Source organism: Symsagittifera roscoffensis, chromosome 2 (genome assembly GCF_963678635.1).
Source record: "Symsagittifera roscoffensis chromosome 2, txSymRosc1.1, whole genome shotgun sequence".
NCBI classification, from domain to species: domain Eukaryota; kingdom Metazoa; phylum Xenacoelomorpha; order Acoela; family Convolutidae; genus Symsagittifera; species Symsagittifera roscoffensis.
Window position 1 is genome coordinate 26809252 of NC_087063.1, and position 144179 is coordinate 26953430.

Consider the following 144179-nt stretch of genomic DNA (forward strand, 5'->3'; position numbering starts at 1 on the left):
GGGTGTAACAGTCACACTATGGACAAAAACTATGCAAATCAATTTTTGAACCCGCAAAATACAAGGAGAAATAAGGGCGGTTTCTCCGGATTGGCACTAACTGCAACTTTAAATGGGTCGATAGATATTGCGATAGATTGTAGATGCATGGACTTTATCATTCCTGACAAATCGAAGTTTGAGCCGCTTTAAATGCTGAAAGGGGACAAAAATGCGATGGATGATGAAGATAAGACTATTGAGGATGGGACGCAACACCGAGTATATGGTGTTGCAGAAGTTTATCTACTTTTCTACGGTCTTAAAGCTAAGGGCACGACCTTTAACCGTCAATTGATGTATGTTTCACCGTTATCACTTGTGGGACTTAAGCCAGGCAAAAGACTGATTTTTAACAAAAATCTGCATATACGTGTGGGGCAACAGAAAGCTTTTTAATCAAAAAGGATCGTCTTTTGCGGCCTAAGCAAAAAGCTGAAGAGCAGAATATGTCAGCATAGTCTACTTCAAGGTAAATGGAATGCAAAATTTTTGCATGTAAACTGTGAAACTTCGAATAAATTGCAAAAAATGCAGTAAAAACACAACAGCGCAACTTTTTACTTAAAAGAATTTTTTTAGTGATGACAATCCAAGTCTTGCATACTTTTCTTAAGATATTCGGAAAAAGAAATTTTAATGCCTGTAAGGTGACATTTTATGAAGAAAAACTCCCAGGTCTCGATAACGGATGAAGGCCTGCTCTATTGTTTCGCCTTATCCGGTCAAAGACACAGGGCGGCTAACAATGACCCAGTGTATGCTAAAACGGACTTAGTGGGGGTTAACAATGACAAGGTGGCGCAAATTATGCAAGAGAAGCTTCACTCGCTCTTGAAGTGCCATTCTCGCCAATAGGGGAACTACTTCTACAACCACTTTTTTTCCAATCTACTTATTTAAACATGAAAAATACAAAACTTACGATGGAGTCGATAGTTTTGATGCCCTTGAATCTGCTGTTTACACTTCAACTGAATAAAAATAGCAAAAAACATCTTTCTCTGCTCCCGATAGTTCAATAAAATTTCAACACATCATCTTTATCAAACCATGAGTCTAGAAGTGTCGGGTAAAATTAAAATACTTTAGATCTGGGCATTTTAACGACCAAGAAGAGGGTTGGGTTATCCGAAGACTAGCATGGCACTAAATTTACGCTTGTTTTACTGACAAAAATTTTAACTTTGCTAGGGCTACAGGTGTCAATGGAAATGAACTTGTCAAAAATGAGGAAGCAATTTTGTCAGCTGGTGTTAAGAAGGCTTCTTGCTATGCAATATAAAATCAGTAGTCTTGTCGAATTTAAAACATGGGATCTTGTGCCTTTATCTCTTGGAAGCCATTATCAAGAGGTAAATGGGTTTCTGATATGAAACGCAAAAAGAATGGTTCAATTGATTGCTAAGTTTAAGATAGAAGACTGAAATATTTCACCTATAGTTCGTATCAAATTTGCTCAAAGTTTGCAATTGCGGCTCAACATGGTCGTAAAATAGGACAAATCGATATCAAGACAGATTTTGATATTTTTCACCTAAAATTAGTATATTCTTCAATTAGTCAAAAACTGCAGTTGCAGCACAGCATGGTCTCAAAGTGAGGCAAACTGATATCAAAACATCTTTTTGAGTTCTTTCGTAGATGAAGATGTTTTCCTTAAGCAACCTCTTGCTTTTGTGATTGGTGAAAAGTTTGTATGCAACATCAATAAATGTATTTACGTTTAAACCAAACGAGTCAATCTTAGAATCAGTTTTCAACAAAAGTTTTGTTGGAACTTGGATCCCTAAGAAGTTTTGTAGATACCTGTTGGTCTCACCAACTTAAAAGCATGAGTTCCATTGCTGTGTATGTTGAACACATGAATATTTTTGCTGTTGCCCAAAAGTCAGCGAAACAATTGCTTGCGATTCTTGGTCAACGGATTTGCATGGAAGATAAGGGCGTTCCCGAAAGGGGTCGATGGAAATAACAATTCACTTTGGGACAAACGTGAAATATTTTCTCAAGTAAGATATGTTAAAAATTCAATCGAAAATGAAATATGCATAATTTCAAAAAGGTTCAAGAACCTGTGGTTACATCTGAAAATGCAACTGATGATTACATTCTAACTGATTGTTCCCTTTTTCAGCAGTTAGTGGGGACGTTACTGATTTTAGCTGTAACAACGAGGCTGCATATTGATTTGCAGTAAATTTACTTTCTCAGGAATGCAAAAAGTCCAACAGTGGGAGATTTTTTGGCATCTAAACAGGTCTACACTATTTAAAGGGCACGAAAATTTCCCTTTCTTGTTCAAGACATTAGAGTGGTCTAGTTTTTTTTTTGGGGTCAGTGATGGCGACTGGCAGGTGGCGTAATGACCAGAAAGTCTGTATCTGGTATCTTATCAAAAAAACGAGTCCGACTCACTTGTGTTTTGGCGAACTGCTGAACAATTTTTGGTATCATTATCTACATGCGAACCACAGTTTGCGGCTCTATGAGCCTTGGCCAAGAAAGTTTGGTTCCTGAAACAACTATTTGATATCATTAGCTGCAAATTACTAGCTCCATCTTGTTAAGTGACAGCCAGGAAGCAATCTGTGCGACTCATGAAACAGCTTCGAGATGGAGAGCCAAACATATCGACAAAAGAAAACATTTTGTTCTAAAACAAGTTTGCTTTAGTATGATGATTTGAAAAGATCATCCTTCTACAGTTATGTTTGCGGATACGTTGATAAAAGGACTCCCAAATGTTTTTTTGGGCGCGGTTATGCAAACTTCTCTTTGGAAATACTTTTTGATTGGGAGTGTTAAAATACTCGTGTGTGATTGGTCTGGACATGATTATTTAAATAGAAATTACCCTAATTGAAAGTTAAATCGTAAATTTGAGAAAAAAACATTTCATCTTGTGACTTTTAATTTTAGAGTTAAATCTAAATAACGCAGTTAAACAAAGATTATGGACTTTGACCTTACCCTCTTACATCCAAAAAAATTATAAGATGATAAATTGTTTTAGAGAAACAGAAGGGAGAGGTGGGTTGAAAAGTTACGGTTAAAAAGAAAAAAACTAAGTCTAAGAATATATAAAATGGAGTCTGGTTAGAGTACATTTGAAGATATTCTTTGCCTTGAAACTTGAAATTGTTTTCCAAAAGTGTGACTTCTTATGTTTGAAATCGTGGTAAAAGCCCCATTACTGAACTCGTGGTTAAGTAGCGGAAAAGACATTATTTTTTAAAGTCATTTTTGTGGTTTTGACGAGCCTATTTGATATTCCTCAGTTCGGTGATATGCTTCATAGATAGGCCTGTTCGATTAATGCTTTTGTCTATAAATCAAATTGAAAATATCTTCATTATAGTTTTCATCATTGAAATTACAAAAAAAAACTGGAAAAAATTTAATTTGGATCTTGAATCGTGAGATTGACAACCCTGTTTGATGCTCCCCATTTTGGTGGTACCTTCATAGTTAGGCAATTAAGATTATGACTTTTGTCCATAAATCAAATTGAAAACTGTTTCTTCATGGTTTTCATTAAATTGGTTTACTTACCTTTCAACAAATCGTAAGGAAATCTAAATTGGATTGTGATGGGTGTCTCTCAAGACACCTACCTAGACACGGGGGATGTGAATTTTTTTTGAAAATTTTGGAATTCCTTATTAACAAATCATCTTCAGCACTGATGTACTAGCTCCTGTTAGTTTTGTCTCAGCAAACTGTTCATTTGGCTATGACCTTCTCTAAATAATGGACAATCTGTTTTTAACTAATTATGCACAGTTATCCAAAAAACTGCTTTGGAGTTGCCATTTTGTGTCACCGATCCAATTTTTTCTCACATTAACTAACAAACTGAATATAATTGATTAATTTAAAGTTTGCGGGAATAAAGAATTGATTGATTTGGTTGGCATTTGAACATTTTTTTGCAAAACATGGACAGATCACAAAACAGCAATTTATGAGGGCAAGCAACAATTTATCAGTTGGAGAGTAATTATTTCATTCGAAATAAAGGGGGGTCTCACAAAAAACCATTGATTAAATTATCATAAAATCAAGGGTCCAAAATCGTATAAAACCAAAGTTTCAACAATTAAAAAAACCAATAGATGCTGTATTAATCAGTGAACGGAAAGACCGATTATTTTGACTTTTTCTATCTACCGTCAAAAAATTTTTACCAACTTAAACGGGAAAAAAATAAAAAAAACATGTACTATTAAAACAGTATCCACCAAAGTATACGGTTTTTAACGTCTGTAAACACTCATAAATATGTTAGCCGGAAAAAAGGTTTCCAACTGGTTAAGTTTTATCAAATGATTATAATAGATAGACAGAAGAGAGAGGTGGACTAAACTGGTGGACTAAAAGGTGGACAATGATGTTTAAGTCTAAGAACAATATAAATTAGAGTCTGGTAAATTTATGTTTAAAGATGTTGTTTTCCTTGAAAATTTCAAAGAAGTAATCTCCCAAATTTGAAATTATGATTTATGCGTAAAGCCATTGACTTGCTTTTGTAAAACATTTAATTGGTTTGATTTTGCTTAGTTCAAAGAAATCGCGGTAAAACATATTTATTTTCTTAAAAAATTCGTGGGATTGACAAGCATATTTGATTTTCCCCAATTTGGTGGTACCTTATATGCGATATAGAAGGCGTTTGGCATTATGGCTTTTGTCTAGAAATGAAATTGAAAATAGCTTCCTTATGGCTTTCATAAAAATTGGTTTTCTAAAATTACAACAAATCATAACGATAAAAAGGTTTGGATTGTCACCGACCTAAGCGCGGGGGATGTGAACTTATATGAAATTTTCGGAAATGCTTATTAACAATTCATGTTCAGCTCTGCTGTTTTAGCTCCTGTTAGTTTTGTCTCATCCAAGAGTCCATTTGGTTTTGCAATCTCTAAATAATTGACATTTCATTCTTAACTATTCATGCACAGTTATTCAAGATGCAGTTTTGGTGTTGGCATAATGTGTCAAAACTCCAATTTCGTCTCACATTAACTAACAAACTTGTTATATTTGATTGCATTAGGTTAAATATATAAAGAAACTTGGATTGATTGGATTTGCATTTGATCATTTTCTAACAAAACATGAACGAATCACAGAGCAGCCTTTTATTGAAGGTAAGCAAAAATTCAATCATTATAGAGTAATTAATTCATTCAAAATCATGGGCCTCAAAAAAGAAAACTTTTCATTAAATTATCATAGAATCAAAAGTCCAAAATCATATAAGCCTTCACATTTAAAAACTGAAAGAACTCGTAGATGCTGTAATAATCAGTGAATGGAAATATGGATTATATTGAATTTGAATTTTATGCGATTTTTAAAAAACCAAATTATGAAACAGTTTTGAAGGATTTTCGAAAGACGTATGTATTTTATTTTTTTTTTTTATTTTTTGAGAGAAAATATCTGAGACGATAACTGAAATAATTTTATTGCCAGCATCCAGTTTCAAGCGTTAATAATCGATTATATTAAGATTTTAGTACCAGTCTCACTAAAATTGAGAAACAATCGATTTTCACCAATTAATAATCGATTATAATTACTCTTTTCAAAATCAAATTATAATCAATTATAATCGATTATAGTCGATTTTTTATTCGACTATTTTTCGATAAATTTATAATCGATTATAATTGATTATAATCCATTATTTTTTATCAAATTTCTATTTCATTAGTTTTGCACAAAAATCCATTATAATCGATTATAATTGATTATAATCCCTTTTGTTTGTCCATTTTTGTGTTCGAAGTTGCATCTAAATTGCTTATATTTTATGCTTTTTGTGGACATTGGTTTCTATGAAAAATGAGAAAAATATTTTAAAAGTTTTCCAATTGATTCAAAATTATAAGTTTTGTTTTCATTTCTCCCCCATTAGGGTTGTTTTGTGATGCATATTTTAAGCTTTTTTTAAACACCAAAACATCAGCAAATTGATTTAGTCTCATCATTGATTCGAAAAATTTATTTTTCATATACCGCGAGAACCTTTCCCTTCATATGAAAGGATCTCTATGAAACTTTTGTTTCGTGGTAAAACTTTGTGTTCAGATGAACCAAAGTGTTCAAGAGATCTCTCTTTTAGAGATTTTCTTATTGACACAAAAATTAATAACCCATAAGATATCATTTGAATATCGCAAAATTTCGGCAAAATGAGACATTATAATCGATTATAATCGATTATAATTGATTTTAAGGGTTTTTATTAAGAACTGTAATCAATTATTATCGATTATAAGGGATTATAATTTCTTGGAAAATATCACGATTATAATCAATTATAAGTCCCTTAAGGACCTAATTTTGGTAATTATAATCGATTATAATTGTCAAAAAATTATCATAATAATCCGTTATAATCGATTATTTACGCCTAAACTTGGATGCGGGTGGATACTCTGAAGACATTGTGAAATGATATTAAATTAAATAAAAGGTTACTTTTACGGAAAGTTTTCAAACTGATTATAAGTTAATGATACTTTTTGGACAATCCACTGGTTTTTTTGTTTTTGATGATTCCAGGAAACTTGAAAGTTTGATTCGTAAAACTTGACTGAGTTTTGCCGAAGTTTTTAAATACAGTTGATGTAAAACAAACTTTGGAACTATGCAACAATCCTCCCCACCCCCCCCCCCCCCCCAATGGTACCTATTTAAGAATCTCCACCCCTATAAATAAATACAGTAAAATAGCACTGACCTTTCTATTTAGAGTTTCAATTTTGCTGGATCCTGATCGGTCGAAAAATCGACCGTTTTGATCTACTTAACAATCTCCCCCCTTTCTTGAAAGGGGTGGAGATTGTTAAGTAGATCCCAAACTTTGCTGAGTTGATTTTTCTTTCACCGCTCAGAACACTTCTTAGGTAATCCTGTTGGGTGATAATAGTAGCGCCAGTAAAACCAGACTGCACTCGCTATGTATAGACAAGCAGAGAGCCACTATTGTATCAGAGTTTACGAACAAAGAGGCATAGAAAAGTTCAAGCTAACTTCAGTTATCAGATTATAGCTACCTGAAAAATGAACTGCACACCTTTTTGAAGAGTAATCCAAGACTATATATGGCAAGATATAACTAAAATTGGCATCGTAATATTGCATTACAAATTAAAACTTTTTAGTAAAAGAGCAACCTAGATTAGTTCTCAATAAGATCAATTGAACACTGCAAATTTAGAGCGGGAGATTGCCTGTTGTAGATCTGCCATAAATTTTCAAATGATTAGAAGTTTGTACTAAATTTCCCTATAGAAAAAAAACATTGGTCAGGTTTGTACCAAAATTATTTAACTCGAAATCTGATTGGTGAAATAGTGAATGGTTGAACTAATTGTCTATTGCTCAAACAACATAAAATCAAACAGCCTAAGCAACAAAATCATGACCAACGCAGTCGCGCGAACGGCTTACAAGCTAAGCTTGCTAACGGAGGGACGGGCTCTGTAAAAATTAGAGTCAATGACTTTAAACCGAGGTAAAGGGCTTTCTAGTCTTTGACGAATTAAACAGTTCGGTAAGCGATCAATTTTTCTTTTGGTACAAACTAGGATGATTTTTTATTTTAGTTTTTGTAAATGGGGTATTTTAGCAGGGTAACAGTGCCAAAGTGCAAACGTTCCGAACTGAAACGTTGCTCATCAGTGTCAAAGAATGTTTTGAATACTGTTCTTAGGCTTGTGTTCAGTAAACCAATGTATCAGTAATTAACCATATACGTAGTTTGAATTACGTAATAACTTTATTTTTTTTTCAAATAGAATTGACCTTACGAGTGTAAATAAATGGCCGAAGCATGCATCAAACAAAAAAGCGCTGAGTATACAAACCATTTAAAAAGTGCTATCAGAGGAATTAAATTTGCTTGACATTTTTAACAGTTACATACTTGTTAGATAACTAATATATAACAATTATGTATTTTCGGTTGGCTTATAATTCTACTGGTTTATACACCCTCGAATTTTCATGAGCTAAAATGAAAATTGAAGGTTGCAAGATTCCTGAAAAGAGTCGATTTATTTCAATTTTAAATCACGTTTTTGCTGTACGAAAGAAATGAAATTTTTTGTATAAATCTGAGATTTTTTAAATGTGATTATGAAATCAAAAGATGCAATTATTTTGAAATTTTAGTTAACTGATCTGGTCCGTCGTTTTCGGTTTGCTGATACATCAATTTACTGAACAACCCACTGTTTTTTCATCCCAAATCACTGACAAGTAACGTAATTCAAATATTAAAAAAAAATTTTAAAGACAAGAATGGCCATTATAATTGATGCCGCTTGTTAAACAACCAACATTTACCAAAACGGGGCGCCCTTAACTTTTCTGACCAATCAAATAACGCAAAACTTTAAATTTCATCATTTTTCGGCACTGTTAAACACATTTTCAGTTTCAGTGCCAATGTATTTTGGCACTGTTGTGCGCCCCTTGAAAAAACCCACCGAAATTAGGTATACTAGCTTGAACTTTGGTCTTGTAGATTTTGGTCGATGAAAAACGTGTAGTTTTACAAATCTGGGACACAGCAGGTTCGTTTAAACGGCGGTGCACACAAAACAGTTGTTAAAAAAAAAACAAATTATCCAAGTGCAGAATGAATCAATTGAACGAAGCTTTAACTATCAAACTACTCGTTACGCATTTTATTCTTTGCCCTGAAGAATTTGCCAGAAAAATTCACAGAAAACTCCACATCCGCAAACGCATGGTCGTCTGTCTGGCTGCATGACCTTAAAATTTTCTTGCTCAATTTAATGAACTCTTCTAAACATTCATTGTTTTTTTTGCACAATCTCACTAAGCAATTACCAATGGCAACAAATGTGAACTGATGTAAACTTTTCGTGATCAATATGCAGTTACAGATGCAGGGGCTGATGCAAAATAAGTTCGTCCTAGCCAATCAGAGATAATAATTTGGTCTTGTTCTGGAACCATACTGCTCTTGCAACACTCGTCTTTTTTACTTTCGCTAATACGGATAAGATAACTGTACCCAGTTTTTATGCTCCGCGTAACAACTTACACGAGAAGAAACGAAAGCTTGAACTAATATTTCATTTAAACGTCTCTAATAGCAAATATTTAGGCATTACGGCATGATTTTTCGTATGATTAGTTATCCCGACAAAATAGTTTTTAATAATTAGGCCAACAACGCTTTCAATCTATTGGATTTCCATTCTACAGAGGTGCAGATTGCTGTTTTGGTGTACGATTTCTTTTAAATGAATTCATTCCTATTCATTCCGACTCATACAGGGATGAGTTTCTTCATCAATGCGATCCGCCTAACCCAGAAATATTTCCCTTCATAGCAATCAGAATGAATGTTTGTATAAAAAATCGCCAGTCTAGTGCACGCATGACTGCCTTCCTAATTATTTTGCCCAGCCCCAAATATTTCATTTAAACGTCTCTAATAGCAAATATATTACTTCTTTATATAATTATATTCTACATGATTCGAAAATTGATCGAAAAAAAAAGAAATTGCACTGGAGAAAATTGCACTGATCAGAAAAAAAAAGAAATTGCACTGGATCGCAGTCGTTATAAGATTTATTTGGACAAAAGATTTTCAATGATCTTTCCCAACTTTTTTTTTAAATTTAGCTTGAAATTGCAAACCGCTAACCGCGTGATGTGATACAATACTGCATATACTATGTAAAAAGAATGATCAGCAAAAAAGAGAAAATAATGAGTTGTGGTTGCGGGTGTCCAGAAAAACTCAATTTTATTTGGGATGGTCTGAAAATGCCAAAATTTGGTCACAGCAGTCTTGACATGAAATTACAACCTCAATCCAGGTCTTCAACCGGAGTTAAACTTAGGTATTACGGCACGATTCGTTGTCTGATTAGTTATCCCGGTAAAATAGTTTTTAATAATTAGGCCAAGAACGCTTCCAATCTCTTGGAGTTGCATTCTACAGAGATGCTGATTGCTGTGTGTTGGTCTACGATGTCTCCAATTGGAATTCGTTCCTCCAGCTTGATTCAAAAATGGATGAGTTTCTTCATCACTGCGATCCACCCAAACTAGAAATATTCCCCTTCATAGTAATCGGAATGAATGTCAGTATAAAAAATCACCAGTCTAGTGCACGCATAACTGTCTTCCTAAAATTTTTCCAGCCCTAAAAATTTTATATAAGCATCTCTTCAGCAAATATATTCCTTCCTCTGATGAATACTTTCTACATGATTCAAAATGAAAACAATTAGTTGCACTGGAGCGCAGTCATTCTTAGATGTTTTTGGACAGAAGGTTTTTTAATGATCTTTACCATTTTTTTTAAATAAATTAAGCTTGATATTGCGAACCCTTTATCGCGTGATATTTTACTGCATTTGATATGCAAATAGAATGATTTCAAATAATTCAAATGTTTGCTGAAGTACCATTAAAGTTCTAATAGTTTTACTAACAGCAACTTTTTTTTGTTCGGAGGACTAAAAAATGGCTTTTTTGATGAACCTCCCAGAAATATTCAAAACAACCCCTTTTAAACTATTTATATATCTTACTCTTGTATGGAAACCTAACAAGTTACACATAGAGTCCCAGTTTCAATCAATTTGCAAACTTTTTGGGGTTATGGGCTGGCTCACTAAGTTTCTTTCGAGGGAAAATAAGTCTCTTCAATCAAATAAGGGAAGAGTTGAGACTATCATTGCTGAAAAATTGTACCAAGGCTATCAAAAATGCGTTATGACTGATCCAACTTAAGACACGAAAACGCAAAATAAATTGCTTTTCAGATTTTATTCCTACTTTGATCTCACAATTAAAAAAAAATTAATTGATTCATTCACTTTTTATACCTTAGATGAATCAGAGCGAAAGAGTTGTAGGAGCAAGGAGAGCGCAGCAGTGGTGTCAAAATCATCACAATATTCCAAATTTCGAAGTAGATGCAGATGATGTCAGTGCAGTTGATAATGTAAGCTTGTGATATAATGTAAGCTTGTGCATATAGTATGTAAAAAGAATGATCAGCAAAAAGAGAAAACAATGAGTTGTGGTTGCGGCTGTCTAGAAATACTCAATTTTATTTGGGATGGTCTGAAAATGCCAAAATTTGGTCACAGCAGTCTTGACATGAAATTACAACCTCAATCCAGGTCTTCAACCGGAGTTAAACTTAGGTATTACGGCACGATTCGTTGTCTGATTAGTTATCCCGGTAAAATAGTTTTTAATAATTAGGCCAAGAACGCTTCCAATCTCTTGGAGTTGCATTCTACAGAGATGCTGATTGCTGTGTGTTGGTCTACGATGTCTCCAATTGGAATTCGTTCCTCCAGCTTGATTCAAAAATGGATGAGTTTCCTCATCATTGCGATCCACCCAACCCAGAAATATTCCCCTTCATAGTAATCGGAACGAATGTCAGTATAAAAAAACACCAGCTAGTGCACGCATAACTGTCTTCCTAAAATTTTTCCAGCCCTAAAAATTTTATATAAGCATCTCTTCAGCAAATATAATCCTTCCTCTGATGAATACTTTCTACATGATTCAAAATGAAAACAATTAGTTGCACTGGAGCGCAGTCATTCTTAGATGTTTTTGGACAGAAGATTTTTTTAATGATCTTTACCATTTTTTTTTAAATAAATTAAGCTTGATATTGCGAACCCTTTATCGCGTGATATTTTACTGCATTTGATATGCAAATAGAATGATTTCAAATAATTCAAATGTTTGCTGAAGTACCATTAAAGTTCTAATAGTTTTACTACCAGCAACTTTTTTTTGTTCGGAGGACTAAAAAATGGCTTTTTTGATGAACCTCCCAGAAATATTCAAAACAACCCCTTTTAAACTATTTATATATCTTACTCTTGTATGGAAACCTAACAAGTTACACATAGAGTCCCAGTTTCAATCAATTTGCAAACTTTTTGGGGTTATGGGCTGGCTCACTAAGTTTCTTTCGAGGGAAAATAAGTCTCTTCAATCAAATAAGGGAAGAGTTGAGACTATCATTGCTGAAAAATTGTACCAAGGCTATCAAAAATGTGTTATGACTGATCCAACTTAAGACACGAAAACGCAAAATAAATTGCTTTTCAGATTTTCTTCCTACTTTGATCTCACAATTAAAAAAAATATAATTGATTCATTCACTTTTTATACCTTAGATGAATCAGAGCGAAAGAGTTGTAGGAGCAAGGAGAGCGCAGCAGTGGTGTCAAAATCATCACAATATTCCACATTTCGAAGTAGATGCAGATGATGTCAGTGCAGTTGATAATGTAAGCTTGTTTAATTAAGGACCTTATAATTAAGGTCCTTAATTAAACATTAAGGACCTTATTAATTAAGGACCTTATAATCATTCCTTATTTTCATATTTCCATTTTTCCATATTTCATTGTATGAAATATGGATTTTCATATTTCCGCAATTTTCTTATTCCCGCAATTTTTGGTCAAGCAAAACTTCAGCAGTGATATGCTAGAATTATTAGTCACTTAATACTTAAAGTTATTTTAAAAAAAATGATAATAATGATGATCATGATAATACAATTAATAAACTTTAAGGATTAAAAACAGGAAGAATAAAAGTTATAAGAATCATAAAAGCAATACTAAAAAAACCTAATGATGAAGATCATAATTAATATGAAAATCAAAAAAGTTATCGTAACAATCATAATTTCCGATGTTGAGTTTATGTGATCATGGCCGAACGTTTACAGAGCGTCCGACTCCAGCGAAAACAGACCAAAAATAGAGTCGGTACTCAAGTTGAGGGTTCTGTCAAAGGCATCAAATTTTAGTTTTGGCCATCAAACCTCGAATTATGCGGAATACTTTTCAAATTTACATTAAAAAAAATCAGGTAAGTGTAAACAAAATAGTTATTTTCCCATTTTACCCGTTTAGTAAAAATTTCCCACTCTGCGTTAGTACGAAGTGAACTCTTCTGGCCTTCAAAGACGCCCATTTTTAGCAGTTTAATTTTGTTCACATAGAGCATCCCGGGTTCACCAAAATTTTCATACACTTTCCATATATGAGAAACTTCTTGTTATACAATTCTATACATACTATACGTATAGAAAATTTTATGAAATCTCTATGATAATTTTTTTTCTATATACGGAATTTGTATGATTAGAAATTTCCCATATATGAAAATAGCATGACTAGAAAACTTTCATATATGAAAATTTTATGATTACAACTTTTTTAAAATGAGATGAGGCATCAATTAGGACTAAGCCAATTAATCATCTTGTGGGATTAATTGGCTTGGTCGTAATTGATGCCTCATCTCATTTTAAAAAAGTGCAATCTCTGAACAGAGAAAAAAATATGACAAAAATTACGGTAATTTAGAGATTTGAAGCTCAATCTCTGCGTTATCTGCAAGTAAATTTTCTCAGCTCTTGAGAGTGCAACAAGTTTTCACACCTAATTCAATGAGAACCAATATCTGGGGTGGGGGATCAAACGCGAAAAACAAACTTGTAACTGAGTTGAACAACGCAAAACCCAAAAACTGACAAAAATGATGGTTCAGCCATTTCAATGAGCTGCATCACATTCTGTCACGGGACAACCGTTCTGTCATCTGCATCCATTTGCCATATTTAGTTTCATAACTAACATCTACAAAGACATTTTATCGTGCAAGAAAGTAAAAAAAATGAGAAAGAAAATGTTAAGGAAAAAAATTTCCAATCAATTAAATATTGGAAACATTTCTTATATTGCAAACAAAGCATGACAAACTAGCGTGGAAAAAACAATACAGGCGAACCCACAGGCGAAGCTAAATTTTGCACCACTTGCGATACAAGTGATACAAGTGGTTTGCATCACAGTAGCTGGCCCAAAAAAATAGAAGCCTGAGCCGAAAAAAAAGAGGAAAAAATGAAGAGATAAAGTTTTTTGAAATTCATTTTTTCTACATTTGTTTGAGAAAAAAGAATTCAAGGAAAGATACAGAAAAACATGAAAAATTATACAGAGCGCGCAACATCTATGTGTTCATGCCGGAAAACGCTATTACATCAAGTGGATTTTTCAGAAGATCGTTTTTAAGCATTTTTAAAAAATTTAGTTTTTAACGAAAGAATACTTGCATACAATTTTCATTGGAAAGTGTTTGAAAATCTTTTTCTTTGATTTCAAACTGAAAAATCGTTTTCGGTAATCAAAAAGCTTTCATCTGGCGAAAAACGCTATTAACTCATTTAATTTTTCTTGAAAAAACGTTTTTTTTTACAGTATTTCTGAAAACTTTATTATTCTGAAAAAAATGCTTGCCATACAATTTTCATGTATAGGAATTGTATGACAAGCATTTTTTTTCTAAAAAACTCAATAATCATGATTTTTGATTACAAAACTGTTTTAATAATATTAGAATCAAACAACCGCAGAAATTAGTTTATATCTTTTTTCAACCATTTTTCGAAACTCAATAGAATAAAAACAGTATAATACGCAGAACAAACACAAAAAAAAGGAACCAGCTACCAAGGATACGACAGATCAGTCAACACATTTGCCGCTAGCTGAGCCGGAAGATGTCGAAAGAGTTCTCCGAGGACCAGTTAAGGAGAACGCAAAGCTCAATTGCTCTTGAAAATCTGTCTATTGGGCGCATGTCAGAAAAAACCTGCGTGAAAATAACCTGACAAACAGTTACAACCCGGGTCGAGATCCCGCTCAAAAACCGCTCAAGATATGAGCGGTTTGAGCGGTTTTTCAGCAAGATTTGAGCGGTTTGAGCGGTTTGGGCGGTTTGGACGGTTTTTTCGGAAAAATCGCTCAAACCGCTCAAATCTTGCTTGAAAAACCGCTCAAAAACCGCTCATTTCTTGCGGTGATTTTCTTAAGACTTCTTTACATATAAACGAATCCCTTCTCACTTATCATTTCGACCAGCTGGTACATAACCCAGTGTAATATAATGCCCTCAATATTCGAAACACTTCTGCAACTCACAAATTCCCAGATCACGACGTCTCTTAGCATCTCAAAACGAATACGCATGGAGCTGCTGCAAGAAGAGGTTATGGAAGCAACATCTGGGTGAACAGTGAACGCATGTTTTGGACTGGAACTGATAAAAGTGTTCAAAATGAAAACTTGAAACCCATCAAGTGACGCTGAGAAAACAAGGCTAAAGTTTACCTACAACAATGATATTTAGAGAGAGCATTGAGTTCTCATCTGCTCTGCCAACTTATGCGGAAGGCAGTTCCTCAGTAAGAAAAGATTCGCTCAAGACAATGACCAATGTTTCTGTGGACTTCCTGGAGTACTTCTAGGACTGTCATTCCTCAAAAACTAAATCAGTTTCAAAGCCTGGCCGAGATGAACACAGAAAGAGGGTAAACGAATTTATAAGAGAGCCAGGCAGAAATGTTTTCGAAAATGATGAAATTGATTGAGATGAAAGAGCAGGAAAAAATTGACAAATATATCTGGCAACGCTCTGTTTGAGCTATATCTGAAACTTTGACGATGGAAACAACACTTTTTTGGTATCCATAAGTAGGCTGTAATACAGGGCTCGCTTATTAAACGAATTAGTGCATCTACCTTCAAAAACTATGAAGTAAAATAAATCAGCATCACTAGCCGACAGAAAACAGATTCGAAGCGAAGTATCCAACCCGGGTTGAGGTCGTGGTTTTATGTTCAGACTTGATAAGACTGAATCGATTCGCGTTGGGGACGAAAACTCATGGTAGCACTCGCAACGCAGGTCAAAGTCTGCAAAGCTTAAGCATAAGTCTGCAAAATCTGAACAGAAGTCTGCAAAGCCTGAACATAAGTCTGCAAAGCCTGAACAAAAAGTCTGCAAAGCTTGAACATAAAGTCTGCAAAACTTGAACATAAAGTCTAAATATACGACTAAATATAGTCTGCAAATTCTGAACATAAGTCTGCAAAGTCTGATCATAAGTCTGCACGGTCAGAACATAAAATCTGCAAAGTCCGAACATAAAGTCTGCAAAGTATGAATTCCTGAAAAAATCAAAAAATCATCAAGACCTAATTAATTGTTCTTTTTCAGTTGATACAACCAAATTATTCAATAAGTCTGTTAACTATTTTCTTTGACTCTAAAAAAGGCTACATCATCTACGTAACCTGATGTGCACCACATGGTTATGCTTTTTAGGTTTAAATTGAATGTTCCTGTAACATTAGATAGTTTCACGGATATATTTATGAATAACTTTCATAATTTGAACTATGTGTTCTCAACGTAGGGTTTGACTGATCAATAATTTTAAAGACCTTTTTAAACTTTGAAACGCTGAAGTTTAAATACTGTTCAAGACTTATCCTCTATTTTACGAAAACATGATACTTTCCCATAATACTTTCAAAGAAGAAGATATTTGTTTCAGTAACCATAAAAGATAAACAAGACTGCTCGTATCAGGGCAAAGCCCTGAATGTTCCGACTGCCTTCTAAGATTTATTGAGCAGCAGTAATACATAAAAAAATTAAATGAAATAAAATAAAATTAAAAATTTTTTTCTAAAATTTGAAATCTTTTTATGAAAATCATCTCCCCACACGCCAAATAAAGTACAAAAAGATAGATTTCGTACCTTGTAACAAATCAATTATGGCAAATAAGCTTCGTTCAACCAATTTGGAACGATTTATAAGACGGATTAAATCTCGCTTACGCGTTAATAGTGCGAATTATATTGCGCGTTAATTGTCCCAAATTGGTCAAAATGGCCAAAATGGCAATCTTTAACCCCTCTTAACTTTATGAAAAATGATCACAGGTGAAATATTTTTTCAAATTTAGGCTCAGGACAAGCATACCTTTTGAATGATATAAAAAAAATCCGTCAAAAATGGCTAGTTAAAAAGTCGAGATTTGTCTGAAGAAAAAAAAACCCACCCCGAGCACAAATATTCAGTTACTTTCGTATCGAAAGTCGGAACAAATATCAACAAATGCCAAAAAAGCCAGTTCATTTGAAAAGTTATTGTATAAATTTTTATTGCAAATTGCTATTCTTTTATGCTACAATTAACAAACAAACAAAGAACAAACGCTCAAAACTTTCTTGATGACAGTTCACAACTCGAGTTGTGAATTTTTCCACACATGCATACATACATTTACAAACATATACATACCTACATACATACATAAATTTGTACATTCATTCATTCATACATTCATACATACATACATGCAAACACATATACTTTCATACATAAATACATACATAAATACATACATACATACGTACATTCAAACATACATACACACATACATACTCACACACATACATACTTACAAACAAACAATTTTTGTTTGTTCCATAATTTTGAAACCGCTTTTCGAATTCTTTGTGCCCTAAAACCGGGAATTCCGGTCCATTCGGTCTGAATCCCGATTTTTCTCGGGCCATACGCTCTGAACCCGGATTCGGCCAGAAAGCGAATTTTGTCGGTCCACATTGTCTGAAATTGGAGTCTTTCGGTCCACACGGTCTGAATCCGGATTTTTGCTATCCAAACGAGCTAAAATTGGAAAATATATTTTTCACTCGGTCTGAACATAGCGTTTTCTAGTCCAATGCTCTTAACATACTATATTGTGGTCCGAAAAAGGTCTGAAAATGCTAAATTTTAGTCAACACGGTCTGAAAATAAAACCACAACCTCGACCCCGGAAGCTATATTAGACTTGATTAAAACGGAATGAGCTGCATCCAAAATCTTTCTATCTACATTATACCGGAGTGTACAAAGTTACGTCTGATTTAGTTTTTCAGTAAACATAAAAATGACGAAATATCCTTAATTGATGAAATCATCAATTGCCAAAACAACCGGCGAAAGCAAGACTACAGCTTTAAACCGAGTAGCTCAAGAAAATGTTGGAATACCCATTCTGCAGAAACTAAGTTTGCATGAGGAGAATTAGAGACTACATGTGAACAAAACTTGGGACCCAGTTACACAACGGGAAAGAAACACAATGCAAAAAGAGCCGAGTCAGTCAATTGTTGTTCGACCTGCAATCAGCAAGCCTTCAGTGTACCCGAGTTTCATGAGTGTACAACTCTCGCAGGCCATGCAAACTGATTCTCAGTCATCTTTTTTGCAATTCTAGAATTCATTGCTTCTGCTGAGTCTGATGGGGCTGTCGAAAGCGACCTCGCACCTTCAGCCGCTAAGAAATTTGCTCGAAAGTTTCAAGCAGAAAGATCGCCCGGAGCTTGTGAACAACCAGAAAGGGTATTCCGCAGAAGATTCATGTAGTTCCCTACCCTTCATGGACTTGACTGGAACAAATTGCCTCGACAATAAGCAGCTGAGCGATGTGGATTCCGCAAAATTATGCGGATTCCGCTTACAATTTGCGGATTCAGCTTGCAATTTGCGGATTTCGCTTACAATCTGCGGATTCCACTTACAGTTGCGGATTCCGCGACAGCTTAAGTTTACTTAACACATATATCATTATTTGTTCATGGATTCCACAAAGTGGTTCCAGATTCCCCAATTTTTGTTGCGGATTACGCAAAACTGCTTGTTTTTGGAGCAACACAGTGTTTTAGCTATCTGTCCGTGGAATCCAAAACAGCAGACAAATTTTGACAGGTTTTTGACAGAACGGAGGTTAATTTTTCCAACTTTAACTTAACAGCAGAAAAATCATTATAACAACGCAATGCTGAGTTAACTAACACAAGCCCTGAAAGTTCCGACTGCCCTTAATTAAAATTAATATATTGAAATTATTAATCAAAATATTGAAAAACTATAAGTTTTGTGGTTGCCGGACATCAAACCGACGGCACTTCAAGCCGAATCGCAAAATTAGGGATTTCAAGCCAAAAATTTTGTCAGAAAGACATCAAATGTGGTTAATTTTAAAACTATTTCCAAGAATTTTTCAGTTTCATGAGATTTCTTTCAACTTATTGGCTTTTACATAAATTTTGAGCCTCCAATTGATATTTAGGAATGTTAAAAATTAAAACATTGTTGAAGGGGTTTTTCAAGTGCATGATTTAAGCATTTCAAATTCCGCCGAGCCGATCTAACTATCTGATACCATTTTTAAGTGGTCCATGGTTATGAGGAACGCTGATTATGAACTGAACTTGTTTAAATTTTTGAAAACCAACAATTAACAGCTGAAAAATTGACGTTTTAGGCGTTTGTAAAGTTTAAGTTTCGGCTGAAAGTCCCTTCGACTTGAAGTCCCGTCGGCCTGTTGTGCTTGACTCCAATTTTGGAGATTATCAAATACCAAGTGTAAAAACTTGAATCGTAGGAAATTAATACGATCGATTAGCTAGCCTCAATTCAGTTTGGAACGATTATACATGAGTGCGGATAATTTTCTACGCACCAACAATTCGAATATTGACACAAGCTTTCAAAAAATATTGCCGCAGCAAAGGCGCTCTTTGGACAAGTGCAAGCACACGCGCTTGGCAATCTCAACATTGCAGGATCGACGCGCACACGCCGTTAGCTTTTTAAAAATTGGTCTGAATAGAAAAATCCAACCCTGGAATATATATTCCTTACTTCTTTCCAACGTCTAAATAATCAAATTTTCTAAGCCAGATTTTGCCTACGACAAACAAATATTTTTAAAGAGAACATTAAGCTCTCATCTGCTCTTCCATTTTATGCCGATGGCCAAAATTGAAACGCCAAATTTCCTAAACAAGCTCAATTTTAAAAATTAAAACTGATGGGCTGATTGTTTTGTTGCTGCCACATAAACATGTAACGTTATTAGCTACATTTTTTCTTTTTAGTTAGATATTTAAACTGTACAGACGTAGTAAGTTTTAATTTGAACTACGTAGCGAGTTTTTGATGAAATTTTTATGTTTAACGCATTATATTGAAGCCTGCACTTTTCCCTTAATCGTTCCACGGTCAAAAATTTTTTAGCTTAAGACAAGGCGTAAAATTGTTTCTGGCGTAGAAAAAAATGACAATCAATGGTCCATTTTAAAAAGACCAATAACATCAAAAACAGTTTGTGAATCGGAGGTAGGTTTTTTTCATACCTGATACAAAGGGATATCTTTGGCTTAGACAAACATTCATTCTTTTCCCCACAACAAAACTACTTCCAGATACTTTTTGACAGGGCGTCGTTTTTCAACAGAACGTCTGACAAATGACAATTATTTGTATCATAAGTCGCAAATTACTATAAAATTACTCATAAAGTCATAATGAAATTATTTGTCATCATACTAAAGATATTATTCATACCAATAACCATAATCAACATAATCATTATGATAATTTTGAAAACTCAATCTCAATTAGTGTTGTTTTTGGAAAATTTGCTATTAGGATTTAAATTTGCTGGAAAGTAAGTTTTTTCCTCTTACGTCGACAGAACAATTTTGCTGGAAAAATGACAACGTTTAAACTGTAGCTTCTCGGTTAACGCCTAATTAGCAAAGATAGATTCGCCTCTTAAAACAAGCTGTTCGAATACCAGGGAAACGCCCTGAATGTTCCGATTGCCACTTAATTCATATCGAATAGTTTTGGGAAAAGAACATAATAAAAATCTATAAATTTTTGACAATGTCAAAGATCAATCTCGTTTCGTGCGAAATTAATTGAAGCGATTAGCTAGCCTCAATTCAATTTGGAATTATTGAATTTTGGAGAATAATAAAACCACATTAAGCATAAATAATCCCTTTTTCTTGAAGATTGGAAAAATAACTGGAATAAAACCATATAGAGATATGTCAAAGGCAACTGAATAAACAAAAAATAGTAAGTTTCTAAATTATCACGACTAACAAGCATAAATTTGGAGTTAAATCTATCCTAACTCAAAAAGTTTTTGAACGCAATGGTCTAGGATATGAAGTGAAATGTGAAATTCTAGTTAGAGTTCGCAAACCAGCAAGAAATCTTTCTTGTGTCTCAAAACAACTAAAATACATTGAATAAAATATCCAAATATTTTTTATTTTAGGCCATGTTTATGCTGGCGAGAAGAACCCTCCAGCAAGAAAAAGATATGCAAGAAAAAGTTATGCAAGAAAAAGATATCCCAACATCGTCACAAAAAAGGAATCGATTGAATTACAGAATTAATTGTAATTTTATTCCGATTAATTTTGACTACATGCCCTCAATTTAAATGTCCGAAAAATATCCAGACAAAATAATCAACTTTCATCAGATAAATCAAACCAATTTTTTTTTCATAAAAAATCAGTTGTAAAAGATTAATGGCTTTAAATTCAATTACTGAAGTTTTTTTTGTCAACATGTTCTGATCATGATGAAACATTATTTGATCGATTACTAATGCTTGAAGTGGATGCAAGATTGAATGAAGTTACTAGACTCCGGCGGAACTGCAAAGTTTGAGAGCAAAGTCGTATGCCAATTTTAATCAACCAACTTATTAACACTTGCATTGTGAACCATCAAAGAAGCAAAATTTAACAAAATCAATGTTTCTCTATCTTGAGTTATAATCTGAGGTCGAATCTGATTGGCTAATTTCAGCCAAGCAAACTCAAGCAACACGGTCAGGCATTTAAATCAACTTTCACCTGCAGATAAAAAATATTACCCAAAAGAATGTGGAATTTTAACAACTTCTGTGAAACTTTGGAATTTTTTTGTGAAACTTTGATCAGGCAAGAAAAATTCCTTAAAATGGTTTCAGCAGAACAATAGTTATATAGTTTTGGTTATTTCGGCTAATAATTTTATCTAATCGAAGTTTTGAAACTATTGAAATGACGGAGGGTGTTTTGATTGACTAAAATTTTTGGCCGTTTTTGGCATGAGAACGACATTTGTCACTAAAAAAGCGCAAAATTTAATCTAAGAAAAAAGTCAAATATTTTGACATCTTTTCTTGCAAGCTCGTAGGTTTGCTCCTGGATGAAAGAACAATTAACATAAAAGGCTTTGTTGCATTAATCATACGTCATGAAAGCATATAAGACTGCTAGTATCAGGTCAAAGCCCTGAATGTTCCGACTGCCCATTAATTCGTCTCAATTAATTTTTAATTAATGGAATTTTGACATACCAAGAATTTTAGGCTGATAATATCAAATTTGACTTGTTAAGTTTTGAATCGTGTATAGAATTGATAAGACTAATAGTTTGTCTCAAATCAATTTGGAACAATTTGTAGAGCGGCTGAATTGCCACGCGTAAAAATTGATTGTCACTTTTTCAGTGCCAAATCATATAACCAACAGTTTAGCTAGACTCGTGTCAAATTAATATAATGGTATGCGAATCCCCCAAGTTTTCTTTTTTGAAAATTGGTCTGAATCAAAAACCACCTGATCATATATTTCCCCCAATTTGTCGAAAGTCGGAACAATATTGCTAGAAAAACAATTTTTGCAAAAACAATTTTGTATCCAGTGGCAGGCCTACAACTGCCTTCAATGAGGGTTTGAAACTTTGATTTTTAGAATTGATTTGAACGTATGAAATTGGGTTTTTCGCAAAATCAGCTGACTCAATGTTTTCTAAAGTCAAAAGTATTGAAGACTTTTAGCAAAGATTCTGAAAATCAAGTTATCTCGAAGTTTAACAGCTTTTACGTCGTATAAAATGAAAAAAAAAATAGACCCGATAGTCAAATTTTTGAAATTAATTTGAAAAACGTAAGCTGGATAAGTTCATTTCAAACTGGCATCATTTTTGCTCTATAAAAACCATATTTGAAATGGATCCTAGTTTGTAATTTTTGAAACTTTATTTTTTCTGGGTCATAATGGTTCTGAATTTTATAAAACAAAATCATTTTTGAACTACTTTGAAGTTTTAGCAGATCATCGTCATTCATTAATTTCATTGACTGTACAGTGTGGAAGTTTTCGGCTCGATTCATGTTCGAAAAAGAATTGCATTAAAAATTACTGAACGTGATTGAAAAAATTTTCGCGTACTTTTTTTCGGTTGGGGTGACTTTTTTGAAGCAATTAATCTGCCGACTGTAGAGTTATTAATGTAATGACTTTATTTTTCTGTAACAAATAATGTGTTTGAATTTTCTGCTTCAGTTTTCATCTAATTCCCTTTAATTCAATTTCTCAGAAAACCAAATGCGCTCCCAGATGCTGTTCTTTGACAACAAATCCTGCATTAGGATACTATTGTTTTATATATCCATTGAGAGACACGAACAAAGATCACATTCTAAAAAATGTTCAGATTAGTTTTGTGACGGCTTTGAAGACGCTTACGTAAGGTACTTATTGGTATCTCCATATAGTAATCTAAAACTATATGACTCCAGGTCAGAGTTTACTGAGGGTGCAAGAGTTTTTGGTTAAAAAAACTGCAATTTTTCTTCTTTGTTTTAAATGATATTTTTGCCTTTAAATGATAAGAGAAGTTTTGCGTCAAGCCTCTACAAGCAATCTTGTGTTTTTTTGGCAATCTAGCCAAATAACCCTCACTGACAAAAATGGTTTCTAGTCGATTTAAATTGATTATAAATCGATTTTAAATCGATCAAAATCGATTAACAATGTATATTTTACGAACTTAAATGGATTTTAAATCGATTTAAATTGATCTTTTTGAAAAATTTTATATCAATTTAAGTGTCTAAAAAATCGATTTGAATCGATTTGGATGGATTTTCCGACTCACTAAATTCATCCGAAGCTCACTTAAATCCATTTTTTATCAATTTAAATCGATCTTATTTGAAAATTTTAGATCGATTTGAGTGTCTAAAAAATCTATTTAAATCGGCATGGATGGATTTTCCGACTCACCAAAATCCATCGGAAACTCACTTAAATCCTAACATCACTAACATCAAGTTTTTTGCTAACACGGCGGAAAAAACTAACACTCTAAAAAATTGTTGAAGTTTTTTATTCTCGATTTTTTAAACATAAACATTCGTGCCAGATGTGGTAGAATTCAATAGAATGATCCAAATAAATCAGGTTTTAAAATCAAAGTTTTGCAATAAAATCATAGAAGACCATTGTAAACCAGAATATGGGCATAATCTTGTGTAACAAACAAGAAAAGGGCCAGGTAAAACTAAATTGTGTTCTCAATAATAAGCAAAAAAATCATAGAAAAACATGAAAATAAATCAGATTTTAAGCTACAACTTATGAAACGAATCAAGAAAAGAGTAAAAAAAATAAGTTTTTGAACTCAAAATATGCAAGAAGATCATCAAATTTTCTCGATATTTTGGTCTTTTTATTTGTTCTTTTTATGCTACAATACGCTATGGATGAAAATCGAAAAATGATTGGCAAGAAGTAAATGCAATAATTTTTTGAAACTGATAAAACTCGAATGAAAAAAAAAATGATTTAAATTGGTTTAAATCCGTTTTAATCCCCTTAAAAATAAAAACAAATTCAGACTGGAAAAAATGTATTTAAATGGATTTAAAATTGATTTGGATCAATTTTTTTAGCTGAGATTCAAAATCAATTTAAATTGATTTTAAATCAATTCAAATTAATCTTCATCTTTTTATTTAATCTTTTTTCATACTGAAATCGATCTAAATTTAATCAACGTACTTTTTTCATACTAAAAACGATTCTAATCCATTTTTGTCAGTGCGGGAAACAGTTGCCGAAAAAAAGTTCATGAAACTTTGCTCAGAGATATAAAGAATTTTCTTCTATTGTCAAAACCTTTTACAAGGGACTATTTTACAAATTTTGAAATTCAAGTCCAACTTCAGCCTATTTTTTACAGTAACATTGTCTTTTCAGTTTCTACAGTACACAAAACTACTCGCATCTCGTATCAGAGTCAAAGTCTCCGACTGCCCTTCATCTTTGAAAAAAATTTTTACAAAAAATTTACACAAAATTGCAAAAATATTAAATTGGTTTTCAATGTTTTCTTATTTTTCACTCCAAATACTATGGTACAAAATCTCGATTCACTATGCGTCTATTGTTGTACTAATAAAAAAATCCTCTTTTATATCAATTTGGGTTAATTTCCGAGCCGGAGTCAACTTCTGCTTACGCGTTATTAGTATGAAATATCGCAAAGCAATTTCCACACCACATAATTTTGTTAAAAAATTTCATTAAAATATTATTAAAAAATAAGATTGAGCTCGGGACATCAATAGTTTACCGATGAAATCTTTTGCGATTAGCAACCATTGTGAAATCGGAACGTAGATTAGTTTTCAATTTAACATTTTATTTGAAGCAGTCTTACTGTGATCTTGTCAAAAATAAACATAATTTGAGCATTCAGCATTTAAAAATACAATTTAGACGAAAATTTTTTGTATGTGACTTGGTCTTCAGTGTACTTGTAATTCGCAACTAGACATTTTTCCATGAGGAACTTTTCTCTCAAATCTGTTAGAGATACGTGCAGATAGTTTGACGTGCAGGCTGACTTGTTCACTGTCTTGAAAATTCAAATAACATTATCGAGTTCAATAACATTTTTTTAGACTGGCTTATTGAAAAATAATAATCTTTTGGATCCGTGGTTTTCAAACTAAATGTATCTAAATTTTGTCGGCTCGTTTCCCGTGTTTTTTAGTGTCTTACTTTTTTCATCTGTCAATTTTCAAAGCATAGTTTTTAATTTTGGTTTATACAGTGCTGATTTGAATTATCCGGACAAAACAAACAAAGCTTGAATTTTCAAACGCGTTTTTCTCAAATTGGGTTAAGATTAGACAAAAAGTGATGAAAACAAAAATTGCTTAGAATTTCATCAAAATTAATATGGTGCAATTTTTTCTCCGAAATTCTCAACCAAAATTTTACCCGAAAAATGGGTCATTTTGGCTTTTTTCAATTAACAAAAATTACGCGGAAACTACTTTGTTAATTGATAAGAAAATTATATCACAAGAAGCGTCCTACTTAGCCCAACAAAGTTTAAGAAGGGTTAAATCTCCAAAAACCAGTACAAGAGAAAAAGTTTTTGCTTGACAGCCAATAAATGTGATTTTTACTATATAAAACCCAGAATATCTGTTTTAAAACAAATTTTAAACAATTTGCGCAAAAATTTGGAGAATTAACCTTTCTTAAACTTTGTTGGGCTAAGTAGGAAGCTTCTTGTGATATAGTTTTCTTATCAATTAACAAAGTAGTTACCGCGTTGATTAATTGAAAAAAGTCAAAATGACCCATTTTCGGGTAGAAGTTTGGTTGAGAATTTCGGAGAAAAAATTGCACCAGATTAATTTTGATGAAATTCTGAGCAACTTTTGTTTCCTTCACTTTTGTCTAATCTTAACCCAATTTGAGAAAAACGCGTTTGAAAATTCAAGCTTTGTTTGTTTTGTCCGGATAATTTAAATCAGCACTGTAGTGTTTTTACACTGACTGCGAAGTCACTTCATTTTGCGTTGTTTTTGTTCAGACTTTCGATACGAAAGTAACGGAATATTTGTGCTCGTGGTGGGTTTTTTTTTCTTCAGACAAATTTCGACTTTTTAACTAGCCATTTTTGACGAATTTTTTTATATCATTCGAAAAGTATTGTTGTCCTGAGCTCAAATTTGAAAAGATATTTCACCTGTGATCATTTTTCGTCAAGTTATGGGGGTTTAAAGATTGCCATTTTGGCCAATTTGGGACAATTAACGCGCGATATGTTTCGCGCTATTAACGCGTAAGCGGAGAGTTAATCCGTCTTAAAATCGTTCCAAATTGGTTAAAAGAAGCTTATTTGCCATAATTGATTGATTACAAGGAGCTAAATCTATCTTTTTGTACTTTAAATGGCGGGTGGGGGGATGATTTTCATAAAAAATTTCAAATTTAAAAAAAAAAAATTTTAAAAATTTTATTACATTTAATTCTCAATGTTATTGCTGCTCCATAAAACCTTAAAAGGCAGTCGGAACATTCAGGGCTTCGCCCTGATACGAGTAGTCTTGTTTGCTTTTAGCTCCTATTTTTTCTGCACCAACAGTTTTGTATCAGTCTTTTTGGGGTTGGGCTCAAAATGTTTTTTCGGCCGAGTTGCCGCTCAGTAGTTGATTTCCATTGCTTTTTCAGAGACAACGGTGGAATTTTCTGTAGATGTAGATCTAGCTTTCTCTGCCTTTTTTCAATAATTTTTCAATCTAATGTTCAAAAATTATTTGAACTTCCGTCTCTCTTTCTATCCACTAACTGGACATGCAATGTTTGTTTTTAAATTGCAGGTCTTACGTTGCTCCGTTCTGCTGTCGTGTTAGAGAGGTTTCATTTTTTGCCTTTTTCGGTCTCAAAGGTTTTAGTTGATTTTGATTTCGACCAAAGTTTCGGCCAACTGATTAAAAATGCTTTGATAGCTTTGACGTTTGCTGTTTTCAGTTTTCTCTTCTTTGTCGCGTCTTTTGCTGCATATTTCATTCATGCCGAAGCTGGCGTGCCTTGCAACTGTTGCTCATTTCCCTTGTTTTAACTTTGCTTAGATTATTCTACTTTTAAAATCCAGTTTTACTGCTGATAACACCAGGACCGTAGTGTTGCTCCTAGAACTTTCAACTGGTACCAATATTGAAGCCAAAATGCCCAAAATGGTCGTTTTATATTGTATTCAATTTAAAACAAAACCAAACTTAATTTGAAGCTGGAAGTTATGTGAGAGCTAGCCCTCACTGCTAGCCTTGCCATTGAAGGGTATTGAATCAAAGATTTGACGATATGAAAGCAATTGCTTCGCTATTATGGTATGTGCTTCATATTGATCAATTTTATCAATGTCGTTTCTTGTGTTTCACTCGTATTTTACTCCCATTTCCTACATTTACCTGATTTTTATTATGGCGCAGTCGAACGAGTCAAATCTAGGAGGCCTAGAGCTCTTCTGGAACAACGCATCAAACGAGAACCATCAAGACTGGGAAAAATGGGCGGAAAAGTTTCAGCTAACAGTCAACGCTAAAGATTCTGTGGGTATCGAAGGTGTAATTAACCCACCGGTGAGATCCGAAATATTATACCCCGTCCCATAAACATTAGAGCCTTCCGATGATCAAGCTGTCGAGCAGAAAAAGATGAAAGCAAATAACAAGCAATAAAAGCCTACAATGAAGAAGTGAGAAGGAAAAAAGCGGAAGACAACGCAAAATTTATTGTCCAACATTTTGGCGACAATGACGAGAAATTAAAATCACAACTGTACATGAAACTTGGCAAAGAAGGAAAAAAAATGTTTCGCACACAAAAACCCTGGTAAAAAAATACCCGGTATAAATTTAGCAGATTTTGGGAATTACTAAAGCTACGTTCACGATAACTACAAACTTGACTTACGAAAGTTACAAATTCTTCGGTCAAAGACAGAAAGATCATGAGTCTTTGGAAAAATATCATGAAGTCCTTTCAGAACTGGCAAAAAACTGCAAATGGGCAACCAAAGGACCGAATTAGTCAGAGAATTAGTCATATTGTGGATTGAAAATCTGACCGCGGAAATTGTGTTAGCTTATGTATTAGTCCACGAGAAAAGCACAAAAATACACCAACAGTATATAAAATTCCCTGTTTATAATTCTGAACAAAACCAATTTATATAAAAAACGAACCAACTTTAACATATTGTAGAAAGTGATAATTGCAGAAATTGTGGCCAACAACTAGAGAAAGGACACCTTACATCTTGTCCAGCAAGAGAGCAAAACTGCAACACCTGCGGTCGCAAAGGCCATTTCACTAAACACTGCAGAAGTTCAGCTAGAACACGAACCAACATACTTGAACAAATTCCGAAACCACCCGAACAAGAAACCCACAGAAATAACTCACAGGATAACTCATAATCCGAAGTAGATTTTAAAAAATTGTAGTCCTAGCTGTAGATAATGTTAACCAAGTGAACGCTGTGAAGGACAAAATTGAAGGAGGAATTAGAACAGTCTTTACACATGAAGGTCTTGAACTGAAGAAGAGATTAATAGTATCAATGGGTAAATTTAATCCTTTCCCAATTGAAATACGAACTGACTCCGCTAGTCTGTTCAAGAAAAGATTTACTTCACGAACTCAAGATAACAGACAGAATCCTAAAGACTGAAGCAGTTCATGAGATCACAAAAAAGGCGTATCAAGGCTTTGGAAGTATGATACATATCATCGGAAAAGTCATAGTGAGGATACAATTGAAGGGATGGGATGCCAAAGATCAATATCTGTTAATCACCGAAGGGTAAAAAAGAAACTTACTGGGAAATGAGATACTACTGAATATGTGAATGAAAGTCTCACAGTAGCAGGCTCCACCCCAGTATCAGAAACACGGAATATCCGGAGTAAAACATCCGTCGGGATAGAAGTAAACCAGATTAAAATTAAATCCGACAGTCAACCTTGCTAACTTCTCTACACACCACTCCAACGTGAGTTCGAATTGTATATATCCAATCAATTTCCCGAACTTTTAAAAAGAACAGACAGATCAAAAACGTTTTTTTTGTGAATACATATTTCAAGCAACCTTTAAAACCAAAACAGGTAAAAGGCAAGCGCATACAAATACACTTACTCCCTGAATTGAAACCATGTATTGATCAGTTACTTAGCGAGGGACAAATAGAAAAAATGTCCAGATGTTCAGAAGACCCATCGAAGACGCATCGTGCTTTATTTCACCAATCGTCATAACTGCAAAAAGACAGGTCAATTAAACTGGCATTGAACTCGAAACTACTTAACAAACAAAGATTCTGCAACAGATATCAAATGCCTAATTTGTTTGAGCTAATCGACAACGTCGCCCTAACAATTACCGGTCATCACGGAAACAAAATCTGGTTTTCATCTATCGATCTAAAACATTCATATAGTCAGATACCACTGTCAAATAAAGCAAGTAACCTTAAGCAGTTTTAACATTATAACGAGATTTTACGGATTAGGCGATATGCCGAATAAATTTCAACTATTATGTATCGCTCGGCAGAAAAACTACCGAACACACACTGTTAGTTAGACAAAATTTTAATCGCTACAGTAGGTAGCGCTAAAGGACATTGCCAATTAGTTGTGGACGTTCTAAGAACTTTGGACGACGAAAGATTAGCATAAAACGGGAGAAATGTATATTCTTGACTCATGACATAGAAAGGTTGGGATTCAAAATCGATGCAAAAGGAACCGCTCATTTACTTAATAAGTCCAACGCATATAGAAACTTGAAAGAACCGCGATGTATCAAGGATATAAGATCGCTATTAGGCTGAATTAACCAATTTAACAATTTCATCCCAAACCTAGCATCTTTATCTACACCGTTTGGAGAGCTACTGCAAAAAAAATGTTCTAATGGTCTGAGGTACACCTTGCTGCGTTCGAGAAACTCAAAAAGGAAAATTGTAAAACGGTAACAAGCCACCATTTCGACGTCAAAATTAATACGAGAATAAAATGCGATGCTCCACAATTATGATCGAGGTGCATCCCTCGAGCAAGACAATGGGGAAGTCTGAAAAACTATAGCATTCGCGAGTAGGTTTCTCAATATAGCAGAACTAAAATACAGCACGAATATACTCGAATTATTGGGTTTAGTTTGGAGACTAGATCTTCTAAAAAATTATCTTTTTGGGTAAACAACTTTCTATTCTTATCGACCATAAAGCCCTAATAGGGACACCTAAAGGTGATACATATACAAAAACAGCTCAATCTCGCCTCACCCGCTGGGCACATAAACTTTTACCATATGATTTTATGGTTGAACATCTCCCGGGTAAGCAAGTGGGATTTGTGGACTACCTATCTAGACACCAATCAGGCGACCCTGTACCAGTTTCCTATGACAACAAAAGTTTGTTATCGCCTCCGTAAATCATATCAGCCTTCTTCTAGGCTTCGAAAAAAGATGCCTAAATATTCTCATTTTCAATTCAGGGACAAATTTTCTCAACAAACAGCTTCTCATACTTTGAATACTGGAACGTGATTGGTCAATCGACGAACAAAAATTAAAAGACAAGAATCTGAACGTGAGAAACCGATTTGAGAATGCTGCAAAAGCTTTGCAAACATTATTCACGCATTCCGAAATCTCAAAATTTGCGCAAAAAAAATTGTATTCTATAATGCCAAACAGTTAATTTTTCAAATAAATAAGAAGTTCTCAAAAAAATTGCCGATCAAAAAGATCCAACCGAGCAAAACCAAAACCCGATTGTGATTAAACCCCGATCTACTTTACCCAGTACTAGCTACGCGCCGGGTACATCTTCAGACCAGACACAAAGCAATGAAAAAAGCCCTTCATCTATTAAACGCAAATTGTTTGCTTTCTCGTGGCCGGAAATTTTTGATTCTACATTCATGGCGTTACTAATTAAACAAGACCTTGTTTTAAAAAAGATTATGAAAGCTATCGAAGAAGATCGAAAACAAGATATCTTGCAAATGGGACAGTATTAAAAACCTTATATTAATACATTACACGTGAACCGGGGATGTCTTTACTTCGAAAGGAGACTTGTAATACCGGCATGCCTAAAGACTACTATGCTACATAGGCTACATGAAGAACACGCTGGCCAGCTCGCCATGAAAAGTCCGGCAACCTTTCACATCTGGCGGCCCTGAAAATCTACCGCGAAATCCAAGTTCAGGGAGAAAACTGTATTGAGTGCGTTAAAGCAGGTGAAAATTAAAGAAGTCTATCAAAACACGAAGACCTTGGAAAGCTCCCATCTGTCGTAGAACCAAACCATGAAATGGAACTAGACTTGCCGGCCCGCTAGCTTTAACTTGGAGAACTCAAAAAATTAAAACTCTTGTGCGTAGACCGATTCTCAAAATTCGCTTCTGCGCAAATAAAATCAAGTACATCTGCTAAATCCGTCATAAATTTTGTTAAAATTTTTTTAAAATATGCACGGAAAACCTTGAACCATTAGAACGGATCAAGGATTGGGATTTATTTCTAAAGAAGTCCAGGAATTTTGTCAAGAACAATTTATTAACGTTATATTCAGCCCAGAGGCCGACCAGAAAGCTAAAAATCTGGTTGAACGACTGATTAGAACAATCGAACACTGACTCATGGCCATGGCACAAGAAAAACCACAACCCTTTTTAGAAACAGCCTTGCTTAAAATCTTAAAATGTTCAAGAACTGTAAGTCAACAGTCACTAAGCTGCTCTCTCTTTGAAGCACATTTCGGTAGATCACCAAATACCATGTTAGATCACCAAATTTGGTAGATCACCAATCAAAAAACTTGGATTGGAATAAAACGCTGTTATGTACAAATAAAGGAGGAAAACTAATGTGCCGGGACAGACGACATGTCTTGGACGCTCCTGATGATATAGAGGACGGACACTTGGACGACGAATCCTCCTCTTCAGTTGACATTGCAAATTCTACCAGATACGTGCCAACAAGACCGGGCTCCCCAGTGAAACTCCTCTCTCGCTCAGAGAAACGAAAAAACCCGAGGTGTGGCTAATCCCGTTCTAAGTAACCCATCGGGTAAGACCATTATCTATAGAAAAGCTCAAGACAGATAAGAGGATGAACCGTTTTATAGGGAGCTTAAAGAAGAAATAGTAAGGGACTCGGATGATACAAAAACTCATAAAAGTGGTAAAGTACTCGGTAAATCTGCCGTGACAAGACCTACTGAACTAAAGAAGGCAAGCCCTCGTAAGAAGAATCAACTGATCAAGTTCTATGCCTCAAAAGGACCTAAATAAGTGATAAAACCAGCCAGAAACGTCGGATTTAAAAGTTCGCAGTCAGCTTAAAACAAAAAGAATACCCAGTATAAATTCGAAGAATTAGACATTGCTAGACGAAATGCAGCCATGAATAGCTCGAGAGAAACACTGTTAAGAGAGGAGGAAGAGGAGAGGAAGCGACTCAGATGTCCTATTAGCACAGAGAGCAACCAAGAACAGCAGCTCCCGTCGGGCCAACCCAGTCGACCACTAACGCAAGACAAATCAGACTTAACACTCACTAACATGTCGTTGGAAACGGTCTCTGATGACGACCCTAGCGACCTCGTAATACTCAAAGATATTAAGCTACTTACCAGAATCAATCTAGAAAATACACAAGACAACACAGTTCAAGACCCACTTAGACTTAGGACAAAAAATTTGAGCAATCTACGATACCACCAACTATCCAACTCGATAGTCAGATGAAATTGGACAATAGTAGACGGGAAAATTTGAACGAGGATGGGGCGACCGATTTCCAAAAGCCAACAACAATCCAGAACACGAACACAACTACGAACCAGTTGAAACGGACCCCGAAATCCAGAGAATAGACCCTATACCGACCCAGGTTTCTACTAACACAAAACGTACAGGAATGACCAAAAGGAAGGCAACTTCGCCCATGAAATTGCCGTCCACAAGAAAAACGTCGATTCACCACATCAGACATAAAACGAGACCTATTAGAGCTAGACAACCTCTATCTTTATTGGGAGAAAGGGTATTTACAAGCCTAGTTGAAGCTCCAGACAACAGACCGGGTGAATTTTCTTCAACTTGCCTAACGACTCCTCTGCCCACCTCATCTTCAGAAACAATTACTATAGAAATAGAAAACTCGCTTAAACACCCCAAATTCTTCTCCTTTACGACACTCGACCCCTGATAGCTCTAGAAGACGTGAATTGGAACTGGTGGGTAAAATGATATCCTTCTCAATTATTTCGCCTACCTCACCTTCCAAAAAAAACAATTCAAGCCGGAATTGCGGAAGAGTAAATACGACCCATTAGGCATACCCTCTGAACCGTCGGCCATCGTCGAAACACCCAAAGTCAACAAACCCGATTGGCTGAAAACGTCCTCAATTGTTGCTGCGATTGATCTGCTGGGCCACCCAATAACACCCAGAGCTTTGAACAGAGGTGCCGCATAAACTCTCTGATAAACTCAAACTTGCATCTAGTGAAATAACTCAAATTTTTTTGTCTTAGGTACGCTCTTTTTTTTCTTTTTCTTTTCTACGCAAAATTTTTTCGTTGTATTTGGGGCTATAATACTTCGACTTTTGTTTGTTGCTCAAATCGGATTGTTCTGTATTATGATTCAGCACAATGTTTGATGCTCATAACTACTTCATCATTTTAGTTAGTTTATTAAAACCTTTCAGTTTTGTACCCGGTCAACGTGGACCTTAATTTTCACCGAGTGCTAAATTTTTGTCCATCGGGCGCCATCTTTGGGAGTGAATTTTTTTACTGCTTTCTCGCTATTTTGCCCTTCGGGCGCCATCCGTGGGTGAAAAAAATTCTTATAACACATACTGCCATATATTATAATTTTGAGGGGAATGTCAAAAGTGATCTTTTAGCCTTTATGTTGCTTATGTTCCAATCTTGGCTTAGATTGATACCTGCCAAAAGCGCATCGGCTTTTGCCACAACTGATCATATTCACTGAATGTTTTTAAGTAACTATTTCTCAATTCAACGTCTTAAACAATTCTATTTTTTATCTAGCTTAGATATCTTAAACCAACGTCTTTTAATCTATTTTTAGATAAATCTAGTCTAAGTCTAGTCTAAGTCTACTAGCTCGTTTAGTAGAGATCCCTTAACTTATCAAGTCTTAAACTAGTCTTAGCTTAATTACACCCACGTCTCATCATCTAATTTTCCAGTTATCTGGATAAACCTGATTTTTATTACTTTTGTTTTACTTTTTTTTGTGATGACTCTTTTCAAATGGATTGCCATGCAAAATTAACTGAGACAGAATTAAATCCGAATAATTGTTTTTTATCGCCAATTGTTCATAGTTTCATTTACCTTTTTTTTCTGAGGATCAAACCTCATTAGAAGGATGGTTTGCTATTTCATTACCCGCACCGAACTCCATGGATCACAACCGTTTTTTAATTTTTTGTCTATATCTTTAAAATTGGAAAAGAGTCCATGCATCATAGTTCTAATATATCTATGTCATTATAATTCATTATAATCGATTATAATTTATTATGGTTGATTTTTTAGAGCAGTAGGGTTGGTAACTTTTGGTAAATTTGGTGCTAGGATCTGTTGAAATTATTTGAATTTTCACCTGTTTTGCTTGTTATAACCAAAATATATGATATGAATTTGAAAATTTGCTGCATAATTGGCAAATTTTTTAAAAAATATTTGAATTTAGTTCTATTATAATGGATTTTTGGTAAAATTAATCAATTAAAATGGATTATCTCGAAAAAAATAGTCAATTTCAGTGCCAAAAATAATGGATTTTAATCAATTATAATGGATAACAATGAAGTATTTTTTCAAAAAAATCGGTTATAATCAGAGGCGTATCTAGGATTTTTTTTCAAAGGGGTGGGGAAGCGGATTTTGAAAAAATAGCAATTCGAAAATTTGTCGACTTTTTTTAGGTCGACCAAATTGATCTTTTGAGTTCTTCCAAATCACTATAAAGGGCCTCTTTTGACCCAATTTTCTGCGCCGCAGGCAAATTTTTGAAAAACAGGCCAAAAAAGGCGCTCCCCTTATCATAATTAGTACATATTGGCGTCGAGGGCGCTTTTAGAAAAACTTTAGGTTCAGTCAGCCAAAAATGGACATCTGAAAATATTACAAAGTGGGGACCCTTTTGGTCGGCAGGGGGTCAAATCTCTAAAAAAAGGCGTCAGCCCCCCCCCCTAAATTCGTTTGTGATTATAATGGCGATATGATCAGTTTCGTGATCCGAACTTTACATCTGTAATGGATTATAATGGAATATTTGTTGTCTCGGAAATCCATTATAATCGATTAGAATCCACAGGCGCTCGGTGTGGGTAGGTTCTTAAAAAACGGTGTGGGATTGCCAAGACTCTCAGTTAGTTTGTGTATCAATTAGTCAGACTTGTGTCTGCTTTTATCTCTCTTCGAATCAAATCAAGTTTGCACCTGCCTTCTGATTTTGACTTCGAGACTAAAACTCCATCCAAACCATCTCGTCATCTGAGTCATTGTTTGTCTCATCTTCGAAAAATTAACAGCCTTTGTCTACCTTGCCTGTCTGATTATGAACTGCCTACAGAAATTCGGCTAAACCTGCAGTTAGTTACTTATTTGATGGGACGGCAGTAACTTCTTGGGTACCCTAAAAGATAAATTCGAATTTATCTCACTTTCTGGACATCTGTTTTACAAGCTTCAACTACCTGATTGAAAAAAAATGAAATCGAAACAAAATTTTTCGCTTGAAATTATCAGTGTAAAAGTGAGCGGATTTTGATTTAAAACTCCTTTTCCCGCATTTCCATGGATTTCATTTTTACGAGCCCAAACCAAAATTTTTCAGAAATTAAATTAGAAAAAAAATCAATTTTTTGGTTTATGGAAAAATAATTGTCATACAATTTTCATATATGAAAAAATGTTTATTATAGAGATTTCATACAATTTTCTGTACCTATGGCATTGCATGGAATTGTATGGTAAGAAGTTTTTCGTATATGGAAATTGTATGATAAGAAGTTTTGGTCAACCCGGGAATGGTTGGCATATCCACTCGAATATAACATCAGTTTTGAACTAGAATTTGTACTAAAACATTAAATTGCAACATTTATCCATCTTCAATGCAATTGATCGTGTATATAATTAATTTCTATTCAGTTATCGCTAATTCGAAATCAGTATCGGCTAAAAAGGTGTGTGGACACTCTAGCTGTTCAGTTCAGGCTTATTACAATCCCTTCGAAAGTTCATCTATGTAACACAAAATTAGTTAAATCATCGTCTCATTCTAGCTTTTAATCAGTCTAGAAAAATCTAAAAACTTCTCAAAATTCTCTATAAAAAATGTTCACTGCTCTTTTTTGCGGTTTAGCATGGTTCACATTCGCATTTTTTGAAGACTGATTTTCTCACTGATTCTTTCTTTCCGTTGGGACATTCGAATCGGATTGAGTACTCGCGGTATCTCGTCACTCGGCAACACAGTTCGGCCCCAATTTCCGTGAGTTGTCCGTCCGCTCCACTGGGAATCATGTTGCGGCATGTAGCGGGACACTCGGCAACTATGTTATAGGTTCGGGTACTTTTGCATTCACCGTTAAAAACGGTTTGATCTTTTTGCTCCCCACAAATCCTCGGTTCGGGGGGATCCACTGGTGTATCCATAAGGACCCCTTGATTTGGATCTGCAGCATCATCGTAGACACAAATACCACTCTCAATCTTACTTTGCTGTTCTGCTTTTTCGAAAAAGAATTGCTCCGAGTTATAGTAAAAAGCATTTACACAGCCAATGCTTGTATCCTGCGCATGTTCCAGAGCTTTTTTGGGTAACTTAGAATTGTGCCCAAATACGAACTGCTCAACGCCAAAAGAATCATCGGAAATTGCGACAGAGTCCAGAACAATATGTGCCGGGTTAAGTCTTGAAATTTGGTCTTCGATTGACAAATATCTTTGAGACATTCTAACGCTAAATTTGCTGCTGATATCCCGGGCTATAATGACCCCGCTTTCAAGTTTTATAACTTTCCCTTCATTTGACTGTCTCAAAGAGACCCCCACCCTCCGATCTCGAATGTAGACAGTGAGAAAACATGCGGAACAATCTGTGTAGACGTTTTTCAGGGTTGAGCTGAAAATAATTCCGGCGTCGTCCTTGAAAACTCCGACAAATGTGAAGTTTTTCACATCTCTCCATTCAAAGTTTGCGTGAACGGACGAGAATTGACTGTTGAACTTCATTGAAGTGACATGCTCGCAATATTCGCCTGAAAATCCATCGAAGCATTTGCAGACAGCCTGCTCGGAAGTATCAACTGCACAGCGTCCGTGGCCTTCGATGCATCTCTTTGATTCGCATGCATCGTCGTTAAGAGGTCCAGATGTGTCATCAGACGTGAACAACTTTTGATCACAAATGGCTCCTGAAAACCCCGCTTCACATACGCAAGATTGGTACCCGAAAAGATCAGTTTGGCACATTGCATTGTTTTTGCAAACAGGAGTGCCATCGATGTCCAGGCATAAATGGTTCTTCTGCTCACAATTCTTACCCGTGAAATCTTTCTGGCAATGGCATTGATAGTCGCTTCCCATATCGACGCAGACGCCTCCATTTTGACAAGGGTTATTCGAGGACTCACAGATATCGATGTCAATTTCACAGAAACTCCCTCTGTAGCCAACTCCGCAACCACAGGTGTATTCGTTTAACCCATCAACACATTTGCCCCCATTTTGACACTGATGATCAACGCAATCATCCACGTTTTTCTCACACATGTTTCCATGGTAACCATCCGGACATGTACACGTGAACTTATTGTTGTCAGGATGCGACTTGCACTGACCCCCGTTTTGACAGGGTTTCTCGTAACAGTAATCAATGATTTTCTCACAAAATCTCCCCTCGTGGTTTTCTTGACACTCGCAAATGAAGTCCCCATTTCCTTTCGTTAATTTGCAAGTCCCCCCATTGCAAGGTTTGAGTGAACAGGGGTTGCATTTTCCAACCACGTATGCTGGCGGCTCGTCCTCCATACATGTAAATTCTTTGCGATGTATGTGAGATATTTCGAGGTCCTTGGTTCTTTCCGGCTCGCTGCATTTACCCTTGATCTCGATTCCACTGGACAATCGAGCGACTGCCAACCATTTCAAATTACAGTCGCAGTAGATCGGGTTTCCAGAAATGTCCAGTTTCTTAATGTGGGTCATGTTTTCAAAGGTCGTATCAAAAATTTGAGAAATCGCATTTGAGTTCAAAATCAGCTCTTCGAGCTCCCACAGAATTTGAAATGTTTCGGGTTGAATACATTTAATATAGTTGTAGCTGAGGTTCAACTTCCTTAGTCGTCTCAACCCTTTGAATGTTCGGTCAACAGGCGGAGGCACGACAGTTCCGATGAAATTGTGCGAGAGATCCAAAATTTCCAAATTAGGAAGATACTCGAAATCAGCTGGGTTGAACTCTTGGATCAGAGCCGAGTTGATCGCGAGATGTGTCGTTTCTAAGGGTATATTCTGAGGAATACTCACGGAGACCTCACGACACTGGACGAAAGTCTTGTCGCATGTACAAAAGTCGGGACATTTCGAGTCGTATATGCATGCGTTTTGGTCGTCGAAATCACACGAGAGATCGTTGTTGTTTAAATCTGAAATCGGGAGGTCTTTCAAGTTCGAGGGTTGTTGACATCGTGGATTCCCATGGACCAAATCGATTTTATTATTCAGCCATGAATTGAACCATTGCATGTAGCAATTACAGATCAAGTGGTTTCCAAGTAGATTCAACGTGTATAAAGGTAGGTTCTCAAACGCGTTGATCTCGATAGTTTTGATTGTATTATCTGCCAAACTTAGATAAGATAGCTTTCTGAGCCCTGTAAAAGTTGTGTTTTTGACGCATTTGAAGTAGTTTTCTCGCAGCTCGAGAGAAGTCAGGTTCTTAAGTGACTCAAAAACGCCATCTTCAACATGAGTGAGTTCGTTTTTCTTCAAGTCAAGTTCGTGTAAATTGTAAGCTCCGTCGAAAGCATTCAACTCAATTTTTGCGATTCTGTTATCCGACAAATCCAATTTGCGGAGGTTTGGCAAATTTTTGAACGACCCATCAGCCAGAACTTTTGAGATCTTGTTTCCTGAAAGATCAAGATCGATGGTATACTTTGGTAAATTCATAGGGATTGATTTCAGTCCTTTTCTGGAGCAATCGATTTTCCCCTCTGGGTGACAGTGACAGTTCTCGGGACATGGTAAATCGATGAAACAGGATCCGGCGCTCGCAGTTCTTTCTCTCTCGCCTCCCTCGCAGATGAATTCATCCGAGTCCATCTGAGAAACGGCTTTTCCAGCCACTCTCTCGGGGTAGTCGCATTTGGCACTAGATGACACCCTAGCCGGCATGAATGATATCCATTTAAGATTGCAGTCGCAAATCAGAGGGTTGCTTCCCAGGTGTAGAGTTGAAGTTGACTTTATATTGTTGAAAGTTCCGTCTTCAATCGAGCGGATTTTGTTGCCGAAAAGGGAAAGAAGTCGCAAATGGGTTACATTATCGAACAGTCCTCTACGCAGACAGTTGATTTTGTTCGTACTCAGAAGCAAAATATTCAGTTGCGACAAACTCTTGAAAGTCTCAACTGGAAGATCTTCGATCTGATTGCTGTAAATATTCAACTGTGTTAACTTCTCCAAACCACTGAAAGCATAGGGCTCAATTTCGGAAATATGGTTGTTGCAGATGTCCAGCTTGGTCAGCATTTTGAGCTTGGAGAATGCGTAATTAGGCAATTTCGTGATTTGGTTCGTGTGCAGTCTTAGCTCAACTGCATTTTGTGGGATGTTAAATGGGACATGGGTTAATCCCCTGCTTCCACAGTCTACCGTTCCGTCCGGATAGCAGTCGCATTTTTCGGGGCAAACTTTTGGCGCCGGACAGTAGAGCGCGTGTCTTTCCTCGGGTGTCAGTTTTTGAATGGTCTGGGGACTCCCTCTGTTCTTGCTGATAGGCTTCTTTATTCCCTCATCATTCTGGATCCCGTCTGTTTTGGAATTGGGATCATCCATTTGGTTATCCATTGGATCTAAGCAGCCAACTTAGCTTTTATTTTTGAGTGTGAATAAACCAGGAATACAAACCAGCCGACAATGCGCAGTCTACAAGCCAGAAGAAAGTTATGTCATTCGAAAGATTCTTTCAAGACTTTCGGAACTGTTACATGATTGTGAAAAAACGATTAAATTACATTTTTGCCTACTTTCTGCTGGTTTTAAATGGTAGATGGTGTAAGTCGGCTGGCTTGTATACCACCATGTTTTTTTCATAGCTTTTAGCAAATCTGAGAAGCTAGCACTAGCATAACATTTTCTTCACAAACGAAATTTCTTCGCCTTTAAGTTATAATAACAACTTTAAAAAGCTTCCATGTATTTATTTTTCCTGAAAATTCCGTTTAAATTACTTTTTTGAACATATGACGCCCTTGATGAAAAATTTCATTTTCTGCGCGAACTATTTTCATTTTCCGCAAAAAATAAAATACCTCGCCGTGTTCAGCAGATGAAGCTCAAAATTGACCGAGCCAGGTAGCCAATATCCAACTCTTCTCTTAGTCTGAATTATCTGTTTTTTTTTGTGATTTCAAATGTGTAATTACAAAGCAGTTCGCCGATTAATGTGCGGTGCTTGTTGGTGCTTTTCCTTCCCAATTTTGAAGCCAATGAAAACTATGGTCAATTCTTAATCCATCCAACATAATTTTTATGCAAATACAGTAACTTATAAACAGCAAGCAACTATTTAAGGATGGCGCCAATTAGTTTTTTTGGAACAGTGATTGATGGGTTAAGTAAATAAAACCACAAGACAATGATCTGAAAGCAAGCAAGATGAGCTGAACTTATAGGTTACTTTTTACACAAACATGTCCCGTTGTTTGACTTTTTAACCTGCGCTCGTATTTAAATCAACGGGTTTCTAGATATCCAGCATGATAACCGTCAAGATTAAAATCGTTTGCCGCGGTCGCAGTAATCGAATAAAGAGCTTTTGTGTTCAAAAGCAAAACCGATCAAATTCATGTTATTGAAAAAATATTAGAAATTCGAGTTTCTTGATCAAAGATCGAACTTTGTATCAACTATGAAAAGACACGACTGCACGTAGCGCGGAAATTTTGGAGTTTCGAGTAGCTTTTGGGACTGAAAACTGGAAAAAATAAATATCAATTGTTTTCCCGCAAATAAATTCGGATTGATTTTACCGTGAAGTTGCATAAGCGTTCTCTTTATAAAAATAAATGCACCAGGTAGATTTAATCATCACTTCTTTTATAAATAAAAGCAGGTAACTTTTTTTGATATTTCTGATATTTTTGATATGAATTCAATGCGCTAATTAGTACAAGTATAAAATTTTGATAAAAACAACAAGCCTGAAAAAAACTCGAGCAGTTATATTTCTATTTTTGTTTCGAAAAGTGGAACAATATCAATGAAATAACATGGATTGGCAAACGTGCTGTCAAGTGGAAACTCTTCAAAGTGCTAATCAATTTGAAAAATATCAAACAAAGATAGCCGGTTACGGTTAATTTTTTTTTTCAAAAAAGTGGACTTTTTCTGCGTGGTGTGTTAAAGTATATGACGTAACACTATAACTTAGACATATTTGACAGATTTCGAAGAAAAATGACTCAAAAAGCAAAAAAAATAATCATAATTTTGAAAAAATTTAAAAAGAAATCAACGATTTTTCAAATATATTTCAAGAGAAGTTTTTCAAACTTTTCAAGTTTTTGATTCCCAAAATGGCCTTAAAAGTCTCCAAAAACTAATTTTACTCGAATAAAAATGAGGTTAAGCATGAATAAGCTTAACTTGTAGTGGAATAGAGTATTTGTATGTGTTTTAGTTTTTTTCCTCGCAAAATCAGCTACGACAAATAATCATCGGAGAAGGTTATAAACGGCCGAAATCAAGCATAAATAAAGTGCTCGCTCGCTTTACTAGCTCCAATTTAGACAAAAAACCAAAAATTTCAAACCGCTTTTTCAAACCTTCTTGTGAGGCTTGAAATAACGGCTGAAAAAGCTTCAATCTGATCTATCATTCAACTCTCTCCGATGATTATTTGTCATAGCTGATTTTGTGTGGAAAAAAAAACTAAAACATGATCAAATAAAATTTTCCTCTACAATTTTCAAATGGGCGAAACAATAGCGTAAACTAAGATTTACATCAAATGAAATCAAGTGTTCCAGAAGTTTTTATATATATATTATAAGTTTTGTCCAAAATTTTGTCAACCTTTTTTTAGGGTTAACAAAAATGATTTTGTAACCTCTCACGAATCACTAGAGAAGCCATGTTTCTGTTGACCAAATTTTTTGCGCTGCAGGCAGTTTTTCTAAAAACTATGCCAAAAAAAAACGCTTTTAGACATTTTCTTTGGAAAATGTTGACCCCAAAATCAGTTTTTTTTTCGCTCAAATGAGTATATAATAGCGCCGAAGGTGCCTCTAGAATCATTTACGAGTCAGTAAGCAAAAAATGAAATGCTCAAATTAGTACAAATGGGGAACCCTTTGAGACAGCAGGGGTCGAATCTTTGAGGGGTGGGCCTCCATCCCGCCCCCTTAAATCCACTACTGTGTTTATTGGATATAAATGTATCTTTGTTTCGCATTAAAGGGGAGCGGGTAAAGGGGAGGCGGGAATCGACCCCCTCACCTACGAAAGAGTCTCGCTTCCGGTATTTTTTATGGATCTTCTTACAACGGTATGGACATACGTGAAATTTCTAAAAAGCGTCTTTGGCGTTGACATACCCTAATTTTGAAGTGCGCGTCAAAGAAAAACGGAATGTTTTGGTGAAAACTTTCCAAAAGTGCTCAAACACAAGATTTAAACCTGATTTTTAGAAAAAAAGCCAGAGAAAAAAGTTTGTCAAAAAAATAGGCTCAGTATATTGTTCTGGGAGCGCAAATGAAAAATATTGACAAAAATTGGCAATTTCAATAATTTCTAATAGTGTTTCTACCTCTCCCGTATTTTGTTGGACAATATTTTAACACAATTCATTATTTTGCTCACTTTCTTTCGCAAAGGTTGAAAATCTTACCGATTCGGAGTCTATTTTTTCGTGGAAAGAGAGAACCAATAAGCTATTGCACTTTTTAAAATAAGCAGAGAAGATTTAATTCAAAGCAACATTTTATGCCATAAAAAAAGAAAGTCTAACAGCAATAATTGTTTTGAAGCCCAAACTGCCTCCTCATAAGATTGTTAGCGCATTTAGTTGATTCACTGAGTTTAGTAGCTTCAAGCAAACCGCTTTGTCAGCACTTTTAACCCCTTTGCCTCAATCAAGTCCTTTTGGAATAATTGGATACATTTCTGAAAAAATGGACATTCGAAAAACAATGAATGCTAGAGATTAGTTGCTCTTATTGTTGCGCTTTTTGATTAGGATTTATTGCTTGAAATATCTGACCTTCACCATCAAAATGGCCGAAAAAAATCCAAAAAATTACGTTGATTTATTGAAAAATCTTCCCCCAGATTCCATTATTGATCCTAAATTAATGATTCCGATTATCACTAGCATTTTGGCAAGAGTTGATCCTCTTGAAAATGTATTGAATGAAAAGACCCAGGAAATAATTGACTTAAAAAACAATGTTTTTGATCTCGAAAAGCGAGTAAATTTTCAGGAAAGATATTCGAGCAAAGATTGCTTAATTTTTTCGAATTTTGGTATCAATCCATACTCCCCCAACCTGATTTTTGACATGTGCAACCTAGTTACACATTACTTTGATGGCTATGTATTATCACTGGGAGCTATCAAGGCATGTCATCCTCTTCCGACGCGCAAGGATTCTGGTAAGAATGTTCCAATCATTTTGAAATTTGTCTATTTTTCGGACATAGATGAGATTTTCGGAAGGAGGCGTATGTTATCTGGGCAGAAGGGCGTTCAGGGAAAAAGTTTATTCATAATTGAACGGTTGCCGAAATCAGATATGGAAATTAAAAGGAAATGCGATAACATGAATCTTATTACAACGAATCAAAACTGCCAAGTGAAAGTTTTTTGCCAACGACCAAATGGCTCATTTTATTCCCAAAGTGTAAATAGTCTTGCTGGCGTGGAACAACTAGCTAAAATTGCAACCAAAAACAGATCAATCAAAGCCGGCCAAGACCTCACAACTATCCTCAAGCAGTTCAAAAAACCTTCATTACTGGGCGCCATACTGGTGCTCAACTAAATACCAATTCAACTCCTGGTATTTCGAGGAGATGGTCAGAGAGGAATTTATCGCCAGAAAAACTGAATCTTGATAATCAGGCCTCAAAGAAATTAAATATTTAAAATGAATCAGAAGCGCTCAATATAGAAAAAACAGTAACAGAAGAAGCTAACAAATAAATTCAACCTACTTGACTGAAGTCTTATTTTTTTGTAATGGAGAGAAATGTAGAAGAACGTCATATGGGACAACTTAAAAGACAGTTTTTTGTGTTTTTCAAATATAATGTCCCTCAGATGCCAGCATGACCAACTCGTTATAGATATTGACCAGTTAGAACAAAAACCTTTGATTATTGCGCTATGCGAAACCTGGCTGTGTGATAATGATTATCTGAATCTGAGTTTAGTAGCTTCAAGCAAACCGCTTTGTCAGCACTTTTAACCCCTTTGCCTCAATCAAGTCCTTTTGTAATAATTGGATAAATTTCTGAAAAAATGGACATTCGAAAAACAATGAATGCTAGAGATTAGTTGCTCTTATTGTTGCGCTTTTTGATTAGGATTTATTGCTTGAAATATCTGACCTTCACCATCAAAATGGCCGAAAAAAATCCAAAAAATTAGGTTGATGAATTTTGCAAAGGAAACTCCAAAAACACGAACTTTTTTGCTGCTGATGTTTTTAATGAATTTTTTGCCTCAATTGGCGAGAAACTGAGAAATCCTGAATTTGATTACAAAAAAGCGTTGGGTTATGTAGATTGCATCGAAAAATCAATGGTTTTTTTTATAAAATTACCCACAAGGAAAATGAAAATGCCATATATATGTTGAAAAATAAAGGTTCAAATGGTCATGATGGCATAAATAACAAAATTATAAAAGTATCGCTCCCTGTTATTTCTGTAAGAATTTGCAGCCTTTTCAACCAATGTGTTGCGAGTGGTTATTTTGCTCAAGGCTTAAAAGTGGCAAAAGTTATTCCCCTTTTGAAGGGAGGTTTAAAAGAATCTTTGGAAAATTATAGACCTATTACTTTACTCAGTTCACTCAGCAAAATTTTCGAAAGGAAAATATTCAATAGAATGTATAACTTTGCTAACAAGCAGAAGATTCTTTATGAAAAACAATTTGGATTTCAAAAGAAAAAGTCATGCGTGGACGCATTAATTGAATTCACCAAATTTATTAGAGAGGGATAGGACAAAAAATTGGTAGGTCAATCATGCCTTGTTGATCTCAAAAAAGCATTTGATACCATAAATCACGATCTTCTTTTGGCAAAATTGGAAAAATACGGCTTTAGAGGCCGGATTTTTTGTCTTCTGAAAAATTACTTTACAAACCGGTTTCAATTTGTTCATAACTGATAATAAAACATCTTCTAGTCGCTCTATGTCGTGTGGAGTACCGCATGGGTCAGTTTTAGGTCCGTTTTTGTTTTTAATATATATAAATGGTCTTCCGAAAAATTGCTGAAGGATCTGAGGTTGTTCTATTTGCTGATGATACTACAATATGCAATGCAGAAAAAAACTGTTGCGATAGCTTTGATAGTTCGTTAAATAAAGTGGATAGATGGTTCAGAACGAATGGACTTTGTGTCAATCCTGGTAAAACTCAAATAATGAAATTTGGTAATAACTTTTCAAAAGATTACTTTGCTTTTCGTACTACAGTTCAAATTACAAATGTGTGTAAATATTTAGGCATTTTTGTTGATAAGAAAATTACTTTCAAATTTCACATTGAACATGATTGCAAAAAGTTAACTAAATTTTGTGGCATTGTCTGGAAAGCTAGGTATGTTTTTTCTAAACAGCAGATGCTTCGCTTCTACAAAGCATATGTAAATCCTACAATCACTAATGGAATTTTAATATACGGCAATACATCCCAATCTCACCTTACCGAGATAATGAAACTACAAAAAAATCTTGAGAGCAATTGTTTTCAAACGTAGATATGAATCAATTAAAAGAAATTATGGACGTAAATAAATTGCTTACTGTTTTTGATTTATACTTTTTTGAGATGTTTAAGTACTTGTTTATGGAATTGCGATCGGACAGAAAAAATGGTTTTCTGTCTCAGATTTTCTCCCAAAAAAGTGGACCATGTACCAGGAGCAAAGCAAAAGGCTTAATTAAAGTGGCAAAATTTTCTACTACCGCTAAACAGAGATCGCTTACAGTTAGAATTGTGCAGGCTTTTAACTATTTAAAACAAAATGACTTGATACCTGTTAATACACATGAAATGTCAGAAGTTAGTTGTTTGAGACTCTATAAACAGTTTTTTCAAAATTACCTAAAAGACAATCAGGACCTCTACGAACTGTTTTTCAATTTCAGCCCTTAATTTAATTTGTTTGTTGAATTGATGCTGGCTGTCTTCTCTTTACTCTCCAGGATATCCTACTCGATGAGCAGTACTGCTCTTTAGGATCTCCCTCCAGGTATAATATATTGCTTTTGGCGTTGTATATGTAGCTGGTAAAGTAATTCAAATTTCAAATTTCAATATTAATCTTACTGAGATTTTTAGTAAAGAAAGACTAAATTAGTTGAATTGTGAGAAAGTAATGAGATATTCATTGGCTAAAACTAATGATCAAATATTAAATCAAGGTGAAGAAGCGGCTCTTTTCCAGTCCTCCCCCTTTGATATTTTCTGAAATTCAATATGTGAAAGTCTATTTAAACTGACCTTTTATGTTAAGAACTGCGTTAAAACGTGTCAGCGTGAACAAGTGAATAAATTTGTACAGCATTTTTAGCATGCAAAATGTCGTGTGAACAATTTTTGAACAGTTTTTATTTTAGATTTTTTCTAGGGGGGTTAGAAACTGGAAAAGAGCCGGAGAAGTTAGCTTGTCGGTAAATTTTGTCTACTGTAGTCTAAAAACAGAAAAAAAATGTAAAACAATTTCTATCGACACTAAGATGAAAAACCTATTTTTATCAAACAAGCACTAAATGAAACATCCAAAATTAGTTTTTTTTGTAAAACAAATTTTTTTATTCTAAAAGTCTAGAAAAAACAGTAATTTTCCATATAAAGAGCGCTACTCGATCGCGTTACTCCCTCGAAAATAGACTAAATTTCAAAAACTCAATTCAATTTTTCTCGACAAATCAATTTTTCTGATAAACAACAAAAAAGAAAAAAAATTAAAACACCTGAATGTAAAGTTTCCCCTCATTTTCAATCGTAGGAACAAAATGTCTGTTTTTTCCGTCTGGTTAAAAAAACAGCCTGAATTGCAATTTTTTTTATTAAATCACATATCGTGTAAAAACATGAACACTCGCGCGTGTTTAACCATGAGAACCCAAAATAGAATCTATTAATCAAACAAAACTGATATTTTTGCTTAGCAAAACCTAGATAAACTTTGAAATAACGAAAACAACGTGTAGTATCGCATAAGAAGGTGGTGATAATGAGAACCTTCATTGACCAGCTACATTGAAGTTTATTCTCAAGTTACAAACAACTTCTGGTTCCAAAATCAGTTTTAATCATTCCAATGATAACAGTCAAATTTGCGATAACTGATATAACTGAGGTTATAGCAGGGTTGAATTTGTTTCGATTAGTGAAATGACCAGGCTTGGCAAAATTCTACGCATATATGTGACAGGTTTTGGGTGTAAGCAGTGGTTGCTTTGTTGCGGTCTCTGGGCTTCTGAAGTTTCTAAACTATGCGATAATAGTTGCATTTATCCCAGATTTATGAAAACTTTAACTTTTGTTTTCGAATTTTGAAAATCTTGAAAAATTTCAGATTTCTGTTGTGTTCGCCAGTGAATTCCAGAAGCTTGCAAAAAACTTCGTTCAGCATTTAAAAGCTCATAATTGCCAGCAGTTATTTTTCAGTTTCTTGATTAATTGGAGAATTAAGCCAAGCCTGTATCTATTAAAAACTTCAACGCCAACTTTTCTGCTCATAATTTATCCATGCGGGGTGCACTAAAGCTACAAAGACAAAGGTCACGGGATCGATTCTCACCATTTTTAACCATTACCCACCAGCCGTCGTTGTTACTAAGCACGCTGTCGTCACCTGTAAGAGAAACTTCAAGCTTACGAAAAGTATGATAACTAAAAGCAGTCGTAGCACTAATTGAGATTCAATGAACTGAAATACAGATGCAAAAAATTGGTAAAAAACATCTAGTCCCAAATATGATTGCAAAATTAGTCAAAGTTTACACACCAACGTTATTGCAGTAGAAAAAAATTTGAAAGTATTGTTTAAACAAGTGAAAATCTTTTCAAAACTAAATCTTTTGAAAAATCTTTTTGGTTTTAAAAAGCTAGAAATTCAGCAAATGTAAAACAGTAAAAATAGAAAAATCAGATAGTGATGAAGGCGGATAAAACCGGTGGTGAAACTTACTGTCTGAGCACGCAAACTCGTCCGATTCCACCAACTGCAAGGGGGTGTTTTCCAGATGGGCCGGAAACGAACACTTGATCGAGGGCAGCTGCTCCGTCTGAACAGGTAAGGCGTGCGTCTGCATGATCTGTTGCCACCCTGTGAACCAGCGGACGTTGCAGTCACAAATCAGCTGGTTGTCATGGGCCATAAACCTCGTCAGCTTCTCGGTTGGAAGGTTCTGAAAGTTACTCTCAAACAATGTGGTGAGATTATTGTTATCCAGATACAGTGTCTGTAAATTGATCAAGTTGCCGAAAGTGTTTTCCTCGATGCAAACCAGATAGTTGTGAGATAATTTCAAATGCGCCAGGTTTGAGTTGGATTTGAAGAGTCGACTTGGAATGACGTGGATCTTGTTGTGGGTTAAGTCGAGGTCATTCAGATTCGTATTTTCCCGGAAAAGACCCTCGGGTACGATTTGAAGCTTGTTGTGGCTTAGTGTGAGTTGCTTCAAGGCTCCGAGCTTGATAAAAGCGTCACTTTCGATGAACTCGATGTCGTTATTGCTCAAAATCAAGTTGGTAAGATTTGAAAAATCGTACAAGTGACGATTTTCGATGATCGTAATGTTGTTTTCGGTAAGGTCAAGGTAACCGACCGAATTTGGAAAGGGTACATTTCTCAAAAACGCTGTAGATGTTATGCCAGCTTTTCTACACTTCAAGCCGATTTCGGAGTAATGTCCGAATGGAAAACATTCGCACTCTTTAGGGCACGGGTACTTTGGTGCACTCTTGCAATCATGCAGGGGCAGAAATGAAAGGACATAACATATAAAGATGATCAGATTAAAACTCTTCATAATTTCGAGTGTTCAGCTGAATATTTACTCTTCTTAAGATCAAAAATAAATATTGAATTGTAAAATTGTGGCTCTTTTTATTAGAGCGCCAAATTATAAAATGGTAACAATAAACCGTTTAGGACTGCGTAATTATTCTATAGAGACTTAATCTCTAGTTTAATAAATTGGTAAAAATATGTCTCGCTGTCTGGTAAAAAATTGGTAATAACGCCAAGTTTTGGACTACAACTCAGCGGTTAATTGGAACCCTTCGTTCGTAAATCACAAAATCGAGTTTTGATTTCCAAATAATTGCGTGCTCTTCGGACCTTAGTCTCGACATTTGATAGTTTTTATCCTTTAAAATCTTGTCTCTTTAACTATTATCCTCTAAGCCAGATTGGGCGAATTTGAAGTTCAGAAGCTGAAACAAAGATTATTATTTTAACCAATTGAGAAAATAAATTAAGCAGTGGCCCGTCGCGGTTTCAATGTGCGAAAAGACCCACCCCACGGTGTAAGCCGATTTAATATGTATATGAAATAGGAACAACGCTTTTAATAGGATAGCGGAATCAACAATAAACTTTTCAGGGTTTTATTAATGGGTTAAACCACACTAGAACACCTGGTTAGTTTTGCAAGGTTTATTGTTCTAGCCTAACCTACAGGGCTGTTTTGTTATTTGATAATGAGTAATATTTTCTCAACACTGAAGTTGTGATTCAACAATTGAAACTGAAATCAGTTATTTTCAAAGTTATTTTTAACTCTCTAGAAAGAAGAAGACGCAACTTTAAAGTCACTGTCTTAAAAAGGAGGAGAAGTTTTTCATGAGAGTATCTAGAACAGAAAAATTTATCATATTGCAAAAAAAGACGAAATGCAAAATTAGATTTTTTCGGAAAAAAAAAGCTTTTCAACATGTGTTTGGAACTTTTGAAGAATTTTTGAAGTAATTTTAAAATATTAATCAATTGTCCAGTTTTTAATTAATCTGAAATTTCTGAAAAATCTGTGTCTTCACTAAGTTTGAGCCTCATAAACAAAAAAAAGTATCAGACTGTTTTTCAATTCTGAGAAAAGTCATATCGAAACTTCTTTTTTGACGACTGATAGTTGAAATGACGACTGATTGTTCTGTATTATGCTATATCACTTAGACCATGTGAGCTCCGAGGCATAGTCAAAATCGAGGCAGTTTTGGTAACTCAATATACTCTGGCAGTGGCGTGCGCAGAAATTTTTCTAGTGAGGGTTTCGGTTTTTCGAAATATTTTGAAAATTTTGCAGGTCTTTTTCTTTAGGTCGACCTATGTAATTTTAAAAAGGACCCTATTTTGTCAACAAGTTTCTGCGCCGCAGGCAAACTTTTTAAAAAATATCCCCAAAAAAGGCGTTTTTAAGCACTTATTGGAAAATTTTGACCAAAAAATTGCGTTTTTTCGGCGTGCGCCCCCCCCCCCCCCCATAAAATTATCTATAATGGCGCCTAAGGCGCCCTTCGAAAACTTTTTAGGTTGGTCAGCCAAAATCGGATGCCGTGAAATTATACCAAAAGTAGGACCTTTCGGAAAAATTTGACAACCAGAATTAAGGGGGGCGGTCAAACCCCCTCCTCGGCACACTACTGTCAACTGGTCTATAATTACCATAGAATGGTTTTTGTCTGCAATTTTCCAAAAAAAAACATTTGCATCAGAAATGAAATATTAGTTTTTCAAAAGTTCAATGACTTCGCATCCATCAAAATTATGATTTCAGAAAAATGGCCGAGTGGTGCATATAACTTGGAACAACATTCACAGTAGTTCGAAAAACAAAATCTATGGGTAAAAACTTCTTCTGGAAGTCAGAAAACACACCGACATTTGCCTATCAAACGTTTATTTTAGATATCCAGAATGGTTTCACTTATTCAGTGGTCTCGCTTAAATTTTTTGTTCTACTAGCAACTAGGGTGACAAAATTTTTCGGGGGTAGAAAAAGTGACCGAAGTTTTTGCTTTTCGCGCATTTCCTTTGTAAACGAAGGCTGGTTGACAGTAAGTAAATAAACTTGTCTTCAAGGGTTTTTCACTACTCTACACATTTTATTGTTCCGACTTTCGAATATTTATGCTTGGTGTAGTTTTATTCATTCAATTATTTTGTTAATTTTTCAATCCAAAAAGTTTTCAGTTAACCTTAAAGTGCAGTAGAAACATTCAGGGCTTCGCCTTGATATAAGAGCTGCCTCGTTGATATTAGCACTTATTCACCCAAGAGAACATCAACTAGGCAGTAAGCAGACATGCCTCTGAAATCACTCTTCTAGCTTTTTACACAGAAAAGTCAGAATCGTCAAACTCATATTCAACATTAAAAAATTATAACCCTTAACGAATTTATACCCGACCAAAGCAATAAGGGTGAATAATTTTCTTAGAGTGGGTAAATTCCACAAAAGAAGCTCAAGAGAAACCAGTTTCTTTTATCTGCGTTTCTTTAAAACTGCAATTTCACCAATTTTTCGGATTGTTTTGCTGTTAAAATTCTACGCAAGTCCTTCTAATAACACAGTGCACCTAAAAAATGAGATTTTTTTTAAATATGCGCTGATCTGTCGCAATCACAGCCAATGTAATAAAATAAAATAAAAAAAAATTTAAAATGAGATTTCTTTGTGAAAATCATCCCCCCACACGCCATATAGAATACAAAGTGGTAGATTCCGCTCCTAGTAACAAATCAATTATGGAAAATAAGATTCGTTTATCCAATTTGGAACGATTTCTAAGATGGATTAAATCTCCGCTTACGCGTTGTTAGCGCAAAATATATCGAGAGATATTGGCCCCAAATTGGCCAAAATGGCAATCTGTAAACCCCACAACTTTACAAAAAATGACCACAAGCAAAGTATCTTTTCAAATTTAATTTTAGGACAACAACACCTTTTGAGCGACATAACAAATTCCGTCAAAAATGGCTAGTTAGAAAGTCGAAATTTGTCTGAAGGAAAAAAACTACCCCGAGCACAAATATTCCGTTACTTTTGATACGAATGTCGGAAGAAAATTATAAAGTTGTGTGGGTCCTACTTTTTTGATAATTAGTTCAGGAGGTCAAAATTCATTTTAAAAATTCTTCTCCTTTTTTTCTTTCTTGTCTCTTAGAAAAACACATTCAAAGTTTGAAAAATTAAAAATTCCTTACAATTTCCTTTTTGTTTCAAAGATGGTAGGGATCATTTGCGTTACTTGCAGAGCAATCAGTAGCTCTATTTTGGCTTTGTTTCAATGTCGAAGTTTTTTGAAAAAGATATTGTTCAAAATTTGTGGTTTATATTTTTCTAGCGATAAGGTTTTTTCAGCGCCGAAACAAAATTAGGAAACAGTTTGTACCAGCGAACTCATTTTCTGGATACTTCACTTAAACGTTCGAGAAATTAATACGGAAAATTGGGATTTCTAATTGAAACTCTTCTGTCGTAACTCAATTTACAGAAAAAATGAAAAATTTAATGGTTTCAAGGAAATAAATCGCAAATACCCGTAAATGTTGGTTCTAATTCCTAACTGATGGAAATTATTTTTTGACTGTTTTTTTTTGGTAATCTGTTTCGATTCCAAATTAGATACTGACTTGGGTTTCACAGATTTGAGTTTTGGGTTTTTTGAAAACAAAAGAAATTACCTGGAGCTTTTCTGGTCAAATAAAATACTCAATTCGAGTTACTTCAATAATCGATTGTGAAATGGCAGTTTATTAACCCAGCTTGAAAAGTTTGTTTTATTGCTACTTTAGTTTGCTGTTCTTTTTCCTAAGAAGCTTTCGCGTGCCTATTAGCGACTGCAATATTCTAAGGATTTTCTCGGATTTCGGGGGCTTTTTGGGTTTACGGGCTGAAAGCGGGCCGTTGTAAATGAGCTACTTGTGTGTGGGTGAAAACTGTAATTAGATTGTTATAAATAAATGATTGATTTTAAATCGCTCAAAAGTGAAGCATTTTGGGCTGTAAGGCAATCCGGGGCAATAAGAGAGTGGGCTTTTTCACCACACTGCTTGATGTTGGAAGACAATTCAGAAAATTCAGCTTGGTAAAAATATGCTTACACTTTATGAAATATGCGTTAAAACAAATTTTTTGGCGATAAACATAAGTAAAAGTGCAAAAACGTTGCAAGTTTTCACTAAAATTGGTCAATTAGCAGCATGGTGTTAACAACGAGGCGCATAGCTTAAAAACATGAACTAAACATGGATTAAGGGCAAAATATTCAAGTAAGTCTTAAAGCCTGATATTTGAAACAAATAGCTGATTTCGCAAAATCAAGAAATCGACAGAAAAAGGCTGGGAGTCTCAGAAAAAACTCATAATCTTCTTTTACCGACCCAATTAGCATAATGACCAACTTGTTAAAATATTTTATCTGCTTATTTCTTAGGGCTGGTTTTAATGGTTGAAACTTTAAGAACTGCTCTCGTTTTACTGATTCATTTATTAAAATTTATTGATGCTTAGATGAAAAAAAAGCATTCTGCTTAGTTTTACCCAAGAAAATTGTTGCGCAGCAAATAGTAAACGTTTTTGCTGTTTCGGGTTAATAGGAGTTGTCGTTGCGTGGCGTTGTTTATATTTACATTTATGTTTACAGCTGGCTTAAAATTGTGCCAATGCGCCCTATGACATACCATAACTGTTAGATTTGGTGCTACTTAATCGATAAATAACTGTGATAATGAAAGAAGATATAAGTTAACTTGGGCTTCAGTTTTGAAAACCCAACGGGAAGTTAATAGGAAGTAAGGCGGCAATAGCGACACGTTTCCTTCTATCCAATTAGGAGACTAAATTTAAGAATGAAGTTAAGTGAAGGTAGAAAATTGAATTGGAGACATTCCTGATTAAATTTAACTTACCCTAAACTCTCTTTTTAGTCGCCTTGAGACCTATTCATTTTTTTAATCACCTTTCCTAGCTGGAAATTAAAAATTTGACGCGATTTATTTCTTTTTGAGTTACTATGAAGTAATTGTATTGTGGTTGTACTGAAATAAAATTCTAAATCAGTAAATTATTTCAATGAGCAATTGCGGCGATCACAGCAGACTTAAATATTTTGGTAATACAAATAGTAGATTTTGAAAAAGAGAAAATCAATGAGCGAAAGTGATTTTAAGTTTTCTTATAATGAATAGTTGGTTTTAATTGCATACAAACTTCAAACAGGTTACAATAGATGCCAATCATCGGATCAAATAATCAGTTCACGTGTTGAGCGACTCGGTCGGGCTCAAAAATAGGTCAAGGGTTTTGTTCCAAGCTCTTCTTAACTGTTTTATTCTACATTTAAGGGTGTAATAAAACCTGAAACAAAGGTAAACATTTTTCGTACCTTAAAACGTCGACATGATTTCAAAAGGGATTTATTTTCAATATGAAAAACCGAATAAATTTGATGATTTCACAAACTGATGACATTTTCAAATAACACAAATAATATATTTGATAAATCTGAAACGCTATTATGGCGCTTTGCTTCGTTTCATGGCTCGATATCAATCAAATTGATTTACATGTGCATGGTATGCTGATGCATTTTGACGGAATGTAGTTAGCAGATAGATAATTATGTTGGCTCAGTCAATTGATAATGAATGGCTTCGGTAACCTGATATTTGGAATCAATTAGGAGAGGTATACAATTACAATATTTACCAGCCCCACAATATCACTATATAAAACAATTCGACCTGAGCTCAATTAAGCAAGAGAACCATCGCAAACATATCATATGCTGGATTTTAGACATGCTTAACCCTAAACTAAAACCATGCAACATCGTCTCGACCCGAACCGACTAAAGAAATAACAGCATCGTTATTACAGAGAAACTTAAACTCAAATAGCAATATGGGATCTTGTTAACTATCACTCGTTTTTTGCTAAAGGGGAGGGGGTGCAATTCGTTACAAGGTACCTCACTCGCATATACTTGACCATTGATTTCTTTCATTATTGGGGTGGTTAATCATTACAAGGTAACATGGGGGGTAATAATTTACAAGATCCGCAATATATCGGTCAAAGATAAAGTTGAAACGAAACATAAATAGTCGGGACAGGAAACTAGCTGTATCATTCATTGAATCAACTGGTTCAGAGTAGCTTCAAGGCACGAATTTGGAGAAACAAAACCAAATCAAATCAATAGCAAACAGAGGTGGCGTTTCTCATGATGGAGAGACCAAAAGATGGAAGTTTATTTTCTGTTGTTTTCAGCCAATCAGAATTGGCAATTCAAAAATCTCAAAAGAATCATGAAAACCCCAAAGAAAGCGAATAAATACCGGCCATTAAAATTAATATTAAACGATTAAAAAAATAATCAGATACACAAATTTTCATATATAATTCATTTTCTGTTAATAATCAGTTCGGTTTTGTTCTAACGATTGTGATTGGTTAAAAGTTTTCCATCATTTGGTCATCCATCAAGATAACCCTCCCCGCAGTTAGATATGCGTCGTTGCGGTGTTTTATCATGTTCAGTGTGGGTCTAGGACAACAAAGCGACGGGACTTCAGGTAGAAAATTAAACTGTACAAAGCACCTCAAAAAGCCAACTTTTCATCTGTTAAATGTTGGTTTTCATAGTTTTGGTCAAGATTAGCCCATAAAAAACCTTATTCATGACAACGCACCACTTATGAATGACATCAGATAATTGCATCAGCTGGATTATAAAATGCATAAATTGTACACATGAAAAACCCTTCAAGAATTTTTAAATTTTCATTTAGAGGCTCAATTAGAGGCTTAATTAGAGTCTCAAAACAAGAAATAGCCAATAACTGGTAGAGAAAGCTCATTAAGTTGGGAAATTCCACCAAACAAACTCAAAATTATTCAAATTTCATGACATGACTTTCTGACAAAATGTTCGACTTGAAGTCCCTAATTTTACGATTTGGTTTGAAATCCCACCGGCTTTTTGACCGGCACTCATTCAGTGTATTTTTTGATGGTGTGATTAAAAACCAGTACAGTTGCTGCATATCAGAGATTGTGGTGGGCCGAGGTTGTGGTTTTATGATTAGTCTAACGCGACCGAAGTTTGGTTTTTCCGAAATAAAATAAGACCGAAATATATTAATTCCAAACTTTGCAGACCAATGAAATATGTCCACAACTGGCGCGACCCAGGATAAAAAACCAGCGACCGGTGCGACCAAGAAAAGTTCAACACGAAAGAAGCGACCGAGCAAAAATAGACACGATTGACCGATCGCTGCACTTTTATTTGGTAAACTTTATCAAAATTATGCATAATTTATGTAATTTGATCTTTTAGTGTTTTATTTTTTTTTTGCATTTTATACATTTGAGCAAAATGGTTCTCCAAAACAATAAATTTGATATTGTGTTCTTTTTTCCTTATTTTTTTGAAATTTGAAGCATACTCATTGTGATACCCCCAAATAATGCTCTTGTGAACTTTCCCTGACTCTCTTGACTAGAAATTATCGGATTGTCTCAATTGTCGTTACCCCATCCAGAGTGTCTCGACATTATGGCCAGGCTATTGCGACGCAATTGCAGACTATGGCCATTAATTTTCAGACTATCGCTGTTAATTTTTAGCTTATAGCGACTAGTTTTTAGACTATTATGTAACAACTTTCAACACTGTTACGTTTATCATTCAGACTATTGCAACTATTTTATAAAAAAATCTTAAAATATGGCATCCCTTTTATGCCAGCAATCTCAGACATCAATATACATTATAACAGAGTGGAAAACGCGCAATCAAAATTGTAATTTTTGCTCAAAAAATTATTTTTGGCCTGTATTTTTTTTAAATTTGCAGAGTTTTTTTAAAATAGGGTCATTAGAGGGTTGTAGGGGAGTTCGGAAAATTGATATAAAATGGTCGACAGTTTTCAAGTTTGAGTCGCAAAACCATCCCAAAAAACTGTGCGCACACCCCTGTCTAGATATCGTTAATCTATTGCGTTACGACTGACGGTTAGTGGAAGGAATATGTTTGGGGACTACCGCTATCTAAAATAGCTTTTAGTTGAAGCAAAAATTTTTCAAACCGAAAAAAATAAAATCAGATTAGGGCTGTTTATGGGTTCGAGTTAGTTTTTATCTCACAAAATCAGTTAGTAAGAAACATGCAGTTTTGGATCGAGTAAGAATCATACTATAACTTTCTCAGTCGTAGAATGTTATAAAAGTTCCCAGTGTTGAACAGGTCCAAATAAAGCCCGCAAATAAATTTAATCATAGCCTTTCGGGCCCACGGTAGCTACACCCGCTTTCTAACAACATTTTAACGTTGACTTTCATATTAAAATTAGGTTCTTGAACAAACTCAAGAATTTGCACCAATCAAAACGCAAACAAATTTAAGGATAGTCGGTTGCCAATCAAGTCGAACAGCATGTTCTGGCCACTGTGAAGAGAAAACCAAAAAAATGAAATCGTTTTGAAAGTCGTAAAGTTTAAATTGTTTTTCAATTTTCTTGTCCAAAAGTTTTTTTATTGTTTTATCAAAAAGCTATTGAAATACAGTGCTGATTTAAATTAACATAACAAAACGCGTTAAACTTGAATTTTAAAACCCGTTTTTCTCAAAGTGGGTTGAGTTTAGGTGAAAACTTATGCAGACAAAATTTGCTTAAAATTTTAGCAGAATTAATATGGTGTAATTTATTTTGCGAAATTCGGGCACGAAATTTTACCCCAAAAATGGGTCATTTTGGTTTTTCTTAGTTAATCAAAAATTACACCAAAAATACCCAGTCAATCAGAGACATAATTATATCAAAGGGAGCCTCTTACATAGCCCAACAAACTTTATGAAGGGTATTTTCTCCAAAAGAAATTTGGAAATTGTTTAAAAACTGTTTTTAAATAAAAATTTGGTATTTTATATAGTAAAAACGACTTTTTTTGTCTATCAAACAAAAATAAATTAACTTATACAATATTTTGAAGATTATACCCTTTTTAAAGTTTGTTGGGCGATGTAAGAGGCTCCCTTTGATATAATTATGTCTCTGATCGACTGGGTATTTTTGGCGTAATTTTTGATTAACTAAGAAAAACCAAAATGACCCATTTTTGGGGTAAAATTTCGGGCCCAAATTTCGCAAAATAAATTACACCATATTGATTCTGCTGAAATTTTAAGCAAATTTTGTCTTCATAAGTTTTCACCTAGACTCAACACAATTTGAGAAAAACGGGTTTTAAATTTCAAGTTTAACGGGCTTTGTCCGGTTGATTTAAATCAGCACTGTAGATCAGCAAATAAAAACAATGCTCATTAAAAACTACAATAGCATTAAAATCTACATACTTGAAATTGTAAGTAAGTTTCTAATTCCAGTCTAAGTTCTTATCTGTTTTCTTTTCAAAAAAAACGACCACATTTTTCAACACTGCGACAACATTTTCGATTTTAGTTGTTAGAATCCGAGCTACAAAAAATGGCTTGAGTTCAGAGGCGGATTTAGGGGAGGAGGCGGGGGGGGGGGGGGTGGACGCCTCCTTCTTCAGGGATTCGACCCCCTGCCGACCCAAAGGGTCCCCCCTATGATACTTTTTCAGAAATCCATTTTTGGCCGACCGACCCTAAAATTTTTCTAAAGGCGCCTTGGGCGCCAATATATACTAACTTTGAGGGGGAGCGCGCGCCAAAAAAACGCAATTTTTTGTCAAAATTTTTCAAAAAGTGCCCAAAAACGGCTTTTTTGACTGGTTTTTTAAAATTTGCCTGCGGCGCAGACAATTTTGCCAAAATAGGGGCAAAACAGTGCTTTGGGAGAGCTCGAAAAATCTATTTGGTCGACCTAAAAAAAAAGGTCATCAAAATTTTGGAAAATTTTTTGAAAATCCGCCCCCCCCCCTCGAGAAAATCCTAGATCCGCCCCTGCTTGAGTTTGATACAATACCTCACCCTCTACAAGTTTTCCTTCAAGTTGTCCAAAATAGTTCTTCATTTTTTCTGAAAAAAAAAACAGTCTAAGCTGTTTTTTCCTCTCCTTTTTCATAAAGGTCGCAACAAAACTACTTAAGACCAAAGGCTTGAGTAAACACAAAAACGATTTTTTGGTATTTCTAAGAACAAAACTTTTACGGGTAGATAGAGGTAGATATAGGGATTTTCTGCTCATCGTACAACATTATACAGCTGCAGTGGTTGGGCTTGCATGTGCGGCTCAGTGGCAAAATATGATATATAGGTAAGAATTAAATCTGGTTGGCATAAATATGCGACAGAAATAATGATGAGACAGAAGTGACAGAAGTATTTTAAAATATTGTAGATAAATTATGGGTCAAATAAAAGTCTGTTAAAACTTACCCTGTATTTATCTGTAGATTTTAATATTCAGATGAACGGAAGTATCAGTTAATAAAGATTGAAACTTAGCTTCAATCCTTCTTTTTCTAGATAGAAAAACGAAAAAAATAGGGGGGAAAAGACAACAAAATAGTTTTTTTTAGAAACAATTTTTCCTTATTTTCTTAAAACTTTTTTTTTGATTTTTTTGTAATGGCTGATTTAGTGCTATCAAAATGCACTATTTGCTCAGCTGCCTGACATTTTACTAAGCCTATAGATGAAAAATGCTGAAAACAGTGCCGAAATAGCTGCAGAGCTATTTTAAGATTGAGACAACTTGATCTAAACGTTCTCTTGCTTTTCTTATTGATTGGCAGAAGCTTTTCAATATGATCTTACACTTCATCCCCTACAAATTTCTTGTGGTCAGGTTTTATAAGCACCCAGGTTGGGACAACTCATTTGATTTGAAATTTGACCACTTTATTCCAGTATCCCAGGCAACCAGCAAATTCGAAAAAATGATTTGTATAAAACTTGACATTGGACAACATAATCAGGAAAAAAATAATTCAATCGGTGATCCAGAAAGGCTATGTGTACTCAAAAACTCTAAATGTTTATTGGCTGACGGAAAATTCAGTCACTCAAAATGTTTCATTATGATTACCCTCATTATGTTAGTTTTTCAGGAATAGCTCCCGTTAGCATGTATGTCTTCTCACCAAATAAAACGTAAAAAACATACCACGGTTTCTAAGAGGAACTTTTTTTGACTCTTGATTGTAGATCTGAAAAAATTTTGTTCGATTTTGGGCTGGCCGCTCTTCAAGGGTTTCGGAAAAACTTCCCAGAGTCCAAGCTGACTGGATGTTTTTTTTTCATAATGCTCGAACTTTTATCACAGAAATTAAGGAACTCGGATTAAAAAAGAACACGAAATAAACCACAAGTTTGCATTAGCGCTTAAAATGTTACCTTCAATGGCTTTTGAAAAAGAAGAAATAGGAATTTCGTACGAACAAAAATTGTCAAAAAGTTCAAATAGTCTGCAATCGCGCTGTAAAACAGTCGGAAAAAACGCAAAAACTGACAAGTTCTGCCTTTACTTTGAATCCAATTAAAAGAAAAGTTTTGTCTCAAGTCCTATTCCTCTTCACTATGGAATCAAAGAGATGCGGCAACAACCGGTTTGGCCAGTACAAAACATGCTGTAGGGGGCTGGTTTTATGGTATACAGTCATTTTTCAGACTTTGGCATCCCATTATGTAAAAGATCGTTGCGAAAAAAATTCTGTAACGCTTCGAGCGGGAAGCAAATTACAAAAAAGAAAAAAAATGTCCTGAAAAAATTGCAAAAAAAGAGCAAAAACTGCAAATTATTCTGCATGTTTACGAAGAAAAAACTGATAACCATTTCGTTTGCGCTATGGCGAACTTTGATAGGACGCTAGGTTGGGACTAGTGGCTGTTGAACTCTTTAGACAGTGCGCTGTATGCGGACGTTGGAAAAAAATGACAAATTTTGATTAGTTCGAAAATTTCGATAAGTTTTTTTTGTAAAACGATTGGCATTTGAATAAACTATGATGAGATCAATTTTTTTATCTTAACTGTTTTTTCATTTTTTATTTCATTTAAATTCAGCTAATTAGTTTATGATTCGCAGAAATCTTTTCAAGATCCTACTAAAATTTGGAAAAATCTTATCTCTTTCAGCGATTAATTGAAAGCATGCAGGTCGAATTAGTTTTCAAATTCATATGAAATACTAGACTTTCGGCAGGGTCATTTTGCGTTCAGCAGCGCGCATGTTGTTTCATTTTGTTTTGCAAAAACTTTCGTAATTAAAGCGTTGATATTTACCAACGCTATGGTTTCGATTCCCTTTTCACTTTGATTCTAGCTCTTGGCATTAAAAAAGGTTTTCAAATTTTAGTGGGGCTATCTAATCCTGGGTTTATTTGAGAGGGGTGTAACGAAAAAGGGTGTTAAAAACGGGGGTGATAAACTAAACTTGGGAACCATTAAGGCAAATTGCAGCAAGTTTTGAACTCTCGGACAAGCCAATTATTTCAAATAATTACTTATTTTTGTGCTCGGGTGACATTTTACTTATTTTTCTGGCACAAAAAAAACAGCTTGAAACAATTTTAAAATGCAGTTATAAACTGAAACCTGAGTTGTCTCAAATTGAAGTTAATCGAGCTCTTTGAGCAGACAAGGAACACCAAACTTACCTTCTGACCAGAATAATAACGCAAAGTAAAATGAATTAGCTGAGACAAAATCAAAAAAGTAAAGATGATCTATTGGAACGAAAGGTTGCTTAAAAGGGTAACTTCCTCGGACAGTTGAAACTTTCTTCATACAACAAACTTGAATAAGTCATAACAGGGTCTTACCTTTCGTTTCGACTGAAGTCGCCTCTCAAAGTTTGCTTTGCACTAATGGGAAAAAGCGGTGGGCAAATATACATACGTGCATATCACGGGTTTACTTACTTAACTGAGTAATCAGAAGCGAAGTCGACAACATCAAGTCAAAAATAGAAACGACTGAAGTCCTAATTTGCAGATCATGTTGTAAATCACCTTTGTTTGCTTTCATTCGTGTACGCGTCGAAATGGACCAAATTAGGAACTAGTTACTGTAGTAAGACAAATATCATGTGAAATGATACAATGTTAATTGTTTTCCGCTTCTACAATTTGTGTCGAAAAGAAATGACATACAGCAGATATCAATTTTGGGATCTTAAAACGGTCAATTTATCAAAACAACCTTTCCCAGAACTTACCCTCGTCGATGGCCAAAGTTTATCTTGCAAGATTTTGCAAGATAGCTGCAAGATTTTTCTTAAGAGTGATGTATAACTTACCATAGATTTTGCAAGATAAATATTGGCAATCGAGCAGGCTAAACTATTGGGGCATCGTGAACTTTCACAACGAATGTGTATATTTTTTTGGTCAACATAATGAAACCATGTACAAATAACTATAGGCAGGGGAAGATTTAAGAAAAATATGAAAACTCTAGGGGGATACTTCGGGTAGTGAAAATGTCGAATCCCCCACTCCCGTTAAATCTATTGACGGTAGGACAAAAACATTGATGGTGTGGTGCTTGCACTTTTATAGCATCAAAACAGCGATAAAAATTTTGATATTATCTCACTTTTTCGGTTATTTATTGCTAAAAAAACTGTACAAACAAGTCAGTTTAGTGAATTTTATTTAAAGATTTATAAAAAAACTTATTAGTAAGTTTAAATTTTTTTCCGAAGTGTTTGAACAATTTCAGGTTTGAGCAATAGAGTTTTCAACAAAAATGACCTACCGTTGCATTTGATAAATGGTACCAATTTAGAGAGAAAGTAAACACAAAGGTGCAGAGGGGTAAATTGGCGAAACATATCATCTGAAGGAAGCTACACGGCACAAAGAAAATTAGCTTAAGCTTTTCTTTTGTGTAATTTGTACAAAAGTAATGGCCAAATGTCCAACTTTTTTTAGCCGAGTGTTGTAATTCAGTTGGGGTTAATAATATATATTGCAGTAGGCTGCTTTTAAGATGTTTTTACGCCTGTCAATTTTGAATTACTTCTCTTAAATGCTCCTGAAAAGGTCTTTATCTTTTCTGATTAGACTCCTTTTTGGCAGATCCAAAAGTCCTTTATCTCAACATCATCGAGTTTAAAAGGTGGGCAAATCAATATCATGGTTTTAGGTCAATGAGTATTTACGGACAATTTTTCATTTGAAAAAACAAGCCGAATTCGGATGTAATTAATTTTTTTTTCGCAATACGTGTAATTGAATAGATAAAAAGAAGTATTGCTTTTTTATATGAAGTTTTTAAAAAAATTACTAATTTAATTATTAAAGCGGATGTTAAAACTTACCCATAATGAAATAAATGCTTCTGCTGCAGTAAAAGCTATTTAAATTTGTTGGCGTATTTTGTTGACTCATTGTCATAACAGGTAGAGCAAAAGGAAAGTGTTTGATAATTGTATGAGCAGATTTAGTGGGATAATGTTGAAAACCGGTCCATTTTACAAATTGGGTCCATTTGCATTTATTAATCATCATCTCATACCTTCTCACCCATTTCTATTTGGATTTATTGGCGGTGACAGCTTTTGCGACAGCATTGCAGAAATAATTTTTATCTCATTTCAACAACACCAAAAAGTTTTGGCTGAAATTTCCAATAAGGCGAAATCTCGAATTGACTATATCCTAATTATCCGGAACTTCTTTGCATTATTAACAAACTTGAAAATTAGGCCATATCTATAATGCCAAGCAAAAAAAAACAGCTAATTTACTCGCATCTTTTTCTCATATCAGTTTTGTAAAATAGTAGAGTTCTCTTAAATTATTTACACCATTTTCTATACATTAGAAAGTTTGAACTTTTCATCACATTGTAATTGGTACTCAAATATCATTAAAATGAGTACTTGTAAGAATTTAGAAAGGCGATATTGACTTCTTAAAAATCTGTCCAGATTACTTTAGGTTAACTGAACTCTGTTTGCCTATGGACTTAAGATAAGAGTGATTGGATAAGGAGAGAGTACATGTCAATCTAGCATCCCAGTTTCCTCAAGTCCACCGGGGACATCCGCCTCGGGATCCGGCTGTGAAATTTAAACCCCCAACTCCCATTCTTTTAACCCACTCAAGAAACATTGTCAACAGACATCGTGTCAAAGAAAAATCTTTATACTTTACACATGGAAATCGAATTTTATCGAGACCACGGAGATTATCTTACAACATTCAAAACAAATCTCTCAAAATAACACAACTTTAAAAAAATCATTTTTGAAAAGATCATATCATCATATCATTCATATCTTGAAAAATCTTTTTTAAGTGTAGTATCTTCAGAAGAAAATCGAAAATCGATATACAACTGAATCATGTTTGAAGATATTTTTTTGAGAGGTCTTGTATGGTCGAAAGTCGTTTTTAACATGACAAGAAAACTAAAAAAGATCTTTCGAACTAACCCCATACCCAACTCTTTAATAAGGGATTACTTGCACAATGCTTGTATATGTTTTAACCTTTGAATGTGTCCTTTATAGAAGTGGAGATAAATTGTTCTGAAAATCCGTTAAGGTATCAAGAAAACTTACTTTTTTCTTCTTTTTCGATATTTCCAGTGGTCCACGTGCATTGATCATTGAATTTTCGCTAATTATAACGTCATATAATCGGCATTTTCAATGTCATATAGCAGGCAACAAACGCTAAGATTGATATAAATTACAATTGACTAATTTTTTTTATTCGATAATGAGTGGCTTAACCGATGATAATTAGAAAAATGGGCAGGACAATCTGTAAACTTTGAAAACCAATTGTGGTTTGGTAGCTTTTAAAAAAGTTTTTATCGAAGATTTACATCGTCCCGAGCTCAATAAATTATAAGCAGTCAAGTTTTCAATCGGTCGGTTTTGATATCATGATACTTACTTAGTTTATTAATTTACAATACCTTTCTAAACAGAATTTATAATGAGCACAGTATATGTTTGGATTGTTAATCTATAAAAAAAGAAAATGTACAATTGAAAACTGTTGAGATGTTGAGCACAGCTGAGATTCATCTGAGGTGGCTTCACTTAATTGGGAGCCATTAATTAAGTGTTTATCTAATTAATCTACCAGTAATATGCGACAGTTGTTTAGCTTTTGTCCAAGCCTCTTCATGCTAACTCAACAGCGATTCAACTAACATGCACAAAATTGATCCTTTAATGCTTTTCTTGTCATAATTTTACGCTAAAACCAACAAAACGTAAATAAAAAATATCTTTTATTTAATATGGCTCGTATAGTTTGTTGTAATTTAAAGTTTTGTCTTTTCACTGTCGTTAATTTTAAGATAGAGAAGTACAGACGTTAAGTCTGGTATCAAAACAAGCTTATTGATCTGAAAAGTCGAATTTAGAATGAAAACTTTATTGAGTGATTAGTGCTTCAGACATGTTTTTTCCGGTGACCTATGTTGCGAAAAGTTCAAAATCGCTATAAAGTTTTATTCTTTTTTTTCGGATCAAGTTAACATTCCCCCCCTAATAGACCAAACTAAGATCCTCCACCCCAGCGCTTAAATTAAATTAAATTTGCTAAGCGTTGCTTGTAAAACCCTCGATTCTGATTGGCTGAAAATTCCCAATTTAGAACCAAGTTAACATCCTCCCCCCTAAACGTGTTTAGGGGGGAGGATGTTAACTTGGTCCTTTTTTTCTTCTGGTAAAAACGCATTTACAAGTCTGGAAAAATGCTGGACTAAGTTAACATCCACTCCCCAAATGGACTAAGTTAAGATCCTCCCTCCCCCCGAGATAAAACTGACAAAATCAGCAAGTTATTGGAGAAAAATCATTGATAAGAAGGCAAATATTATCGAAATAGTTATTAAGCCAATCGAACCCATCTCGCCACATTCTTGAAGATACCAGTGCAAAAAAAAACGATGACATTCGAGCATTTTTTTATCAAAGTTTTTTTTTGGCATTCCAGTACGATTCAGCATTTTGAGGATGGACACCGGTTTCTTTTTCCACAAATATAATTGAATGATTGACGGTCCTTTGGGTAAACCCCATCTTCTGCAGCGCTCTCGATGCCCGTCACTCGTCAGAATGAACAATTGAGCCCTGTTCGACGACCGATTTTAATAATGGGCAACAAAGTTTTAGGGTCTCGGCGGCTCAGAATGTCTCTATATCCAACCGAAGAATTGAAACTCTTGTCCACAATGCCGAAGACCCAAATTTTTCAAGTTGTTAGACATTTCGAGTTGTTAGGCATTTCAAGGCAGTCGAGAATGTTAAATTGATCCAAAATGTTAGAAGTGATTGGAATAAGCAGCAAATTTCAAACAATAACATAATAACATGGTGCACCATGTTATTGTGTTATTGTTTGAAATTTGCTGCTTATTCCAATATATTCCAAGATAAACATTTTCGGTTTATGGAGGTCAACCCGGGTTGTAGATAGTATTTCAACTGCATCTTAGCGTCACATTACCTTTCCAGGCCTTTTTGTTGGTTTTAATCAGTTTTCTTTATAAGACCGCTCAAAAACCGCTTAAACACCGCTCAAATCTTGCTTGAAAAACCGTTCAAAAATCACCGCAAGAAATAAGCGGTTTTTGAGCGGTTTTTGAGCGGTTTTTTAAGCAAGATTTGAGCGGTTAGAGCGGTTTTTCGAAAAAAAAAACGCCCAAACCGCCCAAACCGCTCAAACCGCTCAAATCTTGCTGGAAAACCGCTCAAACCGCTCATATCTTGAGCGGTTTTTGAGCGGGATCTCGACCCGGGTGGAGGGGGAAGGGGGAATGGGCATAAAGTTAAGCACACAGAGCCCGGGATGACCAAAAATACTAGTCATTCAATTTCCATATACGTAAAAATGCTAGTCATACACTTTCCATACAATTCCATACGTACAGAAAATTCCATCAAAGGTCTATGATTAGTATTTTTTCATATAATGGAAATTGTATGACTAGCATTTTTCCATAAACCAAAAATTTTGATTTTTTACATTTTAATTTCTCAAACTTTTTTTGGTTGTGTTTGTAACCGAACACAAATGACATAAACCTTGATTACTCAAACGTAATAACCAAAGGTTTGGCCGTCTCGCATTAAAAATGCATTGGAAACAGCCTGATATTTGTTACTTCTGTCTCACACAAATAAAATAACAAAAGTAATGAACTTTTCAATTTTAGCAATAATTTTCAAAGATGATTATTTCTAGTATTTGAATTTTTAAATTACCAGACATTGATCAAGGCATACAAAAACATGTCATACCAAAACAAAGAGGAGTTTTAAGCGTTTTTGAAAAAAGTTATGAAGAGAAAAGGAAAAAAATCCAATATTAGTATATCCAGGACTACGTTATACGCACAAAAAATTAAAATTTGCATGCAAAAATTTTTTTCAAAAAATGTTTGTTTGAATACGAAAATCAGTTTGCGATTGAAAAAAAAAACACAAAAAAATTGTTGGGGGCAATTTTCAAAAATACTTTGAAAAATTTTTGTCGTCGCCATCAAAAAATTGCTAGTCATACAATTTCCATATATGGAAATTGTATGACTAGTGTTTTTTTTTCAGAAAACAAAAATAAAAAATAGTCGAAGTTTTTAGTTGTAGCAGCCCAAAAAACGCTTAAATGTTTTGCCAGCTGTTGAATTGATTGTTCAAAGCTTTTTTTCACAAAAGTTTTTTTTGTAAAAAATTGCTAATCATACAATTTCCATATATGAAAATTGTATGATTAGCATTTTTTTTTTCATACCATTTTTTTCCTTTTTTTTATGAAGAGATACCAATTTCGATACCAAAACAACTATAAAATACCTTTGAAATTCGAGTAAACTCATTTTGCGAAAATGTATGAAATTTGTATGACTAGCATTTTTCCATAGACTAAGTGTATGAAATTGTATGATTAGCATTTTCGGTCTATGGAGGTCAACCCGGGAGAACAAACTGGAAAAAATCTGAAGGTTGAATGATTTTTATCATATGTTACGTTTTTTCCAGAAATAAACTTGTTCCTAGTTTAACCCTTGTTAAGTTAAGAGCTACTAAAATATGTGCAGAAAATAATAGAGACCATTGACCAGCACCAAAATTATAACCAACCCAAAAGAAGTGTTGGATCTACGTAACAAATACCCCCCCCCCTTTCAAGAAAGGGGCCATTTATTAAATAGGCTTAGCTAGTCGAATTTACGATCAGTTAGAATTCAGCAAAATTCCAATTTACATAGAACGCTCTATTGCTAATTTAAAGCTTTTTTAAAGGGGTGGCAATTTTTTTAGTAGATACCATACGGAGGGCGATTGTTAAATATATCCGACGTGTTTTTTAAATATATCCGACGTACCATACTTAAGTAGATACCATACGGGGGGCGATTGTTAAATATATCCGACGTGAAATTTAGAGATGACAAAGATAAGGAGAGATGACGAGGCGACAAGCAACAGAAACAACACAAAATATGACCATGAGAAAACAAGAACAAAAGATTATTTACGTTTTTGACTATTTACACGGGTTGACATCTGTAGAAGAAAAATGCCAATTATGCAATTCCATATGTGGAGTCTATGGAAAGATAAATACCGTTGGAGGAAAATAACTGATAATAATTTTTCAATCAATTCATTTTTCAAAAAATATCCTAGATTAGCTGAAAACTCTAACAAAACAAACAAGTGGAAATTTTTGTTACTTGGGAGCAACTTTAGCATCAAAAAATTAGTTTGAACACAAAATTGCTTGTCATACAATTTCGAAATACAAAAAACTTTTGATATAATTTTTTCCATTGAATAAAACTAAAAGCCGAGCCAAATTTTCTTCTTTTTTGATCGCAAACTTGCTTCTGCGCTCAAATAAACTTTTTACGAAACTTTGTTTTAGCAATTTGTCTATAATGTAGTCTAGGCTACTTTTCTCACTTAATAAATTCCAAAGTTAAAAAAATTGTATATTTTTCTGGGAGAGAATCTAAACATTTATTTACCTGGAAAACATCACCAAATTCAATTTATCTGCGTGATAATCGCCACTTACATTTTGGATTTTTAGGTAAAAAAAATTCTCTGGGAGTGTGCATTTTGAAAATTCATTAATGGAAAAAAGTGTTTTTCATACAATTTCAGAGAAAAAAACTTAGGAGAAAAAACTTCTTTTATATGTTCAGTATAGCAAAAACCTTCACATACAATTTCATAGAACAAAAAAATGGGTATGCTGTTTCCAACAGGTTTTGTAAAAAAAAGGGATAGCAAAAAGTTTGCAATTTTACCGAAATGTTTGAATAAAATGCTTATTATACAGTTTCATTGTACGGTAAAATAATTGCTTATTTTGCTATTTGAATAGGTTTTCCCAGAAAATTTGTTTGAAATCATATGACCAAGTTTTTTTTTCAGTATAAATTTGCATGATATGATTTTTATCAACCCGGGTGAAGGCAAAATAGAGAAGTGTACGGAAATGGGAAAAATGCGTAGAACCAATCTACTGATACTGTTATATGTACAAATAATTGTTCCGAATTTCGATACGAAAGTAACGGTATATTTGTGCTCGGGGTGGGTTTTTTTTTTCTTCAGACAAATTTCGACTTTTTAATTAGCCATTTTTGACGGAATTTTTTTAATTTCATTCAAAAGGTATTGTTGTCCTGAGCTTAAATTTGAAAAGATATTTCACCTGTGATCATTTTTCGTAAAGTTATGGGGGTTTAAAGATTGCCATTTTGGCCAATTTGGGACACTTAACGCGCGATATATTTCGCGCTATTAACGCGTAAGCGGAGAGTTAATCCGTCTTAGAAATCGTTCCAAATTGGTTTAACGAAGCTTATTTGCCATAATTGATTTGTTACAACTGTTCCGACTGCCTCTTAAGGTCTATAGAGCAGTTATAACATGAAAAAAATGCAATAAAATAAAATGAATCTTATTTAATTTGAGATTTATTCGTAACAAAAATCCCCCCACACGCCGCATAAAGTACAAAGTGATACATTTCGCTCCTTGTAACATATCAATTATGGTAAATAGCCTGCTTCAACCAATGTGGTACGGTTTCAATGACGAATTAAGTCTCCGCTTACACGTTAATAGCGCGAAATATATCGCACATTAATGGTCCCAAATTGGTCAAAATGTCAAAATTTAAACCCCCATAACTTTGCGAAAAATGATCACAGGTGAAATATCTTTTCAAATTTAAGCTCAACACAACAATACCTTTCGAATGTTAAAAAAAATTCAAAATTTATTGCAAACGTGATAAGCGCAAAAATATCGCCGAACTTGGTCAACTTCTATTTGTTTGCTTCAGTCGCGGTTGTTGTTCCGACTTTCGTAACAAAATAACGGAGTATTTCTACTCGGGGTGTTCTCTTTCTTTAGAAAAAGTTTGACTTTTTAATTAGCCATTTTTGACAGATTTTTTTTCTGTATCATTCAAAAGGTATTGTTGTCTTGGGCTTAAAGTTGAAAGATAATTTCGGCCAATTTGGGACAAATAACGCGCGATATATTTTGAGCTATTTACGCGTGAGCGGAGATTTAATCCGTCTTAGAAATAGTTCCGAATTGGTTGAAGGAAGCTTATTGTTCCGACTTTCGATACGAAAGTAACGGAATATTTGTGCTCGGGGTGGGTTTTTTTTTCTTCAGACAAATTTCGACTTTTTAACTAGCCATTTTTGACGGAAATTTTTTATATCATTCGAAAGCTATTGTTGTCCTGAGCTTAAATTTGAAGAGATATTTCACCTGTGATCATTTTTTGTAAAGTTATGAGGGTTTAAAGATTGCCATTTTGGCCATTTTGACCAATTTGGGGCAGTTAACGCGCGATATAATTCGCGCTTTTAACGCGTAAGCGGAGGTTTAATCCGTCTTATAAATCGTTCCAGATTGGTTGAACGAAGCTTATTTGTCATAATTGATTTGTTACAAGGAACGAAATCTATCTTTTTGTACTTTATATGGCTTGTGGGGTGATGATTTTCATAAAAAATTTCAAATTTTAAAAAAAAAAATTTCATTTTTTTATTTCATTTAATTTTTAAAATGTTATTACTGCTGCTCCATAAACCTTAAAAGGCAGTCGGAACATTCAGGGCTTGGCCCTGATACGAGCAGTCTTGTTTTAATTTACTATGAGTTACTTTTTAAAGCCAAATTTCAGTAACTTCCTATGGACAGGGCAAAATTTTTATTGTGGCCGCACGTTCTGGCTTTGCGGTTTGTAAAGCATATATTTGTTTTGTTCCTACTTAACATTTGTGCCTGGGGTGTTTTTCATTCAGAGAAGTTTAGATTTTCTAACTAGACCTTTTGGTAATTGTTTATACCATTTAAAAGACATTGTTATCTAAAGTGCAAAATTAAAAAGAAGTTTTTACCAGCGTCCAATTGTTCCTGAGTTAAGAGACTTGACTTTAAAGACTAATTTCACCACTTAATTTCAAATCGGCGTTTCTTTTACGCGATATAAACCGTGCTGTTAAAGATTAAGCGCCAAAATAAGTCATTACAATTGAATTGAGGCCAGCAATTTGAAAAGATTGATACGCTACCAGGCGCAAGATATGTAATTTTGTATCAATGGTGTACTGTTAGATAAAATAGATACATCAAACATGAAAAACAGTTCCATTTTTTTGCACGTTTTTGACAATTTTTCAAACAAAAAGTTTTTATCGACGTTAAAGGGCATTCGTAATTATGTTTTTGTCTTTCTGAGCTTTGCCATGCTAATAAAATTGCAGTGCATACATAACCAGTTTTTCTAAACCACTTGATGACAGTTTTGCACAGCTTAATGAAAGTAGGGCTACAAATTTTTGTGTTCATTTTTGGGCTCTGATTATTTGTTGTCTCTCAACTCAGCGTCTTTGTTACATAATTTATGATTGCCGATAACTAAAACGTTTCAACGGCTCAGTTTTGAAATTTTATTTATCGTCACCAAGCACAAAAATAGACATAAAACAAGGATAGCCGATTTCACATTAATGGAAAATTACAAAAGAAACCTTTTTCTTTTCATGTAAGTGTTTTTTTTTTCATTTTTTTCCGTAAAATTACAAAACTCTCAGAAATGCGTAGACAAGTACCGAATGAGGGTAGTGTTGATAGTGGTTGTTTTCAATAAATGATCAAAAAACAAATAAATTGTATCAAAAATTTTTGTAGTTTGGCATTTTGATTTGTTTTTTTTTCTAGAAAATTCTTACTGCCTATTAAATGCTGAAAGAAACTAAAATATAAGTTTTTCTTTTGGGAAGTCTAGTTTTTTTACCCTAAATATTACAGGAATAAATGACACACTGACCATAAATGACCTAAGTGGCTCATGTTAATATGACAAAGTTTACACGATCGCTTTACCCGCAAGAAATTCGACGAAAAAATTCAAACTGATTTTTCTCAACACAGGGTTTTTAATGTTTTCTAAGGGTTGTTTCATTTATGAATAAAATATTTTAAAAGGAAGTATCACTAGACTCATTTGGTTGAGTATCTGTGGTACTTGATTTTGCATGAAAACAAAACAAAAATTTAAAAAAAAATAAAACACTCGACAAAAATAAAAGTCTACCCCAATTTCAATTGTCAGAACAAAAACTTTGCATATTTGTTTTTCCAGAGCATCTAACAAAACTGGACATGTCCCAATTTTCGCGGCTATATTTTGATGTTTCATCTCATGTGCTGTCAGCTTTCCAATTTTGTGATCGATGTGTTCAATGAACGAATAACTAGATAACCGTTGTTTTCTTCAGCAGCAAAAATTAGTACAGCTCTCTGTTAACAGATAGTATTAGTTGTATTGATTGTGTCATCAGGGGCGGACTTAGGGCGGGGGGGGGGGGGGGCGGACGCCCCTTCCCTCAGGGATTCGACCCCCTGCCGACCCAAAGGGTCCCCCTTTGATACTTTATCAGAAATCCATTTTTAGCAAACCGACCCTAAAATTTTTCTAAAGGCGCATTGGGCGCCAATATATACTAACTTTGAGGGGGAGCGCGCGCCAAAAAAAACGCGATTTTTTTGACAAAAGTTTTCAAAAAGTGCCCAAAAACGGCTTTTTTGACTGTTTTGTCAAAAATTTGCCTGGGGCGCAGAAAATTTAAGCCAAAATAGGGGTAAAACAGTGCTTGGGGAGAGCTCGAAAAATCAGTTTGGTCGACACAGTGTCATATCGTTATCCTCATGAGATCTATAAAAACTCTGGTTTTCCAAATCCTAATTTGGAGTGTAAACCTCTTCTTCAGATAAAGATGCACACTGTGAACCAAAAGTTGAACACTTAAAACCCTAATTAAGTTTGTGAAACAAAACATAATGGATTGTGAACAAAATTACCATGTTCTTCTTTAGATAGCAATTGTTATAAATTTTCAACATATTTTTGTCGAAACTCACTCGTTTTTTTGTTTTATATCAAAGTCCTTTTAAATTATTATATTAAATATCAAATTAAAATAAAAATTATCAAATTAATCTTTAATATCACTTAATTATCAAATTACAAAAAAGTCACATTCGAGCGTATTTCACCACCAGTATCCTAATGGGAAGCTATCAATAATAAATAACAAATTAGAACAAGACTGCTCGTATCAGGGCGAAGCCCTGAATGTCCCGACTGCCTTTTAATGTTTATGGAGCAGTAATAACCTATAAAAAAATTAAATATAATAAAATAAAATGAAAAAAAATTTTTCTGAAATTTGAATATTTTAAATGAAAATCATCCCCCACACGCCGTATAAAATACAAAAGGATAGAAATCGCTCTTTGTAACAAATCAATTATGGCAAATAAGCTTCTTTCAACCAATTTGGAACGATTTCTAAGACGGATTAAATCTCCGCTTACGCGTTAATAGTGCGAAATATATCGCAAGTTAATTGTCCCAAATTCGCCAAACTGGCAATCTTTAAACCCCCATAACTTTACGAAAAATGATCACAGGTGAAATAATTTTTGAAATTTAAGCTCAGGACAACAAAACTTTTTCAATGATATTTAAAAAAAATCCGTCAAAAATGGCTAGTTAAAAAGTCGAAATTGGTCTGAAGAAAAAAAACCCACCCCGAGCACAAATATTCTGTTACATTCGTATCGAAAGTCGGAACAATTATTGATAACTATCAAACAACAATTTTGATAGTTTTGCCAGTCAAAACCTTAGTAAATCTGCTACAGTCATCAAAATTTAATCATATTCGAATTCTACTTTGCTCTACAAAAATTATACACTTTCGTCAGAGTAATGAATTTTCTGAGAAAAATTAGTTAAACTACCAAGCCAGTTTGTTATTCAATTTTTTTGTCTTAACAGCAAAAGCGAAAAGCAATCAATCATAATGGATTTTTGTTGTCTAAAATATTTTCAAAATAATCGATTCCCAAAAAATTTAGACAAAAAAGTATTTATTTAATTTCACTTAAATTTTTTTTTGACTTAAGTTTTGGTTCTCGTCGTGCAAAATATTGCAAGAAACTCTGCATTTATCAAATAAGTAATGCAAAAATTTTGCAAAGCGAGCGCACGACCTACTCAATTTCCAAACCTGAACTTTTTCAAACTTCAAAACGATTCCGTTAACATCTCCTCCTTAAAATTTGCCCCTTTGCTTCCTTACGCACATAAAATGTTTTCTACGCTTTAAACTAAAGTGGGCTATTTGTTGTTCAACTTGACCGCTCAACTTTGACTTTTGTCACTGTTTTTATGTAAAACAAATGCCCTAATTTTTCTCCTTTCATCAATTTTTTTTAAAAATTTATTAGAAACTCTGGGGTGGGGGTGCTCAGAGTTTCTAATAAAATTAAAAAAAATTGATGAAAGGAGAAAAATTAGGACATTTGTTTTACATAAAAACAGTGACAAAAGTCAAAGTTGAGCGGTCAAGTTGAACAACAAATAACCCACTTTAGCTTAAAGCGTAGAAAACATTTTATGTGCGTTCAAATTCTCAGTGGAAAAAAAACTCGATTATAATGGAGTTGGGGGCGTTCAACAGTGCCGAAGTACAACAGTGCCGAATCTAAAAATGTTGTCAAAAGTTCCACAGATTGAGAATAATTGATTGTTTTTCTAGTTTTGTTTGGGATTAGCTGGCAATTTGCTTGAATACCGTTTTGTTTTGGAGCGAAACCGAGAAAAAAATAGCAATTTGCCGTGTTATTTGTTTGTTCAAAAAAATTTTTGACGCTGCGTTTGAGAAATTTTTTACCTGTGGAATCAATTAAACTGGCCATTTTTGACTTTGCAGCTTCCGTCGACTCAAATTAATTTACTTGTCATTGATTTGGAATGAGTAAAAACATTATTCAAATTCAACCTTAAAAAATAACCTTCGAGGTAGGCCTCTGGCTGGTTAACTTAGAGAAATTTTCGGCACAGTTGAACAATATTTTGTCTTCAGCATTGTTGTACTTTGGCACTGTTGTACTGCCCCAATGGAGTTTCATAGTTTTCATCTATAAAAGTAAAAAAAAAATAAACTATTATAATTGATTTGCAATGTATTTTAGCTTTTTGCTAAGTAATAGCAATATAATTCATTTGTAATCGATTTTAATTGATAATTCTTCACTTTTATAGACATTGTATTGACAATGTAATTCAAATTTAATCGATTTTTATCCATGGAATTTCAATGCGGGAAGGCAGCATTTAGCGACTTCAACACTAATAATTAACGTTTAACAATGTTAAAGGTGATATTTTCGGTAGTTATACGTTTTGTTCATCGCTTCGTTTAAATGCAGATTCTAGAAACCCAGAAACACTAAACTTTCAAATTGAAATGGCATTTTTTAAAACGGTTTTCATTTTGACTTCAGGCATATTTTGGTCGACCAATTAAAAGAGATATTGTTCAAGTTATAGCTTACTTAAAATACAGATTATTGATCAACTAGAAGAAGTTCTCATACCTGATACTATTTTGTAGTTGCAGATAAAGCAAACATAACTGCAATAGATAAAAATTGCTCAAAAAACCGATTTAAGGCATTTGATATTTTTTATTCGGCGTTTATTTGTGGTAAGTTGTTGTTTGTTGTTTGAAAGGACTTGCGTGATCGAATAGTTGGACTAACTCAAATTTTTTAAATTAAATGTCACCGGCAGCTCGTAGATTTGATATCTATACAGTTGTCAAAGTTCGTTTCCTATAAAGATAATTTGAGAATTTGCAATATTTTGAACCAAATCAGTGTCGTGGGATTAACCTGGCGCAAAAGCGAAAACAAGTTGATCACACCAGGAAAAGCTTTCATCGATTTCATTACAAGTGGCTTCGATGAAAAATCATAAAAGATCTTTGGCCGTGTCCCCTTTGATTGACAGCTAGTCCACATTGGAGGGATAAAATCGACCAACAGATATATCTCAACTAATGTCCCAATGATCCGATTAAATTGGAGGAAGCGCCAAGGTGTTTACACTTAATTTAAAGTGAAATTGAAGGATTTTTAGTTTGAGGTCGAAAACTCGCGTGCGTGGGCGTCCCCTTTTTGCGTCTTCCGGAATATAATATAGAGTATAGTGGTGTTGCGGCGCATCCAGTGTGATGGTGCCCAGTAGTTATATAGCACGCTCGCTGCAATTTAGCAATAAATTAATGGGCTCATAATTAATTTAAACTCCAGCTCAACCTAATAATAGTTAGCCTCTGGGTTAGGCTTTTGACTGGTTTTTGACTTTGTTTTGCAAAAAAGAGTAAAGAAAAAACAATATGCGTTTTAATTTGATGAGAAAAAACTATTAGTTTTCTAAGCAACTTCAACGAATCCTATTTGTCAGTTGTCCCTATTATAATTGATACTATACACAAACGATTAAGCTCTCTTGCCTACATTGTTCTAATATTTAACAATTCCGAGAGTCCTAGGGTGAATTTTGACCTAAAATTCTAAAAACTTGAAAAAAAAATATTAATTTTATAAAAAATTTGTATACCGTTTGTTTCAAAGCAGAAACTGAAAGTATACTTCAAATTGGCTTCTATCAAAAAAGAATACGAAAAAAGACCAGTAAATCAGGAAAAGTCCTATATGTCTTGGCTGCGCTTCAACGTTTAAAAAGAAAGCTTAAAGGAAACTGCAACTTTTGGACTCGCCGATATATTTTTTCAAATTATAATATGAGTAGTAGAGCTGAATACTGTGATAAAACTCGCATGTCTTAATTCGTTTTGAAACATTATGGAGAGGGAGGGGGCTATTCACCGCTCATGTGTTACTTTTAAGTCATCATAGATAAAATCTTAAGAAAAAGACTCGCAAAATGAGAAAACCCTTAAAAAACCCGGAAGAATATTATATTTTCCTTTGATCTTAATGTGAAACGAAGAGCGGTAAAACATCAAAGCCTTTCAGGCGTCAATTTTTTTTTCATTTGAAAGGGTTTTACAGATCAAACTTAAATACTGGAGCTTCCAGCTGCAAACTGAAAAAAAGTTTCTCATATCCTGTGTTGTAATTGTTCTTATTTAGGACATTTGTTGGGCTTTTCTTCGGATTTGAACAAAATCGGGCAATTTTCGGTTGAACTTTGATCCGCTCTTGATGCTGAATGAATTTTGACACTGTGGGATGAGCATAACCCATTCCTAATTGAAAAATGGTATGCCATTCTTAGTTTATAATCCTCCACACTCGTTTTTTTTTTTTAGAACAATCAAGATATGACTGGAACTGCTCTTTCTCAGTTGTTGTGGCGTCGAATGCTTCTAAAGCCAACATCGCATTCAGGATTGAGAGCCAGCGCAATGAATATTTTCATTTTTTTTTTAAATTATCTGTCTTTTTTGTATTCAACCGCCAGTCTTAATTCTTGTCTTTTTCGCTAATTGACCTGCGTAAAATGAAAAAACGTACTTCTTTACAAATTTCTCTTTTTTCCGAAATCAATTACAATGTCTGTTGGCTCTAATAGGGGCTTAAAATCACGTAACACCCAAATTGATCGTTTTGCAGTTGATTTTTTTTTCAATAAGAAAATAAACCATTGGAAGGGAGCATTTGTTTGTAATACCATGTACAGTCTATAGTTGTTGAAATATTGGTGGATCACTTTTAAATGTGCCATCAGCGTGCAAGTTGTGTAACGCTCGAAAATCTCCATGTTGACTTCAGTGGCGAACACAAGGTTGCAATCCCCCGGCCTCGAGTCATGAGCCAACAAATCCTCCCCATTTAGAGTGGTTTGAAGACGCAGAAGTATTACAAACCTATAGGTTTTTTGTTAAACCTATTTGACATTTTTGCGCAAGTTTCTCCACAATGTTTAACTGCTGTGCACTTTAACTGTCATGCTTTTTCAATTATGAACATAATTTCATTTTGAAAAAAAAAAGTGAAAATGTTCAAACACATACAGATAGTTTACTTTTCAACTTCTCGTTCAACTATAAATGTAAAGGATCTAATTTTTTCTTCGGAAATAAATCATCACGTGTAAATAACGGTGAGTTGCAAAGTCTTTTTGAGTATCTCCAAGTTAATAACCCGCTTTTTTCGTAAGACCGCTTTTCATTAAGATCAAGAGTCGTTCCCCGCGCTGTCTTGTAGTTAATTACAACATTATTTAAATGATTAGAAACTTGTTTAGAAACCAGAGTGACTATTCAACAAATAATACAATCAAGGTTTTGGGCTCATTTTTTGGTGTTAAGCGATCAAAAAGATTCATATATTTCCCAATTTTTAATTAAAGGTAACCTTAACGGATATTTAGTGAAAAGTTACGTGTTTCAGCTTATGGGTAATTAAGGGTTTATCTTACGTGTTTCTTTTGCGAGTCATCGCACTTTTTTGAGTTATTTTAATTGCTAATGTACACGAGTTGTAATTTTGTGCGAGGAAAGTTTTCATGCGAAATGTTTTGTTACAATTTTTTTTGAGTAAAAACAATATTGAAAGAGTGATGGTATTAATCTAGATATTGAACTGAAAACCGGAAATAAACATCGGAACTTTTCTTGAAAAAGGCCTGAAATGGTTTTTCTATCGGTAATTTTGGCACTCGTACTGATAGTTTTTGACCAAAACATTATTCCACTACTCCCGTTAATAGCAAATTAAAAAGATGCCAGATTCGCAAGTTTTTTAGAAGCGTTGAGGCTTGAAAATAGTTTGGCTATATCTTTATATCTATGTATCAATAAATCTCGAGAAATAAAGGCGAAGTGACTCTAAGCGTGAACTGATTTCTTCAAGATTTATTATACTCATATCAAATCTTTGTAGACTTTATTTATTCCAAGTAAACAGAATAAAATTACATTAAACTTGTCTAGTTTTCTTTTTTCTCGCGAAAATTTCAACTGAAATCAGAAGATACAGACAATTGCTGTGTAAGTAGCACAAAAATTTGTAACCACAATATTTAATGAAACAATTTAAAATCAAGAAAAAAAAACAAAAAACTACAAATTTTTGCTCCATTTTGTAACGAATTTTTTGTACTACTGTTTTTCTAGATAGCTCCCCGGGTTAGGATAGTTTCCAAACGTTTTAAGTTAGCTTCGGAAGCACAAAATTCTTAATCATTCAATTTATGAAAAATACGAATCATATTAACTTCATACATTTTAGTAAAATGTTGTCATTGAGTTTTCCGGAAAAATTTTTGCCTGTTTTGACATAAATTTTAATGTATTGTCATATAAAAGCAGTCTTTTTTGTTAAAAAACGTTGATCATACCATTTTAAATTATGGTTTGATGGAGAACATATATACTAGCATTTTTTACGGTGACAGCAAAAACTCTTATTGTCCCAAAGAATTAGAATTTAATTTTTTTTGAATCACAATTTCATGAAAAATTTCTATTCAAAAAATTTCCTTACATGAACAATCATTAACCATAGACCTTTCATGCAACATTCTGTACTTTAGCCTAGAGCTAATTACTTTCAGTAACAGTTTCAAAATTTGGTTGAATCAGATTTTATGGTCAGCGTCTAATCAAAATCAGGTCTCGTTTGTTCTCTAATTTAGTGTGGAAAACGAAAAAAAAATAAATATTTTTTAATTTCTTCCGAAACATTTTTTTTGATTTTCTTTGGAAAGTAAAGCCACTGTTGAAAAGACTTTATTATGCTACAACAATCCCTCTCAAATTTTTTAGCACAGTCACGCGATTTTTTTTGGTTTAGAAATTGTAGTAAGAGGTTAGAAGAAACACCCTACTTCATAGTTCCTTCACTCCCCGAAGGAAGTAGAAAGTCACCCGTGGCACTGCAGGAAGCAGTGAATAACATTTACAGAAGAATAATACGGCTTTGCGAAACTTTTTTTTCTAAATAAATTGGCGTTTTCTCAAAATTTGCTCTCATTTTGTGTTTGTACGTTTTGTCATTATTTCGTACAGAGAAAACAAAGTGATTATCGTTCAGATTATTAAGGTGATGCATGATTCGCAAGTTTTTTAGAAGTGTTGAGGCTTGAAAAAAGTTTGGCTATATCTTTATATCTATGTATCAATAAATCTCGAGAAATAAACGCGAAGTGACTCTAAGCGTGAACTGATTCCTTCAAGATTTATTATACTCATATCAAATCTTTGTAGACTTTTTTTATTCCAAGTAAACAGTATGAAATTACATTAAACTTGTCTAGTTTTCTTTTTTCTCGCAAAAATTTCAACTGAAATCAGAAGATACAGACGATTGCTGTGTAAGTAGCACAAAAATTTGTAACCACACTATTTAATGAAACAATTTAAAATCAAATGAAAAATAAAAATAAAAAACTACAAATTTTTGCTCCATTTTGTAACGAACTTTTTGTACTACTGTTTTTCTAGATAGCTCCCCGGGTTAGGATAGTTTCCAAAATTTTTAAGGTAGCTTCGGAAGCACAAAATTCCTAATCATTCAATTTATGAAAAATACGAATCATATTAACTTCATACATTTTAGTAAAATGTTGTCATCGAGTTTTCCGGAAAAATTTTTGCCTGTTTTGACATAAATTTCAATGTATTGTCATATAAAAGCAGTCTTTTTTGTTAAAAAACGTTGATCATACCATTTTAAATTATGGTTTGATGGAGAACATATATACTAGCATTTTTTACGGTGACAGCAAAAACTCTTATTGTCCCAAAGAATTAGAATTTAATTTTTTTTGAATCACAATTTCATGAAAAATTTCTATTCAAAAAATTTCCTTACATGAACAATCATTAACCATAGACCTTTCATGCAACATTCTGTACTTTAGCCTAGAGCTAATTACTTTCAGTAACAGTTTCAAAATTTGGTTGAATCAGATTTTATGGTCAGCGTCTAATCAAAATCAGGTCTCGTTTGTTCTCTAATTTAGTGTGGAAAACGAAAAAAAAATAAATATTTTTTAATTTCTTCCGAAACATTTTTTTTTGATTTTCTTTGGAAAGTAAAGCCACTGTTGAAATGACTTTATTATGCTACAACAATCCCTCTCAAATTTTTTAGCACAGTCACGCGATTTTTTTTGGTTTAGAAATTGTAGTAAGAGGTTAGAAGAAACACCCTACTTCATAGTTCCTTCACTACCCGAAGGAAGTAGAAAGTCACCCGTGGCACTGCAGGAAGCAGTGAATAACATTTACAGAAGAATAATACGGCTTTGCGAAACTTTTTTTTCTAAATAAATTGGCGTTTTCTCAAAATTTGCTCTCATTTTGTGTTTGTACGTTTTGTCATTATTTCGTACAGAGAAAACAAAGTGATTATCGTTCAGATTATTAAGGTGATGCATGATTCGCAAGTTTTTTAGAAGCGTTGAGGCTTGAAAAAAGTTTGGCTATATCTTTATATCTATGTATCAATAAATCTCGAGAAATAAACGCGAAGTGACTCTAAGCGTGAACTGATTCCTTCAAGATTTATTATACTCATATCAAATCTTTGTAGACTTTTTTTATTCCAAGTAAACAGTATGAAATTACATTAAACTTGTCTAGTTTTCTTTTTTCTCGCAAAAATTTCAACTGAAATCAGAAGATACAGACGATTGCTGTGTAAGTAGCACAAAAATTTGTAACCACACTATTTAATGAAACAATTTAAAATCAAATGAAAAATAAAAATAAAAAACTACAAATTTTTGCTCCATTTTGTAACGAACTTTTTGTACTACTGTTTTTCTAGATAGCTCCCCGGGTTAGGATAGTTTCCAAAATTTTTAAGGTAGCTTCGGAAGCACAAAATTCCTAATCATTCAATTTATGAAAAATACGAATCATATTAACTTCATACATTTTAGTAAAATGTTGTCATCGAGTTTTCCGGAAAAATTTTTGCCTGTTTTGACATAAATTTCAATGTATTGTCATATAAAAGCAGTCTTTTTTGTTAAAAAACGTTGATCATACCATTTTAAATTATGGTTTGATGGAGAACATATATACTAGCATTTTTTATGGTGACAGCAAAAACTCTTATTGTCCCAAAGAATTAGAATTTAATTTTTTTTGAACCACAATTTCATGAAAAATTTCCATTCAAAAAATTTCCCTACATGAACAATCATTAACCATAGACCTTTCATGCAACATTCTGTACTTTAGCCTAGAGCTAATTACTTTCAGTAAAAGTTTCAAAATTTGGTTGAATCAGATTTTATGGTCAGCGTCTAATCAAAATCAGGTCTGGTTTGTTCTCTAATTTAGTGTGGAAAACGAAAAAAAAAAATATTTTTTAATTTCTTCCGAAACATTTTTTTTGATTTTCTTCGGAAAATAAAGCCACTGTTGAAATGACTTTATTATGCTACAACAATCCCTCTCAAATTCGTTAGCACAGTCATGCGATTTTTTTTGGTTTAGAAATTGTAGTAAGAGGCTAGAAAAAACACATCCTACTTCATAGTTCCTTCACTCCCCGAAGGAAGTAGAAAGTCACCCGTGGCACTGCAGGAAGCAGTGAATAACATTTACAGAAGAATAATACGGCTTTGCGAAACTTTTTTTTCTAAATAAATCGGCGTTTTGTCAAAATTTGCTCTCATTTTATGTTTGTACGTTTTGTCATTATTTCGTACAGAGAAAACAAAGTGATTATCGTTCAGATTATTACGGTGATGCAGGGCAATTCAATTCTAAATAAAGGGCTATAATGAGTGAAAAATGAATCACAAACCCAAACTACTATTGATTGATAAATTTTGTTAGACTTTCTGGTAAGTTCTTTTGGTATTCAAAAACAACTCAAAAGTAGTTCAAAAAAGACTACATTTGTTCACGTTATTTTTTTGAGGCTAAGGAAACAATACAATGTGTAATCTGAAGAAATTGGAAATGTTTTTGAAACAGTTAAGTTTGTTAATCTGTGGTGTTCCTTGACTGGAAGCGGAATAAAGAGGGTAAAAATTATATTAGTGTTTAATAGGTTAAATTAATTAATTAATTTCAGCATTCGAGATTTCAAAATATACAGCTCATTATCACTTTGAAACGATTTATTTCGTTTCGAGGTTTCTTTAATCTGATCACGTTTGAGTGTTGGCAAAAAATCACTTATCTTCTACTCCAAAAGTTTTGTAAAAATTTATAAGTGTTTTAATCAACTTTGTGTTTGATTGTGGAATTTTCATGGCCCTTAAGATGATTTATACAGCATTTATTTCTAAGCTGTCCCTATATTGGTAGAAATGATTAAATATAAAAATGGCTAATGGACTTTTTAATAAAATCAATTTGACCGAAGAGTGATTAGATTGTCTATATTCCAACCAAAAAGAATCTATCATTAATACCTGAATGTCATGATGAGTTCCGTCATTTTTCGGTAATTATTTGAGAGCAGGACATGATCATTTTAGTTAAGTTTTTAAAGTTCTTACTATAATGCTAAAATACGACTGCTATCAAAACAAAAATAGGAGATAATCAAATAAGAAGTAATTTTGGAAAATTCAAAACAAAAATTATCTCGATTAAGACTACACTAACTATACTGCTTTGCAAGTAGCTCACATTGTCAGTATTTGTTCTTTTAAATTTATGTTTTAAAAAAGTTGTTTTTAACAAAATCTGCTTAAAGTATTTGTAACTAAATTTTAGAATTGAAATTTTTTACTAATTGCAAACCTTACTTAAAACTTATTTGAATAATCAAAACCTTTTCCCCAGTTTTCATCTTTTTTATAGAACTTCTTTTTTAAAATGTTTTAAAATTTTTTAAATCTTTAAAAATAGAGAAAAATTAAAATTTTGAGTAATTAAGCAAAAATAATTCTCATGTTATTTTTTATTTTAAATATGAATCAATAAAAAATGACATGTGATGGGTTGAGAAGATTTTGCTAATAATTTATCCCTTAATTCACGCAATTTTTTTAAAAGTTGTTAAATCATGTTGAAAAATAGCCATTCGACGTGGTTACTTCAACTTTTCGGAGTACTAAAGTATGTTATACCGAGGAGTTAACAGATGGCAACGTCTACTGAAAACCAAAACCTAGCACAAAAATTTAAATTCGTATATATATATATATATATATATATATATATATATATATATATAGATTATTTATATTCGAATCGAAAGTTTAAAAAAATAAGCTCATTGTCAGGTGGAACGACTCATCTCAACCTAAAAAAACTTTCTTTTGCCCAACTACGATATGGAAATAAATCAGTTACTCTGCTTTCTTTAAAAAATTTAATTTTTCGGATTTTTTGGGTCGGATTATTCATTTTTGATATCTTTTAAGATGGTATAAGCTTCATTGGTTGATGTTTTCTCAAAAATCAACAAAAGTCGGAGAACCCAATAATAATTCATCACCTTCTGAAAGTCTGCTCCTAACATTACGAAGCTAAGAGTGATCTGATTTCTATTTGCCTTGACTTAAATAGCTTTATCTTATAGTTTATAGTTAACACTCTAATCATACACAAGCAATGGAGCCGACATAATCATTATAATCACCACTCTCGTCATCTTCTCTTTTACAAGTCAGATTTTTCCACATATGTCTTTTTTCGGTATCTGTGCAAGAACTGTTTGCTATTTCTCATTACATTCAAAGTTCTGAGGTTTAATTTTTTTGAATCTCCTATACTTTTTTTCACAGCACATATTCGGTTTTTCGCGTTTTGGACAAAAAGTCTTAAATTGTTTGCTTTACACATACCAAAACTAGCAAAACACAGAGCTTGATTCTTTAGCAGTCCTTTGCATTTGCTATGGTTTATAATTCCGACCATTTGAAAATGGGGATGAACTTTGTAATCGGGTGCTTTATAGTTTTTTTCTTTTTTTTTTGGTTTTTCACGTATTATCCGGTCCCCCCACAAAAAAAAAACGGGAATAGGTTGAGTGATATATCATATTGAAGACCTATCAGTCTTGATTCGAAAGACTTTTAACAATTTTCAAAATATTGTCCCAATATCGAGACAGACAGATATAATTTTTTCTTTTTAGTCTACATTTGAGCAAATCATGCCACCGAACAGGCTTACAAAAGTTCTATTTTCGCTCAACTTAGGCCTGTTTTTGGATCGTTTGTGGCGCCATTTGCAAGGTAGGAACTTTGAAAGAAGTTTTTAATTTTTTTGATATCTTTTTTGTTTTCCTAGTCCTATCTCCACAAAAGCGTTTCCCAATTTGCCTTTTTTACCATGATTTTCAATTTTTTTTTAAAATCCTACATTTTATTTTATAGATTTTAAACTACATTTTGTTTCTAAAATTTGATCGGAACCTTCTGTGCCACAGTAACCGGCTATCCTTCACTGTTTTTTGGCTTCGATTTGTCAGACTCAAGCTGCCTTTTTTGTTCAGATAACTGAAGAAAGTAAGGAATATATATGCTTGGGTTGGTTTTTATTCAGACCGTTTTTCAAAAAATTTTTTTTCTCTGCGGGGTTGGAACCCTGAATCCTCATGTTCTCAGAGGGTCGAGCTAACCACTACACCCACTGCAATTAACGGTCAATGTGAAGTAGTCTGACTAAATTTCTCGTTTTATAATTAAATACTGAAGTTGTAACGCGCATTATTCACGCGTGGCGAAACATCTCTCGCCACAAAATCCTTCCAAATTGAATTGTGGCAGCTTATGGGTCTTAATAGTTGCAGACACAACTCAAATTTATTTCTTCCAGACACAACTCAAGTTCATAGTTTGTCAAAATTCCAACAACCAAAAGCTATTCGAGACCAATAAATGAGCAGTCAAAACATTCATTGTGTTGCCCTGACACGAGCTTTCATTTAGCTTAAATTTAAATTAATTTCAATTTTTTTCGATGAAAGATTTTAGGGAAAAAATTCTGGTTCATGCTGAAAGCAATTTTAAACAATTTGCTTATATTTCTCCGAAAAAGTGAAGAAATCAGCAACTCGAGAAAATACTACGGGAAGATAATTATTTCTAAAGCGTCAAATTCGAGTACACTTTTCAAGAAACTTTGACATTTGCATTCAATAAATAATCTTATATATGGCCACTTTGCGTCTATAAAGAGCAATTTTTTTTAAAAAAATTTCTTGTTGTTTCCATACTAAGTTCTTTATTCATAAAATCAAAGATCCAAAGTAATATGGATCCAATTTTTTTACCTTGCTTTGGGGTGGCCCATTCTCTCAACCCTTACAGTAATCGAGCCTGCTCAAAACAAAACACTTCACTATCAATATTTTTTAAATTTTTTTCCTTTTATTCTGTGACCCTTGTGTTTGGTAAAGTAAACTTTTAATTTCTGTCCGTTTTCTTAGCACGAGATTTGAAAACTGGCTCAACTTGCGGCCCGCACTGGAGTTTTATAGATACTAATCAATTATATTAAGTTTTCATCGTCAGTTTCCTCAAAAATAATTAAAATCTATTGAATATGGATTGCTGTCATCTTTTTTTGTCAAATCATTAAATGCATTTTATTCGAAAACTTAACCCAAAAGTTGTCTGAAACTTTAAAACACAGAGCAATGTTTTCACTAGTTGACAGTTGCTTTTGGCTTAGCACACGTTTTATTTGAAAAATGCAAAGATATTTTACACTGCCATTGATCATATTAATCTCAGACTCTGCTGCGCTCAAGCTCTTGAAATGAGTTTCAGTTAAATTTTTGGAAGTTTGTCGAAGTGTCAGAGCTTTTTGACTTCACTAACTTCTTACTTGTCTGTTCGGTATGGTTTAAAACTTTGATCATTCTGTCTTAATTTGGTTGAACTATGGAATTTTATTGAAGATTTAGCTTGAAATGTCATAAATTTTTCTGCAGGCAACTGGTTTTTGCATTGATGCTCCAAAATTTCCTGCACTTATTGTTTCTAGTTTCTTCTCTGTACTTTCAGCGTCATAAATCCAGGTCAAAGAATGCTCATATTGATTGTATAAGACTTTTGCGGGCCATCAAAAAATTGTTTGCAACTGAAAACCTGGTTTCAAAAGATTATTGTTTTGACTTTTGAAAAAAGTATGAAATATTTATGCTTGGTTTGGTTTTTTATTCAGTCAGTTTTTGATTTCTTAATAAGTCGATTTTGCCGGAATTTTTAAAAACTATTTGACAAAAACTGTGGTCTTAAGATTAAGTTTGAAACAATTTTTCATCGGAGTCTAATACACGAGTCTTGTTTTCTGTCTTTAAATTTGTATCGCGGAGGTGATCGTTCACGTCAAAATTCAAATAATTCCGAATGGAGCCGAAGTTATATTAGTGCTTTGGAATGATTATTCTATCTTGAGGAAATCAGATTTACTTTAGCTTGATTTTGAACTCCCGGGTTCAGCTCCATAGAAAAAATTATTATCATACAACTCCACATAAAAAATGCTTGTCATACAATTTCATGCATGGTTTCTATGGATAAAAGTTTATCATACGATTCCCATTTATGAAAACTGTATAATAAAGTTTCTTTTCACTAATTTTTTTCAGAAATTATTCAAAAAAAATTTCGAACAAGGATATATAAAATTAAATCGGTTTTCAAGTTTTCAATTAAATGGCAACAAATTTATAATCGAAATCATAATTTTTTAAGCAGAAAATTGCTTGTCATTCAAATTCCAATTATGAAAATTGTATTATACCCATATCATTACGAGGCCAATTTTTCCTGGATTCCAGAGACAAGTCTTTATTAAACATGTTAAAATTTTGTCGGAACGATCGAAGGAAATGAAAGAACAAAGGAAGAACAAAGAGAGCGTCATTTTTGCGGAATCCGCTTACATTTCAGAAAATGCACAGTTTGGCCTCGTAATGATTTTTCCATAGACATTTTTTTCTCAGAATTACGCTAATTTTCGGATCAGTAAAAGTAAATTTAAACTGTTTTTCAATTAAATCAAAATTAGTCATCAAAATCATAATTTTTTTTTGGATACATAACAGAGATCCTATGTTCTCTTAGAGCTGAACAAGAAAGGATTTGCGGATCCAGCAAAAAATTTTACCATCAACTTTTTTGAAAGAAAAAACTTAAGCCGTGCTATTTCCATGCGATTCTTTTTGCCTATGGAATTGCGTGAAATTGTATGACAAGCATTTTTTTCATTCTATGAAATTGTATGATAATCATTTTTTGTCAATCCGGGAGTATGAAATTGCATGATAAGCATTTCTGTTCAACACGGATTATTTTTCCAGATGGTCTTCAACAAAAAAACCAACCCTCTGAGTTGATTCAATTTTATTTTTAATTATAATTTCACTCATTAAACTCATTCACTCACGAAAACATTTTGGAGTATTTGATTATGCGGTAAATTGACATCACCTATCACCAAACTTCTTATTTAAGCACCAGCGATTTTAGGAGGGGTGGTGGGCGGTTCGGGCGCCCTTTTCCTCAGGGATTCGACCCCCTGCCAACCCAAAGTGTCAATCTTTTGCTTCTTATTTGAGATATTCATTTTTGGTTGAATGACCCTTAAATATTTCTATAGGCGCCTTTGGCGCCAATATATACTGACCTTGAGAGGAGAAAGCAAGCCAAAACACTCAATTTTTTGGTCAAAATTTTCCAAAAAGTGCCTGAACACGACTTTATTAACCTGTTTTTTCAAACTTTTTTCTGCGGCGCAGACAATTTGGCCAAAAGATGGTCTTTTTAGTGCTTTGGGAGAGCTCGGAAAGTTAAGTGTGAGCTCTGAAGTATCTCACTTCACAGGAGTGATCATTTGGTTTTTCTGTTATATAGCCAAGCAACTTTTTCAACAATATGTAAATATGTATCCTGGCAGCATCTTATCATAAATCACGGTTATTCGAAAGTCATTCTGATGTATGCACTCTCGACAACATACTTCCGAGATAGTTCTGCTTTTGCATACAGATACACAGTCGAAGACGCGTAAAAGCTTCAAATAAAATTTATTGCTCACAGTACACGGAAAATCAAGATGATGTGAAGAAAAGCAAATCCAATTCAGTCGCAGGTACTATTTTCCCGATGTTTTTTGTTTCGTGACGCATTTTTCTAATGAGCAAAATTTGCAGCTGAATCAGTCTAGATGATGACCAGCCACTGTTTTTTTTAGTAAATAATGCAGCCAGTTTCTTATTATTTTTGTTCCGACATCCAAATAGAGTGACGGAAAATTTGTGCTCGGATTGGTTTTTTCTCCAGACAAATATGGGCTTTAAGTTAGCAACTTTTGGCTGAGTTTTTTAATATCAGCACTTGAAAAATAAGTCAGCTCCATTTCAACTTCATCAATCTCCGATGTTATCATCCCTGCCTGCCGTTCATTTAGCCAGTCTTTGTACGCGTGTTTCTCTTCAACTGTATTTTTCTCACCAGATTTTTTCTCGACTCTCGAAGAAAGTGACGGAAGTTTTTTTTCCATTAAAATTAGATTTTTCCGAAGAAAAACTTTTGTGAGGTAGTTCCATTGATCGATACTTATCTGCTAAGCTCAAATTAAAAATTTACCTGTGAAAGACTTACATAAAATAAAGAGGGTTAGAATAAGGCCATTGTGTCCAATCAGGGATGGTTCACGCGCCATATATTTTGTGCTACTGAAGCAAAGATGGCAAATCTATTGTTTCTTATTGATTTGAAGAAAACGATTCGTCCTTATTAGTGTATTAGTCCGTTATCAGACTCAAAAAGTTTGATTTTATGCTGGAAATTTTATTGTATTGGAATTTTTTTTATTAATATGAATCATTGGGCAATTATTTTCGCGGAATGGTTTTTGCTCGAAAACAAACTGAATTACTGAATTAGATATTGAATAAAACTTGTATTCTGTTTTTTTTAATCTATTTTTAAAAAATTCAACCTTGTGAGTTTTAAGTTTTCTCCGAAACGTCGTACATCTGACAAAATTCTCCACTCTTGTAAAAAGATATACTTTCTGTTCCACTTTAACACTGTCAATCTGTTCTTTAGTCCTGAATTTGGGCTATATTAATAGTTGAGTGAATTGTAGTTTTTCTGAGCTGTCGGATTTTCTGAAATCCTCGAACATATTTTGATTTGTTATAGCAAAAATATTGCAACAACTATGACAACATTACAAATCAATAGCTAGTATATGTATAAATCGAACGATATAATTTATTTCTATACAAATTCTTTACACTGGTTGAGTTCCGAGTATTAACCATCGATGAGAAAATGCTCAGCCAGTTTTGATAAAATTCTCGTAACTAATTCCATGCTACTTCATATATTGATCAATTAGCAGTTTTTTATTATTGAACTTGGATAAGTTAACAATGAATTATTGACTAATTAACATTGTAAAATCTAAATTAAATTTAAAGTAATAAAAAGATTAGAAAAAAAAATAAAAATTACGAGGCCAAACTGTCCACTGGATAGGCGGACCTTTTCAGAGACAAGTGTTTAATTATATTCGAAGATGTAAGTGAACTCCACAAACAAAACTTCCGTTGAATTCGCGCGCACATACCTTGTAACAAAAAATTTCTGGGCGCATTAGTTACGTCGCAGTTTCTGCAACGAGCGAACATAGCAGGATGTTCTCGCTTCTGCGAACTTCCATGGACTCCGCAATTTTTAGGCGGTTTCCGCAAACTGTACGCGGGTTACGAAAATATGAGCAAATTCCACTAAAAGGTAATATATAATATTATGAATACATATTTGTTTTTGGATTCCGCAAACTGTTCTAGTTTCAGCAAACATTGTTCCGAATCCGCAAACTCGGTTGTCGTTGGAGCAATTTAGAGCAAATGTTGTTATAGCAATCCAAAACAAAACAAGACTGCTCGTATCAGGGCAAAGCCCTGAAAGTTCCGACTGCCTTTTAAGGTCGGAGCATTAATAAGATGAAAAATTTCAATGTAATAAAAAAAATAAACATTTTTTTTTTAAAATTTGAGATTTTTTTTAAAAAACATCCCCCCACACGTCATATTAAGTACAAAGTGATAGATTTTGCGCCTATTAACAAATCAATTATGGTATATAAGTTTCCTTGAACCAATTTGGAACGATTTTTAAGACGGATTAAATCTCGCTTACGCGTTAATAGCACGAAATTTAGCGCGCGTTAATTGTCCCAAATTGGCCAAAATGGCAATCTTTAAACCCCCATAACTTTACGAAAAATGATCACAGGTAAAATATATTTTCAAATTCAAGCTCAGGACAACAATAGTTTTCGAATGATATAAAAAAATTCCGTCAAAAACGGCTAGTTAAAAAGTCTGAAGAAAAAAAAACCCACCCCGAGCACAAATATTCCGTTACTTTCGTATCGAAAGTCGGAACAAAAAAACAGAAAGCTAACAACTTCCGCGACAAACTGTCTTCAGCTCGTAGCGGAAAATGCTTACAATTAACAAAAATCACAGTTTGGCCTCGTAATAAATAACAATTTACCAGAGTCGAGATTTGTTTTAAAATGACTGCTACAAACATGTCAAATTGATTTTCACAAGAACATATTCCAAACAAGCTAATTGATGTACAACCTGATTTGAATTTTGGAGCTGATTGATCTATTGGCATGTTTGGTTTTATTTGTAAAGATACCAATAATTCATTTTTTGTAATTAAAAAAAAACACGTTGATTAGCTGACTCTTTTTACTGAAAGATGATGTTTCATGCATGGTTGGCGAATGCAGTGCTGATTTAAACTATCCGAAGAAGAAGCAAAAAACGTGAAACTTATAACACATTTTCTCATAAACTTTCCGAACAAAACGCATTAAACTTAAAAATTAACACTCATTTTCTCAGCTTAATTGAAAAACCATGCAGACATATTTTGCTCAAAATTTCAGCCGAATTCATATGGAGCAGTTTGTTTTGCCAAATTTGGGCCCAAATTTATATCCAAAAACAAATCATTTAACCTTTTTTAGTCAACCAACATTGACGCAAAAGCTACCGGATCAATTATGGCAAAAAGAAATCAAAATGAGCCTCTCGCATAGTCTAAGAAAGTTTAGGAAGGTATAACAAACAAATAGTTTGTCATCATTTTTCTTTAAACTCATCTAAACTCAACCCAATTTCAAGTTTAATGCGTTTTCTCTTATTCAATTTTCAGACCAGGCAACTCAACTTACCTACAGAAGGCCTATGTTGTAGTTTCGGTTATGCGTTTTTTCCTTGTTGGAAAACAGGAAATTAACCAATAGGAACGAGATTAATCACTTAAATTAGTTAGTTGCAGCTAGCGCTAAGCTAAGAATAGGTAAAACCTATAAAGCTAAGGTTGTGAAGGGTTTTTACTGTTTTTGAATGCCGATAATTTAAAACCGTAGGACCAGTTGCAAACACTCTGGCTCTTAGCTTGAAAAATTTGTTCAAATCCAGAGGTTTTCGAAAAATTTTTACAGTTAGACAAATTAGCGCTCAAAAAATTTTCTGTGCTTTCTGACGAAAGTAACTACAAAATCAAAAACATGCGCTGAATGCAAGTCTAGGGGGTAACTTTCTGTCAAATTTTATTTAAAAAAGTTATTTCAGTTCATTATTCACGGGTGGCGAGGTTGTGCACTTGGGCTTGACTCTCCACTTGGCCAATTTCTGCATATCCATTCCTGCTCTCTACAAATAACGTTAAGCTTAAACCACCGAAAAGTCAAATATTGTCCCGGGTTTTCGAACGGAATGGGACTATTCAAAACAGGGTCTAGCAACCCCAAAATGTAAGGATAACCGCGCTTTTGCGGCGAATCAGTTTCTGGGTTATCCTCTCGTATTAACTCACCGACTCCGAATCCCACTTTTGTTATAATATTAACCTCGCAGCGAGTCAAGAAAAAAGCTTCAATGTAGTTTAGCTGCTTGTTAAACTCACTGTAATCGGTCAGTTTTGAAATATAATTGCCAGGCGTTAACACCATTTTCGTGAATCCATGTTGAATATACAGACCACATTGTTTTTCACAGCACCCTTCATCCCCGTGATAAATATTATGTCGTCTGAAAATGGCGTGAAATCTTTGCTGACATTGCTGAAATAAAGAAAATCTCAGCTCTTCGACTGCAATTGCAAGCTGAAGGTCATACATTAAGTCGTCGTAGTCGTATTCTACCGCAAGACTAGGAACACCCGGCCTCGTTTCGTAAGCGTGAAGACAATAAAAATTGCTGAACTCTCTGCAGTAATCGCCTGCGTCATTTCGGCTTACGCCTGGTGGTATGATGAATGTTTGGGACTTCCATTGAATATTAATATACGGGTTGATAATAATATCGGGAGCTGTTGATTCGGAAATCAGATAGAGCAGTATTGTGACAAATAGCAGCATACTTTTTTCAACTTCAATTGTTCGGACCGACAAACTCTTAGAACCAGAAGAGTAAAATGTTTAATCGTCCAAATTGCAAATGTCCGTAGTTCAACAGTTTATTTGACCTGTCAATTATTAAACAATCAAACGATTCATACTAAATCTCAGTCAGAAGACGCGTACCTGATTTTCAAAGATGAATTACCTTAAATCATGTCAAATCGGTTTTCAAAGATGAATTACCTTAAATCATGTCAAATCATGTCAAAACTTAAATCAAAAAGGTTTTATTTGGTAATTAAAAAGATAATAAGAATGATCGCTTTCCTAAAAAGTTGTCGGATTACGGAACAAAACGTCGCATAGTTCAACTTTTAGCTTTACTGCGACCCTCTATGGAATGAGAGCAGGGGCGGATCTAGGATTTTCTCGAGGGGGGGATTTTCAAAAAAATTTTCGAAATTTTTGACGACCTTTTTTTTTAGGTCGACCAAATTGATTTTCCGAGCTCTCCTAAAGCACTAAAAAGACGCTGGTTTGGCGCCAAATTTTTTGCAATCAAATTTTTTAAAAAACAGGTCAAAAAAGCAGTTTTTGGGCACTTTTTGGAAAATTTTGACAAAAAAATCGCGTTTTGACAAAGTTAGTATATATTGGCGCCGAAGGCGCCTTTAGAAAAATTGTAGAGTCGGTCGGCCAAAAATTGATTTTTTAAAAAGTACCAAAGGGGGACCCATCGGGTCGGCAGGTATTCGAATCCCTGAGAGAGGGCGTCCGCCCCCCGCCCCCCTGAATGAGAGTATCTTACAGGCGAGTATCTGTTGGTTGTGCTCATTAAAATCTTTCTATCAAAATTGCGCGCAAAATAGTGCCTTGGAACCACTAATTTATCTCCAGTAAATTGTTTTGATTTTGATGCAACTGACTGCGGATTCCAACCATTTTATCGTCGAGCACCTGAATGGTCACTGCTCCTTTTGACGACAAGATAGATAATTGTATAAACAAAAAAAGCATAACCCGCATCGACAGAAAAGGTTTGAAACTGATTATAGCATCGAAAAACTATGAAGATGAAATTGAGATCATTTTTAGAATAAAAAAATTATGTGCATTAAACAACTGAATTTGAGATGAATTTTGATCAATTTTAAATTGATTTAAACTGATCGCATTCTCAAGGTAAAAAAAAGCTTGCTTAAATCAATTTTTATTATTTTTCACAGACTATATTCAGATTTTCTTAATTATTATTTTTGGGAAATTTATTAAAAATTCAGATCAATCAACTTTTTGAGTTGATGCTTGACCTGAGAAGAAACTAAAAGAACCAGTAAATGAGAATCAGATGAAGTGAAATCAATTGTTCCCAATTGATTTTTTCAGTTTTATTTTTAGAAAAAAGAAATGCGCCATAAGTGTTTATCTTAAAATTAACACTTGAAAAAATTTTGCGTCCATTTACTAGCTTATTACAACAAACCTTTGGATTGCAAAATCTTAAAGACACCATCTTGAAGCTTGTCATACCGCAGGGTATGATGTTCTAGTTCTCGAAGACGAATGGATCGATAAACCGTGATTCTCAGTCGGTGCGTTATAAAAGAACTAGTTGATAGACAACATTAATTCAACTCTGAAACGTATTTCAAATAGAGTTCGTCTTCTCTGTCTATCAAGGTCAAAAAACCGGCCACCTAGGCGTTTAACATAAAACTATAGATAATATAAATAACATATATATAAAGATGGTTTGTCGATACAGGCCGCATGACATTCCCCCTTGACAACAAAATTTATAAACAACCGCTTTTAAATTGAGTTTTAGAGTCCCCGTAGAACTATCAGATTTGAGTTTTATAGTCTAAGTAGGACTTTTCGAATTATCACTTTTCTGCCTGCTTGCCATCTTTGCTAATTTCCTCCCCGTTGCTTTCGTGTTCCTCGTCTTCTTGTAAAATGTTGTCCGTCTTCGTCTTTTAGGTCTCGCCTTCTTGTTGGAATTTTGTACTTTTAACGAATAGGATGACGTTGTTGTTATCCGTTGTATCATCGTCCTCTGTTGGCGAGGTTAAATCTACCACGTCTGTTTGGCTTGTTTTAGATTTCGGGCTAATCGTTCCAATCAATTTTACACATGCTCTGTATTGTGGAGTCTTCTCTGTGAAACCCATTTCCTGGATGAGTGGTTTTAGGCTCGGGTAGTTGTCTGTATTTTGCTTGTCCGGTGGCGAATCAATTTGTAATTGTAGCGTCTTCTTTTCTTCATCGTTTTTATTATTAATGACGTTATTTGGTACGGGGTTCCCAAACACGGTGGACAGCGCCGATTGGCAGTTCCTCGTAGACTTCCGTAGTGGTGCCGTTGGAATCACGGCTGGTAATCGTTTTTGGTTTTGCCTCTCTGCCAATGGGGCAAAATCCTCTGAGGGGACCGATGATTGGTCGTCATTGTCCGAGTTGCTGGGTGCTGCTTGTTGGATGTTGATATCCTCTTTCGAAGCTCCGGCGGGGATATCAGTTTGCAATCTCATTCCGCTGGTCTGTAGCTTGTGTGTCGGGCGCCCGCCTGTTCCACTGCCTTTTGTTCTGGCTTTTCGTTTTGCTGGACTATTCTGATTTGCTTGTCCTGTCACCTTCTCTTTTTGAGTCAGTTTCCTTGGGAGGCCTGTTGTTACATATTGTTTGAACATTGGATGCTGGGGAGCAGTAGGGTCTTCGATGTCTAAAAATCGTAGGCATGGTCCTGATCTCTGTGCGGATTTATAAGCAACGTAATCACTGAGCCGAGACGGTCCGCATGGTCCGTATATTAATGAGTTTTGGACAAATGCAGCACCGCTATTTCTTAGTAGTCTCGGTTGTTCTCCGAATGTTTGCACCCAAGCGGTGTGTGGGTATATGTAAGAATTTTTCCGTCTATGGTTTGGTATTTTTGTTCGAATGGTCTCGGATCCTCAAATTTCGTTGCTATTTTAATTGTTTTCCGTGCTACCTGATCTATCCGTTTTTTCGTGTTTTTGTCTATTGTTGTTTGTATTCCCTTATATCTTACGTTTAATTTATCCTTGACTATTTCTATAGCTTTTGATTTTGCACCTGTGTCTTGTTGTGTCGGGAAAACTGTGTTTGTTAGATTCCTTGACATTTGAAGTTTCGACTCTCTCTTATTGATAGAGACTTCATCTTCTGACCCCCGTTGTAAGTCGTGCATTACTTCGGCGGGTAGTGGCGGCTTTGTAAGGTTCCTTCAATCTTAACATGCATGTTTTGCGCTTTCCCAATTTAGATTGTTAGGTGAACTATTAGTTGCTACGTTTGACAGAGGTGTGTTTGGTTTTTGGGCACTTTTTGGAAAATTTTGACAAAAAAATCGCGTTTTGACAAAGTTAGTATATATTGGCGCCGAAGGCGCCTTTAGAAAAATTGTAGAGTCGGTCGGCCAAAAATTGATTTTTTAAAAAGTACCAAAGGGGGACCCATCGGGTCGGCAGGTATTCGAATCCCTGAGAGAGGGCGTCCGCCCCCCGCCCCCCTGAATGAGAGTATCTTACAGGCGAGTATCTGTTGGTTGTGCTCATTAAAATCTTTCTATCAAAATTGCGCGCAAAATAGTGCCTTGGAACCACTAATTTATCTCCAGTAAATTGTTTTGATTTTGATGCAACTGACTGCGGATTCCAACCATTTTATCGTCGAGCACCTGAATGGTCACTGCTCCTTTTGACGACAAGATAGATAATTGTATAAACAAAAAAAGCATAACCCGCATCGACAGAAAAGGTTTGAAACTGATTATAGCATCGAAAAACTATGAAGATGAAATTGAGATCATTTTTAGAATTAAAAAATTATGTGCATTAAACAACTGAATTTGAGATGAATTTTGATCAATTTTAAATTGATTTAAACTGATCGCATTCTCAATCAGTTTAATTATGTGCGCCCGCCTGTTCCACTGCCTTTTGTTCTGGCTTTTCGTTTTGCTGGACTATTCTGATTTGCTTGTCCTGTCACCTTCTCTTTTTGAGTCAGTTTCCTTGGGAGGCCTGTTGTTACATATTGTTTGAACATTGGATGCTGGGGAGCAGTAGGGTCTTCGGCGGGTAGTGGCGGCTTTGTAAGGTTCCTTCAATCTTAACATGCATGTTTTGCGCTTTCCCAATTTAGATTGTTAGGTGAACTATTAGTTGCTACGTTTGACAGAGGTGTGTTTGGTTTTCGTCCCATGTGAGACTCAAATGGTGAAATTTTTGTTACGCTATGTGGTGCAACTCTTAATGTTTTAATAGTTTCAGCTACATCTGATGCGAGCCTGTACGCTGTGTTTGTTTGATCAATTTTCATGACCGCTAATCTACGTTTCAAAGTTTGTATCATTCTCTCTACTACCCCTATTGCTCTATGATCATCTCCCGGAGCAAACAATAGTTTTATATTGTTTGTATTGCAAAACAGTTGAACTTTCTTAGCTCTAAATGTCTGTTTTTGGTCACATCCTAATCTTTGGGTTACCCCGTTGTTTGAAACGTACCGTTGCATAAATTTTATAGCGATGTCCGCTGTTGTAGTCGTAACGACTTTTGCAGTTGGAAATTCTGATCACTTATCTATTGCAACTAAAATGTATGCGTCTCTATTCAATTCATCCGGAAGGGGCCCTGCAAAATTCAATTGAATTTACTCATTAGGTTCAACTACTGATTCCATTTGAAATGAATGTTTCTTTCCTATGATGGGTTTTAATTTTTTATCTTGCTCTGTGCAGTGTTTGCAATTTCGTGCCATTTGCACAATTGATCGATTGATTTGTGGGAACCAGACATGGTGACTCAAATCCAACATAGCTGCCGATCCCGGATGTGTCAAGTGAAGACTGTCTAGCACTGTCTGCGTCAGTTGGGTAGGAATGACGATTCTCTCGTCTATGAGTAGACAATCTTCTCGGACATGTAGCTTGTTCCGTATTTTGTGCCAGTACTGTCCGTAGGAAGCTTTGATAGCTTCCCAATCCCTATTTTTGACGAAATTGATCAATGGACGCCTTCTTTGTGGCTGCGGCGACCCGCTGTAGTTTTTGTCTAAACAATGGTGTGTCTTCCTCTGATTCCACTGTATTTGTGGCTTTCTCCACCGTCGCGACCAGTCCTACTGTAATCATTTCGTGACTGGCTTCTAACTGTGTAAATGGTCCCATTGTTGGTGGTTCTACATTGTGTGTCTGCTCTTCTTGTATGCAGATGTTTGGGTCCAAGCGGCTAACACAGATTTCTGCGGTGTCATTGCTTCTATCTGATGTTTGTGAAGCTGTTATTGTATTATGTGGTTCTGTTTGTGTCTGCGTTGTCTTTGTGATGTCACTTTGTGTGGGCTTGGCCGTTGTATTTCGGGATGTATTAGTTTCCGTGAAGATGATTTTCGGAAAATTTGATTTTGTAGTTGTCTCTGTCTTCTTCTTAGCCGATAGCACTTCTCTGGCATCCCGTACGGATGTTGTTGAAGATGTTTCGTGTACTTCTTGTTGTGGCAATTTTGTTAATTCGGACTTTCCTTTCTTTCCTTTCGTGGGGGGTTGCTTATGCCATCTGGGGTCCAAAAGGCTTTCTTCGCAGTCAAATGAACCCTGCCAATTCTGCGTTGATTCTTTTTGGCTCCTTGACTCGTTTGTCTTGAGTTCCGGTGGGATGAATCCTCCTTTAAAACCTTTGGTTTCTGTTTTGCGGCTCATTTTTGATTTTTTACTCCGATTTATTGAAATTATGTGGACGGAATTTTTGCAGCTTGTTTGGTATGCGTTCGTTTGGTATTGTTGAAATAGCGATCGAAAGAGAGAGTTGACTAATTTTTAGCAGATTTTGAGTGAAATTGATTCCTGCTGTTAGTTTGACAGTGACCGGTTGTGGAATGTTTGGAATGTTTCCTTGTTAATTGAGTGTTTGAAGCAGCATTCAATAACCCTTTGTTTTTCGCGCGCTTTCTGATCAGCTCACAATGTGCTTTGTTCTGATTGGCTAGATTATTTAGAATGACGTTGTCAATCATTTCGAGGTTATTAATGAATGTCCTAATTGATGATACAACAAATTCCTCATCATACTCTTTAGGGGGTAATGCCAATCCAACTGGATTTCAGGACATATAGTCAATTAATCCCATTTTACTTCCTGCGAGATGTTTGATGTCAAAATGAAAGGGAATCAATCGGTCAATCCAACGCGTGAGCCGGCTTTAACTTGTTTTTTATTGTTCGTTTGCGTTTAAAGCGCTGATTAAAGCTTGATGATCAGCGATGACTTTAAAATGTTTCCCATAAAGATAGTATTTAAAATTTTCGATTGCCCACACGACCCCTTTTAATTCTAGTTCGTTTACAGATTATTTTTCCTCCAATGAGTTTAAAAAACGTCACGCATAAGCTACGTCGACCCAACCTTCTGGTGAATGTTGTTCCAGCGCAGCTCCTAATCCTTTAGTAGAAACATCGCATACAATGCGAGTGTAAAGATGTTGGTCAAAATGTTTGTTTTGTGTTATTTCAGCTACCAATTTTAATATGTTCTTGAAAGATGTGTGATGCTCTGTTGACCAGTCAAACGGTTTATTTTGTTCTGTGTTTTTTAGCAATGGTCGTAGAGCGGCAGCGGTTTGTGCCAGTTTTGGTATATATCGTGTGAGTTGGTGTATGGTGCCCATAAAGCTTTTTAGTTGTTTAAAAGTTTTTGGTGATGATAGTTCTTCGATAGCCTCAGTCTTTCTTATAAAAGGTTCAGTCTTCGTCCAGTTTTTTCAGAACTGATTATAGTTTTGTTTGTGAAGATCCAATGATCCTTTTGTTACGATTAGTATATCGTCCAAATAAGCATAGGTGTTCGTACAATTCGTCAGTTCATACAATCGATCGCTTTTTGAAATTCGGCTGGCATATCCGTGAGGCCATAAAATCCTGTTTGAAACTGATAGGTCCCAGTGGCGTTACCACCAATAAGACTAAATTTGCATTGTTCTCTGGTTGTTTTATCCAGAGGGATTTATGAATATGCGTAGAGGAGGTCGATTGTTGAGAATAGTGTTTGTTTGGATTTGTCTGATTTTACCACCTGTGCAATATTATCCAACAGCTGGTCAATGTTGGGCATTTGATATTTGTTCTTTTGGATGAATTTGTTGATTTTTTTAGAGTCTAACGCAAGTTTGACTGTTTGATCCTTTTTGACTGTTATGACAATTGGGCTAATAAATTGTCGATCTGCACATTTATTTAAGTTGATAAAGTGGGTTTGATCCATCAGTTTGTTTAATTCCCCTTCAACTCTTTCCTGTAGGTGCACCGGGATACGTCGTTCTTTCTGTTGTATTCGAATGAAATCGTGATTGAATTGAGTTTTCATCATGTGATTCTTCGATTTTCCGATACGTATGCATAGTTGTTGAAAATTATCTTTGACCCATTGTTTAATTTCTGGATCTGATTCTTCTTGTTTGCGTACGCTTAAGACGTTTTGTTTTTGTTTTTCTTGTATCAACTTGACACCTATTTGTGGTAGTAAGTTCCGTCCTATTATGTTGGCTTTTTGATCATCCACAATAAACGGGGCTGATTGAATTTTCCAGCCTCCTGATTCAATTGTTATTATTAATCTTCCTTTCAGATTTATGGTTTCACCATTGTAGCATGCCAGATGTAGATGTCTGGCAGTGTCGTCCGGTGGGATGCATTTGAATAATGCTGATTTATCGTTTTGTTGAAAGCGCTGTGCGGTTTTTTTCATTTAGAAACGACATTGGACTTCCCGAATCGGCGATAGCGAATAATTCTTCTGAGTTTGTTTTTAGTTTAACAATATGACCGTTGAGATCATCTTCCGATACGATATTTTTTTTATAATCAAAAGATTCAGCGATTGCCATAAACGAGAATTTGTCTATTTGGTATTCATTTCATCCGTTATTTGATGTAACTTCGCAAATGCCACAGGGTCGTTTTCGGTTTCTAGACTCTCTGTCTCTATTTCTTCCTGTTGTTCATTCTGTCAGTTTCCTAAATAGTTAACGTTTGTGGATCTGCAAGTTTTGCAAAATGGCCTCGTTTGGCACATTTTGAACAAATTTTGTCTTTAGCCGGGCAAGATTGAAGATGATTTTGGTTGTATTGGTTTCCGCATTTATAACATTGTTTGAAATGTTCGCATTATTGTTTATTTGTTGTCCTCTCGTGCTTTGTGTTCCTCGTGGGTATGGTCGTCCGCGAAAACCACGCGACTTCTTTGTGAGTTTTGATTGTTTGAATAGTTGTATCGACCACCCCGTGTGTTGATATAGTGTACTGGTTCTTGTTTTGATGTAATTTGTCCTCCGAATGGGTTTATCTTCATGGTGCGGCTGTGTTCAATTCCTTTGTCCCGACGGATTGCATATTCATATGCCTCTTTTGGAGACCGTGTTTGTGCTAATAGTTCTTCTGCGTTTTTTTCATTGTTCATGTGTGCTGTAAACATGTCTCTAACCCATTAGTCTTCTCTGTCCCCACAGTCAGCCCGTGAGAATAATTCGACTAGATCTGCATTAAATTGTTCAAAACTCTCCAATTTCTTTTGTTTACGGCAGATAAAATTATATCTTTCGAAGGCTACGATTCTGTTAGTGACAAAAATATCTTCCAGCGTTGTCATAAGTTCTTGTGTGGTCACATTGTGTAGTACCAAACTAGGACTTTTCTGTTGAACCTGTCTTTGGCCTTCGGCTCCCAAACAGAGAAAAAGGTAACTAGGGACTCTTGCGTCTGCTTCACCTATATGAATTACTTAATGTGATGTTAGTGTTTGAAGCAATTAAAATAAAAACTGCTACAAAGAGTGGTATCATAAAACAGTCAGACAACGAAGATAGAAATTTAAAAAATGAGTATAAAAGGTGTAAATGGAACTTATATTTAGTCAGACGCGATATCTATTTCTCTGAAACGCGTAAAAAAGGGTGAGACAAAAGGCAGCAAAAACATCAAGTTCAATTTTAGCATGAATTTGAAACAATTCTAGCTAACCGCACATTTTCCGAGGAATTCACAGGAAGGCTGGACAGCCCATAGCCAAAATGAAAACTCACTTTTTAATATTTGACCCAATCTATCAATTTTTCCATGACATATCTGATTTCTCAGTACTATAACTTTGCGCAGCTCAAGCCATAGCTAAAAAGCTCTGGGTTGGTGTTTAATTTTTTCTACATGTTTGCTAAATTTCATCTGTATAAGACAAGCCTTATCTAATTTCCCTGCTTGTTATATCGGAACTTTTGAAGGTAAAACGAACAGAAAATGAACATCTTGATTCCCTGTTCCGACCGTTGAAATCGAGAGGAACTATATAATTGGTTTTAAAAGAATTTTTTAAATATTTTTTGTTTTGCACGCAAAATTAAGTACTACAAATAATAATCGGAATGTGTCGAGTGATATATTATATTGAAAGCTTTGAACGAACTACATTAAAAAAGTTTCAAGGTTAAAGGGACCATGCAGTCTTGTTATGGAAAAAATAGTTCTCGAAAATTTTCTGAAAGCCCTGAAACTTAGTTACAGTCCAAGTTTTTCTAGCAGCAATGTGGAAATAAAAAAATTAAACCATTTCTGCAAAACAATTGAACAAATTAGCATTCAATTTACCGTATTCAATTTACCGTTGTCCAATTTGCCTTTTATACGGTTGCTGTCAATTTTGCTTAAATTCTGGGATTTTGTTCAGGTCTGTTCGTTGACCAAGGTATTTAATGTTTCAAGTAGCTAAATGGAGCTATCGGCCTTTTGGTGCGAAAAAACTTTGCCGACCGTCTTAAAATAATTGCTATCTCCAACGTTCCTTTTGAATGCGTTCTTTGCGCGATACTAGGTACCATAAAGGACGTTTGCTTAGGTTCCAGCGAAATAGCATATCGACCTTTATCAGAAGTGTTTCTAGAAAGAAAGACGTTTTTAGAAAGAAAGACTTCTGAATTCAGAATGTTAAACACTCTTGAATTCTGAGTGTCAAGGAAACTATATAAATGCCAAAAAAGAAACTTATTAAATTAGTTCAATTTTTAGACTAGTTGTTTTTTTTTGACTTTTTTGTTGGCTTTCTTAATGATTAATTGAAAAAAGCTCATTTTTTAAAAAAGGATCTACAATCCTTCCACAAAAATTTTTTTAATGAAGTTTCATCCAAAAAAGCTGATAAATTTAGGTTTTGACTTTTATAAAATTGTCCAGCCAAAAATTTTAGCACCAATTTGACGGCAAAAGCTTGTTTAGAAAACGAGTTTTTCTCATCAACGACATCATCAACGACATCTCGGCAGTTTTCTCGACCTCGATCAATATATAAAGTTTCCATCACGCAGCGACGCTTGATTTTGAATACTGAATAAAAAATTTTAGCAAAAATGACCGCAAAAATTGCTAATTAAAAATTCGAAAATTGTCTGGAGAAACAAAACACCCCGAGCAACAAATATTTCGTCAATTTCTGCCAAAAAAAAAGGAACAATGACAAAACATTAGGTCGTTCAATCACTCAAAATTGATAATTTCACTGGTTGAACCGATGATGAAAATATTTCTTAAAAACAGAAAAAAAACAGGAAAACTAACAGCAGTCTGTTTTACAAACTACTGGGAAGTTGAATTTGATGAATGTTCAACTACTTTGAAAATTTGAAACGTTTTACTGTAATTTAGATTGCTGAAAAGCAAAATAAAGACAAAAACAAGACTGCTCGCGTCTCAGGGCAAAACTTTGAATGTTCCGACTGCCCCACAATCCACATCCAATAAATTTTAGGAAAAGAAAAAAATGAAAATCTAAAAATTTTGAACAAAATCAAAAAATAAGTGAAAAAGTTTGAGTAGTACTAAATTAATACGACCGATTATTTAACCTCAGTTCAAATTGGAACATTTTGCTGTGCGGAATTATTCGCCACGCATAAACAATTGGCATTACGCTCTCGTCATTATGAATATATTCTTCAAAGAGCGCATAATTTTATCCAGAACATGGCCAAATTGGCAAATTTCAAACCCCAAGAAATTTACAAAAAACAAATGGAAGTAAAACATATTTTTACATGTGAACTCAAGAAGCCGACCGTATCTTTAATGGGGTATAAAACATTTATGTTACAAAATATTATTTCGATCGGCGAAAATTGACTGAATAAAAATCACACCAAGCATAAATATTCCGTTTTCTCCAAAAGTCGGAGTAATAAAAGATGATACGTATGCTATTCATTTTGTTTGTTCATTTAGAATCCACTTGTCAGGCATATCTGCCCAATTGGAATGTTTTCAGTCGGCGGTGATGTGCAAAATTTATCAATATAAATGAAAGGAGTTTTTCTGACATAACTTGAAAAAAAATTAAGTTTTTTTTTGTAAAACATCTTCGCAAAATTACGAAAACAATTTGATAAACTTTGCGTCTTCTAACGCAATTTTCGCATCAATTAGCACGTCTTAACTCATTTTGAAACAATTTCTTGCCAATTAAAGGCCTAATCTTAGACGAATCAGGGCAAAAACAATTGGTTCAATCATCACGAGGCCAAACTGTGCACTGGATAGGGGCACAATTTTGTGTCTGTATGTTCCTGGATTCCAGGGACAAGTACTTAAACATGTCGAAAATTTTAAAGAATTTGAAAGAAATGCTTGTCTAACTGCAAACTCAAATGGAAGTAGTTCTGATTATATAAACCATGCACGTAATTAATTGCATTTTGCATATCATTTAAAATTATTAGTCTAAAATGTGAAAAACTAAAACAAATATTATCGTTCATCATTGCTTGTTTGCTTGTGTTTTTTATCCAACCTTCGTTGCATCAATTTGAGAATGAGCTAGTTAAACCTGTCGGAGTGGGCTCGTTCTCGGTGTCTTCTGAAAAATTGTCCGACATCAATAGGACATTTTTTGCGTCGATTACCATGTAGTCGTCATCGTCACTGTCATCGCCGTCTCCGTCGTCCTCGTTATCATTCGGCTCATGGTCTTCATCCCAGCTAAAAGTGATAGGAATAAAAAATTGGAGAAAAAGTGAATTAACAATTTTGAGAAGAGAAACTTGAAAAGTATCTTTACAGAGCAATTTTTGCATTGATAAATGCAACGTTACTTTATACTTTATATAGATTTGGCATAAAAAAGAGATACATTATTTGAAGCTCTGAAGGGAAACTATATAGTTGAACCACGAAGTCATTATAATAAACAATTAAACTGTATCATCGAAAAAACTAAATCAGGAAAAAGATCCTACAGGGACTCGAATCCCATACCTGTCATCGTTGCAGAGTGAGTCACTGAAACATAGATCGTCGCCAGCTATTCCTGTATTGACAGTAGTAAAAGTGTGATACTCTTTGGAGTAACTTCCCGCTGTACTATTTTGGTTTGTAGCTCCATGAGGTTCCTGCTGGTAGGAAGTATGGGAGGCCTGGCTCATGTTAGAAGGTGCAGCCTGAAATAGACAACAGATTAATGCAACAGATTTAAGTGAAATTATGATAAAACAGGTTGCAAAGCTCGCTAGCAATGATATGGTTGCCGACTCGAGATCTGCACATCGCTTTGATTTAAAAGGTGAGCTCCTGCTCTTAATTCATAGCTTAGAGAAGCTGAAAAAAAACATTTAAGCTGTGATTTTATTTGTATCAAGGTTATTGCAGCGACAAACGGTTGATTAATAAGAAATGAATTAATGAGATTTGAGTGATTGTTCCAGTAGCAATTCAGATCAAATATATACAGTAAACCACCCGCTGTTGCTCGAATCAATGACTAAAGGTCATGTTTTACCAGCTAATTTCAACAAAAATCGGGAAGTGATCTCTCAGTTTGAATCGAATAAGAAAGATTAATTCCAGTCCAGTTAGGAAAAATTGCCAATAACCCGACTTTGAAATTAGGTGGTTCCTAGTAGAATGTCTCGGAAAAATGCAGCTTTGCATCTTCCCAAGTTTTTCGTCAATGCGTCTGCAGGCATGTTTGCTGTTGGTAAAAAAGGTAAGGTCACTTTCTTCTGTTCAACTAACTCTCGAAGGAAGTGTAGTTTTATGGCAAAATGCTTCGTCTTTCCGTGGTTCATTGAGTGTTTACTAAGGGCAATACAAGCTTGGTTGTCAACGAAAACTTCTAAAGGCCTATTACAAATTATGCCGAAGTCGCTAAGTATGCCCTGTAAATGAATTCCTTCTTTTACTGTTTCAACCACAGCATTGTGTTCTGCTTCAGCTGTTGAAGTTGATACACAACGCTGAAGTATGCTAGATCAACTTATTACACCTAAGTTGTCACTGAGTTTGAAACAATATCCTGAGGTACTTCTCCAATTGTCTATATTTCCAGCCCAGTCCGCTTTCGAATAGCTAACAAGATTCAAGGCCTTATCCCTCCTATATACTAAAGGTAAACTTTTTGTTCCTAGCAGATATCTAAGACAATTTTTTGGACTTTTCAATGCTTTTCACCTGGGTTTTACACAAAAGAACTTAGAAGATTTGCTGCAAAGCAAATGTCGGGTCTACTTGATAAAGCTAGGTAATTTAGACAACCAACAAAACCTCGATAGTCACATTTTTCAATATTTTCTTGTTCTATGCTACCTTCTAAAAGACAATCTTCTTTCGTCAGTTTTTCGTTTTCACCAAGAGGGGTTGTTATCGGCTTTGCTCCGGTCATCTTAAATCTTTATATCAATTTTTCAACATATTTCTCCTGGCTTACCCTATTTTCGTTTCCTGAGTAATCAATTTTCATTCCTAAGAACCATTCAAGATCACTCATCTCGCGTATCTCAAATTTTTCAGAGATATTGTTTTCAAACCAGCTACAGAAATTTTTGTCTGCTCCACAAACCACTATATCATCAGCCCACAAGCAAATTAAACCTTCTATCTCTCCCTCAACTCTCCTAACAAACAAGCACTCATCAAAAACTGAACTTTGCCTAATACCTCAAGATAGTTTTTAGAGTCCTATGCCAGTTTCTACCGGACTGCTTCACTCCATAAAGACTTTTCTTCAGAAGACAAACTAAAGGTTTTTCATTTTCATCAAACTTCTAGAACCCTTCAGGTTGCTTCATACGAATATCTTCATCTAGTTTGGCATTCAAGTATGCAGTTTAAATGTCTAACTGTCTCAACTGATACCCATTTTGAACTGCTAAGCTCAGAACTATTCTGTTGGTCGACATCTTGGCTGTAGGCGAATACGTTTCGTGAAAATCCCTTCCCTCAACTTGGCTAAAAGCTTTAGAAACAAACCTAGCCTTAAACCTGTAAACTTCACCATTAGGTCCGTACTTCAAAGCAAAATGCCATCTGCTGCCTATAGGCTTCTCTCCTCTAATTCTAACTAGTTCCCAAACTTTGTTTTTTTTCTAACGAATCAAACTCTTTTTTCATTGCTTCTTGCCAGTCAGGGTCTGTTAAAACTTCCTTAGCACTATTCGGGAACTTCTCCAAAAAATACTACATCACCTACTCTTTCTTCTTCATCACTTTCTATCTTTTGCACTTTGAGTTTTACTTCACTCTCAATTCCTATCAGATAACCTTTACTATTTTCCGATTTCCCCAGGAAAATTCCTCTTTTAGAGTTCTTGCCTAGTTTTTTGCGAAGCTGTTTTTCCACAAAACTATACGCTACACACCCAAAAGTTTTCTCAAAATTAAGGTTGGGTTTTTCTCCATACATAGACTCGTAGGGTGTTTTGCCTATAGCAGAATGAAAGCACATATTTTTGAGATTAGTAGCCATATTAAGAGCATAAGGCCAATAAGTTTGTGATAAATTGGCATCAAAAATCATGCAGTGAGCCGTTGGAATAATTGTTCCCCACACCCTTTCTATCTTTCCGTTCTCTTGAGGGGTAAAAGGAGCCGATGTTTCCAAACTTTTTTTGTTTCCTACAAACTCGCTTAAAATCTTGACTAATGTACTCTCCTGCCCCATCTGAAACTAAAGTCCGAGGGACTCCTATGTCTTCTATGAACCTTTCCAACTTTTCTGCTGCCTCATCTCTTGTCTTCATGAAATAAATTTTTAGATATCTAGACAAACTGTCCACAAAACCTGTGGCATATCTATGTCCATCCTATGCTATTGGGTCGATAGGACCTAAAATATCTGTGTGAACAATATCTAGTGTCCTGGTTGCCCTGGTGTAAGAATCTTTCGGGACTGGCTTCTTTTTTGCTTTATTCAACTCACAAGTTTCACAATTCTCAATTTTAAAATCACTTATCTTCATGCCTCCAACATGTTGCTCCAAATGACTTAAATCTTTGTAGTTATTATGACCCATCCTGCAATGCCACTTTTTCAATATGCTAACTACATAACACTCGTCTTTTCTTACAAAAGTGTCCCATAAAAAGAGACCACTTTCCTCTCTTAATAGGAAAACTGAATCAGTTCCCAGATGAACAAACGAGCTCCTGCTTTCTTCATTTTTGATACACTCAGCAAATTTTCTAAATTTTCAGCAACGTACAAAGTATCCTTCAGCTCAATCATCTTAAACTCGCCTTTCTCATCTTTCACTCTGAATCTAACTTCAACTTTCCCTAAGTTTTTGATTCAGAGAAATTTGCATTGCTAACCAATACTTTGAAGTTCTCATCTAAACTAAGAAATATGTCTCGATCCTTAATCATATTACTGGTAGCTACAGAGTCTACAACTAAATCCTCGCACGGAGACACTCCACTCAGAAAATTATAATGAGCCTCTGTTTCAGCTGCCAGATTCTGCTGTTCACGTTTGTCTTACTAATGAACTTTTTCTTTGCTGGGCAAAACTTCAAAAGGTTCAACGATTGCCATAACCGAGAATTTGTCTATTTGGTATTCATCCCATCCGTTATTTGATGTAAGCTCGGCAAATAGCTCAGGGTCGTTTTCGGTTTCTAGACTCTCTGTCTCTATTTCTTCCTGTTGTTCATCCTGTCGTTTTCCTAAACAGTTAACGTTTGTGGATCTGGAAACTTTTGCAAAATGGCCTCGTTTGCCACATTTTGAACAAACTCTGTCTTTAGCCGGGCAAGGTTGAAGATGTTTTTGGTTGTATTGGTTGCCGCATTTATAACATTGTTTTGAAATGTTCGCATTGTTGTTTCTTTGTTGTCCTCTCGTGTTTTGTGTTCCACGTGGGTATGGTCGTCCGCGAAAACAACCCGACTTCTTTGTGAGTTTTGATTGTTTGAATAGTTGTATCGACCACCCCGTGTGTTGATATAGTGTTATGGTTCTTGTTTTGATGTAATTTGTCCTCCGAATGGGTTTATCTTCATGGTGCTGCTGTGTTCAATTCCTTTTCCCGACTGGATTGCATAATCATATGCTTCTTGTGGAGACCGTGTTTGTGCTAATAGTTCTTCTGCGATTTATCATTTTTCATGTGTGCTGTAAACATGTCTCTAACCCATTCGTCTTCTCTGTCCCCACAGTCAGCCCACTAGATCTGCATGAAACTGTTCAATACTCTCCGATTTCTTTTGTTTACGGCAGATAAAGATATATCTTTCGAAGGCTACAATTCTGTTAGTGACAAAAATATCTTCCAACGTTGTCAAAATTTCTTGTGTGGTCACATTGTGTAGTACCAAACTAGGTATTTTCTGTTGAACCTGTCTTTGGCCTTTGGCTCCCAAACAGAGAAAGAGGTAACTATGGACTCTTGCGTCTGCTTCATCCCACCTATATGAATTACATAACACTGTTTTCTCCCGGACTTTTAAGACGTGGTTTTCCCAACCAACTCGATTCTCCTGATTGCGGCCCTCTCGGTTTTTTCTTTGTGTTTTTGTTTCGCCCGTTATTTCAAGTTCATACACAGGTTCTGAGGGTTCGACGAGTGTTAGTCTGGCTCTCAATAATTTCCGTATTACAATTCGATCCTTTGCAAATACAGCCATCTTCAGTATAGCTGCCCACTTGGACCATTCTAGTGGTGGTTCGGCAGACGCTCTCTCCCAAAATGGGTTAATGTTCAGTGGGTTTTTGGAATATCCTGCTGGCTGCGCAATGTCAAACCGATGGGTATGATGTTCTAATTCTCGAATCTGAATGGATCGATAAACCGTGATTCTCAGTTGGAGCGATATAAAACAACAAATTAATATACAACATTAATTCAACTCTGAATCGTATTTCAATTAGAGTTCGTCTTCTCTGTCTATCAAGGTCAAATGACTGGCCACCTAGGCGTTTAACATAAAACTATAGATAATATAAATAACAAATATATAAAGTTGGTTTGTCGATCCAGGCAGGATGACAAAGCTAATGGTTTGCGGTTAACAACTATGGTGAAATTGGTCAAATGACTGTAGATCACAATCACACTGACTATTGTCTTTGTCTTTTTATTATTTGATTTTCTTAGAATCAAAAAAACTAACCACGAATTGATCTTTCCAAAAATCACTTTCAAAAACTTTTATAAAATTTATCATGGTTTCACTTTCTTCATCTTAATTTGATATAAGCTGATTTTTGACAATATAATTTATCATTTTTACGATAGCAAAAACCCACTAAACTCTTTTGTAAATCAAAACTTAAATAATGGGCTTTAGATTATCAATTTTCACACTGCATATAACATCTCTAAATCAGTTTTATTAAATTTCTGTCAGTGCGATAAGCAAATGATGAACAATAAATTATGCTCAAAAGTTTAGCGCACATTTTGCAAAATAATTTTTTATAAATTATCAGCTTAATGCAAAACAATAAGCTGATAAATTTAGGTTTTGGCTTTTATAAAATTGTCCACCAAAAAATTGTAGCTCCAATTTCACGGCAAAAGCTTGTTTAGAAAACGAGTTTTTCTCATCAACGACTATTTAGTTCCTGCAATGACACGAATATTGGCCTCAACTTTGGTTGTGTATTTCCATATTTTTCAGACAAGCAAATCTGTCGCAATTTTCTCGACCTTGATCAATATATAAAGTTTCCATCACGCAGAATAAGTAACTTTCGCAAAATTAACCGCAAAAATTGCTAGTTAAAAATTCGAAAATTGTTTGGAGAAACAAAACAATCCGAGCAACAAATATTTCGTCAATTTCTGCCAAAAAAAACGGAACAATGACAAAACATTAGGTCGTTCAATCACTCGAAATTGATAATTTCACTGGTTGAACCGATGATGAAAATATTTTTTAAAAACAGGAAAAAAACAGGAAAACTAACAGCAGTCTGTTTTACAAACTACTGGGAAGATGAGTTTGATGAATATTCATTATTTACTTTGAAATTTTGAAACGTTTTACTGTAGTTTAGCTTGCTGAAAAGCAAAATAAAGACAAAAATAAGACTGCTCGCTTCTCAGGACAAAACTTTGAATGCTCCGACTGCCCCACAATCCACATCCACTAAATTTTAATAAAAGAAAAAAATGAAAGTTTATAAATTTTGGACAAAATCAATAAATAAGTGAAAAAATTTGAGTAGCGCATAATTTTATCCAGAACATGGCCAAATTGGCAAATTTCAAACCCCCAGAATTTTACAAAAAACAAATGGAGGTAAAACATATTTTTACATGTGAACTCAAGAAGCCGACCGATATCTTTAATGGGGTATAAAACATTTTTGTTACAAGAAATTATTTCGATCGGCGAAAATTGACTGAGTAAAAAACCACACCAAGCATAAATATTCCGTTTTCTCCAAAAGTCGGAGTAATAAAAGATGATACTTATGCTATTCATTTTGTTTGTTAACTTAGACTCCACTTGTCGGGCATATCTGCCCAATTGGAGTGTTTTCAGTCGCCGGTGATATGCAAAACTTATCATTATAAATGAAGTTTTTCTGACATTACTTGAAAAAAATTTTCAATTTTTTTTTTTGTAAAATATCTTCGCAAAATTACGAAAACAATTTGATAAACTTTGCGTCTTCTAACGCAATTTTTGCATCAATTAGCGTGTCTTAACTCATTTCGAAACAATTTCTTGCCAATTAAAGGCCTAATCTTAGACGAATCAGGGCAAAACAATTGGTTCAATCATCACGAGGCCAAACTGTGCACTGGATAGGGGCACAATTTTGTGTCTGTATGTTCCTGGATTCCAGGGACAAGTACTTAAACATGTCAAAGTTTTGTAAGAATATAAAAGAAATATGAAAGAAATGCTTGTCTAACTGCAAAGCCTCTTGGCACTTCAATTTTATAGGAAAACTCAATTGAAAATAGTTCTGATTATATAAGCCATGCACGTAATTTCATTTTGCATATCATTTAAAATTATTAGTCTAAAATGTGAAAAACTAAAACAAATATTATCGTTCCTCATTGTTTGTTTGCTTGTGTTTTTATCCAATCTTCGTTGCTTCAATTTGAGAATGAGCGAGTTACACCTGTCGGAGTGGGCTCGTTCTCGGTGTCTTCTGAAAAATTGTCCGACATCAATCGGACATTTTTTGGGTCGATTACCATGTAGTCGTCATCGTCACTGTCATCGCCGTCTCCGTCGTCCTCGTTATCATTCGGCTCATGGTCTTCATCCGAGCTAAAAGTGATAAGAATAAAAAATGGAGAAAATGTGAATTAACAATTTTCAGAAGAGAAACTTGAAAAGTATCTTAACAGAGCAATTTTTGCATTGATAGATGCATCGTTACTTTATACTTTCTATGGACTTGGCATGAAAAAAGAGATACATTATTTGAAGCTCTGAGGGGAAACTATATAGTTGAACCAGGAAGCCATCATAATAAACAACTAAACTGTATCATCGAAAAAACTAAATCAGGAAAAAGATCCTACAGGGACTCGAATCCCATACCTGTCATCGTTGCAGAGTGAGTCACTGAAATATAGATCGTCGCCAGTTATTCCTGTGTTGACAGTAGTAAAAGTGTGATACTCTTTGGAGTAGCTTCCAGCTGTACTATTTTGGTTTGTCGCTCCATGAGGTTCCTGCTGGTAGGAAGGATGGGAGGCCTGGGTCATGTTAGTAGGTACCGCCTGAAAAGGAAAATGGATTAATGCAAATGATTTATGCGAAATTGTGACGAAACAGGCTGCAAAGCTCGCTAGCAATGATATGGTTGCCGACTAGAGATCTGCACGCCGCTTTGATTTACACGTGGAGCTCCTGCTCTTAATTCATAGCTTAGAGAAGTTGAAAAAAAAACATTTAACCTGTGTGTTTAATTGAACGCCTCAAACTTAAAAAATGGGTTTCAAAAAAGTTTCAGAACCCATCTTTAGTAACTCTAATATGGTTTCCATGGTTTTTTGGCCTTGAGTAGTTTAATTTAGTTTTCACCTGTCGAAAATTATTGTTAAAAGTTTTTAGAAAAATTAGCTATGCACAAACTTAACTTAGCCAAATGATGGGCTCTTTTCCACCCCCCCAATTTCAAACTATCAATTTTCTTAGTTGTCTTACGTGTTATTAAATGTTCTGACTGACATATTAATTTAAGTTCTTACAAAAAACATTATTTTTTCGCTTTTTTCTTCAAATTATTGCTCTGATGTTGCATGGAAAACAAACAATATGAAAATATTTATATTAAAAAATACTAGAAGTTTCATGAAATTTTCTAAATATATTGGAAATTGTTTGAGAATTGTACGACGGCAAGTATCGAGCCATTTTCATAAAAAAGCAAGTGTACCTTAAGCTAGATTTTATGAAGATGATATAACCCCTGAGTTGGATTTTCTGGTACTGACCTGCTGGTTCGAATTAGCAGTGGAAGATGAGTTGTGTGACTTATTGTGTGGCCCTGCTTGATCTGAGAAGACGGAGCTGTTCTCGCTCAGGAAGTGGAAGTGGTCTAGTGCTTCAGTCTCCTGTGGGCCGAATCGGCTGAACTCAACGTCGGCTAGAGGAGTCCGCTGCTTCACAGACGCCACTCGTACTCTCCCTATAAATGAGTTGAATTAAGATGCTTTTGTTGCGACCACATCATTTAAAAGACGCAAATGAATTATATATAAGCAAGCGTTTTTTTTTCTGCCAAGCGTGGTATCAAGCGTGGTATCATATTAAAACCTCTCAGCCGGGATTCGGGTTACAAAAAAAAATCGAAAAGCTGTCTCAGCATAGAGAAAAATGGTCTGAAGTTTTCCGTTATTCAGACTAAACGTCACTAAATTTGCCAATGATACGAAGTCCTGCTTTGTCAATTTAAATGTCCTTTGATTTAATCATTATTTAAGCTTTTATATCGCCTCATTAAACTAATTCAATTGCTCTGTACTCTGTAAAAAAAAGATATTTAGTTTTAAAAATTGACGTTTTATTTTGTCCTGGTCATATCACAAAGAATCTCAAGGCTCATATTTCATGCTCCACATTTGATTCAATTGTCTAAGGATTTTTTGTTAGGGCTTGTTTATGTTTTATGTTTGGTTTAGAGGAAGAACCGACAGGTCTCTTACCCGACTGCATATGTCGGTTGCACCTGTAGTCAGCTGTCGAACTCGAATCCAAATAGTTCGTGTCGTCTTCCGAAGATGTCGTCATCTGCTGGTTGTCAATCCACTGCTCTAGATACGCAGTCCGACTGTCCATCACTTGATCTTCATTTTTTGCTGGATCTGATTTGTTACTCTCGGTTATTTTCTCTGTCGGCTCGCAAGACTCTTGCTGGTCCACTTGACTTTCATTGCAGTGCTTGGACTGCGTGTGGAAATGAGAGTCATTGCAGCCGATGTTTGATTGGCCGAAATTATGCATATGTGAGTTTGACGATGTAGGTACTGCAACTGGTATTGGTTCATTGAAATTGGGGTTTGCTGGATGATAATTTTTGTGATGACCTGGATTTTCTTCAGGGTCGAGAGGAAGATCCGGCACATGCGACACATCTCCAGGATTTTGTATATCCCTCTAAAATTTATAAGCATTTGCAAGATTTTAAAACCGGATCTTGTGAAGTCCGCTCTCTTTTAAAATCTTTCAAGGTCAGCGCTCGCTTGTTCACATCAAAGGCGCCTTTTATAAACTAGTCTGTCAATTAAAATTTGGTCATTTCTTAGAAATTTTTCAAGAACCGAAGACTACTAACAGGCAGAGTGGCTGTTCGGCCATCTGCATGATCTGCCGAGTTGTTCTCCACAAGAGTGCTGGATCCACCATTCGTCTCATCAACTCCTCCATCACTCGTTCGATTAGCAGAATGGTTCTGAAAAATATGCTTAAAACACATTCAAAGATTTGATATTTGCCATCAGGCAAAAACCGTTTGGAATTCTAAATTAACTATCTAGCATTTGTAGTGATGAAAAATTCCGCTTACCCAAATATTTCTATTTTTTTTCGAAACGCAGTTGATTTTTTGATAGAATTTGTCCATGTTTTGAAAATTTTCAAAGCACCTTCAAGCTATGAGCGCTAATTAGAACCTGGGCTCTGGTTGCTTTAAATTGTTTGCGAGATATTTTCGTCTCGAAAATGTGCCAATAAAAAAGATTTTTTTTTGATTGGTTTGCTAGTTGTTTGAAAAGCAGCAAAAGATATTTAAAAAAACCCGTTGAATTATTTAAACACTGACTCACAGTAATACTACATTTAACAACTCACATGGTGCATATTCACGTTTCTCCTTTGAGCTTCAGGGGTCATTGGCCCCATAGAGGTCACAGGCATAGACTGTCTGGGGTCAATCAGATGGTTGTATCTTGTCGGTGGGTGGTTCCTCAACATCCTTGGAGACATTTGGCCGCTTGTAGATGCCGCCTGCTGTGCTGCGACGAAAACCGGATGTTGATGATGATGATGATTGTTTGTGTTCTCGTGAACAGGATTTTGTTCACCTTGTAATGCATCTGTGACCACTGGGTTCGAATTGTACTTTGCAGCACTCGATGTATGCTTGCGCAAAAGAGAAGGTATTTTCAATTTCAATGATTTCTTGTTCTTTATATTAGGATTGTTTTCATGACTTGTTGGAGCATCTTGAGAATTAGATTTTTGAAGTTTAGTTTTTGGCTTAGTTTTATTAACGGGAGTTGGTCCTCGCTTAACTGGAATTGAGCTTTGTTTTGGAAGCTTAGATCCCTTGTTCTTTTTCGTCCGCTTTTGGCTATCCTGATTATGATCACTATCGCTATCATTTTCTTGTTTCTGAGTTATCGTATTAGACCTCGAACGAGCTTCTTCTTGAGGCGAAGGCTCATTGAAGGTCATGACATCATTTCGGTTGTCTAAAGAAGGAGATTGGGGCGGTGATGCGTACTTTCGAGCAATTTCTCGGATCCACGGGTCGTGATGTGTCAAAACTCGGTTTAAGTTAACATTATCTTGGGGAGAATTCGGGCTTCCCTGAAATGGGTTTTGAGCACCTAGGGACATTTGCATATGGCTCATTTGAGAGTTCTGGTTCTGATTCTGGTTTTCATTCTGATTTTGATTTTGATGCTGATTTTGGTTTTCGTCTTGAGAAAACTCTCGTCGCTGTGCTGACATCGCGGGGCTTGTCGGATGGTTCGGTGGCAAAGCAGGCGGCGTCGAATTCTTATTTTTCTGTCTTGAACTAGATCTTCGTCTTCCGAAAGGGCTTTTGATCCCAGATTCTTTTTCAACTTTCAGTTCTTGGTTTGGAGTATTCTCTGAACTTGCTGATATCGATCGTTGCTGTTGGCTTTGCTTTTTATTGCTACTAAACATCGGAAGGCGCGACTGACGTGCTTTTGACTCTCTCGGCGATGCAAGAGTTGAACTTCGGTCTGGACTATTTGGAATCTGGTTTTGATGCTGAAGCTGGCTTTGACCCTGTTGACTTTGATTTTGACCTCCATTTGACCCTAAAGAGGTCCTGCTATTTGTATGGCTATTAGCTTGAATTGACTTTAATTGGTTTATTTGACCATGAACCGGAGGCGTCAATGGCGCCCTTCTAGGGATACGAGGTTTGAATTCGGCGTTGTTATTATTTCTGCTGTTCGGAGAGTTGTAACCCTGAGGACTTGAGTCCTGGAGCGAGTTGCTTCGTCTTGGGATTGCGGGGTCTTCGTTTTCGAATCCTGACGGAGATGGGATACTAAACGCACTGTTGATCTGCTCTTGAGCAGTCGAGGCACTCGGAGGCATCGGAAGGAACTCATACAGCTCCTCTCGAATTACTTTTTCTTTCGGCTCTGGTTGTGAATCAGTCGTAACATATGGTGGCCAATCATAATACGGGTTCGAATTCGCATTCGCAGTTGCGTTTCCAGAATCTGAGTTCATATTTTGGAAGCTGCTGTTTGGATTGCCGAAGCTTTTATCGGGTTTCAAAGAACTTGGGTTTACTTTTGGGGTTTCCATTTTTAGTTGAGGTATATGTTTGCTTCTGAAAGTCGAGTCTAATTGCAGATAACTTTGAAGCGGAGGCTTCTTTATAGCTTGTGGGCTCTGAACTATATCCATATACACAGGGTTCTCAGCTTCTGTAACTTCCGTGTTTGTTTTTTCAGATTTCCCCTGGTACTGAAATTTTTGAGGGGGTTTCAACTGATTGGGTCTTGGGATGTTTCCCATTTTCCGATTGTCAAACGCAGATGCAATCTTCCGACTGTTGTTCTCGGCCGAAGTGAGAATGACTCCACTTTCGGCCGAATTAGAGTGCGAGCTGTTCGAGTGTTCGAGAGTCGGCTTCTCCGAGCGTCTCTGGTTATCAACACTGACACTGGAAGCATCACTTCTGGCTACGTACGTCGCTTCATTAATCTTGTCCTCTCCTTTTTCTAGACTTGGCGCAATTTGGTCCAGAACATTGAGGATTTCTTCTAATTGCTAAAAGGAGTGAAATTGAAAATCCGTCCAACATTTAACAAGAAAGGGAAATGCCAACATACAAGCTATTGAGTTTTTGGTTAAAGTTGGGTTGAGAAATGTTGTCTCACTCTTAAACTGAATTTTATCGAGTTTATTTTTATCCTCACCCTCACCCTCAAGACGCCCCCCCCCCCCCTCGGGAATTTGACCCCCTGACTACCCAAAGGGTCCCCCCTTTGCTAGCATTTTAGGATATCCTTTTGTTGTGAGCCATTTTTTGTATCCATTTTTTGTTACCCTAAAATTTTTCTAAAGGAGCATTTGGCGCCGACAAATCTTAACTTGAAGGGCTAGCGCGCGCCAAAAAACGTATTGTTTTTGGATAAAAATTTCCAAAAAGGGCCTAAAAACGTCTTTTTTGCCTGTTTTTTTTTCAAAATTTTGCTAGCGGCGCAGAAAATTTTGTTTAAATAGGGTCTTTATTGTTAGTCATTTGGGAATGCTCAGAAAAAATATTTGATCGACCTAAAAAAGGGTCAACAAAGTTTTCAAAAGATTTTAGGAAAATTTAAAAATCATAATAGGAGATATTTACAAAATGCTATAAATATATACCTAACGGTATCTGCATTTCAAAAGGTTTTTCAACATTTTATAGGTTCACGTTTTGTGCCCATGCTCAATAAAATTAACCAATTGTTTTGTCTCCAGAAACACGATTTGCTTTCTAATTTAATCGGTAAGTTATTTAGTAAATTTTCTAATAGGAAGATTTTGTGGTTTGGCAAACCCTACTAGTTCTCAAAATGGACCAAAACTACTTTCTGGTCTCGATAATTGAACCAGATTCCACAAAAGTACGTCATGTAAATATCCCTGAGAACTCTAAATCTTATACATTTGGTAAAGAAATAAACATATTTGGTGGTAGGTAATACTTAATGGGCCGCAAAATCGTGAGAACACGAATACAAAATTCGTTTTCACTCAAATTAACTTTCTCGTATGCGACTTGATTTAAGTTGAAAGTGGGGAGGGCTATAAAAAGGCTATTGTCTCCAACGCTCAGTCGGTGGCTCGAGAATTAAAATGATCTGTGCTTGCGAGGGTGAGGCTTGCGAGGGTGAGGCACTTTTTCACGGCCCGAAAACATAACCAAAACAATTGCAGATGAGTCTAATTAAAAGCACACAGCGGTTCTCAGTATATAGCTGAACAGCTCATACTTTGTTCACCGCTCCTAAAAGCAAATGGGCTCCTTTTCCTTTTCTCTTCTTTTAATTCAATTTAAATTTGTCATATTGTAATGAAAGATTAAGTACTGAAAAATAATGTAATGAAAACAAGAAAATGATTTGAAATTTATTAGCCAGCCCGTCTCCAATAATCAATCGCCTCGCAAAAAAGCATACCTATTGAAGCTTTGAAATTTTGACATACTATCGGCTATTTCAAACCGAAGTGGTTTGCATTTGAAAGAGCCATGGAACTTTGCAATTTTGATCAGTTATTTCATGAAACATAACCAATGGCGAACAGTTAAATTTTTCTATTGAAGCGATGGAATAATGAAATATATCAAATTGCTTTAGAGACCAAATCAATTCGCAAAAGGTTCATTTTGTTCTTAAAAAAGCTACTGAATCTATAAATACTTGAAATGTTTCGAGTAGCAATTGCTTCATAGACCGAATCAGTTCACGAAATGTTCAAGTTATTCTTAAATCTCGAATTGTTTCATAGAATGAATTGGTTCGCAACAAGCCCAAATTCTCCTGAAAAAAGCTACGCAAGCTATGAAATTTTTGTATGTCAAGTAATGTCATCAAGCAAGTCGGTCGGCAAGAAAATTGAATTTTCTATTGAAGTCATTCAACCGATAAAAGTAATTTTATAGAAGGGATCGGTTCGCAAAATTAAAGTTTTCCTATGTAAGCTGTTGAAGCTATGAAAATTTGAAAAAAAAATTATTTCGTAGACCAAATCGGTTCGCGAAAAGCTTAGGCTTCTGTAAGCAACCAAGTTTTTCACAACGAAACTTGAAACATTTCAAGCTATTAAAAGATCAAAGTTTCGTGAAAAAATTATAAGTAAACTAATCAAGCTATGAAATATTTCCAGATATTTCAAATTGCGAATCGGTTTGCAAAAGTTTGAGTTCTTCCGCGCAAGCTATTTAAGCGATGAAACTTTGATATATTTCAAATTATTTCATAGCACGAACTGATTTGCAAAATGTTTCAGGTTTTCCAAGCAAGCTTTCCAAGCTAAGAAACTTTGATACAATTCAAATTGTTTCATAGCGCCAATCAGTTTGCAAAAAATTTGAGTTTTTCCAAGCAAGTTTTTCAAACTATGAAGTATTTCATAGCGCGAATCGATTTGCAAAAAATTTGAGTTTTTGCCGAGCAAACTATTTAGGCAATGAAACATAAAATATTGTAAAATATTTCATAGACCGAATCAGCTCAAAAACGAAACAATTTTTTAAGCAAGCTACTTAAGTTTAGAAACTTTGAAATACTTTAAATTACGCAGAAAATTCAATTTTTATAAACAAACTATTCAACCTTGAAACTTTAAAATAATTCAAGTTATTTCATAAAGCGGATAGCTTCAAAAAAAGCCCTTTTTTTTAAATCGTGGAGCTAGCTTTTTATTTGATTTGTTTCAGACTGAAATGAATCTGAGAACCTTAAAATTTGGCCAAAATTGAGCAAGTTCTGTCTAGCTTTGAAGTTCGAGTTCAAACTTTTTGAAGATTATTAGATTTTTAAAAAAAGAATTCTAGAGTATTCCAGACTTTAGAAAATTCGATAGCCGCTTTAAATAATTCTTAGACATTTTGATCTAAGCCTTTTAAAAGGTTGTGCTCGATAGTCCCTTAAAAATTAGGCTTTATGCTAAATTGATGTCATTCATTTAAAATATAAGCTTTGAGTTCAATGCTCTCAAAAACAATTGAAAATTTACGGAAAATTGCTAAAAATGAATGAAAATCCATACCGCTTCATGGAGCGACTCTTTTTTGGACGCTTTCCTAGAACTGTCACTACTGTAGTCTGACCTTGAGGCAGACCTATCTCGGATCAGATTTTCGCGGTTATTGCTCGTCGAATCCAATTGGTCGAACATATCTTGATGCTGATTGTTCAATGTGGGTGAATCAGGGTCCAGATTGGTGAGTGTAGAAGTCTTGTTTTTCTCTTCAAGAGTGGCTTTTATGTTCTGGTTTTCCTGTTCCAGTTGTTGAACCAGATCTTTGAGCCTTTTGCATTCACTTTGCAAATCCTGAAAAAATCTTAAGAGCTTCAATAAATCTTTTTTAAATGCTATTTTGACATCATTTCGCAAATTAGGATAAACAATTTCAAGTAGATTGTCGCCCTTATCAAGACTAAGGGCAGCTTTTGAGGGCAAGTTTGTGGTAAAAATTTTTTCAAATTCCAATCGGCATTTAATTTACCTTGAGATAGTTTTTCGATACAGCGAAAAAAGGCATTAAAAATGAGCTTTTAAAAAGCCAACAGATCCAGATGTTTTCAAAATTTTTTAAGCTTGACTAAAAAATTGCTACTAAAAAAATTGCGTCGCCATGTGGGCGGCACTATAATTAACAAGCTTAGCGAAACAAATTCAGTTCAAAATAATGTTCAGCTCGGCTTCACTTTTTTGAGATGATATAAAAAGTTCTGCCAACAATTATTTGTCAAAAAGTCGGAGTTTGCCTTGAAAAAGGCACACCAAAGTCAAATATTCCTTCGAAAACTGTCTTCAAAAAATGAGAGTGACCTTCTGGGCTGTGATAGCAGTGTGCACTTTCTCCGTCACTTCATTGAGACACTTCTCATAGCTGTGCTGCTGACTCCTGCTGCTCTCACTCAGCCGTTTGTTCTCCTGCTCCAGCTGAACTATCCTGTCATTCATCTTCGCCTCCATCTCCTCCACAGACTGGGAATGGTGAGTCATGTCTGCTAGTCCCCCACCACCCGGCGGCACTCCTCCTGTCAGAGTTTGCTGTCTAGACTGGCTGCGAGTCTGAAATATTACAATCAAGGTCACAAAATTTGGCTATGATTGTTACTAGATTTTGAAGTGCGATTATTCACAGTAGCTCTGAAAAAGTGTTATTTAACTGAGATAAGAGCCTGAAACATTACAAGCTGGCTCGAGCTGATACGTTACAAAATTTTATGAAATTTTTACTAAAAAATCAATTTCTACCAAAAAAATCAAGCGGCCAAGTTTGTTCTGAAAACAATTAAGAGTTCGAAAAATATGTGCCAATCAAAGATCAGAGCCTTTTTTTACTTTCATGCATACCAACCATCAATCTTTTTTTTAACTTTCACAAATCTTTATAAGTTCTTACCTTTTTTTTCAACTTTCACAAATCTTTATAATTTCTTACCTTTTTTTTGCCGGCTGGGCGTGGTTTCCTCAGACTGCTTATGAGTTGGTTGCTCTTCTGGCTGATCTGTCCCAGTTGGGTGTGGAGTGTCTGCAGTCTGGACCTGCTGGCCTCGTTCTCCTCTATCAACTGACCCACTCTCTCCTCCGCCTCCTCACGCAACGCACGCTCCTCCTCTAGTTCACGCTCGATCAGCTCACGCTATATAAACAGAAAAACATATTAATCATAATAATAATCAGGGGCGGGTTTGGGGAGGAGCGGGGGGGGGGGGGGGGTTTAATGTTTAAGGTTTAAGCCGTTTTTTATAGAAAAATAACCAAGTGATTTTGAGAGACTCTGAGTTTTTTTGAACACCCCTCTGTTCCTTTTTCTTCTCAGGGATTCGACCCCCCGCCGACCCAAGGAGTCTCTCCTTTGTATACAAATGCCTAGAAACGCCTTTTTGGTCTGTGTTCTCAAAATTTTGCCTGTGACACAGAAATTGCGGCCGAAGCAGCGTCTTTTTAGTGCTTTGGGAGAGCTCTGAAACTCAATTTAATCGACCTTAGAAAAATCTGAAAGTCCACCCCTCCTTGAGAAAAGCTTAGACCCGCCCCTGATAATCATAATAATGATCATAATAATCATAATAATAATTATAATAATCATATTAATAACAAAAATAATAATAATACTATTAATATCAATCGTAATAAAAATCAGGGATGGATTTAGGGGGGGGGGCAGGGGAGGCGGACGCTTTTCCCCATCCTCAGGGTTTCGACCCCCTGCCGACCCAAAGGTTTCCACCTTTGTACGATTTTGAGGTATCCATTTTTGGTGGCTGAACCATAAAATTTTTCTTTTCAAAGTTGCCGTTGGCGCAAGTACTCCTTAATTTTTTGGGGGGGGGGGGGGGGAGCGTGCGCCAAAAAAATGCAACTTTACGGTCAAAATATTCAAAAAAAATCCTAATGTTTTTTTTCCAAAATTTTGCTTGCGGCGCAGAAATTTTTGTCAAAACAGTGCCTTTTTTAGTACTTTGGGAGGTCTCGGAAAATCAATTTGGTCGACCTACAAATATGTCGACAAATTTTCAAAAAAAATTGAAAATCCGCCCCCTTCTCCCTTGAGAAAACCCTAGATCCTAGATCCGCGCCTGGTAATCATAATAATAATCATAAAAACCAATCATAGTCATGATAAAAATAATAACCACCACAAATTTGTTTTCTCGAAGACAACAGACTCTTATTATTATACAGATTAATACAACAGATTATTATTTACACAACTTTCCATAAAAAAACCCATTTGGAAGAAAAAACGTCTAATTTTTTTAATGGGCTCTACTTCAAAATTTTTTTTGTTTCTGATATGTTTTTTTAAAGAAACAAAATAGGATTAGGGCCTGAAATTATATGATACTTGTACGCAACCGGTCAATCTTTTTCATGCAGCCCTTTACTTTTAAAGTCGTAGTTTTTCAATTATGTTCTTTCAACTGAGTTTATTTATTATTGTGATTTGTGTAAATAATAGTCGGGTATGTTATTTTCTTGAAAAGAAATCTATGATTGTTTTTATGATTTTTATTATGGTTATAATTATCATTTCTATTATGATTATCATTATGAAAATTTTTATTGTTATTATTAAAGCGCATAGTGGTAAGGTGTTCACTCTGAAATCGTCAGATCGTGTAATCGATCCCATGCAATGACAATGATAGTGTATGGGGACGAGCACTTGACCTCTAGCTTCAGGTCTACCACAGCTTGAACAATTTCGGCTGCAATAGTGGTACCATTTAAAAATTCTAGACGAAAAAAACGGCCTTGGGTCGCAAAAAAAGAGCTTCGCTCAACAAAATAACACAGTCTGGAATGTGGGGAGATAATACAAATGAACTATCCTCGACAGGACTGTTAAGGCCTACTGATAGCTCCTCTGCGATTCGCAGGAACCACATTATTTTTATTATTATTATGATTATTATTATTATGATCATTATTATTATTATCAGGGGCGGATCTGACTAATAATAAAAAATCCCATTTGCAAGAAAAAACTTTTTATTGTTATTTCAAATCCCATTTCAAAGTTTTTTTTCTAAAATTTTCTTCTTCAAAAGTAAGGGACTACATGAACAAAGATTGGCCGGTTGCGTACAAATATCATATAATTTCAAACCATAGTCCCAACTTTTTTACTTGGAGAAAAAACAAATTAGAAACAAAAAACTTTCCAAATTTTTTGTCGTTTTTAGTGCTGTATTTACATCAAAAAATTAACCCTGGAACGTTCACTTTAAGCTGTAAAAAATCGAATTCGTCATCATAATTAGCTATTTGCTTAGGTCGATAGAATTTAGATATTGGAAAGCCTAAAGTTCTTTTGAGGTCCAGAGTGGCTTTGTAATTACAGTTTATAAGTGTACTGTCAAGTTGCTAGAAAATCAGTATCAAAAAATCACATTTTGTTGACTTGTGGTTTAGCTTTCAGAGCATTATAAAATCGTGTTATAGAATTCTCAGAATTTTCAATAATCAGAACTCTCAATACGCTCGAGCGCTAGTTAACAGTTTTATATAGATGGGCGGAGATTTTTTAGTAGATACCATAAAATGAGGCGGGGTTGTTAAGTAGATCCGGGTTTTGTACTAGAAAAGAAATCAGGCTTCACTCACGTAGTCTTCTGGTGAGTCACTGAGTGCATTCTTCTGCAGTTCAGCCACAGTCATTCGCTCCCTAAACAGATAAGCTGAAATGGATCTTTGATAGGAGAAATATTTCATCCCAGAATGGTCATAGGGCAAAATACTTTCAACCAATGAAAAGTCTCCGCAAAATTTCCGCAAAACATCCTGAATTGCCATGATTCATTTGAATCACTAGTCGGTACTCAATAACCAGGAAGGAAGCTTGACGATTCAATCAGGGTATCTGATAGTTGAAATGATTTTGATTGGTAGGTAGTTTTCTGTAATTGAATTATCATGCCATCAGAATAAACGCGTTATAACTAAAAATCGTAACATAACGAAACAGATTCGTTTGAGTCATTCGTTGAGTCAATTATAGTTACAAACACAATTTTTGCCTAATTTACTAGCTGTAAGATGCTGCAAGGATCAATCCGCCGTAGAAACTCTACCGTTTCGCACTATCACTATTTTGGATATAAAACTCAAGATAAGACTGCTCGCATTGGAGAATGCCCTGAAGTTTCTGACTATATTTTAAGGCTTCGAGTTGTGTTTGCTTTTAAAAATTGGATGAAACTTTTAAAAATTAAAAAAAAAACTCAAAAAACTGGGATTTTTTTTGATAAGCACCCCCCTACAGGCTATGTTACGTACATTGTGATGTTCTTAGCGTCTATTTTTGTATTCATGACATCAAAAAGCAGATTGATGAGCAGATTAATGAGCGGCTGACACGTTAAAAGCACGGAATAACTCGCGTGTTAATTGTCCTGAATAAGCAAAACTGGCAATTTTTAAACCTTCATGTCTTTTCAAAAAACAATCGCATGCTTAATATCTTATTAATTTTGCGCTCAGGGCATCACTCGTTTTTAAATAATACAAAAATGTCAATTCAAAACTAGCTAGTCTGGAGAAAAAATCACGCGAGCACAAATATTCCACCTTTTTCTTCAAAAGTCGGAACAACAAGAATGCGCAAAAAACCGTGCAAAATCTCAGATAATTTAAGTACTCCTTGAATCTTGAGAAACGTTTTTGCTCTATCGAAATTGATAAAAATAATTTGAAAAAAGTTGGAAAATGAGTGATTTTTTTTCACTTCGTCTTCAAATACAAAGAGGTGTATTCTGCGTATCGTTTTGTATTGTAAAAGATAAATTGTTGGCCTCAATTTAGTTTGAAATGATTTAATTAGCCATTTATATGTGTTATAAGAAGTCAACATACGGCGCGTTTATTATTGCAAATGGCCCAAATAGGCAACTTATAAACCCCCTATAGTAGTATTAGCAAATAATCAGTGGTGAGAAACTGCTTAAGTTTGAGCTCAAAACAACGACATCTTTCTGATGGTCAAAAGTTTCAAAAACACTTTTGGGGGACATGATATTTTTTGCAATAAATTTGAACACCCAACCCACAATGTAAAAAAACTTTCATTCTAATTTTCTTTTACCGCTTTCACTATTAGCAATAAATCTGATTTCATGATGAAAACTTTGGCGCCAAATGAGCTATTTTTAGTGAACAACGTGCGCTTGTAGAAAAAAACGTAATCTTGTTTTCAAAAACTTCAGCACATATTTTTCTATATTTTGCCGGCTAAAATTTTTGTCATTTGGTGATTTTTACAAGCGCTTCAGGAGAACTCAGATAATGGTTGATGAAAATTTTGAGGACCTAACTAAAGCTGTATGAAACTCAGGGGTGGATCCAGGATCTTCTCTAGCGTGGCGGGTTTTTAAAAAAAATCGACCCCCTTTAGGAATTCGACCCCCTGCCGACCAAAAGGGTCCCCCCTTTGGTACTTTTTAAGAATCTATTTTTGGCCGACCGGCCCTAAAAACTTTCTAAAGGAGATTTCGACGCCATACTAATTTTGAGGGGGGAGCGCGCTACTAATTATGAAATAGCGCTGAAATAATTTTGCATTTTCATCAATAATTTAGGACAGATTTTTGCTGATTTTTGAGTATTCTAAATCACTAAAAAAACGAAGATCCTATCCTACTGAGGCTCGATCTACCGGAGTGCAGACTCTTATGATGCTCTTACTATAATTTATGTCAATATAGGTATAGGGTTCAAAATCAACTTTATCATTTAAGTGATTGTCACAAGAATTCGGTTATAATTTTTGGAATAAAATTGTAGCAATCTAACTCTGATTTCTCCCTGAAACATTCCCGGGAGAACCTGAAATAATTGAAACTTTTTGATTCATTAATGAATCAGCAATAAATATTTGGGTTCACAGGAGAAGGTACTGCAAAATTCGCAATGATTGACGATGCGACTTCAACCCGGGCATCTTAAAGAAAGATTAGTTTCAAATCAGTTCTTAAATTGATTTACCTCTCGAGATTTTGTTGCTCGTTTTCCAGCTGGTTAGTCAACTGTTCAATTTCGCTCTGAAGAAGTTCCTGAAACAAATCAAAAAGAATTTTAACTCGTTCTACAATTAGGCTTTAAGCAAACATTTTTGATAGTTTTATTGATCGAGAGTACTTCAAAATTTGCTGCTCTCTTCATTTTTTATATATCTAGACAGCTATATGTATATAGTACATGCATATTTGTAGTTTGAAATATTTTGTGAAAAATATGAATGAATTTTTTGCGTCATCACACCTGAGCAGTCCTGACAGAAAAATTGTAGAAGTTTGCGAGCAACAATATCAGGCAAAGACACGGTTTATGATTATTATTTGAGGTCCACTGATTTATTTTGTACTGAAGTTTTCTGAACAAACAAATAAAAAAATTTCTGACGCTTAGTCAAAACTTTTTAAAATTGTTTTTAATTATGTGATGCTGTCTGATAAACAGAAATTAATTCATTCCGCTTCACTAAAAGCTCATGAACAAACAAAACGGTTGAAAGAAAAACAAATATTGCTTTTTTTCTACCTCGTAGCTCCTTCCCGAGTTACTCCGAGGAGTAACCGAACCCGCTCTTTGATCCTGGTAGCTCTCAGGTCTTGGGAAGTTAACCTTTGGTCCTCTGTTAGCCTTGGGTAAACTACTAAAAGTCTTTGGATGAGTCAACAAATGTGTATGCTCCACAAGCGGTGATATTTGTTGCTGATTTTGACCTCCGAAGTTGTTAACTTTTTGAGTTGACCTTGACCGGTCACCGGCACTCATGTTGGAAAACTGGTTCTGAAGGTGGACAATAGTTGCGGGCTCTGGGATCCGGACGTCATTCAAATCAGCGCTATGGTGAATTGGCTGATTGCTGTTAGAATCGTTTGGGTATCTTCGACGCTCAGAGTTACTTCTAACCCAGCCTCGATTAGGGGATCTGGACATATCGCGATGCTGACTTGAGTCGGGCGGCATAAGAGTATTTTGAGCACTCTGACTGTGGTGATAATTAGTTGCGCGATTTCCGTTGTAAATTACATCGACAAGGTCAGGTTGTTCCTCTCCGAGATTTTCAAATGTAAAAAAAGTCCCTCCGGGAAGATTTTTGCTGTTTGGGTAATTAGCCGAATACTCGTTTTGACCATTAGATTGTCCGGTAGGATTTGAGAACCGTCGATTAGAATTGGTTTTCGACGCCTTGAAAGAAACGTCACACTTAATGCTTTGACCGTAGTTCGAATTTTGTTCATCATTTGAGTAGGTTACATTTTGATAATTCGCAGAGTGACCATTTTCGAACCTTTGCGTAAACGAATCGCTGCTATATGCCGAACTCCGATTAGCACGTTGCGGAGTTAGCGTAGATTCAGGTTGAGTCTGATTAAAAATTGGCGTTCTGTCGCGGTAAGCAGAAAACGCCGAGTTGCTATCCGGTGAGTTCTGATTAACCGAGAAATTAGTCCGATTTGGTTCCCAATAGTCGCCTACTAATACACTAGCACCAGGTAAATTACTTCTTGTTGGGGTGTTTAGATTGTTGTTGATGGACTCATGCTCGTAATTTTGCAAATCGTCTCGGCTTTTATGTTCCGCTTCAGAGCTTGCAGTCGTGTTTGAAGCTATTGCACTATTTTGCCCCGAGGAGTTGTATTGCCGATGTGGGATGACCCTCGTCGCAGGTTGATGAAACGCACTATTTCTAGACGGTGAAAAGTAATCACTTAGAGGTCTAACGGGGTTTGAAGTCAGTGCGTTTCGGGCGCCGCGATTGAAGGCCGGACTGGGCATCGAGTTGGGGAATGCGGCCGACTGTCTTCGGAAAGTTGCCGGTGACATCACTTCGTTGGAAGGCATGATTTGCATTCCGCTGTGCTGGTGGTAACTGTTCGGCCGAGGATTGTTAGACGAGGAACGACTGCTACCTGTTCGGCTTTCGGACGAGCGTTGTCTATCGTTTCGGTCAAAAGATCCGAAGTATCGGTCGTGAATCGCTCGTGCCTCCGCCTGGATTTCGGACTCCAAGTGGTTGTAGGTCGTGGACTCTGGATTTTGGGAGGGGTAGTATTGTGAATAGTTTAAAGAAGGGATTTGGTATTGAATATAACTTTTTCCCGAAGAGCTTATGAACAAGTTCTCATTTGGCATATTGGGTAATACGAATTCCGGTCTGCTGGCAAATGACCGGTATTGTGAAGTTGAGATCCCTGGTTGTTGACGTGAACTTACAGCGGAAGTATTTATAGAAAGTTCTGTTCCGTAAACATGGTCCGGTTCGTCGGATCCCTCGCCTCGGGGTTCAAACTCGTAGTTTCGATAGTCAAGAGGTAAAGCTACCGAGTACCGGTTGCTATTAATGTGGTATCCTAACATTTTGGGACACTTTTAATGCTATGCAGTTATGATAAGTTATGATAGTAAAAGCCTCATGGCTTAGTTGTAGATGTTTGTAAACAGCCAAAAGCCTGAAGAAACAAGCTAACTATGTGAATCTCAAGTCAATTTTAAGATATTTTCTCAAACGTCTTCAAGTAGCCTTTAGCACAAAAAGAGTAAAGCTTCTCAAACTAACACTCTTTTGCGTAATTTGGACTATAATTTACAATATGCCAACCAGCTTATGATTATTTAATAGTTGAACTTTTGTGCGCTCTGCATCCAAAAATTTTGATTAATTTTGAACTGGCAAGCGTAAAAAATCTCGTTAATCGTAATATTGATATGGTCAAATTCAGCTTTAAACAAAAAGGCACAACAAAAATAATGAGACTAAATTGAATTCAAACTGGGCCGCTCTAAATTCGAAACACATTTTTGTTTTGGTTCCGAAACGAATTCAATTTTTGCCGGCTCACTAGAAACAAGTGAGTCAGCCCAGGTATTTCTGGACCAAATTACCATAATCCCTCAAAAGTATAATGATAAAACGTCCCTTAAAATTAGTCCAGTGAAAACAGCTATTAAATATGAGTGGTCCAAATAGAGCTCTGGACCGTACAAACATTTTCAATGCTCACAGGGCCTAAAGTTTGATAAACTCAAAAAACAGCTGGTTAGAACAAACTGCAAAAACGTATCTAAATTTATAGCATTTATCTAGCTATATTTATCATTCTCAATGTCAGAATATAGTTCATTATAATGAAATTATTTCACAGCATGGACTTTTGATAGCGTTTCTTGCGTCTAGAGTTTTTTTTCGGTTCGGTGGTCAATCGGTAAACAAAATCGACGGCTCCGGCTTATCAAGCCAGGAGGGGCAATTGCCTCTCAGTTGTGTTTTGAAAGAGCCAGAAATCTCAGTTTGGTTTTATACTTTCCAAACAAAGTTTTCAACTGAACCTCTCGTTTGAAAGGAATGCACTTGAAAAGCTCTTTTCTTTCACTCCAGCCCAAAATGCAACTGGAGATCTAAACCTGTACTAGATATAATTCCCTCAGCTTATAATCTAGAATGGTTATAACTACTTAATGTGACCGAGTGTCTTACATTGGCTAAATAATATGGACATGGTTTGATAAGAATATATGTGGGCTAAAAATGACTGAAAGCAAAGTTACAGCGAGGCCTAAGGAACGTTTAACTGGATCTACTTGGTATTATTACTATTGAATTTATAGGGTAAAATATGAGGTATTAAATTAGACTAAAACCAGGACACTAGGGTTGTTCATTCATAAAAACCAGACTGTGTCCATAAAAATTAAGAAAACAAAGATAGACAGGCTTGAGTTAACTAACATGTCAAGCGCAGAATTTGCTGAAGTTACAGTCAGTATTGGCTGACAATAACTGTGAGCAAAAAGTTTTCAGTTACGAGCGACGCAGTAATACGATCTTTTGTGATTAAAATCTCTTTCGGTGTTTTTAGGGTTTTTAGTTATACCTCACTAAACGAGAAAACAAATGAAAAAGAAAAACTATATTAGAAAATTGGATTAAGTTTACTACCCGGTATACTAACGAGCAATAGTTGTTCGCGACTGATGCGACTAAAAACAAACAAGACTGCTCGTATCACGGCAAAGCCCTGAATGTTCCGACGGCGGGTTCTCAACAAACCGCCATATCTACAAACCACCATACATTGAAGCCGAAATTGCATCAGAATTACGCAATTTGCATCAGAGTTACCTAACAACTGCACAACAACAGTGACAATCAGTTGCTATCTTGCATAATAAAATTATCTCTCGACTTGTTGCAATGATAATCCTATTTTTGGTTTATTGGCCCTTCGGATTGCTGACCTATCACCGTTCCGACTGCCTTTTAAAGTCTATGCAGCAGTAATAACATGACAAAAACTAAATGTAAAAAATAAAATGAAAAAAAGAGTAAAATTTAAAATTTTTTGAGAAAATCATCCCCAGCTCATCATATAAAGTACAGATTGATAGATTTTGAGTAACAAATCATATATGGCAAATAAGCTTTCTTCAACTAATTCAGAACTATTTCTAAGACGGATTAAATCTCCGCTCACGCGTAAATAGCTCAAAATATATCGCGCGTTATTTGTCCCAAATTGGCCAAAATTATCTTTTCAACTTTAAGCCCAAGACAACAATACCTTTTGAATGATAAAGAAAAAAAATCTGTCAAAATGGCTAATTAAAAAGTCAAACTTTTTCTACAGAAAAAGAACACCCCGAGTAGAAATACTCCGTTATTTTGTTACGAAAGTCGGAACAACAACCGCGACTGAAGCAAACAAAGAGAAGTTGACCAAGTTCGGCAATATTTTTGCGCTTATGACGTTTGCACCAAATTTTGAATTATTGTTCCGACTTTCGTAATGAAAATGACGGAATATTTGTGCTCGGGGAGGGTTTTTTCTTCGACTCTTTAACTAGCCACTATCGCAAAATTTTTTTATAACATTCGAAAGGTATTGTTGTGTTGAGCTTATATTTGAAAAGTTATTTCACCTGTGATCATTTTTCGCAAAGTTATGGGGGTTTAAATATTGCCATTTTGACCAACTTGGGACCATTAACGCGCGATAAATTTCGCGCTATTAACGCGTAAGCGGAGACTTAATTCGTCATTGAAATCGTACCACATTGGTTGAAGCAGGCTATTTACCATAATTGATATGTTACAAGGAGCAAAATGTATCACTTTGTACTTAATGCGGCGTGTGGGGGGATTATTGTTACGAAAAAATCTCAAATTAAAAAAGATTATTTTTATTTTTTGCATTTTTTTCTTCATGTTATAACTGCTCTATAGACCTTAAGAGGCAGTCGGAACAGTCAGGGCTTAATCCTGATACGAGCAGTCTTGTTATATCTAGTTCTTGCAATTTAGTTTATACTAGCTATTTAAAAAGCTTCTGTTATACATTCAACCATCACAAGTTTCCATAAAACAAACTTTTTTTTAAACTGAATTTTTATATTGTTTTTTTATTTAGAATTTTCTGTAGATAGAAGATTACCCTGTGTGATAAAACTCTTCGATAAAAAATCTTCGAAAACTCTTCTTTTATTTTGGCCAAATATCTGGTCACTTCTTGTTCATTTGTTTGAGATCTAGCTTTCTAGACCAGAACGTATGTCCCGACCGCGATTCAATATCCTGACTATCGCAACTCATTTTTAATCATTACGGCGAATCTCTTTTAGACTAAATTGTGAATAAATTTAAGACTATAACACGACTAATTTATATAGACTATCTTAACTAGTTTTCAGGTTATCACGGCCAAAATTTGATGTTGTAGGCTTTCACCCGCGACACTAGAAACTTTTTCACACTATAGTTCGTTGCTCGCGCATTTAAAATCGCCGCGGTTTTGAACAACACTGTAATGTAAAAAGTGATATAGGTATCGTCTCATATCGTAATAAAAAACAACTTGCTGCTTTCAAAATTCAGTTTAGAAATATTTAATATGCCGCTAACGCGTGGGTCGTATTAAATTATTCCAAATAAGCCAAATTTGCAATGTTCAAAGCCCATTACTTAGCAAAAAATATTCTTAAGTATTTTTTTATATTTGAGCTCCGGACAACGATATTTTTCCGATGTTAAATTTTCCTGATCTTTTGAAGACTTTCGTAATCTTTTCGTAAGGCTTTTCGTAGGGCTTTTCGTAATCTTAGAAGGCTTACGTATAAACTACGGCTAAATAAGAAAACCACCCCAAGCAAAGTATTCGGTCACTTTCTTCGACAATAAAAAATAGGAAAAAAATCTGCAAAATTTCAGAATAGGTGAAACTGCTACATTTGGCGTGTACCACGAAATACCGTTGCCTTTTGTTAATAATATCGATCCAGTTTTATAATAAATGTTTTCGTTTCTTTATATTCCTCATTTAGAGGAGGGATATAAATGGAATGACCGAAGAGATGAAATCACTGGTACCATTTTTTCGGCTAATAGATTTTTGATGTGTGATGTGTGTTATAGTCAGCTCAATTGGAACAACAGAGCTGTTGAAAGTTTCAGAAAAAAAATATCAAAAATGAAATGTGATCTGAGCAATCTAAGATAAATTTGCACACCAATCGAATGATCTTGTTCAACTCAGCAACAAAAATTTATTGATTTTATCAGTGTACTTTTGTTAAACCAGTGTACTTTCGTTCGAAAATACAAAAATTTGACGTTCAATTGAAAAATTTCAAATAGAGAAAGTATAAATCTCCTTTTTGGAGCAATTGAAGTGTAGCGTGTCTCTTTTCTGTATCTAATTGTCTCTGTATATCTTTTTACGCCTATCAAGTGGAAGGCATAAAAACATGTTGCACTGTTAATTAACCTAACCGTGTTTTTTAAAATTTTCCTTTTCAATTGTAGTATTGAGAAATACTACACAGACAAAAGACCATTGTCATAATTGTTTATTTAACGACCCAATTCTAAATTGGAGCGTGCCAATTAAATTAAAGCTTCTTTTCACTAAATCAGATATTGACTGATTTACTCGTATTAGGACTATAAAATCTTGTTTTGAAAATCCACTCCTTTTTAAATACTTGTCCAATTTTTCTCATTTTTTCATGCTCAAAATTTTAAAAGGGCGGCGATTATTAATACGTCCCTTTTAACTTAACTTGAAACAAACTGGATAAATATTTAGCAGTCTTGCCGGCTGCACTGAAATTCTCCTTGCTTTGATTAAGCAGAGATGCACCTGCAATATGATGCATCAGAGAGAGTAATACGAATTTTTAATTAGACAAACTGAAAGCTGCGGATTTTATCAAAGAGGACTAATAAGTTAGAGATATTTGATATGAAAAAATCAAACAAAAACTAGTTGAAAATTCCCTTATAAGAAAGGGAGAACAAAGGAGCAGGTGAAACCTGAATAATTAAAGATTGAATCAGGCGCCGGTTTATGCTTACGAGCAAAAGGACTGGCCTGAAATCTTCAGTGTTTCATTTTGCTCAGTAAGCAGGAAGTTAGTTCTCTTCAGTTAGACCTTTTCAAAAAATATATAATTTTTCTTTTCTGCCTTTACAGTAAAACTAAACTAGCCTTTTTTCACAAATAAAAAAGAGAATAAATTCTCATTTTAAGTTCGATAAAATTAAAAATCGAGATACTCGAGATAACCACACCTGAGGAAGTCTGGACTACAAGTACCCAAAAAACTACGGCAAGACAAAACTGAAAACCAAACCAGAAGTGCCAAGTGGACAAAATCAAGGGCAACCCAAGAAATTTAGCGAGCACAAATATTCCACCTTTTTCTTCAAAAGTCGGAACAACAAGAATGCGCAAAAAACCGTGCAAAATCTCAGATAATTTAAGTACTCCTTGAATCTTGAGAAACGTTTTTGCTCTATCGAAATTGATAAAAATAATTTAAAAAAAGTTGGAAAATGAGTGATTTTTTTTCACTTCGTCTTCAAATACAAAGAGGTGTATTCTGCGTATCGTTTTGTATTAAAAAAGATAAATTGTTGGCCTCAATTTAGTTTGAAATGATTTAATTAGCCATTTATATGTGTTATAAGAAGTCAACATACGGCGCGTTTATTATTCCAAATGGCCCAAATAGGCAACTTATAAACCCCCTATAGTAGTATTAGCAAATAATCAGTGGTGAGAAACTGCTTAAGTTTGAGCTCAAAACAACGACATCTTTCTGATGGTCAAAAGTTTCAAAAACACTTTTGGGGGACATGATATTTTTTGCAATAAATTTGAACACCCAACCCACAATGTAAAAAAACTTTCATTCTAATTTTCTTTTACCGCTTTCACTATTAGCAATAAATCTGATTTCATGATGAAAACTTTGGCGCCAAATGAGCTATTTTTAGTGAACAACGTGCGCTTGTAGAAAAAAACGTAATCTTGTTTTCAAAAACTTCAGCACATATTTTTCTATATTTTGCCGGCTAAAATTTTTGTCATTTGGTGATTTTTACAAGCGCTTCAGGAGAACTCAGATAATGGTTGATGAAAATTTTGAGGACCTAACTAAAGCTGTATGAAACTCAGGGGTGGATCCAGGATCTTCTCTAGGGTGGCGGGTTTTTAAAAAAAATCGACCCCCTTTAGGAATTCGACCCCCTGCCGACCAAAAGGGTCCCCCCTTTGGTACTTTTTAAGAATCTATTTTTGGCCGACCGGACCTAAAAACTTTCTAAAGGAGATTTCGACGCCATACTAATTTTGAGGGGGGAGCGCGCTACTAATTATGAAATAGCGCTGAAATAAATTTGCATTTTCATCAATAATTTAGGACAGATTTTTGCTGATTTTTGAGTATTCTAAATCACTAAAAAAACGAAGATCCTATCCTACTGAGGCTCGATCTACCGGAGTGCAGACTCTTATGATGCTCTTACTATAATTTATGTCAATATAGGTATAGGGTTCAAAATCAACTTTATCATTTAAGTGATTGTCACAAGAATTCGGTTATAATTTTTGGAATAAAATTGTAGCAATCTAACTCTGATTTCTCCCTGAAACATTCCCGGGAGAACCTGAAATAATTGAAACTTTTTGATTCATTAATGAATCAGCAATAAATATTTGGGTTCACAGGAGAAGGTACTGCAAAATTCGCAATGATTGACGATGCGACTTCAACCCGGGCATCTTAAAGAAAGATTAGTTTGAAATCAGTTCTGAAATTGATTTACCTCTCGAGATTTTGTTGCTCGTTTTCCAGCTGGTTAGTCAACTGTTCAATTTCGCTCTGAAGAAGTTCCTGAAACAAATCAAAAAGAATTTTAACTCGTTCTACAATTAGGCTTTAAGCAAACATTTTTGATAGTTTTATTGATCGAGAGTACTTCAAAATTTGCTGCTCTCTTCAATTTTTATATATCTAGACAGCTATATGTATATAGTACATGCATATTTGTAGTTTGAATTATTTTGTGAAAAATATGAATGAATTTTTTGCGTCATCACACCTGAGCAGTCCTGACAGAAAAATTGTAGAAGTTTGCGAGCAACAATATCAGGCAAAGACACGGTTTATGATTATTATTTGAGGTCCACTGATTTATTTTGTACTGAAGTTTTCTGAACAAACAAATAAAAAAATTTCTGACGCTTAGTCAAAACTTTTTAAAATTGTTTTTAATTATGTGATGCTGTCTGATAAACAGAAATTAATTCATTCCGCTTCACTAAAAGCTCATGAACAAACAAAACGGTTGAAAGAAAAACAAATATTGCTTTTTTTCTACCTCGTAGCTCCTTCCCGAGTTACTCCGAGGAGTAACCGAACCCGCTCTTTGATCCTGGTAGCTCTCAGGTCTTGGGAAGTTAACCTTTGGTCCTCTGTTAGCCTTGGGTAAACTACTAAAAGTCTTTGGATGAGTCAACAAATGTGTATGCTCCACAAGCGGTGATATTTGTTGCTGATTTTGACCTCCGAAGTTGTTAACTTTTTGAGTTGACCTTGACCGGTCACCGGCACTCATGTTGGAAAACTGGTTCTGAAGGTGGACAATAGTTGCGGGCTCTGGGATCCGGACGTCATTCAAATCAGCGCTATGGTGAATTGGCTGATTGCTGTTAGAATCGTTTGGGTATCTTCGACGCTCAGAGTTACTTCTAACCCAGCCTCGATTAGGGGATCTGGACATATCGCGATGCTGACTTGAGTCGGGCGGCATAAGAGTATTTTGAGCACTCTGACTGTGGTGATAATTAGTTGCGCGATTTCCGTTGTAAATTACATCGACAAGGTCAGGTTGTTCCTCTCCGAGATTTTCAAATGTAAAAAAAGTCCCTCCGGGAAGATTTTTGCTGTTTGGGTAATTAGCCGAATACTCGTTTTGACCATTAGATTGTCCGGTAGGATTTGAGAACCGTCGATTAGAATTGGTTTTCGACGCCTTGAAAGAAACGTCACACTTAATGCTTTGACCGTAGTTCGAATTTTGTTCATCATTTGAGTAGGTTACATTTTGATAATTCGCAGAGTGACCATTTTCGAACCTTCGCGTAAACGAATCGCTGCTATATGCCGAACTCCGATTAGCACGTTGCGGAGTTAGCGTAGATTCAGGTTGAGTCTGATTAAAAATTGGCGTTCTGTCGCGGTAAGCAGAAAACGCCGAGTTGCTATCCGGTGAGTTCTGATTAACCGAGAAATTAGTCCGATTTGGTTCCCAATAGTCGCCTACTAATACACTAGCACCAGGTAAATTACTTCTTGTTGGGGTGTTTAGATTGTTGTTGATGGACTCATGCTCGTAATTTTGCAAATCGTCTCGGCTTTTATGTTCCGCTTCAGAGCTTGCAGTCGTGTTTGAAGCTATTGCACTATTTTGCCCCGAGGAGTTGTATTGCCGATGTGGGATGACCCTCGTCGCAGGTTGATGAAACGCACTATTTCTAGACGGTGAAAAGTAATCACTTAGAGGTCTAACGGGGTTTGAAGTCAGTGCGTTTCGGGCGCCGCGATTGAAGGCCGGACTGGGCATCGAGTTGGGGAATGCGGCCGACTGTCTTCGGAAAGTTGCCGGTGACATCACTTCGTTGGAAGGCATGATTTGCATTCCACTGTGCTGGTGGTAACTGTTCGGCCGAGGATTGTTAGACGAGGAACGACTGCTACCTGTTCGGCTTTCGGACGAGCGTTGTCTATCGTTTCGGTCAAAAGATCCGAAGTATCGGTCGTGAATCGCTCGTGCCTCCGCCTGGATTTCGGACTCCAAGTGGTTGTAGGTCGTGGACTCTGGATTTTGGGAGGGGTAGTATTGTGAATAGTTTAAAGAAGGGGTTTGGTTCTGAATATAACTTTTTCCCGAAGAGCTTATGAACAAGTTCTCATTTGGCATATTGGGTAATACGAATTCCGGTCTGCTGGCAAATGACCGGTATTGTGAAGTTGAGATCCCTGGTTGTTGACGTGAACTTACAGCGGAAGTATTTATAGAAAGTTCTGTTCCGTAAACATGGTCCGGTTCGTCGGATCCCTCGCCTCGGGGTTCAAACTCGTAGTTTCGATAGTCAAGAGGTAAAGCTACCGAGTACCGGTTGCTATTAATGTGGTATCCTAACATTTTGGGACACTTTTAATGCTATGCAGTTATGATAAGTTATGATAGTAAAAGTCTCATGGCTTAGTTGTAGATGTTTGTAAACAGCCAAAAGCCTGAAGAAACAAGCTAACTATGTGAATCTCAAGTCAATTTTAAGATATTTTCTCAAACGTCTTCAAGTAGCCTTTAGCACAAAAAGAGTAAAGCTTCTCAAACTAACACTCTTTTGCGTAATTTGGACTATAATTTACAATATGCCAACCAGCTTATGATTATTTAATAGTTGAACTTTTGTGCGCTCTGCATCCAAAAATTTTGATTAATTTTGAACTGGCAAGCGTAAAAAATCTCGTTAATCGTAATATTGATATGGTCAAATTCAGCTTTAAACAAAAAGGCACAACAAAAATAATGAGACTAAATTGAATTCAAACTGGGCCGCTCTAAATTCGAAACACATTTTTGTTTTGGTTCCGAAACGAATTCAATTTTTGCCGGCTCACTAGAAACAAGTGAGTCAGCCCAGGTATTTCTGGACCAAATTACCATAATCCCTCAAAAGTATAATGATAAAACGTCCCTTAAAATTAGTCCAGTGAAAACAGCTATTAAATATGAGTGGTCCAAATAGAGCTCTGGACCGTACAAACATTTTCAATGCTCACAGGGCCTAAAGTTTGATAAACTCAAAAAACAGCTGGTTAGAACAAACTGCAAAAACGTATCTAAATTTATAGCATTTATCTAGCTATATTTATCATTCTCAATGTCAGAATATAGTTCATTTTAATGAAATTATTTCACAGCATGGACTTTTGATAGCGTTTCTTGCGTCTAGAGTTTTTTTTCGGTTCGGTGGTCAATCGGTAAACAAAATCGACGGCTCCGGCTTATCAAGCCAGGAGGGGCAATTGCCTCTCAGTTGTGTTTTGAAAGAGCCAGAAATCTCAGTTTGGTTTTATACTTTCCAAACAAAGTTTTCAACTGAACCTCTCGTTTGAAAGGAATGCACTTGAAAAGCTCTTTTCTTTCACTCCAGCCCAAAATGCAACTGGAGATCTAAACCTGTACTAGGTATAATTCCCTCAGCTTATAATCTAGAATGGTTATAACTACTTAATGTGACCGAGTGTCTTACATTGGCTAAATAATATGGACATGGTTTGATAAGAATATATGTGGGCTAAAAATGACTGAAAGCAAAGTTACAGCGAGGCCTAAGGAACGTTTAACTGGATCTACTTGGTATTATTACTATTGAATTTATAGGGTAAAATATGAGGTATTAAATTAGACTAAAACCAGGACACTAGGGTTGTTCATTCATAAAAACCAGACTGTGTCCATAAAAATTAAGAAAACAAAGATAGACAGGCTTGAGTTAACTAACATGTCAAGCGCAGAATTTGCTGAAGTTACAGTCAGTATTGGCTGACAATAACTGTGAGCAAAAAGTTTTCAGTTACGAGCGACGCAGTAATACGATCTTTTGTGATTAAAATCTCTTTCGGTGTTTTTAGGGTTTTTAGTTATACCTCACTAAACGATAAAACAAATGAAGAAGAAAAACTATATTAGAAAATTGGATTAAGTTTACTACCCGGTATACTAACGAGCAATAGTTGTTCGCGACTGATGCGACTAAAAACAAACAAGACTGCTCGTATCAAGGCAAAGCCCTGAATGTTCCGACGGCGGGTTCTCAACAAACCGCCATATCTACAAACCACCATACATTGAAGCCGAAATTGCATCAGAATTACGCAATTTGCATCAGAGTTACCTAACAACTGCACAACAACAGTGACAATCAGTTGCTATCTTGCATAATAAAATTATCTCTCGACTTGTTGCAATGATAATCCTATTTTTGGTTTATTGGCCCTTCGGATTGCTGACCTATCACCGTTCCGACTGCCTTTTAAAGTCTATGCAGCAGTAATAACATGACAAAAACTAAATGTAAAAAATAAAATGAAAAGAAGAGTGAAATTTAAAATTTTTTGAGAAAATCATCCCCAGCTCATCATATAAAGTACAGAGTGATAGATTTTGAGTAACAAATCATATATGGCAAATAAGCTTTCTTCAACTAATTCAGAACTATTTCTAAGACGGATTAAATCTCCGCTCACGCGTAAATAGCTCAAAATATATCGCGCGTTATTTGTCCCAAATTGGCCAAAATTATCTTTTCAACTTTAAGCCCAAGACAACAATACCTTTTGAATGATACAGAAAAAAAATCTGTCAAAATGGCTAATTAAAAAGTCAAACTTTTTCTACAGAAAAAGAACACCCCGAGTAGAAATACTCCGTTATTTTGTTACGAAAGTCGGAACAACAACCGCGACTGAAGCAAACAAAGAGAAGTTGACCAAGTTCGGCAATATTTTTGCGCTTATGACGTTTGCACCAAATTTTGAATTATTGTTCCGACTTTCGTAATGAAAATGACGGAATATTTGTGCTCGGGGAGGGTTTTTTCTTCGACTCTTTAACTAGCCACTATCGCAAAATTTTTTTATAACATTCGAAAGGTATTGTTGTGTTGAGCTTATATTTGAAAAGTTATTTCACCTGTGATCATTTTTCGCAAAGTTATGGGGGTTTAAATATTGCCATTTTGACCAACTTGGGACCATTAACGCGCGATATATTTCGCGCTATTAACGCGTAAGCGGAGACTTAATTCGTCATTGAAATCGTACCACATTGGTTGAAGCAGGCTATTTACCATAATTGATATGTTACAAGGAGCAAAATGTATCACTTTGTACTTAATGCGGCGTGTGGGGGGATTATTGTTACGAAAAAATCTCAAATTAAAAAAGATTATTTTTATTTTTTGCATTTTTTTCTTCATGTTATAACTGCTCTATAGACCTTAAGAGGCAGTCGGAACAGTCAGGGCTTAATCCTGATACGAGCAGTCTTGTTATATCTAGTTCTTGCAATTTAGTTTATACTAGCTATTTAAAAAGCTTCTGTTATACATTCAACCATCACAAGTTTCCATAAAACAAACTTTTTTTTTTTAAACTGAATTTTTATATTGTTTTTTTATTTAGAATTTTCTGTAGATAGAAGATTACCCTGTGTGATAAAACTCTTCGATAAAAAATCTTCGAAAACTCTTCTTTTATTTTGGCCAAATATCTGGTCACTTCTTGTTCATTTGTTTGAGATCTAGCTTTCTAGACCAGAACGTATGTCCCGACCGCGATTCAATATCCTGACTATCGCAACTCATTTTTAATCATTACGGCGAATCTCTTTTAGACTAAATTGTGAATAAATTTAAGACTATAACACGACTAATTTATATAGACTATCTTAACTAGTTTTCAGGTTATCACGGCCAAAATTTGATGTTGTAGGCTTTCACCCGCGACACTAGAAACTTTTTCACACTATAGTTCGTTGCTCGCGCATTTAAAATCGCCGCGGTTTTGAACAACACTGTAATGTAAAAAGTGATATAGGTATCGTCTCATATCGTAATAAAAAACAACTTGCTGCTTTCAAAATTCAGTTTAGAAATATTTAATATGCCGCTAACGCGTGGGTCGTATTAAATTATTCCAAATAAGCCAAATTTGCAATGTTCAAAAAGCCCATTACTTAGCAAAAAATATTCTTAAGTATTTTTTTATATTTGAGCTCCGGACAACGATATTTTTCCGATGTTAAATTTTCCTGATCTTTTGAAGACTTTCGTAATCTTTTCGTAAGGCTTTTCGTAGGGCTTTTCGTAATCTTAGAAGGCTTACGTATAAACT

General features: G+C 35.0%; 4 protein-coding genes across 17 annotated transcripts; 1 reads left to right on the forward strand and 3 right to left on the reverse strand.

Moving 5' to 3' along the window:
* The first annotated feature begins 5130 nt into the window (after positions 1–5130).
* LOC134840277 (ras-related protein Rab7-like) lies at positions 5131–21563 on the forward strand. Its single transcript, XM_063856029.1, has 6 exons — positions 5131–5192; positions 10003–10184; positions 10940–11053; positions 11320–11501; positions 12258–12371; positions 21101–21563. Exons 2-4 carry the CDS (start codon positions 10113–10115, stop codon positions 11485–11487), a joined length of 354 nt encoding a protein of 117 aa, XP_063712099.1. The 5' UTR covers positions 5131–5192; positions 10003–10112; the 3' UTR covers positions 11488–11501; positions 12258–12371; positions 21101–21563.
* A 15059-nt stretch (positions 21564–36622) lies between these two features.
* On the reverse strand, positions 36623–77136 carry LOC134840480 (slit homolog 3 protein-like). Of its 14 annotated transcripts, none has more exons than XM_063856305.1 (4): positions 76930–77136; positions 49213–50462; positions 48823–48876; positions 36623–40632 (listed from the first exon to the last, which is right to left on the reverse strand). In XM_063856305.1, the coding sequence occupies exons 2-4, from the start codon at positions 50054–50056 to the stop codon at positions 36911–36913; spliced, it is 4620 nt and encodes a 1539-aa protein (XP_063712375.1). In that variant the 5' UTR covers positions 50057–50462; positions 76930–77136; the 3' UTR covers positions 36623–36910. The 14 variants fall into 14 exon arrangements, with proteins under 14 accessions (XP_063712375.1, XP_063712379.1, XP_063712369.1 ...); XM_063856309.1 differs by lacking the exon at positions 76930–77136 and adding an exon at positions 65882–65899; XM_063856299.1 differs by lacking the exon at positions 76930–77136 and adding an exon at positions 65542–65867.
* A 36799-nt stretch (positions 77137–113935) lies between these two features.
* LOC134838969 (probable serine/threonine-protein kinase DDB_G0282963) lies at positions 113936–131322 on the reverse strand. The gene is made up of 12 exons (XM_063854341.1): positions 129465–131322; positions 128910–128977; positions 126534–126594; positions 123862–124062; positions 123243–123488; positions 122457–122741; positions 117276–119468; positions 116761–116877; positions 116132–116582; positions 115421–115614; positions 114522–114703; positions 113936–114245 (listed from the first exon to the last, which is right to left on the reverse strand). Exons 1-12 carry the CDS (start codon positions 131289–131291, stop codon positions 114068–114070), a joined length of 6003 nt encoding a protein of 2000 aa, XP_063710411.1. The 5' UTR covers positions 131292–131322; the 3' UTR covers positions 113936–114067.
* A 6710-nt stretch (positions 131323–138032) lies between these two features.
* Positions 138033–140952, reverse strand: LOC134839776 (serine/threonine-protein kinase DDB_G0283821-like). The gene is made up of 2 exons (XM_063855398.1): positions 138592–140952; positions 138033–138104 (listed from the first exon to the last, which is right to left on the reverse strand). Exons 1-2 carry the CDS (start codon positions 140416–140418, stop codon positions 138033–138035), a joined length of 1899 nt encoding a protein of 632 aa, XP_063711468.1. The 5' UTR covers positions 140419–140952.
* Positions 140953–144179: the final 3227 nt, after the last annotated feature.

Bases quoted from the DNA above. Each gene is read 5' to 3' on its own strand.
- LOC134840277 (XM_063856029.1), top strand. From the start codon at position 10,113: ATGGATGAGTTTCTTCATCACTGCGATCCACCCAAACTAGAAATATTC. The intron at 10,185-10,939 runs GTCAGTATAAAA...TTTATACCTTAG, and splicing joins TCATAGTAATCGGAATGAAT to ATGAATCAGAGCGAAAGAGT. The intron at 11,054-11,319 runs GTAAGCTTGTGA...TTTAATAATTAG, and splicing joins ATGTCAGTGCAGTTGATAAT to GCCAAGAACGCTTCCAATCT.
- LOC134840480 (XM_063856305.1), bottom strand. From the start codon at position 50,056: ATGAAGAGTTTTAATCTGATCATCTTTATATGTTATGTCCTTTCATTT. The intron at 48,877-49,212 runs GTAAGTTTCACC...TTTCTCTTACAG, and splicing joins CGAGTTTGCGTGCTCAGACA to GTGACGACAGCGTGCTTAGT. The intron at 40,633-48,822 runs GTGAGAATCGAT...TTGGCTGCTTAG, and splicing joins GTGGGTAATGGTTAAAAATG to ATCCAATGGATAACCAAATG.
- LOC134838969 (XM_063854341.1), bottom strand. From the start codon at position 131,291: ATGTTAGGATACCACATTAATAGCAACCGGTACTCGGTAGCTTTACCT. The intron at 128,978-129,464 runs GTAGAAAAAAAG...GATTTGTTTCAG, and splicing joins ACTCGGGAAGGAGCTACGAG to GAACTTCTTCAGAGCGAAAT. The intron at 119,469-122,456 runs GTATGGATTTTC...CACTCCTTTTAG, and splicing joins AAGAGTCGCTCCATGAAGCG to CAATTAGAAGAAATCCTCAA.
- LOC134839776 (XM_063855398.1), bottom strand. From the start codon at position 140,418: ATGTTAGGATACCACATTAATAGCAACCGGTACTCGGTAGCTTTACCT. The intron at 138,105-138,591 runs GTAGAAAAAAAG...GATTTGTTTCAG, and splicing joins ACTCGGGAAGGAGCTACGAG to GAACTTCTTCAGAGCGAAAT.